This window comes from Phaethon aethereus, assembly GCF_964289735.1.
Source record: "Phaethon aethereus genome assembly, chromosome: 29".
Taxonomy (NCBI): Eukaryota; Metazoa; Chordata; class Aves; order Phaethontiformes; family Phaethontidae; genus Phaethon; species Phaethon aethereus.
The window spans coordinates 1,087,624-1,228,358 of record NC_138605.1 but is presented as its reverse complement, the minus strand read 5'-3'; the positions used below and the strand labels follow the sequence as shown (position 1 = coordinate 1,228,358).

Sequence of the window (140,735 nt, the reverse complement as noted above, 5' to 3'; positions counted from 1 at the left end):
AGGTGCACGGGGGCCAGGAGTCTCCCGTTGATGGAGAAGGAAGGGTAAGAGGAGCATCGGTGTCCACTGTCTCCATGGAGGCTGAGAGAGCCATAACCATTGCTGGCCAACCCGTTGGGACTGCAGCGGCCCAGGCGATCCGGGGACGTGCTGGCTGCTTTTCCTCTGCTCATCTTCCCTGACACCTCCCAAGAGGAGAGGGAGCCACTGGTGAAGGCTTTGCAAGGGTTAGTCATGCTCGGCTTGTGGCTCTGCAGCTCGAGGGAAGGGGAAGGGAGGGAAAGGGGGAGAGAGAAAAAAAAAAAAAAAGAGATGAAATTTTCTTGCTGCTGCTGCCTCAAAGGGAAGGAGAGTAGTGGCACGCTGAGGAGTTTGGTCGGCTTAATTCCTGTCTCCTCAGCTCGTGGGTTGGCTAATGAATTACAAGCACCTGTTCTCCTATGTTCATTAAACGGAGGAGGGTGTAACCGTTGATGTAATCCAGATCAACCTGTTGGCTTTTTTTTTTTTTTTTCTCCCTCCTCTCTCTATACCCTCCTTTCTTCAGGAGCCTGTTTGTGTGGTGAGGGCATAGGCACTCGCAGCAAAAACAAATCACTCACAGGTAATTCACTGGGCCCCAAGCAGCTGCTTTCCTCATCCTTAAATGGTGAAGAAAGCAATCAAAGGTGCTGGGCTGCAGCAGGCTTGGGGAAGGCAGCTCTGAGCATGGCTGCTGCACTAGTACTTGGCACATGGAGCCTGGGTTCAGCTCCTGGCTGGTTTCCAGCCAAAATCTTCAGGAAGGAATTGTAATCCTTTTTTTTTTTTTTTTTTTTTGGAGGGGTGAGGTGGGGGTGAAGAGGTGTTTAAAATCATAAAGAAAGAGTCTGAATTGGCTAAGGGTAGGAGTTTGGAAACACATCTCAAGCTCATCATGATTAGAGGTGCTCATGATCTTCCTTTGACCACATGGGCACATCGCAAAAGCTTCTGGTGCTCTGGGTGTTTTAGGGATGATAGGTCTGGTTTTGAGACCCCTGGGTGTGGGGACCAAGAGTCCTGAGGTTATTCAGTCATCTGGTCTGGCAAGAACAGAAACTCAAAACCTCTAGACGCTGAATTAGATCTCGAAAGTGCCCAAGTCCATCTTTGCTGCGCCCCCACTCCTTGAAAGCCCTTTAAATGCTGGCACTGGAGACACCAAAAACCACTGTCTTTTAATGAATTCTAGGCTGCTAAGGTGGCACGCCCTTAAATACCTGTTTGGACCTAGGTATAAATCAGTGTTGGACATGGCTCTCTTGAAAGCATTTTCCTGCTTTAACTCAGTTTCATATGTGAAAAATCAGGACAGAAGAACACCTGTTTCTGCCTCTTTTTGTCTATTGGCACTGTGGTGTTCTTGGGAAAGGGAATGGTCTTCTCTGGCCAAAACTTGGAATTTACATTTTGTGGGAAAGCCGCTATTTTACGGTCTGGTTCTGCCACACGTTGGAAGACAAGCTGGGAATTTCCCTGCCAAGTGAAGTGAAAGAAAGCTTGGATCTGTCACAGACCTGCTTCAACAAGAAACATGTCTGATGTTGTAGTAGTGTCTGTCTTAAGAAGGACTTCAGAAGGAAGATGACCCATTCCAGTACAGTTAACCTATTCTTCTTTCTTGGCAATATTTTGCCAAGAACAGCGTGCTTTCACATGGCATGTCCATCTTACCAAAACACCCTTTCCAGGGAAAATGTTTCCCCTGGTGATCCATTTGAATACCAAGTCCCTCATTCAATGGATCCTTGTCAGGACTTTTCAGTTTAATCCTGACGGTTTATTTTAAGGATTAAAACAAAATTTATGGCTGGGACATGACAAAGCTCATGGCTCTTGCAAGGTGAGGTGAGATTATCTCATTGTGGGCTGCTCGTTTGTGGCTTTGTGGTTGCAGGCACATCAGTGTTCCTGATTAACATCATCAGGTCGTGGGGTCACCTGGCAGGTTTTTTGCTCTATCTGGTACTGAGGGCAGTTGTGATAGCTCCTAGGAAGGAGATAGAGGTGAAATTAGGCTAGTTCAATTTAATAGCAGCTGGGAGCAATATTCTGCACTGAGCTAGGTCGGATATTGCATGATTATGATTTGCAAGATCCCAGGAAGCACTGCTGCAGAGAAAGCATTGCTGGTCATCGCATCGACAACCACATCTGCCTGAGCATCAGTCCCTACTTGTTTCTCCTCTAAGTATCAATTCTTTCTCCCTGCCCCGCCCCCCCCCCGCACCTTTTTTTTTTTTTTTAATGAAATTTCTAACACTGGATCCAGCCTGTGAGGATATCCAGTTCAGCTGAAATAGCATCTCCCAGTGCAGAATGGCACAAAAATCTCTCCAGGTGATCAGATCTAATTGTAACATGTTGCTTGGTGCCTTTTGAGTCCCAAAATGTGGGACTCAAATGCTTACTGCACAGCATCGTGTACTATATCCCACACCCTCTCTATTAGATGTTGGAGGCAGGGGCCGAATCATTCTGCCACGGAAAGATGCAGAAGGATGATGGCTTAGGATTAAAGCTGCCTTTAATGCTTAGGAAAGGCGGAGTGGAAAGCCTTTTTCAGTGAGTGCATTGGGGCCACTCTACTCTGAGATGAGCAAGGCTTTTCGAAGTCCTGCCTCCTTCCAGAAGGATGGATATAATTTGCAATAACCCTCTAAAGAAAAGTATTTGCAAGTGGTCATCTCTGCTGGCAGGTGATGTGAGGATGTGTGGGAAGAGCTTGCAGAGAGAGGATTAACCTGCTTTCTAACCTCTCCTGTCTGGGTGCCAAGGCTGAAGCTCCTGTTGTCCCACCTGCTCCGTGGAGCGGCGAGGTGGGGATCCAAGCTTGCCCTCTTACGGGGGGACACTGCTGCTCATGGTGCTGGGTCCTAGGCGGACCCTAATTTCAGTCTAGCCAGGGCATTGCTCCATGGCAATGCCCAGCGGCCTGACACTGAAGTGATGCTGCTCTTTGGTATCACAGGTGCACTTAGCAGCGCAGAAACCTGTCACCCCATGCTGCCTTTCCAAGGATGGAGAAGGGAGGGCTGCTTTACACAGTGGCAGCCAAAGCCTTGCTACGTGTTTCTCTCCCTTGCTGTCTTTCCTGCCCTATGGGAGAGGCAGTGCTGAGTCAGGGTGTTTTCTTCCCTTCCTGCTGATGTTCTCGACGCTCCTCCTCAGCCAGGTATTTGGTTCAATTTGGAATGGGCTGGTCTCCAAAACTGGGCTTTAAGATTTGGTGCCAGCCTTCTTGGCTACACAGCAAAACAAGCTAAAAAAGGATGGGGAGAAGAGGAGGAGAGTAATAAGGTGGAGAAGGCTCTGGAGGATGTGATGAAGGGTCCAGTCACCTCCAGCTAAACTGCTATGTCCTACTCCCATAGTGTTGCTGCCTGTGTCCTTGCAGCCTGGTCTAGCTTGTCTCCTGATCCATTTGGATGGAGTTGTCACCATCCAGAGATGCTGAGTCGTTCCAAGATCTCACATTCTGGATACGTCTGGAGCAAGGCAACATGTTGCTTTGAGTTTGCAGTGTGGGTGTTTGGTAGGTTGAGGTTTGGGGGTAGGCACAGGGTGGCTTAAACCATCACAGGGTTTAAGCCACCCTGGAGGTGCTTAAACCTTTGCAGGCAAACCTAGAGAGTCTTGTCACCCTTCCCTTGATACATGGAGATTTATCCCGGCCACCTGGAAAATCACCTTTTAGGGTTATTGGCTCAGTATGTATACACATAGTAGAATAATTTATTTATCAAAGTTCCATAAGTAATTGCTGTTTGTTAAGTATGGGTAATGTATGAAGCATAAACAACGAACCAGCATTTGCCCCAAGGAATCCGAATGATTAAGGTTAAGCAAGACAGAGACAGGGCTAGGGATGCAGAGAGTCGCGGAGGTAATGAGCGGGTCAGCAGGACTTATTTAAGCCTCATCAGGCACGCGAGGAGCGTCTGGAGTGGGAGCTGTGTGCGTTAAGCTAAATGACGCATTGCAGGGGAATGGTTGATATCGTGGCCACAGGTAGGACGAGGCAAAGCAGCTGCAGGTTCCTGGTTCCAGGGAGCCAGGTTCAGTTCACCAAGTTCACTTCAGGCTTAAAAAAAAAAAAGAAGAGTGCCTATTTTGTTAAATGTTTGTTATGCTTTTGTTAAATTTGGCTGCTGGCCCTCATCCTGTATCAGGAGAGGCATTTACCTGCTCTGTGGCATAGGCTGGAGATAGGTTGATTACACGGGGATCACAGGCCAGCAGCGCTGCCCAGAGCTGGGTTTGTGGTGAGGGGCTTTGATTGCAGAGACGCCGTAGTTCAGCTCTGTTTCTCAGCCCATCTCTGCAGTGCCCGGTGGAGAAGGGAAGGTGTTGGGCTGGGCTGGAGGCATGCCCAGACCAGTGCTGTGGTAGGGCAGCCAGGGACACGCCAGTGACCACAGGGCTGCATGCTAATTTGGGCACGCATGTGGTTTTCCCTTGCTTTCCTTGTCTGACCCTCCCCAACCCTGGGAGACAGCGGATGGGCACTGAAGGAAGCGCTGTAGCCACCCAGCCCATGCTGGGATCGGGGCATGGTGGCTGGGGACAGGAGAATTTCACCCCAGACAGTGGGTCTTTGTGGACCCTGGTTTGGGGGATGGTTGGGGATAGCTCTGCAGCCTTCCCTAGCTCCACTCCATCCCTGCTCTTTCCTTCTCCCTCGCTTATTCCTTCTTTCCGTGCTTACCCACCCTTCTGGTGTCACATTTCCATTCTCACCTCCTCCTTTCATTCCTTTATGTGCCTGCCCAGAGCCATCCACATCCCCTACCTCCTTCCAGCCCCCTTCCCTCCTTCCTTCCTTTTTGATTTCTGGGTGAAATAGTGAGTAGCTAAAACTCTGCCATCTAAATCGCTTCCCCCAAAATAGACGTCACTTGCAAAGAATTTATAGAAGGATTTGGAAGGCAGGACAGGACGTGCCTACATCTGCTTCACGCTCAAGAAGGTTTCCAACCCATTTGCTGCGCTTTTGCTCACGTAGTTTCCAGGAAATTTCAGGTACTGGAAAAAAAAAAGTAGGACTAATTAAGTGGCGGTGACATCACTTGTTTCTGTTCGTGTGCTGCAGGCTCTTCCCTTCCCGCTGTACAAAAGAGGCTGGGTGGTAGTGTCCGTGCCTAGGGCTGGGGAAGCAGCTGCTGGGCGCTAGATCTCCCCCAGGCAGCCGCATCGTATCATCTCCCAAACAAAAGGACTCTGCTTCATCTTAGAAACCGCTGCTTTATTTTCTCAGCTGAAGGCTGTCCCAAAAGTCTGTGAACCTCCGTGTGTTCTCGGTTGCCCATCATCCCCACTTGTCATTGTGTCTACCCCTCTTTTGAGCTATGCTGGGAGCCTGAAGGTTGCCAGTTCCCTTTCTAACAACCTGTCCTGTTACTCTGCCAAATGGCTTCTCCTTTCTCAATGTCCCTGCTTATAAAAAGAGCATAAATGAGACACACAATATGAGGATTTACTCCTTAGTGTTTCTCAATCCACACTTGAGCAAATGACTTCATTCCTTTTAGACAGCACCCAGTATCCACCACTGATTACAATCTGGCTCTGTGCTCTTGTGTCACTTTTAATTAGGCATTTTGTTTCTGCATTGTGTGTCATTCTCACATGGTTTGCAGCATAAATAATGATGTATTGTGTTTCAGTGGGTACTGCGAACCTTTAGCTCTTAATGAGATATTTATGAGGCCATCTACCTGTTTTGCAACGTGCAGGTTCTGAGGCTAAAATACACTGGGATCTTTTCTGGGGGGAAAAAAACACCTGAGACATCAAAGTGATAGTTAGAAGGTGGACGTTTGTGTTGGGAATTGCAGAAACAGATCATTTTGCTCCAAGGTGGGGATTGGTGGCTGATTAGAGCAATCCCAGCCTGCAGTGGCTTCTCTCCTAAAATTAGTGCAGCGGGAGTGAGCCCAGAAATTAAAGGGAAGGCACATGAGGTGAGATATCTTTGGGTGTATTTTTTTTCTCTGTGAGGACAGGGATTTGAGTTCCCGCTGCATTTGTCATCAGGTGGGAGCCACAAGCTGGGAGCAGGGGCATGGTGAGGGTGAGGGTGGGAGTGGGAGAAGGGGATGGTGTCACTGCTTGATACAGCAGCTGCATTAGGACAAGCTGAGGGACAATTTGCTGTGGGATCCCACAAAGATCAGAGTGGAGCTCCTTGTGCTGGAAAACCAGTGCCTCTGTGCCCCCTAACCTGGGGCTGCCTTGTGCCTACGCTTTTCAGAGGCCACATGCCCAAATCATCAGACAAAAGGTCTGAGGTTTGTTTTTTTTTCCCCAGCCACTTATGTGAGTTGGATCTCAGTCTCCCACTTTTCTCCTTGTGCCACCACCACCTTCCTGGCGTAGATGCAACGTGTGCATTCAGCCATGCCTAGACCTCACCACAACTTTCCTGGGGCGGTGTGTCGGACTGCATGCTTCCCAAACGGTGCAGCCCACCCCCTCCACCGCAGGGGCGGAGAGGTGCAGGGCATGGGCTGCTCTGCCGCCTGGTCAGTGCCTGAACTACTGCAAAGGGGCAGTCGCTGTGTGCCTGGTTTTGGCGCTGGGTTACCCCCAGGGGCCGGTTGACTCCTGGAGCCTCCTCTTAGCAGTGCAGCGTACGGTTGGGAGCCACTCGCCGTCCCGACGTGTCTGCAAGGGAAACTCTGGCACCAAATGGTGTGCCCTGTAGCGTAGCTCAACAGGTTCATAGAGTGCGTGCGGCGCAGGCATGGGCCCGAGTCAGCACCTTGAGGCAGAGGGAGGAATCGTCCGCTTGCTTCACTCTGTCTCGGCTTTGCGAGGACGGTTATGACGTGGCATGGCCGGTCTGTGTGTGCCTGTGTGATGGCTCCGCACAGCCCCACGTGTGTGCATGTGTCAGGGCCACGCCAGCACTAAGCCCAGGAGCGAGTCTGTAATCCCTCTTAAATCTGGTACCAGATCTGATTCATCCTGATTTTTAACTCCTGGGGTCAAATTCTGCGCAACTGATTCATGCTTGGTGCATGCCTGGTGAACACTGTGAACTGGAAGCTCAGTCCTGCCTTGAAGGGCCTTTGGGCCTTTTTTCATACCAGGTGAAGCTCTTCCCCTGCACTGGGGAGCTGTGCAGCCCACGGTACGCGGGAAGGAAGCATCCTTAGCGTCATGGAGAGCTGTTCTCGCTCTTGGCACTATTTTTCCTCTTCTCCTTTTCCTGCCAATCTCTCTCTTCCCACGCTGTCCTCATGTAACGTGGAAACCCGCCGCAAGTGGAGCTGATGGCTGAAGGTGGCTTTGAGGTGCTGGCGGGTATAGGGAGGAGGCAGCTGGGTGCTGGGGCTGGAGGAGGTTTCTCTCAGCAGCAGGCATGACCGTGGGTAGCCCCAGCTCCATGCTGTGTTGGACCTGATCTTCCCTTCCCTCCCACAGATCTGGAAAGAGTCACTCATGTCATAGGCAACGTGGGCAGGTGCAAGATAATTATAATTATTATTGTCATTGTTGAGTGTATTGATTATGATGGTGCCTCACACAACCTACCACACCCTCTTGCTGCCATCGGCACCCAGGGCTTGGCTCCTCATCAGGTCCAAGGCTGCAATCTTGCCCTTTGCTCATACTGTAAAACGGAGTCCCAAGCTGGGAGAAGACCAGAGGAAAGGGGGGGTTGCACCTTCCTTTTGGCTTTCATTTGGAAGCTGCCAACTCTGTCATACTTGGGTTATAAGCCAGGTAGTACTGGAGCAGTGTGTCTTGCTGGCTAAGATAAAATACCTGGCTAGTGGGAAGTACTGAAGCCCAGATCATAGGAGCATGATTCTCCTTGTTTCTGTATTTCCTGTGTTTGCAATTGTAGGAGAAAACCCTTGTCTCCCTGAGAGCTGAACTGGCCCCTCTGAAAACTGAGATAACCATCTCAGCTTGGTGATTATAGCCGTAATAAAATACTCTTAACAAATTAATCATTTGAATTTTTTTTTTTCCCTTTTCTTCTGACTGTGACCCATCTGTGAGGAGGTCCTACACCTCTTTAGTTTAGTCCCTCTGCCTTTGCTTTTCTGCTTCTCTGCCTTTCACAAAATTGTTTGTGTGTTCACTGGTTGAGCTGTTTTGGGTAGATCCTGCAAGCTCCCATTTTTACACATTGAATGTGTTAAATTCCTGCATGGAAAACATCCCTGCTGTGGATGTCCCTCGTGCTTGTCCAGGAGAAACCATCTCTGGAAGGTTTGAACCGCTGGTACAAACCACCCTCTGTAGCTGGAGGACCGTTTACACTGAATCCAATGGAGTTTTTGCAATCCAATGGCCTGAAGATTTAAATGAATATTCACAGCCACGTGTTTGGTAACGTGTTGCTCTGTGCGTAGGGAGTGGAGGGAGGTGATACGGGTTTTACTTCTGCCTCTCCCACATACTTCCTGCCTGCAGGACAGTTTATCTCTAAAACACCGCATACAGTTCTGTATTTTTCTTTGTTGTTGTTTTTTCCTTTGGAAAGGAGTATTTATTGGGCAACAGATCTGTTTGGACAGCTTTGATTTTTCAGACTATCTTGGAATTCGTAATTGAGGCCAGAGATGGTGGAGCAGCTTTGTTCCCGTGTACTCACCAGGGTGAAGATGGTTATTTGTGTTGTGGTAGCTATTAAGAAACTCAGTTGTTGTCCACAGTTACGTTGCACCGAGGGCTGTACAAACACGGGTAGATTAGGGTGGCTGGCGTGTTGGATGCTTAGTATTTTGGGGGAAGTAAGACCTTAATTCTTCCTGGATCAGTTGGTGTGAAGTGGCATTGTGCCATTGACTCTGCCCAAGCTGTGTCAGATGAAACAAAATTTTGATAAGAGTATTTCTTGTTGATGACTGTGCTAGACCATTTCTCTCCTTCCTTGCTCCATTCGCTTTGCAGCATTATTCTTTAACCTAGGCATGAATCAGCCCTACAAACTCTTGTAATAATGCCGAGTGCTGTTGCACTAGTTTTATTTCAGCTCCTGTAAACTGGTGGTGTTCCCTTGACTGCAGTGAAATGACCTCATGGTTTCAATCTGCTCTGAATGGGGCTCATTAGTTTGCAATTGAGTTAATTAAAACAGGAACACAGGAGGATCTTCTCACGCCACGTGCAATCTCACTGCCGCAGGCTGTAGCAAGCAGGGAGGAGTTTAACCAAGCAGTGGACCTATACTGGGGAGAGAGGACCATCAGCAGCGATTAACATGCTGGTCAAGATGCAACCTCCAACGTGGGAAGGGTTAAACAGCTGATGGCTGGAGGCTGGAGAAATATGGCCAGAAGAAGGATCACTCTATAATTGCCCTGTATTTTTGGGCTGGCCAGCATGTATTACTGGCTCAAGATAGATGGACTCTGATCTGACCCGACTTGCCTGGTCTGTACTGTGTGAGTATCCACAGAGGTTAGATCAGATCAGCTGTTAAGAACTTGAACAGACCAACAGATTCAACAGGCGGGACTCAAAAGTCCTGGGTGCTTTTGTAGGGACAGAACATGGATTTTCCATCCTCCTCTGAGACGTGCCGTTTCCAGAAAAACTGAGTCCAGCGTTACCAAGGCTGGCAATTTCACCTCTGCTCTGAGAATTGTAGTGTTTTTGTTTGTTTGTTTGTTTGTTTTTCCTTAAGGCTTTAGCTGTGGGAGTGGATCTTAACTTTCATGTAAAAATTGTCCATGTAATTATGATTATACATAATTATAACTATATTTATAGTTATTCCTTCATGATTTCTTATAATCATAATATCTTGTAATTTGGGGGAGAGGGGAAAGAAAACAGCTTTCGGTACATGTAAAATAGGCTGGAGGAGGGGAAAGTCCATAGCTTGAATGCTTCCACCATGCGTCAGGCACAGAGAGCTTTTCTGATGAGCGGGTGCCCTGCCACGCGCTGTGTCCCCGGGAAGGATCCCTGCAGCCCATCTGCATGGGCTGGGTTTGCTTGTTTGTCCAGGCGCTCATGGCAACGTGCAGAGGTTCCCATTGCTGCAGCCACAGCGTGGGGTGTAAACGCTCCTTCTGCAAACAGGACAGGAGGCATGCAGGACTCAGTCTCTGGGGCAGGGGAGCTACATCGCTGTGCCAAGCAGCTGGAAAATGTTGGAGGTGGGGAGGCTCCCATGGCAGCAACTCCTTTGGGGTCCAGGTTGTTCCTGGAGGTGCTGGTGAGTGGGTTTGTGCTGTTACCTAAACACCTCTGTGTTTAAAATGATGCTGTTTTTGAGTTTCAGCTAACAGGACAAGTGCGGCCAATTCTGAGCTCAAAACGGTGCTTCTCAGTGGTGGATTACACAGCCAGCAGAAGGCAGCTTCCCAGGAGTGGCCAGGCAGCAAGGAGCCGAGCCAAGGGCTTCCTGGCCTCAGCGGAGCAGCCAGAGGGAGGAGGAAAGGTGAGATGCAGCTCCTGGAGGGACAGGAGTGCGCTGGAAGCCTTGTTAACACGGAGCTGGTTCTGGTCTACAGCAGCTACTTCTGCCACCTCGGGAAAGCTGCCTCCAGCTATTCTTGCTGGTCCCCCCATTAACACTAAGGCTGCTTTGCTTCATTGCAAAAAGGAGAGGTGCAGCTGGAAGACGCAGTGTCATACCAGCCGCTAGCACTGATGGACACCTGAGGCTGTTACAGCTGCAGGGCTGTAAGAGTGGAGAGCAAAACACGGTTTCCATGTATAAAACTGCATGAAGCTGTAGCGCAAACGGTGCTGTTGCATGAGCTGAGGGCACTGGAGAAGAGAGAGGCCACAGAAGTGATTCGAGGTCCCCGGAAAAGCCACTTGTTTATGAAAGATTGCAAGGATTTCAGCCCATTCAGTTTATCCAACATAAGGGTAAGCGAGTGGTGACTTAACATGAATTGGGGAATCATACCAGGTTCAAGAGAGCTGTTTAAGTGCTTCAGAAGTGGGCAGTGGCAGAAAACTAAAGACATGCATTAAACAACTTCAAATTAGACATAAGGCCCCGAGTTATAACAGGAGGGTTCATGTTGCAAGGCAATGAACTGTACCGAGGTACCAACCTTTGGAACAAGTGAATTCTTCAAATCAGCCAGCCGTTGCCTTTCTGGAGAAGCCGCTTTCCTGTTGTTGAGGTACTTGGCTGAAGAGATGCATCATTATATTGAGCTTTATAGCCTGAGTGGCACAGGAAGTAGGACTAAACAAATCAATAAAACTTCATGATAGGTAGCCACCTCATCCTAACGTGGCTCATTTGTGCATCAGATTGTTGACATATGGTGCCTGCATTTGGGACAGCAAGAGAACAAGTTTCTTCTGGAGCAATCTCTCTATATTCCCAGGAATTGTTGAGGAGCTGGAAATTTTTATTAATGAGGCTACTTAGATCCTGAAAGGGGGAGCTGTGATCGCAGCGTGGGGGGAAATCTTCAGCATTGGTGCAAGTGCTGCTGCATTGGCCTTGCTTTTGGGTGTTGTTAGCAATAACAACAGCTTCACAGTGTCGTTCTGACAGCCCTGTGAGTGCCCCATTGTGTTCTTGCGATACCCTAATCATGAGACCACCAAAACACTGCTTGTCATTAGGACACTAATTAATTTATGACGAAGCACTTTGGAGCAGTAATCACAAACTAGAACTGCACTGTGCAAACACAAAACCTAAGGGCACTCCCTGCTCCAGAAAGCTTTCACTCCAAACATTGCAATCTAAAAGCACGGCAAGAGATATCCCATGAGGTATTGACAGAAGATGTGGAAACAACTGGCTGACATTGATCAGCATAATAACATATTCTTAACACACAATTTTGCTCGCCTGCAAAGATTTATTTCCCTTCCATTAGAATGTAACCATATTTGATTTTTTTTTTTTTTTTTTCCTACTCCACTTTCTGGGCTGAAATTGAGAGCCTGTTACATTTACCAAAGGGGTTATGGAGGGATTTATCACTTGTGACTCGTCAGCTTAGCGAGTGTCAGTGCACAGGGGCAGGCTGTTCCCATGTGTGCAGGGACTGGGGTGGCTTGTGACACCAAGCACAGCAGTCGCAATGTCAGAGCATTTACATAAGCATTTACATGGTTAAACACCAAGAGGGTGTTTAACCAGTCAATACCGTCTTTTGTGTTACCAAACCTGAATCCCTGGGGGTCACTCGCATGGGCTTGGAAGTATTTACCGGTCCGTGCGGTTGTGAAACTATGCAGTGTTACCATGGCATCCCAACAACAGAAGCAAACTTTGCTCGTGACATCTCTGGATCGCCGATCCTGCTCTGACTTAAACTGACTTGAAACTGGATTTAAACGGGCAACATTCACTTGCAGGATGGCTTGTAATAAGTGCATGGCATCTAAACTGGCTAGCTGCAGCACTGGGAGCTGGGGAGCATATAGCAGCAAGGTAAATGAGGCTTTCCCAAGTCTCTCCGGCATTGATTGGGTTGCTAATGGTACAGAAAAAAGAGCTTGAACTTTGAATGGAAGACAGACTCATCCTTACCTAGGATCAGTGGTGCTGTATGGTGGTAACTAAGATTAGAAAATGGCTTTTGATTGATCTGGCCCTTGATAGTGCAAACCAGAGTGAAGTTCAGTTCTCTTACTGCCGAGACTGCTTTGCCTTTATGTAGTTTATCTGACAGCAGGCGTGTGTTTTACCTGGCTGGATTGCTTTCTGGTTTGCATGTCGCATTGTGCAAAAAAACCCTGTCTGCTGATATAAGGGATTTCAGGCTGGAATGCAACCTGATAAAATCCAGCAGCCAGGGCTTGCTTTGGTGGGAGTTAATCTTGCCTGACTGTAGGACTCTAAATCACACTTTCAGATTCAATTCCTGTCTTCTCAAGACAACCCCGAGGACTTGCAAGAGAGCGGCCTGTCTCTTTCTGTGAACTCAGAAGGACCCGGAGCTGTGTAAAGCAGCTGGAGACTTCTGCCTTTTTGCTAGCTATGTTTGGATGAAGTGAACTCTACCCTGTCTACATCAGCCATCGGGTCAAGTATAGCTGGGTGTGCATAGCACGCAAGTTGACTTTACACTCAGTGGTTTGGGATTTTTTCTTTGCTAGTGGAAGCTGAGCGAGCTTGCAGGGCAGGGAGGAATCTTGCTTTGTATGTCTCTCTCTGGCTTGATCGTTCCCTTTTCCCTCCTTCAAAAAGAGCATTTCCTTTTAGTAGCTGGGATCTCCAGCCAACTTGTATTCTTCCCGTAGAGAAGGAAGTACATATTTTTCATAGGCTGTGGCCAGAATACGTAGCCAGCACTATCTTGCTATCCTGATGAGGGAAAGAACTGAAGGGTGACACATTCAGGCCAGACTTTGAATTCTCCTGGAGGATTTATGACCTGATAGTAAGGAGATCTGTCCCTTCAAGGCTATTTGAAAATGCAGAAAGCCCATAAACCTAATTTTTGTTTCTGCCTCTTCTGCATAGGAACCTGGAAATTTAAGCAGAAACCTGTCCTGTCTCCTTCTGAGTGTGGACTGGCATGTTGCGTATTTCCATGTGCAGGGTGCAACCCACCTAAACTACCTTTATTTTAGTGCTAACAGGAGAGAGAAGGCAAACCCGTGGTGTCCAGGTATAGCTGCAGCACCTCTCATCTGTCGCCCTCATCCCCCTGCACGGCACAGACTTTCTGGGTGCTGCTGTCAGAGTACAGTGTGTGTGTCCAAGGCTGCAGCTGGCGTTGGTTTATATTAAACTAGGCTGGACCTGGCGCTAAGCTGAGACTCCGTATCTCGTCTCTGCTGTTGCACAGGCGAGCTACCTCCTCTGCAATAGAGTTAAAAATCAGTGCATATCCCCCCTCTTCTCATTCAATATCCATTTAGGGAAGTGGAGAGGAATGGAGAAACCTTGAGGAAATGGGGATCAGACCTGTCCTGTTATAAGTCTGCCAGAAGAGCAAAGCCCAGAAGATCCTATGCTTCACGTCCTTCAGCTGCATATGTGGCAGAGGCGAAGGGAGGTGCAGAACAAAGCCAGGTCTGAGCGCAGGGACACTGCGCCAGGTGTGTCCTGTCCCTTCCCTGGCCCTTCCCTTCTCGCCTGCTTGGATTCAGCAGGTTGACGGAGGGTGGGAAGGCAGCCAGGCACACCCAGCTCTCCGAGGCAGTAAAATGATCCCTCTTTTGCCCTTGGGCCAAGCCCAGCTTTTCTAACGGATAAAAGGAGAAGCAGTCAGGAGAACTCACTCACTTCCCTGGTCTCCTGCACAGCTTCCCTGAGCTTTTGAAGGGTGGGGATACCGAAAACACCCTCAAAGCAGCCATGTCCCGGTCTGTGAGTTTCAGCTCTCGTTCTGTGGCCGTCCCAGGGATCAGCCAAGTGCGTGTCAGCACCGTCTCCTCGACCCGTGGACTAGGAGGGGGTGCCGGCTTAGGCAGGGCAGGTGGCTTTGGCAGCTCCAGCCTCTACAACCTTGGCTCTGCCAACAAGCGAATCTCCCTCGGAGGTGGCAGCTCTTACAGCGTTCGCTCTGGATATGGCTATGGAGGCATGGGATTCGGTGGGGCGCTCAGCCCTGGAGGCATTCAGGAGGTCACCATCAACCAGAGCCTCCTGACACCCCTGAATCTGGAGATTGACCCCAATATCCAGCGGGTGCGCAAGGAGGAGAAGGAGCAGATCAAGACACTCAACAACAGATTCGCCTCCTTCATTGACAAGGTGAGGTGCTGGAAAGGTCTGTGGACACTGTTTAAAAGCAGGTCTGACTCAAAGCTTAACCCAGTAGGGGATTCACAAATGGGCTCAGGATGAGGTTCTCAAGAGCATGGTGTGATCTGCTTACTGCAATGTAATAACTTTTATTAAAACCCTGCTTGCATTGCCATCAATAAAAGGTTTTTCCCTGCTTAGGCCAGCTTTGTACACCCTTTATTTAGCTGATATTGTCCATAATGTGGATGCAGGCTTTAAAGATCAAATCTGCAGCCAAGCACACCAACACCAAATTCAGGGAAGAAGGGGCCTCTTGGAGAGGAATTTTCCCAGTAGAACAGATCTTGACGTAAGTCAGAGCTTGCTGTGTTTGTTTGCACTGCCCTGTACCTCTGTGGCTTTACTGTCTTGCACTAATTAATCCTATTTACTGTGTAAACTTCAGCTCTGGCATCCTCAAAGCGCAAGGAATCCAGACCTGGAGTCTGAGACCTGGCTGGCTTTGAGGTATGTGGATGGCTTCTGTCAAGTGTTAGGCAAGCAGAATCTGCTTATCTTTGATTCATACAAAGCCTTAAAGTCATAAACCAAGCCTCAGAGTAGCAGTGCTCCCTCATGGTCTTTATCACCCTTCAGAGTTTAGGTGCTTCCTATGAGCAATCTAAATTCTTCAGATACCATCTGCAGCCTGTCCTTCCTCCAGTATCCAAACTCTGTAGTGTCAGCACCCCCTTCCTCCCACTTTCACAAATGACCCCTTGGTTGCTTTCCAGGTCCGGTTCCTGGAGCAGCAAAACAAAATGCTGGAGACCAAATGGAGCCTCCTTCAGGACCAGAAGACTGCCCGGAGTAACATTGCTCCCATGTTTGAGACATACATCAACAACCTGCGATGTCAGCTGGATGGGTTGTTGAATGACAAGAGCCGTTTGGAGGGTGAACTGAAGAACATGCAGGATCTTGTTGAGGATTTCAAGACCAAGTAATGTATAATATTCCGATCTAACGGTGTAGTTGAGCTGGCAGGTTGGTCAGTAGATTGGAAGAGATGTCTCCAGCTTTTCTGCTAGGGAGGGAGGTTTTTTTTAGGTGAGTTAGGTGTCTGGTCCAGGGAAGCTGCCTGAATCGCTCATTGTTCCTGGCACCTTGTTCCTACATGCTCTTCAGCGGCTCCATCCTCTTGGCTTTGCTTTGGGGCCTCCTCAGGGATGTCTTGGTACTGTGGGTTGAACATGCCCGTTTGGGCCCGTAGGAGCCCTGTGGGAGCTCACCGAGTTGGCAGGCAGTGGATGAACTGCTGCTTGTTTTGTGGGTAGGTAATAGAGCAGGTGACCTGCAATTTTTAAGTGAGTTTTCAGTCCAAATCATGTCACTTGGGAGGAGTCCCATGAAGAAAGTAGCCTTTGTCCCAGCCTGTGCCCAACCCAGATGTACAGGGGAATGCCTTTAATAAAAAAAAAAAAAGAAAAGAGGGAGCTGGCAAACTGGATCAAGCAGGAACTGAAAACAAACAGATCTGATAATCCCCAGGGTGTGCTTAGGGAAAGTCAATAGCCAGTAATTCCCAAGGAGGTGCATGGGAATGATGTTTCCCCCAACCCTGTGCAGTTATTTCTACTCTGTGCTCATTCACAGTTGCATGTTGCATCTCTGCAAGGCAGCAGCAAGGAGCGGGTTTTCACCCCGAGGAATTAATAGCCCTAATTTTAGTTGCATGTCACATGAATGCAAAGTCCACAGGTGCATATTTATTCCTCCAGCTCACAGGTTCGTGCTGGGCAGCTAAACCCTATATGTGCTCAAGGAAGGGAAGCAGGAATGAGGACCCTAAGATGCTAGTGCAGCAGAGGGAGCGAGGATGTAGTAACTGGAGTTTAGAATTTGCTTCTCCCCATTTATGTGAAGAAAATCTTATCTTCTAAGTAGAATACCTAAAACATGACTTGCTCTTTATGTGTCTGTTGCCTCTCTTTCACGTGTTCAATTTACACAGTAATTTGCCATTTACATCAGAGTATAGGAGGAGATTTATATGCATGAGGCTGCAGGGGATGAGATTCAGTCCCTTAATCAGTAACTGCATTGACGAAGGGTGTGATTCAAAGTAAGCAAGGGTCGGAGCAGACTGTGTTTACACTGTCCCACGTGGCTTGGTGCCGGGCATGCCAGGGTGCGATAGTGCACAGGGCTTCCCGAGGCACCTCAGGAGTTAATGAACAGTATTGAAAGGTTTGTCAGCTTATTGACCAGCTTGGTGGAGCTTCCCCTAGGAAATGAGGAATTTGACAAACTGTTCTAGAATAATTCAGTCTTTTTACCTACCTCTGATTATCCACTCAGTGCTGCAGGCTGTGCATACGCAGCATGATCACAGAATTTCCAGGTTGTATATTACTCTGCAATAGCAATGGATGCAGTTCATTGACCTCAAAAGAGACAATGTCCATTTATGCCAGCATGGATGGGCAAGCTTCCAGTACGGAGCAGAAGGGGAGGTACATGAAGACTATTGGAAGTCAAGTAGCTCATGCTTTGGAAGGCAAATTACAGCGCTAGCCATGCAGGGACTGTGTAGATAAACAGAGCAGTGTTCTAACTTTGGCAGCAGCAATTCTGAAACAGCCAGAGAAGGTGGTTCCTGCTCTGTTCCTTGGATGACTTTCAGGATTCGTGTAGCAGATACTTGCTGTTTGCTCCAGCAGGTTGGCTGTACGTGGAATGGTGTAAGGCAGGCTCTGAGATCCAGGCTTGCAAGTGGTACAAATCTGTGACCCTCCCATAAAGTCAGTGGAGCATGATTTTTATCTGCTGAGGATCTAGCTCCTTACACCTAAAGGTGAACACCTAAGGAAGGGATGTAGCCGATATTAGAAGTTTGTGTGGCATTGAAGCATAGCCATTCTGTGCGGAATGAGACTAATTATACTTAGCTCTTACCAGGACAGTGGCGTGTGATCGACGCCTGCAGAATGTTCTCCTGTGTCTGGAATAAGGAAGTGCGCGGTGAAAGTGGCATTAATGGGTGCTTTGATCAGCATAGAGGAATTTGTTGAATCTGCTTGCATTTGTCTTTGCTCTCTCAAGGGGCAAGTGAAAAAGCTGAGAGCCTCAGGACATAGACTGAAGCAGAAATCTTCTTAAGTGCAGTGAATTTTAAGGAATACGGGAAAGCATGGGTGAAAAATGCTTTCCAGGTTAGCAGTCATGGTGGTGTGGACTAGAATAGTTTTCAGGCATCAGCTTATCCAAACAGTACCCTGGAACTGTGGCATTCAGCTGGTACCTTTTGTGCAAAAAATACATACGCTGCAGTAGTACAGCAAGCCTCTGCCTGTGGCAGGCTTGCTTGGGGAAGTCATGGGCTTTGCTGAGGTGGTTGACAGAGGGAGAAAAGCGGGGAGAGAGAAGGGAATTGGAGTGACTCTTGATTGTGACATTTTTTTCCTTTTACCCAGGCTCTAACTTCACACCAATCCCTTTTTTTCTGGCAGATATGAAGATGAAATCAACAAGCGCACGGCAGCGGAAAATGAGTTTGTGGTGCTCAAGAAGGTGCGTGCCATGGATATTAGCTGGGACTGATCATAAATGTTTGGTAGATAATTTTTAGGACATGGCAGGTCATTGGGCAGAGGTACATGGAGAGCAGATGGCCTGGGGAACTTGATGGGCTCCTGGCTGCTTTTAAGGCCATCAGAGGCTGGGTGGACTTAGTCATCAAAGCTGCGGCAATCTCAGTTATCACTCTTTTTTAGGATGTGGATGCCGCCTACATGAACAAAGTGGAGCTGGAGGCCAAAGTGGATGCGCTGACAGATGAGATTAACTTCCTGAGGTCTCTCTATGAAGCGGTAAGGTCCTTTCTGCTTCTTGTGACTGCTGCAGTGTAGCACCACCAGTGGGTGAAGAACAGTGAATGTTCTGTTTCCAGAGACGAGAAGGATGGTGGAGACATGGAGTCTTCCCTTGCATAAACAAAAATAAGCCTGCAAGTAAAGTGCATCTCCTGTGAATTGTCACAGTTATTTTTCCCTATCTGGGATGTGAGATGGATTTATTGCAAACATAGCCAGAACGTGCATTATTTGTTTGATACAGTTAGTATGAAAACAAGGAAAACCAGTGTATTATAGCTAGTGCTGTAGTGCTGGTATGTGCTTGTGTGTTTGTGTGCTGTGTGAGGGAAAGAAAGGAAAGCTCCTTGTCCTAGACTCCTTTATCTTACCCATTATTTGCAAGATATGAGATTGATTGAACTGGACCCGTTGTATCCTTGGGTGACGAGGTGGAATTTGGCCCTTGCTTTATTGTGAAGCTGATGCTCAAGCTTCTTGGACTAGCATTTCATGTTGGGTTCTTATCTCAGGAGAGGGATAAACTAACCTTGCCATCAAAATGTGGGTGATAAGAAGTAGCTCCATTTCTGCTGTTGTTTGTTACTTTGTGCTTTGCAAAGTTGATGTGATTCAGTTGGTTTCCTTCTAATTAATGATTGTTTTGATATAATTCTTATCTGCCTCCCTTTTCCTTTTCTTCTTGAATTCTATCTTTAATTGGCTTCCAAAAGAGAGGCCCTTAAAAGTCTGTGATTAATGGGTATTGTTTTTAATGCAACTGGCAGGAACTTCATGAGCTTCAGTCCCAGATCTCTGACACCTCCGTGGTGCTGTCTATGGATAACAGTCGAAACCTGGACCTGGACAGCATCATCGCAGAGGTCAAAGCACAGTATGAAGAGATTGCCAACAGGAGCCGGGCGGAGGCTGAGTCCTGGTACCAGAGCAAGGTGAGTTATGGGAGAACTAAAGGCAGTTACAGCTTCTGTTAGTACATGTATCCTGCATGTCATGAGTGGGAGAGATTTTAGCCAGCTAATTGACTGCCAACTTGACTCCATCCTTTTCACTTACACTGTTTCATGTCACAGTACGAGGCATTGCAAGTCACTGCTGGGAAACACGGGGATGACCTGCGCAACACGAAGAATGAGATCTCAGAGATAAACCGCATGATCCAGAGGCTGCAGGGTGAAATCGAAAATGCAAAGGCCCAGGTGAGGAGCTGCCCTTGTTCTTCTGCTGCAGAGCGGTGGATTTAGCAGCAACAAGCGTACTGGGGATCTGGGTGTAACACAGCACCTGTAGATGCAGTTTGGGGGTGGCTGTTTGGCTCACCCCAAAAGATGCCAGTTGTGCTGGAGGGAGAAACTGTGTTGTGAGCAATGTAATGCTGACAGGCAGCTGAACTGTAGGTGAGAATGAGTTTGCAGATGACCCGGGTGTACAAAAGGGGAGTGATGCAGAGCCATTTCCAAAGGGCAAAGCTGCGTGTGGCCTCCCTCCCAGCCACAAACATTCCTTGTGCCCTCTTGCTTCTGGGATCTTTGTCCACTCCCTTTTTGCAGAAAGGAGCACCATGTTTGGGCACATAATTTTTCAGAGGTATGGGAGTTCTGTTTGCTTTCTCCAAGGGCTGTTATCGCTTTATCAAACAGCTGGTGAAAGCCAGACCAGTGAGTGGTTGGGACCATGTTCCGGGCAGAAAACTGGCTGTGAATAACCAGGGTGCACAAAGCTGGAGATAAGCCATTGTGATTCATCCAGTTGTGTTTGTTTGGTTTCAGGGCAGGGAGGCTTCAACACACACTTCCAAGCAAAGAGCTGACCCAGTGCAGTTCCCGTGAATAAGGAATGGGAGTATAAAGCACACGTGTTCATTGTGAGCCCTTTGTGCCAAACGTGGAGCTTTTTTGGAGGTGCAGGGGGCACAGTTGAGGGTGTGTTAGACTACCAGCTTGATGTGACCCCACAGGGATGCTTTTGGGGTACGTCTGCATTGTTTGTTAACTGCAGGTCTGCTCGAGTCCATGCTTGCCTCACATCAAAGCTTGCTGGAGACCAACTCTGAACAAGCTCTGGGGCATAATAGGAAGGAAAACCTGAGCTTGCATTAAACCCCAGTGTTATGTGCGGTGTGGGTGGGCTGAGAAGCTGAGGATCACCTGAAGACAGTCTTCTGAAAATGTAGCCAGTGGAGAGAAATAGGGTCTGCCATTTGGAAGAACATATCTTGGGATGAGACGAGCTTCTTTTGCAGGCTGATCCCTGTCCAGTGCCCCCAAAAAACGTGTAGGCTTGAACTTCTAGGGATCTAAATTGAGCAGATGGCTCCAGAGCACTACAGAGACACAGAGATGGTCTGGCCAGTAGATGTCAGAAGTCCATGGGCAATAGTGTCCTCCACCAAGGCGGTAAGATGCCCACTGACATACCCTGCTCTGTCCCTGCAGCGTACCAAGCTGGAGGCAGCCATTGCTGAAGCCGAGGAACGTGGCGAGTTGGCTGTCAAAAATGCCAAGGCAAAGCTGGAGGAGCTGGAGGCAGCTCTGCACAAGGCAAAGCAGGACATGGCCCGGCAGCTCCGTGAGTACCAGGAGCTCATGAATGTCAAGTTGGCCCTGGACATTGAGATCGCGACCTACAGGAAGCTGCTGGAGGGCGAGGAGAGCAGGTGGGTGCAACCTGTGCATTTTACATGAGGAAGGGTCCAGCCCTTTGTTCCTTTTGCGTGGGGACATTGTGAGGGCCCAATTCCAGTTTCTGCAAGGAAATACAGAAGAGGAAACCTTGCATTTTAAACTGATTTTTGGTCCTGAAAATGCTTTGGCTGAAGAGCCAAACTGGCAAGTTCTGGGGAAGATTTGGTAGTTTTGGTGAAAATATGCAAAGAAGAAAAAAGTTGTTTTCGATCATATGTTTGATGCTGTGGCAGAAAATTTCCAAGCGGCTCAAATCTCCATGGAATTAGGACAGAGCTTCTGTGCTCTTTCAGCTCCCCGCAGGTGATAACAGAGCTTGTAAATGTAGGGCCAGAACAAAGCGCTGGATGGCACACTTATCTTGTCTGAATTATTTGCAACGGTAGTAATAACTCACTGCCATTGTCTTCACATTCAGTGCTGAGGCCCCGGGGCAACACTGAGTAATGCAGAGTCTAACCCGTCCTCTTCCTTTTTGCCTTTGTGTTTTTCTTCTCCAACAGGTTGGCTGGTGATGGAGTTGGCAACGTCAACATCTGTGAGTGGATTCTATAATATATAATGGTTACACATAGCTATATGCCTATAGAAAATGCAGGTGGGGACCAGCTGGGTCCGCATGCAGGAGCCTCGTCGTGCCCTGCCTTAGCTTCTGCAACCCAGTTAACCCCCTTCTTAAATGGGAACCCCCTGAGACAGAAGTTGATAGTGCTATTGGCTCCATGGCAGACTTCAGCTCTAATTCATCTGTATGAAATTTAACTTGGGGGAATATTGATCTTTCTTTCCTCCCATTTTTGTGTGGAGAAAAACGTACTAATGAGGAAATGAATTGCCTGGATTGGAAATGAGTGCAAAGGTGACATTAGAGGGTGTCTTTCCAGCTTGGGAAGCACTGGGTACTCACCTTGCCTGGACGTTTGACAGATGCTGGTGTCTCAGAGATCCTGCCTACAGCCTCTTTGGTGCCCCAAAAGATGAGCTGAATGTATTTATGATATGGGGTTCTCCGTGCTGCAGGGGATCCCGAGCGAGACTGAATGATAGAGAAGGGGATGGACTGCTCAGCCCTCACATGGGTCTGGCTTAGCACAGAGGATAAATGCCCTGGGCCAAAATATAACAAGAGATTAGTGTCCCAGGCCCTGTGTTTTGCAGGAGATCATAGTTTTCATCTGGTTGCAATTTAAAAATGTCCTTTTTGTGAGGGTGCCAGACTGGGTTTGAAGTTCCCAGGTGCTTATGTTTCGTTTGGTTCTCTCTGTGCCACAGCCATGGTCAGCTCCAGCGGTGGAGGTAGCTATGCCAGTTCCAGTGGATTTCTGGGAGGAGGAATCGGAGGAGGCCTTAGCCTGGGAGCAGGCATGGGCAGCGGGGCGCTTGGCTTCTCCTCTGGGGGTGGCTCCAAATCCTACACCATCACCACCACCTCGTCCAGCAGGAGAAGCTTCAGGAACTAACTCCAAGAACGGAGACCAGCTGTACCCATTACATGGGAGGAGGGAAACCATAGAAAGAAAAGTTTTATTGCCTTTTATAGGACAAATTGGCTGCAAAATTTCTGCAGTGATGAATGAATTGGAATAAGACATACCAGAGTACCTGACCCTGCCACGTCACGCCTAAGGCTTGAGCCTGCACTGTTGAACTTAGTGGGAACAATTCCACTGAGAGCAGGTTCAAGCCTGTAGGGTGAAATTTATCCAGTGAAGCAGGCGGAATAACGCTTTTGTTACTTGTGTGCTTGGTACCCCCTGCTCAGGGCTGGATTTCACCCTTTAAAGGGCGAAGCAATCTTCTGAGTAGCAAGCTATTCCCCATTTCTGCTGTGGTTTTGCAGAAGATGCCAGAAGATTATCTCCTTCTTAATATGATTTGGAAGACTTTATTCCCTTGGGCTCCTCAGAAAATGCCAGCCTCTGTTAAGATTTCGGCCTGGGTTTGTTTTCTTAAAGTATACAAGAAGAAAACAGTGAAACTGTTTTGGGTTTCTCCTTATTTTCTTTGGAAATGGGCTCAGAAATGGAATTCAACAATTCTGCTCTGAATGAAGCTGATTTCTTACGGAAGGCAATGCAGACCGATTAACTTTCAGGTTCTTTATAGTGAAGTAACTCTTAAACAAGCTCCCCCGCCCATTCCCTCTCCTTAAAAAAAGCCCAAAGCATAAGGGATATGAAGTTGCTTATAATTTGAAGTTGCACACTAAAATAGGAGATAACATTCCCCATCCTTGGATGTCTCTGTTTACCACCCTATATTTCAAAGCATACCTAGTGGTATCTGGTGGCTTTACTACAGTTAGGGAAAAAGCGTGTTTTGTTGATGCATCATTACAATAACTACTTGTTGCTGCCAAAATGTGTGTTCAACTTAAACATGCAGGGAAAATAGTTAGGTCATTACTGCAGTAGCAAGAACTGTTAGGTAAATAACTGAAAGAAACTGCACGGAATTGTTGCATTGCATGCCCAGCCATGTCCTAGCAGTATATCTTTGGTTGATGTTTTATGCCTTTGTGGTCTGAGAGTTTGTCATGAGGCTGTTAATAAAGTTTCCCTATTGCATGCTCCTTCAGTCCCAAATGAGTTCGTCTGTGCTGCCCTGGATGCTCAGGAGCTCTGGAAAACATGCAATGTTATCACCTTCCTCCTGTCCCCAGAGCCTGCTCCTGGCTGTGTCCCCTGGAGCAGTGCCACGCTGTGGTCAGGGTCAGGATTTAGGGTTTGCTGCCTGCACAGTCTTTCATTCCTGAGTCAGTTTTACCTGCCTGCTTTGCACAGAGTCTGGGCAGTGGGTTGATGGGACTAGTTTTGTTCAAGTACTTAACTTCAGCCCAGCCCCTGTTCAGGACCGAAGCTAGCTGAGACCAATCCGTCTCTGAGCACCGTCTTCCTCCACGGAGCCAAGCAGCTGAACGTTGGAGGAGAGACCTCTCTTGCAGACAGCCGAAGCTTGGAGAGGTGAATCTCAGCCTTGCTGCCTGTGGATAACTCATTCCTGTTCCTTCTGGGGCAGCGTGGGGTAAGAAGGGCTCATCCCAGGGTGGTTTGTACTTCCTCCCATTTTTCTTGTGGTGCAAGGGTGCAGATGCATCGCGAGCCCTTGCAGAAGGCATCACACCAGTGGGGATGGGGCCAGGCAGAGATTTTGTAATCCCTGAGAAAAGCTTATTTCCTCAAGAGCGAAGCTGGCAACGAGGCTGCCAGGGCCTTGAAGGGTGCTTTACCCACCTGTACACTACCCAGACCCCATGGCTCCAGTGCCCAACACGGCCCAGCACCTGAGCAAGCGCAGCGCTGAGCCTGCGTGTGGTTTTACTACACACGTGGCACTAATGGCAGGGAGGGGAGGAAGCCAGGGTGTCCGTGTTATCAGTGGCCCGGCACACCCAGCTCACAGCTTTTATGTCGTGACCAAAAAGTAAAATGAAAAAAAATCCCCTGAAGTTAATTGAAACGAAAAGCTCAAAGATAGACGTTGCCCAGATGTTTCTGGCAGGAGGTGCCACTGTTTGCTGTCACGATGAATTGTGAATTTTAGCATTACAGGAGATTAGCAGGGCTCCATTGCTGCCTCTCGAATTTTCAGGTGCGAGGCATGCAGCACTGACCGGGGAGGGGGCACTTGCGGTCTGCATGGCTGCAGCTTTTCCACATTAGCAGAACCACATACACTGCACAGCGATGATGAGGAAAAGCGGATCTGCGCACTCCAGAAAATGCCATGAAATATCTTTGTGAGTCTGTGGAAACAGATGCCCTTTGAGCTTTCTGCTTGTTCTTTGGATCTGGCCTCAGCCTAATCTTGTGTCATAAGTGGAGCTGGTCGAAATTTAATCTCTCTGCTTCAGAGGGGATAACGATCTTAGGAAAGCGAAGTGCCCTGAGTTAGTGTAAAAGTAGGTGTATTGAAAGGCTCCTGTTGAGAGCAATTCCTGCAAGTTAGATTCAAGAGAAATAATTCAGCTTCAGAAGCAGCTTTGCAATGGAGGAGATTTTTGCACTTCCAGAGAAAGGAGACAGACGTGACCCAGAGAAACCCAGCACCCACCCGCTCCAGAGCCCTCCACCACGGCACACTACCGCTGCCAGTCTGGGCTGCTTTCAGTGCGGACGCCCACTGGAAACGCAGGCAGAGCCATCACCCCACTCTTGTCGCTCGGGCTGAGTCTCCTGGGTGCCAGACTTTGCCTCCCACTGCTTGTCTGAAGAGCAGCTGAGCTTCCCGTGCTGGCCGGCAGGACGTCACTGCTGGAGAGAATAGAGGCAAAACAGAACGATGACGGGAGCATGCAGGTCTCAGAGGTAGAAGAAGGTAGAAAAGCCATCAGACGACCCACAAAGCAGCATTTTTTGGCCTCCCTTTTTTGCAGCAGTGACTGAGAAGAGTAACAAGCATCTAAAATGTGCATAAAACCGTACACATACAAAGGATGTTCATGGAGGGGGGGGCGGGCAGGAATGTGCCTGGTCTGGACCTGAGTGACTGGCAAGCTGCGGTGGTTCATGGAGGAGCTGTGAATTTGGGCTCAAAGAGTTTAGGCGAAGCTGGAGGTCGGTTAGCTTTGCAAATGGGAGTTGAGGGAAAGATGGAGCCCTGCAGAAGGCAACTGCAGAGGGCAATTCCTCCTTGAATGGACGAGTCCTTTGACCCATCTGGTGCCATGTCAGGGACACTACTCTGTTCATGCTTAGGGGCAGGGTAAGGCCAAGACACGCCAGCCCTGTTTTCCCTCCTGTTATGATTTAGGCAAGTAATACTACACAGTCAGGAGCACATCCATCTTTCTGTACTCAGCTGTGTATTTTTGTCCCTCCACAGTACAACTCCGTAACGGTAAGCGTTGCCTTCACCACTGAAACGTCTTAATAGCTCTGCCCTGGTGGGAGCATGTTAATGGCTGTGGGGTTGCTCCACGCGTGTGCTTTCCTCGCAGGCATTAGAGATGCCCAGCTGATTTCATCCAGGTGGTCAGTAGTGTTTCCTCTTTCCAAGCCAACTGTACAAGGGCATCTTGCTGCTTCCTCAGCTCATAAAAGCAGTGAAATTGCTTTTTTCCTTCTTACAGTGTTGCCAGTTTCCATGCAGGTGTAAAGCCCAGCTATCCCTGCCAAGACCCAGAGCGCTTCAGCTTCTGCCTGTTGCCCTGTGCGGGGTAAAATGCACAATAATTAAATATACTTTTATAATTCTTATCTAAGTATACTTTATAATATATTTTTTTAATCTAATACTTTAAGCAAATACTTCTTTGAGTGTTTGTTCTATCTCTGCTTGCTCTTGGCCTCTGTATTTCCCCCCTCCTAGTGATCTGTCCTGATTTTCTCTCTCCAGTTAAGAGCTCCAGCTGAATGCTGTGTTCCTGCTGACCATCCCTGGTGTTTCCTTCAGGGCTGCGTTGCAGGGTGCAGTCGCTTTGCTCCGTCCACCTACCCCTGTGGCACTGCTGAACCACCAGCTGCAAACCCTGGGATGCGAGGTTGGACACGTGTTGTTGTAATAGCAGGGCTGAGGTCACTGGCAACACGGCCTGTCCACAGAGGTCAGAGGGTTTTACAACGGGGGTAAGTTTCCCTGTTCTTTATAGGGAAACTGAGGCAGAGGATGGGTGAGGACTCAGGTGCAACCAGGCCTGAGGAGAAGGCTGCAAACGCTGGGGACCTTGCTTCAGTTCCCCAGGGATAAAGCTGCATTTGCTTCAGTTCCCATCAGTTTTTCAGCAACTACCAAGGCCAAACCCCTGCTCTGAGGTTGATTGAGATTTTCATCTTGTGTTTAAAAGGAATTAAATGGCACATAACCAGTATGGGCTGGGCTGAGTCCCCAGCTCCCACTGGGCAGGGAGGAGCAAGGTGGGGGGGAGGTGACTCCTATCCTGGGAAGACTTCCACCTAGGAAGCCTAATTAGCTTGATGGGAAGCCTAATTCGCTTGATGAGGTTATAAAGGGCAACACCCCATAGAGTAGAGAGGAAAAAGAGGTCTTCCAGTCTCTTGCTGGAAATGCTGGAGCATTTTGTGCTCCTGCAATGGAGCAGCCACAGCCTGGGAAGAGGTATGTAGTACAGGCTGGGAGTTGGGTCTGCTTTGCCTGGGGTGTCACTGCAATGAGCTGAGCACGACCTGGTCTGGTGCTAGGATGAGAGGAAGGACAAGGGCACCTAAACTGTCCAGCAGCCTCTGCTATCTGGCTTTGAGATGTTCCCAGGCAACTCAAGGGAATCGGTGATGGCTTTAAGGGGATTTAGCAATCAGTGATAGAAAGTTTCAGTTAGTTTTATGCAAATTGCTAGAGCATCTTTGCTTAGTCAGTGCCCTCTAAATGTTTTTGTTTGTTTGTTTTTCCTGGGGGGAAAAATAATTTGGGGCTCCACCCTGTCCTAATGAAGACATCTAACCTGGGAAGCGCCTGTCCCTGCTGCGTTGCTGCAGCCAGCTGCAGTGTCATAAACACTCAGCACTGGGTGGAATGGATCCTGCTCCTCGTGTGCAGGTGTGAGGAAGAAGAGAGAATTGTACTTTCAACTCAGTGGTGCTCTGGAGAGAGGTGATAACCCTTCTCCTTGCATAGCTGTTCATGTGCATGGAGAATAGATGTCTTGGGGATTATGGAAGACCATTGAGGTGTGTTGTCTGGGTGAGGAAGGAAGAGCTCTCAGTGAGTGGAGGGCTTGGCCTGTGCCTGGTTTAGACCCCTGTAAGCTGTATCATTTGAAATCCTGAAGCAGAGACAAGAATTAACCCTCTTCCCCAAATGAAGGTGTCAAATGAAGATAACTGAGTTGCTAATTCAATTTATTGGATATGCGAGACTAAAGCTAGGATGAAAGCTGCTGACAAAATATAAGGTCATTAGAAGGAAATCCCTTCTTCCTCTTTTTCTTCCCAAACAGGGTTAATGCACTTACACTGGCAGTTCAGCGTGCTAGGTACTGAACAACTGGGAAGGCAATTGATGCTGGTCCCATGTGTTTAAGGTTGGGTTTGGATCCCTTGAACAAGATCACAGAGGAGCTTTGTGCCCTAGGCCCAGATACGTCAATGGACCAGTCCCTTTCATACCTGACAATGGACTCTGGCCCCCAGACTCTTCAATTATGACAGCAATTATGGCAACAGATGAGCCAGACTGTTAAAAACCCAGAAGTAAAAGGAAAGTTGAGGATCACTTTCAAAACAGGTAATGCAAGTACATAAGCAAACTGCCTTCAAACAGCAACAGCCCTTGAAATCTGTCCTTTGTGGCAAATAATCAATGAAATTGATACAGTGTGCAGGGAAACTGCAAGTTAGGCAATTTTGGTTGAGTTCTGCTCATGCCAGGGGTGTATGTGTAATCTAAAAGGCTGGCTGATAAAACTAGATTGACCCAGGATGGGAGCTGCTAAGACAACGGGGCTGGATAAAGCCCTAATGAAAATGCTCTTAGATAAAAGGAGCCCTCCCTCACACTTCAATTTAATCCTTGAAATCTGTGTGAGTGGAAAGACCAGGGAACTACACCAAAGGCATCTTGTTTTAACTGCATAATTTTAGCCCTTCTTGCTCCTAGATTCCCTAGCAGAAGTAGAAAAACTCTTGAGCATAGAAAACATGTCTTTGCCTTTTGTATCCCCATGCATGGAAAATGGGTGTGCAGCCTCAGGGAGCTGGATGTACATGATCCAGGTCTGGCATGGCTGCTGCTGTGTGTAGAAGAGTATGCAGAAGGGTATGCGTGTTGCTTTGTTTCCAGCCTTGCCATTTATCTACAGCTTTTTACATGTTGCTCCTGGCTGATTTCATCATGGACACCACCTTCATGTGGGAGCTTCCGGCGCTAACACGGTCGCTGCAGCTCACTGCTGTGCCGCAGACCCCCCCGCTGCTGGTCCAGCATGAGTTTCTGTTGGCTGATGCATGGGTGCTTGCAAAGCCAGGCTCTGGGCCACAGGTGAGACCTCCCTGCAAATGGCAGACAGCTGCAAAAGGCAGAGCAAAGCTGAGTTTCAGCTTAGGGCATTCCCTGGAGAAAAGGCAGAAGATGCCTGAGTTTGGTAGAAGTTGAATGGTAGAACTCCAACTTACAGATATTGATGGGGAAGCCGCCTTCTGCACAGAGCCTGTAAAGAATGGGAAGAGGTTGCACATTATCAATCTATCTTCAAATGCAAAGCCCGTCAGCCTCAAAGTGAGCCTGACCCTCTCTAGGCTGTCTCTCACTCTTTGGAGGTAGCAGGACTGGCTGTTTTGGTGTGTTTGCACAATGGAGGTGGTTTAGAACTGATGGAAAGAACTGTGTGGTTGATGTGCAGCATGGCAGCTCTGAAATAGCACTATACAGTTATTTTTCCTTTCAACACATGCATCTGAAGCAGCTTGTGCAGCCCTGCTAGGGTCTGGCACTCACCTGCTCTCCTCTCTCTCCAGCAGCTTCCTGTACGTGATGATCTCAATGTCCAGGGCCAGCTTGACGTTCATGAGCTCTTGGTACTCGTGGAGCTGACGGGTCAGATTTGCCTTGGTCTGCTGGAGGGCTGTCTCCAGTTCGGAGAGTTTGTGTTTTGCATCCTTGATGGTCATTTCCCCACGCTGCTCAGCATTGGCCATGGCGGCTTCCAGCTTGCAGCACTGCAAGGAGCAAGACGTGGTCAGTCTTAGCTGTCTCTGGCTATCTTCAAACATAATGCATTATCAAGAGATGGGTTTGTAGTCTGGTTGTGCATTCAGCCCAGCAGTAAGATGGACACGCAGTCAGTCCCCTCTGGTGCGTGTTTGGGGAGCTGGACATGCAGTCTCAGTGCTCCCTTGTGGGATGGGGTGCTGTAATCACATCTGCCTTCAGGTACCTGCATGAGTTGGGCTTTAATGAAGCCCTAGTTGGAGCAGCAGAGTGCCAGCTCATGAACTGGCATTTTGAACTGAACCCTTTGCAAGGTGCTGCAGCACAATTTAATTTAGTTGTGGGAGCTCACAGGAGCAGCAATTCACTCTCTGCCCTGCTGAAACAACTAGACCTGGCTGTGCTCACCTGGTCCTTGGCGCTCCTGACTTCTCCGTTCAGTCTCTGGATTATCCGTGTCAACTCAGCTATCTTGTTTTTTGTGTCTCGCAGGCTGTCAGCGTTTCTGCCTGCAGTGACTTGCAGCTCCTGAAACTAAAAAAGCCCAAACGACATTGTTGCATATCCCCAAAACACATGCTTTCAGTTAAATCAGAGCAAATCAGTAGTGTGGGGATTGTTTCTCTGGGTTTGAAGTTGGTCAGAAGAGAGAAACTGCACCCACACCGTCCCTCTTGCCAGGTTTTCTCACCTTGCTTTCATACCAGGCCTGCGCTTCTGCCCAGCTCCTGTGGGCAACGTCCTCATACTGAGCCTTGACGTCTGCAATGACGCCATTCAAGTCGACATCTCGGCTGTTGTCCATCTGCACGACCACCGATGTATCTAAGATCTGGGCCCGCAGCTGGTGGATTTCCTGGTGGCGACATGGGGTTGGTTTGAGCTGGTCCAAGAGATGCTGGTCCTGCTGTGCTCCAAGTCCAACCCCAAGCTGGTGTGTCACCCGCATTGTGCAACTCGGTCCCCCTTTGTGGTGACCAAGCAGAGATGAATTGCTGAGTCTCACTGTTCACCGCAAGCAATGACCACCGCCCTGTGTTATCGCCTCTTCCCCTGTCCTTTGGGATAAGCAACTTCAAAATCCATCTGAGAAATGCAAACGGTGGCTGGAGCAATAGGGAGGCTTCTTACCTCGTTGTAGAACATTCTCAGGAATTCAACCTCTTCTTTAAGGCTTTCCACCTTGGCCTCCAGCTCTGCTTTGTTTAAGAAAAAACAGTCCGCGTCCTGGAGACGCGTTGGGGATAGAAGAAGGAAGTTTGTTAGTGAAAGCAAACTCAGGGCTACCCTTGGGGTGAGGGACTTTCAGTGCCGGTACCGTGACTGTGCGCCAGCTCCCAATTACACAGTTGCTGCTGATTTGAGTTCAAGCAAACCCAAGCACCAGCTCCTGCTTGTACTTGTTTTGTGTGCTGGTTTTGGGAAGTAAATCACCACGTGCACCCCAAAGACCTGAACCTGGAGAGGAGAGTTCAAACAGCCCCTTGCTTACCTTCTTCAGGGCAATAAACTCACTCCCGGTGCACGTCCGCTGGCTGCATTCGTCCTTGTACCTGCGTGGGAAAACGGGAGATTTTGTTTGAGTTCAGTGCAATTACATCTTTGTTGGGGTTTCTGCAGGCCTTCTTTCAAGAAGTGAAACTGCTAATTTTTTTCCTTCTTCACAAACAGTGTTTTGGGATGCTTCGGTCTTGTTTCATAGCCCATGGGAAAGTAAACATATTTTCAGAGAGGTTTCTGCGTCTTTACAAATTTGCCACAGAACTGTTTTCATTTGACCTTTGCAACAGCAAATAGCTGCTGAACCTTTCTAAATGTTAATTCCTTGAATTAGGAAGGAGACAAAGAGAACCTGGAAGAGGGACATCCCGGTTTCCTCCATCTCTCTCTAAATTTGACCTTATTTTATATACTGAGATCTTGGTAGATCTCTCCATCTACCTACTAGTTCTCTGGGGACTGTTTACTACCACGAAAAGTTCACTGTCTCTGCCTGTTTACAAATCTCAAACAACACGAGCATCGCTGCACCCATATTTCATTGTTTTTTTACTTACATTTTCTTGTTGGTTTCCAGAACCTTCTGTGCTGCTTTCAGGTCTGTTTCTAACTGGACTCTGTTGCACCCCAGTGTTTCCAGCTGCTTCTTCAAGTTACCAATATAAGCCTCTAACATGGGCATGATGGTATTCTTGCAGTGGTTTTGACCCTGCAGAAAGCTCCACTTGGTCTCCAGCACCTTATTCTGCTGTTCCAGGAATCGAACCTGAATCCCAGAAAGCAAAATAGGAAACAAGACGAGGATTAAGAGCTGGTGAGAGCCAGTGTCGGTGCAACAGCAGTGAAATGTGTTCCTGCTCTTGGTACACGTGAATGCGGCATTTCCTAATCCAGTGTACTTTTGTTCTGGGCCACCCATGTGGAAATAAACAAAAGAACGAAGCACCTCTAGAGAGGAGAGATTTGCGATAATTGGGGATATGGGGAGAGGAATGGGAAGGAACTGGAAGGCTGATGAAACTGGTTTTAGTTTGTTCCCTTCCTGTAGTTGGGCCTAGGGATCAGAGCAATAGTGCCTGTACAGTAAAGCTTCCCCAATGGCAGTAAGCCTCTATGGTTCACAAACGCCCTGGTGCTCAGCTGGATCCCTTGTGCAAGTTGCCCTCAATGTCTAATATGAGTTGTCTTACAAGGGTTCCATGACTTTTTCATGCTAGACACCTCACCTGGGCTCTAGTGCCTGCAAACTGGAGCTGGGGAGGGGTTCTCAGCTCACCTTGTCAATGAAAGAAGCAAATTTGTTGTTGAGGGTCTTGATCTGCTCCTTCTCTTGGTATTTCACCGTTTGCATGTTGGGATCGAGTTCCAGTCTGAGCGGTTGGAGCAGTTGCTTGTTGATGGTGATGGGTGTGATGGTGCATGGCCTGGAGACTCCACCAACCCTGTAGCCAAATCCAGCACCTCTGTAGCTGAACCGTGTGCCAGCTGCACCAAAGCCATATCCACTTCTTGGAGGAGGACATCTTCCAACAGCTATTCTGGGCCTGGAGAATGCTACGCCATCAAGACTTCTGCTGCTGAAGTAACCCAAACCACAGTAGCCCCTGCCACCACCCCAGTGACACAATGCAGTGCTGAAACTACATCGATTCCTGGGAAGAGCTGCAGAAGAAGAGCTGAAATTCCTGATGGCATGGCCGGAGCTGATGCTGTAGGAGCAGCAGGACATGGTTGCTGGTGGGAGAGGGATGGCTGGCACAGGCGATGTGCAGATTCCAGGGAGCAGTTCCCTCTGACCACAGTGGAGCACCTTCTTCCTTTTATTTGTGTGGAAAACAGGGCGAGGCTGCATGAAACTTCCACAAAATGTTTATGATGCAAAGAATGTGAACCACTTAGCATATGTTGTGCTTACCGACAGAGAAAGCAGCAGCATATTTTCCCCGTTTACCATCCAAGAAAGCAACAGCATATTTGCCCCATAAAGGTTTGAAGAATGCTGTTAAGTCAGAGGGGTCATATTTAGATCTTGTGTAATAGCAATAAAAATAAGGGGAGTTGTGCTGGGTGAATTGTTTTCAGGAGACATGGTAAAAATTACGCATTCTCCTTTTTTGTAGGTTGGACGAAGTGGGACTGAGCCTTTGAAAATGTAAAATACTTTTCTGTCAAAGGAGATCTTTATGTTTTGCTGGTACCTCTGCTTGCAAGTAAGAGCTTTGAAGGAAAAGGTGATTCAACCTTCTGTTTAATAAAAACTATCAGTAATAAATGTGAATTTACTGAGAATGAACGAAGTCTTGCAGGCAGATTAGTGGTAAATGCCCATGTTTTGTTGGTTCTGCATATAAAAGGGCAGTGTGTTTTAATGCCAGGAGAACATCTGTGGGGCCAAATCTATTTCTTAAGGTGATTTTTCTGCAGGTTGCTGATACGAGTGTTTTCCAACATGGTAATTTATTTGGGGGGAATTGCTGATTAGTTGAAATTGAAACCGGTGCTTGGAACACGGTAGCTTTTGCAGACACTCTCATTGGCCAAATCCTCAGAGAACTGGCATCTCCTCCTCCCCTCATCCCTCACCTTGAAGAAGGGGTTCCCACCTGGTTTGGGGCAGGGCCAGGCTTGGTCCTTTGCCTCCTACGTTGGGTGAATGCCCTCATTGTGGTGTCGGGGCTCAGACTCCTCCTGGCTTTGCTGTTCACATGTGTGCGTGTCCGGGTCCTTGGAAGGACAGGGATAGCGTCGGTGCCCGCGTCGCTGTGTGGGAGGGCGGCGTGTTTTGTAGGGGCAGGGTGGAAGTTTCAAACTAATGATTTTGTTTTGTTTACTGCATTTCTTTCCCCTTCCCTGTTCGGTGGTTGGTTACAATTGCAAGCCAAAATTACCAGCTTTGCTGTAGGGATCTGGAGCTCTTGGACACCTCGGCTCCAGGGCTCACAGACATCCTTGGGGAGGTGGGGCATGAGAAGATCTAGAGTTAATCTTGTGATTGTCCTCAGTCCTCGTGTCAGACCACGTTGCTCCAGACTGTAGTTGTATTTTATGGGTCTGTGGCTTCTTCTCTTGTCTCCACGTTGTCACCCCAGGTAACACCTTCTGCTTTTGATGAGACACGTAACACCAAATGCAACTGTACGGCACTTTTGGACAGAAGTCCGAGGACAGGGGCTGCAGGAGGCTGGTCTCGCAGGGGGCCTGACCCCAGAGGAGAGAGGGACAGTGGATAAAGCTACAGGTTCTCCAGTGCAACAGGGAAAGGCAGTTGAATATGTTGTTGAACTGATGCCAAAAAAACCCAAAATGTTTTGGGCTAGCTCAATTAAACCAAAGAGTTCAAAGCCCATTGAGTATGTTTGGAGTAAGATGTTTTGGTGCTTTTTTTTTTTTAATGGAAGAATTTCAATTTTTTTAAAAAAGGGTTTGATTCAGAAAAAAAAATTTGGATGGGAGAATTCCGCTTTTTCCAGCCTACCACAGGCTTCAGAACAGGAAAACACCCCCTGGTTTTGCTCCTGTTCTTGTGATCTCTCGCACCCCAGGTGCCTTCACGCAGTCTGGCTGTAGCCACTTTTAGCAGGTCTGTCATATCACAGTGATTTTCAGCCCCCAGGGAGTTTCCCTCCCTCTTCCTTCCTGGTTTTAGGGGATTAGGTCAGGTGTATGATGTTTACTGAGTGAGGAGTATGGTGGGGGAGACGTACTCTGACCCTCTCCTCACCTCCCTCCCTGTTCCTATGGACCAGCTCTGCACCCTGTATTTTCCAAAAGCCAGTGGATCTCTTGCAGGCTTTACTGAGAGACTGCCTCAGCCTTGATTCGAGTTTGGGGTGGGTTTTTTTAATTGTCTTGTTAATGTCTGTTTTGCAACTCTGAAAAGAGGAGCTATATCATGTGATCTTGGATTTGCTGTGTCAGTTTTATTGAGGAGAAATAAAGAAAAAAAGAAGGTAAAGGCAAACAACAAGCTTTGTAGAGGAATATGATGATCTAGGTAAGACTCCCCTGCTCCCTTTGATTTTTAACTTTTCTTTGCAATCATGCCCATACACTGGAGGAGCAGAAACTTCTATCACACACTGTTTTTAACCCAGGTATCTTCCCAGGCAAGTGGTTCCTTAAAACATATGCTGTGCTAACTATGCGCTACTAGTTAAAATAGCATTACTGCCCAGGCTTTGCTAGACCTGTGCAACCCCGGAGGAACAGGTAAACTTTGGGAAGAGCCAATTTGTAAACCTACAGCATAAGGTAACGAAAGGAGCAAGTTTCGTAACAGTAGCGAATGCTGCAGGGAATAAGCAAATGCGAACTGGACTGAAAGCTTTAAAATCCTCCCTGTGTTTTCTGTGTGTCTGGTATGAACTGGCTGGAGTGAGGACCCTCCTTTCAAATCCTTGGGGTTTTTAGTATCTTGACCTATTGGGTGATTGTAGAGGACACAAGTTGGACATCGGAGCTCTTCCTGCTCACAGCACTGTATCCTCCCACGGTGGTACAAGAGGCACAGATGTCTCCAGAGCCAATGATGATGCTTTTGCCGTGCAGACTTCCTCCAAGCGCTAGACCTCTGCTTCTGAATAGAGATCTGCTGCTGGAAGAGTAGCTGCTACCAAAGCATGGGTCAGTATCGCATGTGATTCCTCCTCAGGATTGGCACACAGCTGCAAAGAAAACATTTCAGCTCAGGACTTCCATCCTACAGAGTAGACCGTGGGGGACTGGTAGGAATAGGGGTTTGTCTGGTGCTTACAAATATTCACAGGGCTGCCACCGCCTGTGCACCTTAGGGGAGTGGGGAAAATGGAGATGTGTAAAAAAACCAAAGTCTTTATTTAGTGTGTGTCCCTATAACTGGCCAATAATTGGGAGGTTTGGGGATGTGGGAAGCTGCCGGCAGGCCAGGGAAGTGCTTTAGACCTACCATGACTCGACTGCTCAGCTCATGCCTGTGAGGAAGTTTTCCTGAGTCCGTGTCATTCCCAAAGAGGGGAAGGGTTTCTCTTTGGCTGGCTGTGTAAGTGTGAGCAAGTCCTGGCCAAAGGCTTTCCCTCTGTCCCCTCAATTAACCCGTGTGTGAATAGGTGCCCAGTCATTTTGGTTGGGGTGGCAAAGGTGGCCAGGCACGACTGTGGCTGAGCTTCTGGCTTGATAAGACCTGAGGCTACACAAGACGTTGTCCTTATTCACGCAAGGTCTTCCACCTGGGGAAAATCTAAGTGCCTGAGTGCATTAGGAGCTTTTGACTTTGTAGGGCATTTGGGTCCACAAATGCTGGAAAGTGCTTTGGAAAGTGTCACCCCCTAGGACATCAGGTCTCGGTGGGATTTACTGCAATTAGAGTAATTACAGAGCCTGGGTCAGCTCTCCTGGCTGTGTCCCCTCCCAGCTCCCCGTGCACCCCCGGCCTTCTTGCTAACAGGCCAGCACAGGAAGCTGGACTGTCTTTGACTGCTCAGCAGCAACTCAAAGCATCAGCACATTATCAACATTTTCTTATCCCAAATCCAAAACACAGCCTCACACTAGCTTCCATGAAGAAAATTAACTCTATCCTGGCTGAAGCCAGGACAATGTGTTACTATTTCTTCCTTGCTGGGTTGTACAAGCACCCACCTCCTTTCCACCCGGCAGCTTCCTGCAGGTTGCGATCTAAACGTCCAGGGCCAGCTTGACATTCGTGACTTCCTCGTACTCATGGGCCATGTCCTGCTTCGCATTCTGCAGGGATGCCTCCAGCTCGAAGAGTTTGCCCTTTGCATCCTTGACAACCACTTCCCAGTGCTCCTCAGCTTCAGCAATGGCTCCTTCCAGTTTGCATCTCTGCAGGTAGGAGATTTTCCTTACTGCCGCTTATTTGCATGTACTTTGAATACTTCAGAGCTCTTGAATCTGCCTGTGTACTCATCCACCTGCACTTTGTTATATTTTCAAACTCTACAGGTAAACCTCTAATTCTAGGATGATTCTCTCTGCCTAGCTGAGACTTTGGTGTACGTGTTGTCTTCTCACTGATGGTAGTTCAGTTATTAGTTGTAATAGACCATTTTACTCTGTACTCTTGATTACAGGCAAGTCTTAGAGTTGAGGCGCTGACATGTATTTCATCAAAACTGGCTTTATTGCTCCCTTGCTCTAGTGCAAGAGCTTTGGAAAACCACAACCTGGGAATTGCGATTGACACATTATTTACCCTGAGTCATCCTTACCTGGGCTTTGGTCTTTTCACATTCTGCGGTTAGTCTCTGGATCACCCAATTCAGCTCCACAATTTCATTCTTTGTGTTATGCAAGCCTGTCGTCATGTTTGCCAGTGGTTTCTCTCAGTTCCTCATACTGAGGAGAGAGAAAACAAATACCAGAGTGAGGAGATGAGTCAGTAGTTAAACCTACTATGTGATTCTGGGGCCACAGTCCCAGATCTTGAGCTTTAATGCAAAAACCTTTGTCACTGGGGGACACGAATGACTCATTTACACAGTAGCAGCTCTGTGTGTGAAGGCATTGACAGAGGGTGTATCACACATAGGGAAAACACAGCAGGTGGCTGAGAAAACACATCTTTAAAAAGCCCGTTCAACTCAAATTAGGAACTCTGAAGAAGCATGGCCGTTAGCAGAGTGGGGGATAAATACTTTTCTGAGTGTCCATCATGACTCACCTTGCTGTAGTACCAGGTTTCTGCATCAGCCCGGCTTTTTTTGGTAATGTTGCCATATTGAGCTTTGACGTCAATGATGATGTCATCCATGCCCAGGCCTCAGCTGTTGACCATTTGCATAGTAACAGAGGTGTCTGATATGGATGCTTGGAGCTGAGTGATTTCCTAGGGGCAACAGCAAGATTATCGATCATCTGTGCTGGAGGTGCTTTCCCTGCAGATCTCCATGACGTGGAGACACGGTGACACAGTGTGCTCCACATACCACGATTTCAGGCTCACTGCAGAAAACCCAAAGAGGGATTTTCTGGTTTAATCTCTCTGGATCCTACCTTCATTTGAAATCCTTCATCTGGATCCTACCTGATTTGAAACAGATTCCTTGGGATCTCACCTCTGTAGTGCAAGAGGAACACCTTTGAAATCCAGAGCAATAAACTGATGTACACATGAAGCACCGAAAATCTCCATGAACTGAAGCAATGAGTTCTGGGAACCTAACTCCACAGCCCGCATAAAGAGGCAGGGGCGGGGAGGAAAAGGGAGCGAAAAGGAAGAGCCAGTACCACTTCATGAAGGCTCCTCAGGCAGTTGATCACTTGGATGAGGGACTCCACCTTGGCTTCAAGCTCAGCTTTGTTTACGTCGGTGCAATCCGCGTCCTGAAGCAAGTCAAGGTTTATGAAACAAAAGAAGAATCTGCTTAATGCCAGCAAGTGATGAGATTACAAACTCTTAGGGCTGCTCTTTTCAAGCACATAAATTTTGCCATGTTACTAAATTGTTTCATTTTTATCCTCTTAGGCAGAAGATAAAAAGTCACTAGACACAGAATAGAGAAGGAAAGGTTTTGACCAGCTGGAGTATACAAACATCCCAAAGGACCAAGCTCAGCTAAAATTGACTCTCTTAAGGTGGGATTCAACCCTTCTAATTAAATCTTCCCAAAAGTTTTCCTTTAGGTCCCTCTAGACTCCCTGAAGAGAGGCAGTCTCACCCGCTCTTTCCAGCAATATTGGCTGCTGCTCATACTAAAATCCTGGAATCAGTGTTTGAGTTGGTTTGAAATGCACTTATCTTTTTGAGCATGACAAACTCATTCTCTGCACATGTTTGCCAGTGGACTTGCTCTTCATACCTGCAAGAAGAAGAAAAAAGATCACTTTTGCTTCTTGTTATTCAGCTTAAGCAAGAATATGAATGTAATCTTCCTCTACCACCTCCAAATGCTCAACCTCAGCATGGAAACCAACTGCTGATGCAAGTCATGCACATTTACATCTTGGGGAGATCTTGCATCTTGCACTGCCTTTGGCATCCAAAGATTAGATGAGATCAATTCTAGCCCTAGATTAGGAGTTTTTATCTTTTTTTAAACTTACTGGTTCTTGTAATCTTCCACGATATCCTGCATGTTGCTCAGTTCTGTTTCCAGCTTGGCTCTGTTGCTTCCCAGAACACACAGCTGCCTCTTCAAGTTGCCAGTATAAGTTTCAAACATTGGCTCAGTGTTGCTCCTGTAAAACTTTAGTTTCTGTAAAAATCCCCATTTGGTCTCCGGCACCTTGGTCTGTTGCTCCAGGAATTGGACCTGGAACCCAGAAGTAGAGCACTCGAAGCATAGCAATTTGTTATACTGGTGACACAGAAGTGAGGAATTAGAGGCCCAGAAATCGGCAAATTGAGAGAAAATCTGTGAGTTATTCAGGATAGTATCAGGTGAATGGAGAAGGCATGCATTTAAAATCTGACAAACAGCATCTTCTCATAAGTAGGTTGTTCAGAAAAATGTCTTGGTTGTAGTTCTGTGAAAAGCACAGATTTAGCCTTGGCACCAGAGTACAGTGGGGTAAGTCAGAGGTAATTCTGCTGAAGTTAGAGTTCAAGCGATATGAGACAATCAGCTTCTCCACACGTAACAGCAAAGCTTGATTCTCTTCTGCATGAAGTCAACTGCTTTACACCACTCTTGGAGCATGAAAATACCTTCTTGCCCCCACTGAAGGCCCTTTTTACTCTAAGGTGGTGCAAAATGTCCTCCTCATAAAACCCAAACAGGTCTTCACTGCAAAGTCAGGCTGTGAGTTTTGGCTGCTGTTGCTATTAAGCAGTTTGGCAAATGCATTCCTTGTCTCGGATGTGCCACACGGCAGCTTGTTTCGGCCCTGCAGCTCCAGTGGCCATTGGGCCGGGCATCTCTTCTCTTGCCTTGTCAATGAAAAATGCAGATTTGTTATTGAGGCTCTTGATGGGCTCCTTTTCCTGGTACTTCACAGACGGAAGGTTTAGGTCCGTCTCCAACTTGAGCAGCGGAGCAGATGCTCATTGACCATAACTTTAGCAATGGGTGCGCAGACCCCCAGGGCTCTGCCAACCCTGCAGCCAAAGCAGCACCTTCATAGCCCAACCCTATGCTTGAGGGGCTGTGGCTGTAGCTCAGCGGGTGACAGTCGCCGGTCACTAGCTTGGGCTTGCAGCCTGCATCATCACTGAGGCTTCTGCTGCTGAAGCATCCCAGCCCAGGGCGCCCCGCAGCACCACCACCCTGCACGAGACGGTGCTGGCAGTGTATCTCTTCACACGTCTTGGGGCGACAGCAGAGCAAGAGCTGAAACTCCTCACGCCTCCAACTCTGGAGCAGACGTGGCAGGCTTGGCAAGATGTCGAGACCAGCTCGAAGGGGAATGAAGGCAGAGGGAGAAGCTGAACACGAGAGCAGGAGGCAACGCACTATCCTGTCTGTCCAGAAACCCTCTGCAATGAGAAGCAGAGCTTTCACCTTTTTCACCTTTTTATGTCCCAGGACATAAAACCTTATGCAACAGGTTTGGCTGCACAAGCAGCCCCAAAAGACCATTTTTAAAGATGTTTATGAGCTTGGGTTGTTTGGTAATGTCCCACTCATCTCTTTTGCCGAATAGTGACCTGAGCCGCTGTTGTGGTTTAACCTGGCAGTAGCTAAAACAACCACCCCATCGTCCACTCACCCTCCCCCCCGCAGCGGGATGGGGAGAGGACCGGGGGGAAAGAAAAAGCAGAACTCGTGGGTCACTTTTAAGCACACACCTATTGTTGAGTTACGGGCTGCATTTCTAATTTGAATGGGAGGGAAACCCTGGTCCCATAAAAACCGCATTTGCAAACCTCCCTTTTTTTGTAGTAAGCATGAAAGAGAGAAGCAGAACCCATCTTTTGATGTGCAGGGCACTGGGAGTGAGGGAAGGAGCGTTGCTTTGTTTTACATGTGGGAAAAGAAGAATTGGAGTTAAACTCTTGGGAATACTCTAGGGATCCAAACACTGGGGCTGATTTGGTTTGATATTACATTAGCCTTTGGCCAGAGTTGCTCCTTTTGTAAGCCTAATTCTATAATTTACTCCTTTCTTTCTTTTGTTTGACCTCTGTAATTTTGTTGGCCTCAAGAGAACAATCTTCTAATTCCCTCGGGATCGGAGATGGACCTGTGCAAGCCTATTTCTCGGTGCTAGGGCTCTGCTGGCCTCTAACTGGAGGCAGAAAACAGCTGTGAGAGCAGGAGGAAGCTGTGAGAGATTTTCCAGCTCAGACCTTGGCAGCAGCTGGGGAAATCCAAAGCCAGAGGTCGGATAGATTGAGGTGATGGTGGAGTGAGTGCACTGAGCCTGCAAAGAGAAATTCAGTCCGATTTGCGGTCCTGTCTCGGGCTACCCCTGTGCTTCTCTCCTCCGCTGAATGCCCTGAAGAGGGGCTCTGTTACAGTTTTCCCTAGTTTTGGGGGGAGTGTGACTGACACTGGTCAGACAGATTGACACCTCTCATTTTGTTGCTTGCAGAATTGTCGTCTGTGGGGAACAGCTTATAGCAGAACTGGGGTTGGTCATTCCTTTCTGGTGAAATTGCTTGGCCAATCCCTATGAGTGTAAGTTTGTAATATATGGATTTTTATATCTATATTAAAATTAATAGATAATTTTTTTTTTCAGCAAAAGGGTTGTGTTCAGAGTGACAAAGACGCAGGAAAGGCAGATAAATCTTTCCTAGAAAGTTAAGTAGGTGATTTTCAGTCCCATCCTTGCTAAAATATAAAAAAAGCTGTGTGCCATGGGTGGGAACCTTCTTAATACTCTTGCTGCCAGTGCGATAACACTGAGGGCTTAGCCCTGAAAATCTCAGCCTTTTCTAAAGGTACATTTGCTTTTATGTGATTTTCTTGGCATTCACCGTGGCCTGAGAGCATGTTCTGTTCCATGAAGAGGATCAGAGGGAAGTTCATGCATGCAAGCCTGAAAGCTGGCCTGCCTTATTTAGCCGCACAACATTTTAGGGTAAAGCTGTGTGCGAGTTGTATGTGCTAAGCACTTCTTGGGAGTCAGCCTAAAAGGAGGTCAGAGAGCTCAGCATCTTTCGTGATTGAGCCCTGGATGCTGGAAAACAGCTGCTACATGTGATAGTTGGCATCTCCCATGAAATGGAGGAAGTCATGTTGGCTTCTCTTCTTGCTTTCTCTCTCTTGGGTTTTTAATTACAGACCTGAGCAGAGCTCAGTACCGCCAGCTTGTCTGAGCCTGGCTTCGATCTGCTGACCCAACAAAAACCTCAGCTCAGGAGCATCTCACTGCCCTGGGATTGCATCCTTGTTTAACACTTGGCCTGACAGTTCTGTTGGCTGCTTTTGGAGAGGGCTTGGAGATAATTCCCTCTTGTTTCCCTGCACAAGCTGCAGGTCTGGAACCAGCCTTTCCAGAAGTTTGGCTCTGATGTGTGGATCCATCTTTCCTAACTTTAAAACACCTTTTGGAGTGCTCCTGCAATGCAGACATCTTCAGCCAACTGCCTAGAGTGCTTTCGGTCCTACACAGGGAGGGAGGTATTACTGGGGAACAAATCATTTGACCCAAAAGTGTCTGTTTCTGTCCTTTGACTGGCTCAGAGGTAGGTGTTTATGGCCAGGTGAAACCAGCCCCACCTTCTGGTCTTGCTCTGTTGGCTGTGCAACTTGGAAAACCTCCCAAAGTGCTTGGGTATCGCCACTGTGTGACCCGTCTCCGATGTATTTAAAGTTTCCCCTCCTCTCTGGACTGAGGCAGGGAGGAGGAGGATATGGGAAGGCTCTGAATGGCAGCAAGTGCCTATGGCAAATCTTATAACCTTATTCTAGAATTACACTTTTAGTTGAATTTCGTAATGGTGCAGAAACCCCACATTGCTCATGCTAAGTTGGATTGCAGTTTATTGAAGAAATTTTGTAAAAACTCACACAGTTCAACAGGAGCAGAAGATGAAAGGAAATGAGCTAGTTACATTTTGGCACATAATTCTTCTACCCTCCTCTTTGCCTCCCTCCCACTTCCATAAAAAGAGAAGGGAAAAAAAAAAAACAAACAACAAACCATGAGCTGAGAACAAAGGCACTAAACCAGAGCTGTTTTTCCAGGTTATGTAAAATTTATGTTACCAAAGCCTGCTGTTCCTCCTTTTTGCTTTTCCTGTATTTTTAACTCCTGTCTCTACTTTAAGCTCACTCCTGCTGGTGGAAAGGAGAATGGTTTGCTGCTGAGACAAGGTCTGGCAACCTGTAGGTTATGTGGGTGAGTGAGGAATTATTATAGAGAGCCAACCCCTTCCACCTATGGAAAATGAAGGCTGCGTTTTTGGATGTAGGTAGAGCTGGAGAGCCCTGGAGTGAAATGACAGCAATGCAAGAGGAATAGGGAAACGGAGCAACTGCCTCTATATTGAAAGGTGCTTTGTTTTCAATTCTTCAAGACTTTGGAGAGCGCAAGCCCGGCAGTGGGGAGCAGGCTTGATTAGGAGGGAGCACAAGAGACTGTGGTCTTGACGCACCTCCCGCTTTCTGTCGTAAGCAGGTGAAGGGATGCATTCTGCTTTCGCATACACTGGTATCAATCCAAGTCCTGCATCTGCTCTGGATTTGCACCAGGGCACTGGAGCAAAAGGGGGAGCCCTGGGAAGCTGCAAGGTGAGCTCCAACGATGGCACCTATTAATTGGAAGGCTCATTACTCATTGACAAGCAGTGCTAGGCTTCTGGTCAGCTGGGTGAGGCTTTATGCAGAGGAATTAATGGGACTTGGAGAGGTATCTCTCCCAAGCCAGTAAGTAGAGCTGGGAATATGTTTTCTCCTAATGGGAAAGTGATAAGTGGGGCTCTTTGAATGGTGTTAATAGACTTAGTGCTGGCAGCAGGAGGTGATGTGCAACCTCTTCTGCTCTGGATGAGCTGGTTGCTGCCATGGCTTAGCTCCAATAACTCTTCTTGGTGGTGACTTTCGATACAAACCTCATGCTTGAGCTGCTGCCTGTGCCAGAGCTGAACCCCGCGGCCAGGCAGCCCCCGCTGCTGGAGCTGGCACCACTTCCCCCCATGCTGAGCCTGACCCCAGCCCCAGCATGTTCCCACCTCCATAGCTGCTCCCAGATGAGACCACATCTGTGATGGGAAACCATGGGCAGGTTAGTTTGTTTGGAATAGTATGAAGGAATTTCAGCCTTTGGTTTCACACATTCATGTTTTTTCTTGGACAGTCTACCACTGCCTCTATTTCACACATCTTATTCTCTGGCTTTTCTTCCTATCCTGTAGCAGGGGCGGCTCTGGACATCTGAGTCTCCTAAGGACAGTCTCAGTGTACAAAACCTTTCAAGCTCAGAGCTCATCAGAGGAAAGATGTATCAGGCTCTTTGGCCTCCCCAGTCCCACAGAGCACTGCAAACCCCTAAGTATACTCCTGTTTTTGTGCTGGTAACTACTAGCTGCATAGCTCATTTTCATTGTCTTGTCCTCAGTTCCAGGTACATTTAAGGAATAACTCAATGAATACTCAATCTATTGTTGAAGAGCCAGATTACTTACAAATATTCACTGCGCCAATGCCTTCTCCAGCCAGCCTGGAAGAAAGAGAGGACAGAGTAGGAAGGGCTTGTTATTTAGGACAATTTCAAGTGACAATTTGGCACCAGGGACATTGGATAACAGGAAGGTCTGGGTTGTTAAGGTCTGATGAGAGTCTGACAGGAATCGAAATAATACCTGTAACTGAAAGCATAGGGGTGTATTTTCTCTGCAAGTTTTTGTGGCCCTTCCCTCTCTTGTTGCAAGGCAAATGTGAAAAAATCTATGGGTTTGGACATTATTTGGTTTGCAGCAGGAGTCACCCACCTGCTCTCCTCGCCCTCCAGCAGCTTCCTGTAGATCGCGATCTCGATGTCCAGGGCCAGCTTGACGTTCACGAGCTCCTGGTTCTCGCGGAGCTGATGGGCCAGGTCTGCCTTGGCTTTCTGCAGAGCACCTTCCGGGCCAGTCAGTTTTGCCCTGGCATCCTTGATGGCCACGTCCCCGCGCTGCTCAGTGTCTGCAATGGCCGTCTGCAAACTGGCGCACTGCAACAAGTGGAAGTAGGTCTGCTGACTGCTCCGTGGGTTTGGACCCTGATTTCCAGGCATCCTTGCAAGGGTACAGCAAGGTAGTGCAGATGGAGGTGCCCCCATGTTTGGAGGGGTCCTGTGTGCCATACCTGTTTCTTTACGCTATCGATTTGAGTGGAGCCGCTGGATCATGCGGTTAATCTCTGAGATCTCCATCTTGGTGTTGTGGAGGTCATCCCCATGCCGGCCAGCTGCGAGCTGCAGCTCCTCGTACTGAGATGGTCAGGGAGATGAGACACCAGGGCACAGTCAATTTGAGCAGGAGCTTGAACTCATTGGTATGATTGACCTTGCTCTGATCCTCTCTTGACCGGGTCTTCTATATCTTTCTGTACTGAATCCAAGTTCTTTGTCACGAGCTTTAGCATATTTCCTTCCTCCCTCCATCTCCTTATGTTCCTCTATCTCTCATTGTCAAAATGGCATTTTCACATGTCCAAGAAACTAAATTAAATCCTATCCAAATCAACTTGATGTTACACCCTACTCCCCTGTCCCCTCTGCTTGCACTTTCCAGTATAAAATAGCCCTTGGGAAATGCTAAACAAAAATTTTCCTAGCTCACCTGGTTAACTTTCACATCTTCACCTTGCTCTGGTACCAAGACTCGGCCTCTGCCCGGCTCCGGTTAGCGATGTCCTCGTACTGTGCTTTGACATCTGCAATGATGCTGTTCAGGTCCAGATTTCGGTTGTTGTCCATGGACAGGACCACGGAGGTGTCAGAGATCTGTGACTGCGTCTGAGACAGCTCCTGTAAGTCAAACAAATTTGTTTTCAGCCCCAAATGTTTCACTGTTGTACTTGTCCCAGAGATGATGTGAGGTAGGGGGGTAGGAATGGGGAGGACGTGCAGCTCTGAACAGCACTCTCAGGCCAGTTTGATCCTGTTGGTACAGGAAAATGGGGAAATAGCAGAACTGAGAAATTTAGGAGATTCTTACTGCTTTGTAGAGGGCTCGCAGGAAGTTAATCTCATCTGTCAGTGCATCCACCTCGGTCCCCAGGTCCACCTTGTTCACGTAGGCAGCATCCGCATCCTGGCACCATGACAACAGAGGTAGTGAACCAAACCTTGCCTGTCTGCATCATTGTACAAAGTTGTCATTTAATATGAACCTTTGGAGACAAACCACAACCAAAGACTTTCTTGTCCTCTGTGCCTCTAAACAGAGCCAGGAGTGAACTGGTTCATTCCCTCCACCTTTTTTGGGGGGCGAGGGGTGATGTCCATAGAGCTAAGCAATTTTTGACATGTCAAAAGCCACTGAATTTCCCTTTTTTTGCCAGTGCACCGAGAGATATTTTGGACAATGCTTGAAGTGGTGGAAGTTTTAATTGTGTCTCCTGCAGGTGGGACCTAGGGGGGCTGTGGAGGGTGGGATTGGATACAGAAAGGCTGCAGAAGTGGCAGAGCACCCAGTGAACTGACTACAAGGAATGGATGACCCAGATCTGATCTCCTCTCTGGGGGACCAGGACTCACCTGAATTTTGGATGAGGGGTCTGAAACAAGAACGAGCTATTGCCAAGGACTGACACACTGGCACAATTGGGTGTTTCTGCTTCAAGGAGGAATGACTACACGTTTGCTAAGTGCTTTGCCCAGCTTGGCATTGACGGGTAAAAAGGGTTATTTGCATTCAAATGCATTTTGCCTTTAAAAAGTGTGTCCCTTCTTTGTTGTTGGAGCCTCACCTTCTCGAGCAAAACAAAGTCATTCTCTGCAGTCGTGCGCTTGTGGATCTCCTCTTCATACCTGTTGGGAAGGGGACATAAGCATCCCTTCACAGCTTCCATACTGCAACCCACCCTGTCCACCATGGGCATATGGGAATCCTTCCCCCACGCATTCATTGTAGGGTTCTTGTGGAGAGACTAAAGAGTCTGTTCGCAGGGGCATTTGCCACCAATGCATAGATCTTTGGAGAAAACAAAAACAGCTACCTAACAATGCTATGTCTTTGCTCTGTCAGTGCATATGTTGTACATAGCATTATCAGAGACATAATCTCATCGATTATGATAGGAAGACAGCACCCTTGGGCTAGGTGGTGGGAGGAGGCCACCTAGAAAAGCTGCAGGCCTTCATTAAAGGCACGTTCTATCCTCACAGAAGTTTTTGCTGTGAATGGGAGCCTTGTACTCTCTAAATTTTCTCAGGCCGGGAGGGCTGGGTGGAGCCGTAGCTGAGCTCATTGCTGCCACACCTGAGTTAGTCAGAAGAGCCGGGATCTCTGACGCCAGGTCCTGTGGTGGCTTCAGGAGGACTGGGGAGGGCTGGGAGGAGGCAGAATGATGGCCTGGGCAAGGAAAGCCAAAGTCTGCATCAGCAGCAGTGTGCAGTCCCACTCTTGGGAAAGGATAAAAACCAGCAATAGCCATGGACTGATGCCCAGCTCAAATGAAATGATTAAATGGGGGAGATGAAAGACGGGAGTTCAAAGGAAGGAGTCCGTGCAGCTATTAAAACGTTAGCCTTTCATGGGGGAAGATTTCTTCACATCAGGAATATCCAACCCTTGAAATCATTTCCATTAAGCGAAGTCCTAGCCTGTATATAGATTTGTGGGTCTCTAAGCTCTTAGCCATGTAGAAGAGGAAAACTAATTCGGTATATGTCTGATTTTGAATTGCTGTATGGATTAGAATCACAGAATCTTTGGGTTGGAAGGGACCTTTAAAGGTCATCTAGTCTAACCCCCCTGCAGTGAGCCGGGACATCATCAACTAGATGAAGTTGCTCGGTATTTGATTAGTACTTGACTCAGAAGAACAAAGCATTAGGAAGAATACTTCGGGATCCACAAAGTTTAAAAAAAAAAGGTAAGAAGAACAAATTCCTAGGAAATGGAGACAGAAGCAGTAGAAGCAGTGATGTCCTTTTGGTTGGTGAAGGCATTTTTGTCACAATGCAAGATGATGGTCCCTGCCCCACGGTGTGTATGATGTAATTGAGCTTTTGCCCAAAGATTCCCTGATCTGGAGCCAGAAGGAATATTTGCCACTTTATGTCAGATGCAGGCGGTATTAAAATCTGAACCTCTTCTATGATGTGACCTTTGGTTGTCGGAGGATTTTTCGTCTGAAGTCATGGTGCACCCAAGCAATCTGTGCTGCTGCTTTGCTGCTCCAGACTGTGCTAATGTTAGACATTGCTTTTCCAAATTTAAGATTGCTTTCACCGCGGACCTGTGATGAGAACAGAAGGAAACTCTCTGACCCAGTTAATCAATAGCAGAATTGATCTTACAGCTGGGATTCATCTCAAGTCAGCTACCTGGAACTTGGCTATTTTGACTAAACTCTGTTCTGTGGGGTTTCCTCTTTAGATGATGGAGACAGATATTTATCTCTGGAATGTCATTTGTCCCATCCTAAAATGAATTAAGGAAATCCAGCTGGCTGACTTGTAGCAGACCCTGAGGTCTTACATGGCCAAACTGACACAGGACAGATTTTTTTTCTCTGTTAAACATTTCTTTTCTGAAGGCACAGAAAACCATAAAAAAGAAGTCTCAAGGTAGACAGTGGATGATGATTTCTCTTCCCCAAGGCAGTCACTTCTGTTCCGATGCTACTTTTGGGCTAGAGGCATGGTTGGTAAAGGTGGCAGAAAGTGTCAGACACATGATCTCCCAAGAAAGGGAGAGCAGAGGGTTTTTGGCAGAATGCGCGTGTCCTTGTTTTGAATTGCAGCCTGCACCTAGCTCTCATCTCTCGTTTTTCTGGTTCCAGATTGACAATTTAAGCTCCTTACTTATTCACATCCATTAAGCAGTGTATCCCTCATGGGCATGGTAGCAGACACTAATGCTTGATAGATGTTTTTCCAAAGTGCACAGAGTGGATGAGAGAGGGAACACCTCCTCCTAACAGCCTAAAGAGTTAATGAACCAAACTGAAACCCTTGCCCAAGATTTCAGTGACTTTCCATAGCGTGGAAGCTGACTCCTGACTTTCAGAAGCGCTAAAACTATCCAATATGTTGATATTAAGGGACATTATGATAATTTTCAAAAAAGAAAACAAATCCAAAGAAAAACACTTAAGCACACACTTAAAATTAATCTTTCTTTTTAGACAATTTTTCTCTCCTGGAAAGGAACCCACATCAGGAAGAAATGTGAGTGTTCGGAGTGCTCAATATTCTTGTTAAGATTCAGATTTCGTCCTGGTCCATATTAAAATGACTACACAGGAGCTGAAACCATTTGGAAAGCTTAAGCTCTGGACAGACTAAGCTGCTCCCAAACTCCTGTGGATGTCTGACCATCTGAGCTTTTTGCAACATTTAAAAAGTTCACCTGTCCCTGCAAAAATATTGCATATGTCTTGCAACAGGTAGAGTGCTGCTGCTGACATTTGTACAGCAGCTAAAGTGAGAGGAACCAAGTCACTTCAGTCCTTTCTGAGGTCTCACAGTTTTGGGGTTGCCTTGGGTCTTTTAATTCATCCAAGAAAAAGATAGAGTGAAGAAAAACTGGACAGGTTTCTTTCTCTGTGTGTGTTGCTTACCTGATCTTGAAGTCTTCAACAGCATCCTGCAGAGCCTTCAGCTCTGAGCTGAGCCGCAGCTTATCCCCTCCTAAAGCCTCAAGCTGTCTCCTCATGTTGCTGATGCATGCATCAAACATAGGTTCGAGGTTATTTTTTCACAATTTTTTGGTCTTTCAAGAGGCTCCATTTGGTCTCTAGTACTTCATTTTGCTGCTCCAAGAATCACACCTGAAACCCATCAGAACAATTTAAATAATTTGGGATCATCAACTCAAAACCTGCCTCACGTTTCATGAGATGGGGGCTTTAATGTGAGTGGTTTCTTTATTTTTGTTTTATGTAATTTAAAATGGGCATATCACCAAAAGATCATTGGTAGGGAGATTTGGAAACCAGGAGCAATATTCAACTGCAAAGAAACCTTGAAAAATAATTTCCACCATATCCAGGCTGTCTATAGAGCTCTGAGTGAGCTGCTAGACAGGCTGGATATGGAGGTAACAAGCTGAACAAAATCCTTAACTCTGTGCATTAAGGATTTAGAAGTAAATTTATAATGTTGAGAGCAATCCTGATCCTACCCTACAGGCAATGACAAACATGCCAGGCTGGATGAGTTGGAATGTGTCTTACCTTGTATATGAAGGAGGCAAATTTGTTGTTGAGGGATTTGATCTGGTCCTTCTCCTCCTGCCGCATTCTCTGCATGTTGGGATCAATCTCCAAGCTAAGCGGTACCAAGAGGCGTTGGTTGACCGTGACCTCTTGAATACCTCCAGGGCCACATCCTCCTCCAAACCCAAACCCGGCTCCACCAACTCTATATGCCAGCCCGCCATGACCTGACCTGTAACTGTAACCTGGTCTAGCAGAACAATACCCTCTGCTCATGCAAATCCTCTTGCTTGCCCCTAGATTGTGAAGGCTCCTGCTGCCAAAACCACCGTTGATCCATCCTGCACCTCCATCACTGCTGCGGGACATGGACATGGGGCTGAAGCTGCTTCGGTTAACAGGCGTAGTGGCAGAGGCAGTACGGAAACTCCTAGTGAGTCCTCCTGAGCTAATGCCGACTGACTTCAGTGCAACTGTGTTCACCGGTGGTGAGAGCAGAGGACAATGAGGTGAGATAGCAGATGAGTAGAAATCTTTGGGAGCTTGGATCAGGAGTCCCCTCTGCCTTTTATATTTGTGGAGAGCTGGGCTTGTCCGCAGAGGACCGCAGCTCGGTTGGCTGAGCTAATCAGTTTGGTATGCTGGCATATGGCCACCTTTCCCGATCCGTTAATCACCAGACTCGCTAATGCCATGGGCTGGCAACCTTCAGGCTCATAAAACTAACTGAATTTTCTAACCTGTGTTTTTCAGAGAGGGGATTATTGGTGGGAAAAAAAAATACTTATGTCCAGAAGTTCCCTTTGGGCTTGCTTTTAACTTGGTTAATGGTGTCAGTGCCCGCTTAGTTTAAAGCTGATGGGACTGAAGCTGCCACAAGAGGGAATCTAGAGATGTTGAAAATGCCAGTTTAACGTGCTTTGCTAATGAAAAAACCTGACTTTGCTCCCCGATTGCCAGCCACCTTGGGGTAGGAGCAACCTGTCCTGATCTAGGCAAAAAGTTAAATGTCTTGGTCTGCACTCATCATCTCTGCAGGCAACACTCCACCTGCACAGAGGTACTTCTGGGAAAGATGATAATTTGTGAGGCACCCGTGCCTTTCTGTTGGCTACAAAGGGAGGCTGGATGCTTTGCTTAGCCAAAATGCTGAATGCTGAGATGGCTAAAAGTCCCCCAAAGAGAAAACAGCCTGACTTGTAAAAGTCCAGGTCATCAGACGGCTGTTTGATGTTGGCCGGTGTTTAAATAACAAACCAAATACCAGTTCTGCTGGTGTCAGTGGAAAAACAGTCCAGAGATGCCAGAGAAAGATGGGCAGGTGTTGAAGAGGACAAGCTATTTCCTTTCCAGTAGTGTGTTATTGTGCTTAAATCTAGAGAATTAGTGAAAAGCTGGGGTTTATGATATCACCTTCTTTTTAGGATAGGAGTCAGCATGCACTTAATGTGCGTCACGTTTACCTCTAGTGCTTTAGTCACTCGGCAGGGCTGTGTCAGAGACTGAACCAGCACAATCTGCTGTGGTAATCTCAGCACTTTTTTTTTTTCCTCCCTTCTTTTTTTTCCTTAATGTGAACTTTGGTGCTTTTGTAGTTTGTCTCTCATTACTGCTGTTCAGGAGATGAGAGAAGGGGAACTAAACCTTCCTTACCCTCAGGGTCTTTAACTATCTCATAGCCTATATGTTGCGACATTATTCTTCACAAAGAGGGTGAGTTTGGGGGTTTAATGGGTCTTTTCCATTTCTAATTATGGTAATGGCAGTGACGGCATTTTATCAGCCCCTGCAGCTAGTACATGTACAGAACAGCGTGAGCTGAAGTAGTTGCTTTCTTGGGAAAAACGAGATTTATATCCCTACATGACTCATCACATAAAACCTTGACAGATTATAGGGGTTTGGGCAGGATGAAGGTGGCATGAAAATGCTGAGATGCTGTAATGTAGAAATTAAGATAGAAGAACATTTTCTCTAGTGCCTACTAGGAAGAGTAGACTTTTTCCCATCCTGTGGAAGATACTGATGCTAAAAAACTTTGCTCACACAAATGGGAATGGAACATCCAACTGCTCTATTCCTGTTGGATATGAGGTGTCCATGGAGTTGCAGTGAGTGCAGAGGAAGGAAAGGTCTCAACTCTTGTGTGTTTTATTTTGTTTACTTTCAGCTCTACTCTGCTATGTCAACCAATCTTTTCCTCAAGGTCTTATAAAGTAATTGGAATTAAAAAGAAGATGCAACAGAATTAATTCCATGTGCTTTTTATTAGACAAACACTGGGAAATGAGGATCCAGAGCATCAAAGAACAAACAGGAGCATGGCATGTTTTATATAAATAAGGACAGACAGCTTTGACTTCCACATCTTTTGCGAGTAACGGGGTAAGGATTGCACACGATACAAGAGGAAGCTTGGCCCACGCTAGCTAACAGTGCTGATGTCTGACTTCAATAGCACCTCTTGGTTGAGGAGGTGGTGGAGACATACTTCATGCTGGAACTGTTTCCACCAGCCACACATGACCCGGCTGTCCCTTGTCCACTGCCCGAGCTGAAGCCCGTTCCTCCAGCACAGACCCCACCTCCAACACCACTGCTGCTTCCAAAGCTGAGACAGTTTCCACTTCCATATCCTGTTCCCACAGCGGTTCTGGTCACAGCTGCAAGAGGAAAACACCTTCTTTTAGAGGCATCCATAAACAGTGGGCTCTGTGTGACAGGGAGACAGATGTAAAAGTTGCCAAACTATCTTTAAAAGTTACTTACAGACATTCACTGTGCCGGCACCTTCTCCAGAGAGTCTATTAGGGAGCAAAATGAGACAGTAAGAATTCAAGTGGAAGCCATTAACAGGAGCTGATTGAAAAGGCAGGAGAATTTCCTTGGAATATTTTTGGTGGATGTTGGAAAGTTTGTGCAAAAGGCTATGATCATCCCAAATAGCTCATCTTCATGGGCAATTGCTTGCCTTGAAACAGGATTCAAGTCCTCTGAATGGAGGAAGCCCAGGGATCTCTACTAAAGCTACCAAGGGTCTGTGACTCCATTGCACCTCTGGAAATTGGGATATAAAATTGCACCCACCTGCACTCCTCTCCCTCCAGCAGCTTCCTGTAGGTCGCTATCTCAATGTCCAGGGCCAGCTTGACGTTCATGAGCTCCTGGTACTCACGGAGCTGCCGGGCAAGGTCTGTCTTGGCCTTCTGCAGGGCTGTCTCCAGCTCAGCCAGTTTTGCCCTGGCATCCTTGACGGCCATCTCCCCGCGCTGCTCGGCATCTGCAATGACCGTCTGCAGACTGGCGCACTGTGGAGGAAAATAGTGGTTACATTCCTGATCTAGAGCATAGACCAGTTCTGTGTACCCTAAGGTCATGGTGCTTGTTCTAGATGCAGAAGAGGTTGGGTTAACATCTGCGGGTGTGATCTTAACAATCATTGAATTGATCCATGTTCTGGGCCAGGTCACAGCCTGGATTTAATCTAACACCACACCTCTTAATGCCTCCTTAGGTTTACTAATATTGCATTAAGGTAGTGATGTTACTGCAGTGAGATAAATGCTGTCATATTCATTCCTATCTAGCAGAACTCGCCAAGATGCATTTCTTTTTATTCCCTGGAGTTGACTGGACAACCAAGAGGTTAGACCACAGCAAGAGCCAAGTCTTATGCATTTACACTGCCCTTTACCTGTTTCTTCACGCTGTCGATTTCAGACCGCAGCCGCTGGACGTGGCGGTTGAGTTCGGAGATCTCCTGCTTGGTGTTACGGAGGTCATCCTCGTGCCTGCCTGCTGTAGCCTGCAGCTCTTCGTACTGTCACAGAGAGAGGAACAATCACCCAAGGTAAAATACTGTTTTCAGAGCCAAGCAGAATGTGGGTATGGGGGTGTTTGCACTCAGAAGTATGTGTATGTTCTCAATCCCAAATTAGCACTACCAAACGTTATAGGATTATTAAATCTGAAGATGTCCTGAGTTATAAAAATCAGTGAGACGCACCTCCCCGTGGGGATTTGGGGGAGGGAGTGTGGTTTCCTGTTGCAGAAGCCTTCCTAGGCACTCACCCTGGACTGGTACCAAGACTCAGCCTCCACCCGGCTGCGGTTGGCGATGTCCTCGTACTGCGCTTTGACCTCTGCGATGATGCTGTCCATGTCCAGGCTGCGGTTGTTGTCCATGGTCAGGATGACAGAGGTGTCGGAGATCCGGGTCTGCATCTGAGACAGCTCCTGCAAAAGCAGCAGGTTTTTCGGTGAGTTGCAGGCGTGAGACATGAATGTTGCTCAGAGGGAGGAAACCCTTTCCCCAGGTAGACCTTAGTGGATAAAGTGATTTTTCCAAGACAATTTCAGGCAGAGTTAAGAGAGCAGGCGGAATGGAAAAAGTATTGAATTTAGTGCAACAGAGTGGAAAATAATTAGTCCTCAGCCTCTGAAATGGGAAAGGAAGGCACGGACATTGGAAACTGGGAGAAGGATATAAATGCTGGTGCTTACGGCTTCGTAGAGGGCTCTGAGGAAATCTATCTCCTCCATAAGGGAGTCCAGCCTGGCTTGCAGCTCTGTCTTGTTCATGTAGGCAGCGTCCACTTCCTAGAAGAGAAGGCACATCACAAAAATGAAATGTTTTTTGGAGAAGCAGAGGAGCAGCCGGCGAACGTGTTTCTTGCTATGCTCATGCAGGGCTGGGAGGCACAGCATGTGTGTACCCACCTTCTTCAGGATCACAAATTCACTCTCGACAGCTGTGTGCTTGTTGATCTCCTCTTCATATCTGCAGGATGAAAATGGAGGGTTGGTCTAGGCTTGTACAAGAGTTATTTAATATTTTCAGGACCAGCTTTTTTTTTTTGTATGTACAGTTTTGTAACTTGGTCTCTTAGCCCTATAATTTTCTGCCTGTGACTTTCAGCCATGGGGAAGTGAGGCAAATATGCCTCATATTAAACTTAATCTGGGCCTTACTCAGAAGATTCTATCAGCAAAAAGGCCTTCTTTCCTTGTTTAATTGCACAGATGCAACAGAGAGCTGGCATCTGCCGCAGCCCACCCTGCTCTCCAGGCAGATCACAAACAGATAAACTCACTTGTTCTTGAAGTCCTCAGCAAGGCTTTGCACCTTGTTGAGCTCCCCTCCCAAGTTCTCTTTGTCTGTCAGCAAGCTGTTCAGCTGTCTCCTGAGGTTGTTGATGTAGCTCTCAAAGAGGGGCTCAATGTTGTTTCTGACTGTTTTGTTCCCCTGTTCTTGCAGAAGGGCCCACTTGGTCTCCAGGACCTTGTTCTGTTGTTCCAGGAATCGGACCTGGACAGAGAAAGGAGATGTTTCAGAAAAAGTGATCCTAGGGTGGTTTCCTTAGAGAGGCAAGGTACAATCCTGCAAGGATTCACTTGCTGAAAGGTGAGATCGCTCAGCCCTTGGGGAACAGATGACAGTCTATACAAGGAGGCAAGCATTGCACATCTGATGTCAACATTCCTGCTGTCTTTGCAAACTCTGCTTCCTTACATCTTGTATCACGGTTTCCCACCTGCTGGCTGGTCTCCTCTCAGCATTAATGTGAGAGATGAATGGTCTCAAAGCTGGAACCCTTCAGGTTTTATTTCCAAGCTGATGATATTAGAAATGGCAGTACAAGAGCAGCAAAGTTACTGTCAAATATATAATTTGCCCTTGTTTGTTCTTCTCCACTGAAGAATCAACACAGCATAACCAAGAAATCTTATGTCTTACCTTGTCGATGAAGGAGGCAAATTTATTGTTGAGGGTTTGAATCTGATCCTTCTCCTCCTTACGGATACTCTGGATGTTGGGGTCAATCTCCAGGTTGAGAGGTTTCAGAAGGCTCTGGTTGACTGAGACTTCATGGATGCCTCCAGCTGGAACAGCAGGGAATCCAGGGCCACCCATGCCACCACCAAACCCGAAGGTAGCACCAACTGCACCACCAAAACCACAGGAGATCCCAGTCCCAGCACCAAAACCTGCAGGTCCATAGAAACCACCACCTCTTCCAGCTACAGAGATCATCTTGCATCCACCAAGACTGTAGAGGCTCCTGCTTCCAAAACCTCCAGCAAATCTGCCATACGCAGCGGTGGTACTGCAGCTTCCACCTTGGGGGACAGAACGTAAGCAGAAGCTGGTGCTGCTGGCATTTGGGATGAAGGCAGAAGCAGCACTGAAGCCAGTTTTGCTCTGGCTCCTTGCAGCGCACTGGCGAGACATGGCAGCTGATGTGAGCAGAGTGAGAGCAGTAGAAAGAATAAAGCAGCAAGGAAGTGGATGAAGGCAGGTGAAGTTGTGCTCCCTCAGGCTGCGACTGGCCCTTTTATACCCTTACTAGTTGGGGATGGGTCTGGTGGTGCTCATCTTACTGATTAACTGGGCTCGGCACACCCAGCAGCAAAGGGGATGGTGAGTTCACCATGAGCGCAAGCACCTATGAAGCACTCACAAAGTGCAGGAGTTGCATTTTTTTGTGACAGTCATGATCTGGCTGTCGAAATATCTGAGAAAACACCAAACACTGCCTGCTCAACTCCTGTTCGCAGCCATCCCTTTCCCACTCCCTCCTTTCACCTCTGCAGTAGATGGTTCCCCGTATTGGGCAAGCACTCGCTGATCTCTCTTTCGTGGATGAATCAATCCCTCTGTTGCGTAAAGGCGCATTATTTCACGGTGCAGTGGTCCGAGGTCTGAGAAATCTGTTATTGTGGGTCTGTGTTTTCCTGCTGCTGTGGTTTTGAGTAAACCATCAGCACCTCAGGCCCCGACTTGTCAGCAATTCTGGACTCTCGTTCTCATGCCCAAAGAAGACTCATTTAAACCAGAACTGATACAGAAGGGAGAAAAAGGTGATGGAGGGAAAGCCAGGGTGGTGATCTGGGGCATTAGTGGAAGTCTTGGCCCACCAGCCATCAAAAACCAGCTGGGGAGCGGGAAGGACACGGGAGGTTACTTTATGAATGGTATTTTCAGACCTTGCTTTCTCTGAAAAGCATCTAAGTTTCATCCTGATTCAGACTGACAACAAATGATGAAATATCAGAATATGACCTGGGAGGGAGTTACCGTTGTCTGTGACGACACAAAACCTGAGTTGGCGATTTCTCAGGGCTTCACCTTCACAGATTTTTGGGCTGTTTCCTGACTCATGGGGTGACCTTGTCTCCGCACAGTGTGAAGCTTGTTCCCTGGCTGCCCTCCCCACATCTGTTGTCTTCCCCCTCTGATACCTCTTACTCGCAAGGAAATTCAGTGCTCGGGATTGGGGCTTACGACATCGTTCGCAGACAACTCCCTTTACTCTTATTCCTCATAGCACCCAGGAAAAGGCAAATAGTGCAGTTCTCTGGTGAAAGACACGTGGTGTCTTGACTCGCCCTGTGCACGCTGTGTGGTAGCACTGTATGCACGGGCGCTTACGCTAGAGCAGGCAAGATGCTCAGAAGTCACTCCCAGTGTCTTGTCTGGATGCCCAGGGATGGACATGCTTCCTTTGGACCCTGCAGCCCTTTGGGTTTGCCGAGGTATGTCTCTCTTGTGGATGCGCGTGCCCAAGCTGAACACCTACTCCTCAGAGGAGGTAGCAGCCCACCTGCAGAGCGTTGCTGGGAAGTCGTACCTTTGCCCAGCCGTTAAAAAGACGCGCAGGCACCGGGGTATGGAGCATCTTTCAAGTGCGCGTTTGTGCTTGCTATTTCACACGTGGAGGCTGGGCAAGTGAGTTTGACCAGAAGGTCCTAGGAGGGTGATTTGCAGATGCCCATCATCTCTTTTTGCCTTTCAGCCATGCTTTTTTTTTTCTTTTCTATTTTCTATTCTTCTAATGTTTCCATTACACGCCCTGGAATGAAGCTAAAATAACTGTTCTGGGAGTGTTTCAGCTACTGTGTGTTACAACAAGCAGCAGTTTTTAAGAGAGAGTAGCTTCTGTGACTAAGTTACCGGCCATCTGTCCTAAAGAACTCTGTAAAAATGTTATGGGTAGCAATTGGCAATCAGTTCCCTCCACACATTGCAGATTCAAGCCCCTGAGTGCAAGCACCATTCATTTCGTTATGACTAAGGTTTTAATCGGGGCTGTGCTAGAATTAACGAGGGCTGTCCTCTCCCACTGAAATATAAGCCCTAGGTCATCGCTACCTCTGTTTTAACTTGTCCAACAGGATTGGAACGCGGTGACCAGAGCCTTGCTCTGGAACAAGGACAGCTGTACATTTGTCGTGCATCCAGAGATCTGAACCTTTACCAGGGTGGTTTTTTGTTATCTTGCTTAAAAAGGGATGCCCTAGGAAAACAAATATTCTGGCCCCAGCCTTTCTCATGCTAGATGAAGGGCTTTGTAATCTCTGTGTCATGACCCAGGCGTTGATGCAATGGACGGCATCCATCTGATGTGCCTGTTGGCTATACTCGTTACATCCTCTTTGGTTAGAGAGTGTGTTTGGGCAGCGATGAGGAAGAACATTACTTAGCCTTGCCCAGGCTGCTGTTCAGAGTGAGGATATTGCTCCTTCCCAGGAAGCCGCTGTGAGTATTTAGCAGGGAGAGGTGGTGGAGCAGGAGTGGAGAGCTGCAGCAGACCCATAACCAAGCCTGCAAGGTTTTGGGAAGGAGATTTCCTGAGGGATAGAGAGAGGAACATGCAGAGTTCAGAGCATCCTAGAAAATTTTGGGAAACTGCTAGTCTCAAAGGAAAATCTGAATACAGTCTGTCATTCAGGGACTGCCAGTTACCCACTATTTGCCTATCTCTTTGAGTATTTTCCTGAGTGCTTCTCCACCCGGTCCTTGAACTTACTGAAATACATGGGGCGAGGGTGGGGACTTTTTCTAATCGCATCTGTTTGTTCAGCTCATCTTTCAGCAATGAGATCTGTTAATCTCTAGCTTTCAGCCAGATGATGCTCTGCTTTTACTTCTCAGTTAATTTCTCCCGATTAGTCTAAAATTGCTACAACTCCTCTGGTTTTTCTCCACCTTTTCAAAACAAGCTCTTGTCTCCAATGTATTCTAAGAATGTGAAGGAACACTGGATCTTGAAGACTTTCACTTTCCAACAGGTATCCCATTCTTGGGTATTTTTTATAGCTATTGGATGTGCAACACCTAATCCATTGTAGTACTTTGAATGCATATGGACCAGATCCTCCACCTACGTATAGTCAAAGGATGGGGAAACATATGACCCAAGATAAACACCTCAAAGAGCGTGGCCAGTGCTCTGAATAGGAGTGCTTTCAACCCGCTCATGTTTGCGCTGCTGGCACCTAACGCTTAGGTGAGACAGCTCACAGTAAGCGGGGTTTGAGATGGACTGATATACCTGAACAAGTCGGGTGGTTGCTCTGACTCCCCTGGTAATTAGTTCCCTATTGTTATAAGTTTATGCGGGTACATCACACACTTGGCACTGCCCTTTGTACCCCCTGGGAGCCAGGCTGTTGGATGTTGTATTGGCTGGAAGCTGCACAGTAAATGAATCTTAGACCTTTTCCCCCGTGCCCGACTCCTGCCTTGGCGTGCCCTGTGTTTAGCTTCCAGGTGTTTTACTCGCACGGTGGGGAGAACATTGAAATGAACGGCAAATCTCCCTTTGGTGCTTCGCTGTGCTGCTAATGGAGAGATCCAGGAAATGTGATGAGGAGCAAAAATCTGCTCCTTTAACTGGGCAGGGCCCTAGAAAAGTGCTTGTTATCTGCATTTGCATTTACTGTTCCATGTCTTTAATTAAAAGGTCCACACAATAGAATAAATTACATATGCATTTTTATTAGACAAACACCAGAAAGTGAAGAGAGACAAACAGTCATGGGACACATTTTATATACAAAATCCGGCCAAAAAAATGCTGAGCTGTAACAAGCAAGTTGCAAATTTAAAACAGTTGGACTCGTGTTCAATGGCAGAGCCCTACACAACACATGCTAGACAACACAGCTGAGAGAGAGTTCCTAAAGTGAGGCTCCTGTGTGACAAGACATAGAGTTTAGGTGGCCCTTATTCCTTTGACCCCAACTATGCTTTAGTAAAGGACCAGTGTTAAGGTGTTTTCTGGCGAGTGAAGGCGTCTGAAAGGAAACTTTTAGCTTCTGTAACTTCTTCTGGTGGAGGAGGTTGAGACAAACTTCATGCTGGAGCTGCTGCCGCCTCCGAGAGTGGTGCTGCTGCTAATCCCGGGACCGCTTCCACAGCTGAAGCTGTTTCCCATATTGCAGATTCCCCCTCCCATGTTGAGGTTGCTTGCTCCTCCGTATCCCGTTCCCACAGTTGTTCTGGTCACAGCTGCAAGAAAGAGAAGGAAAAGCTTTCAACTTCTCTGGGCATTGGTTTCTTGGTGCAGAGACACACTAATACTTAAATAAGGTAATCTCATATATTTTAGAGACTTACAGATATTCACTGGAACGCCGTCTCCAGCCAGCCTGTTAGGGGACAGAATAACAAGGTAATAGGATAAGAAGTCTGCTGATAGTGGGGGGAAAAATAGGGTACATTTCTTAGAGACCTTTGGGGAGAAAAAGAAAATTGGCATAATTTGGGGATGCTTCCCACAATGGTATTTCCATTAGCTAGGACAATCTTCCCCCCTCCCCATCCCCTAATGCGCAGTTTAGCATTTCAGAAATGCTGAGCACCTCCAGCGCACACATTGCTTTGCTCCTCCAACACCAGGACTAGGAGGGTTGTATTTCCCACCCACCTGCACTCCTCTCCCTCCAGCAGCTTCCTGTAGGTCGCAATCTCAATGTCCAGGGCCAGCTTGACGTTCATGAGCTCCTGGTACTCGCGGAGCTGCCGGGCCAGGTCTGCCTTGGCCTGTTGCAGAGCATCTTCCAGCTCAGACAGTTTGGCTTTGGCATCTTTGAGGGCCAGCTCCCCACGTTCCTCAGCATCCGTGATGGCTGCCTTCAGATTTGCGCACTACAGAATAGAAACCCCCTGTCAAATTCCCCATACAAGACCTAGACTTGTTCTTTATCTACCCAGAAATCACATGGTCTTATTCCAGCACCATCAGCTTAACCATTTTTAGCGACAGTTCTTTTTTTTGAGAGAAAAAGGATCAAACTGAGCAGAACTTGCCGAGGTTGCCTCTGACATTTTCCTTCCTCTCCCTTGCAAGTCAAGGGGTAAAGTGGTTAAAAGTGTGGGGTTTGCTGCCCTTTACCTGTTTCTTCACGCTGTCGATTTCAGACCGCAGCCGCTGGACGTGGCGGTTGAGCTCGGAGATCTCCTGCTTGGTGTTACGGAGGTCATCCCCGTGCCTGCCTGCTGTAGCCTGCAGCTCTTCGTACTGTCACAGAGAGAGGAACAATCACCCAAGGTAAAATCCATCGGTTTTGGAGTAACCCAGATGCCTGAAAGCAAAGGTCTCTCCTCGAGCCCAGACTAGCAGCTGGAGTGCTGCTGTGCAAGATGCGATATTTGAGAAGGTTTTCTTGGAGGAGTCGGTCTTTATCTGTTCAAGACAAGACATGAAGATAACAGCACGGAAACCCCCGGTTTCTTCACCTTGGTTTGGTACCAGGACTCAGCTTCAGCCCGGCTTCTGTTAGCAATGTCCTCGTACTGCGCTTTGACCTCCGAGATGATGCTGTCCAGGTCCAGGTTTCGGTTGTTGTCCATGGTGAGAACGACAGAGGTGTCGGAGATCTGTGTCTGCATCTGAGACAGCTCCTGCAAAGTGCACAGGGGATTAAGTGAGCTAATTCACTTGAGAATCAAGTGAATTCATCCTTTCAGATGAGCGTGCAGACCTGGGAGAGGCTGCAGATTGTTATCTAAACAGCTAAGACGGTTGGTATATAAAGAGGTAAAGGATTTAGCATCTCCTGGGGGAAGAAATTACAAGCTTTCAGAGGAAAGGAGGGAGACTCTCAACTGAGGGTTGAAATGTGTCGGGACGTGGTTGTACTCACTGCTTCGTAGAGGGCTCTCAGGAAATTAATTTCTTCAGTCAGCGCATCTACCTTGGCTTGTAGTTCCACCTTGTTCATATAGGCAGCATCTACATCCTGGAGGACGAGAGATTTAGATAATGTGTTTTAAACTCTTATTAGCAAGTCAGGAACACGCATATCTCCGCAGTAACTGTCCAGGGAAGAAAGAGTAAGAAAAGCTTTTGGAACGTGAATGGATGGATTTATGAATGAATAGGTGATTAGAGCTCTACAAATAGTCGTCAGGTGGTATTCTGTAATTTGCTCTCACCTTCTTGAGTGTCACAAATTCATTCTCTGCAACTGTACGCCTGTTGATTTCATCTTCATACCTAATGGAGGGAGGCAGAAGGAGCATTTGTTTAGGCAAGTAACAGACAGAGGTGATTTTAGTTTGCTGGAACGAACTTCCTTAAGAGCGTTTTGCATACGATGTTCTTTTCTCCTATAGAGCATCTGAATAAGAGACCATGAGCATGCTCCTAGGCTAAACTAGTTAAAACAAGTACATCAAAAAAATTTTAAAGAATCTATTCTTTTTTTCCTATTTCTGGCCTTTAGTCATACTCCTTCTGCCTGTCTTAAGCAAATTAAGCATGCTGTCCTGAAACCCTCAGACCTACTGTGTAATTTTTTTTTCCTCAGTAGGTAATTTAGTTAATAAGTCTTTCATCATATTCTAAATAAGTCCCTAAATGTTGGTGTATTTGGATCTGTTACTCTGTTACCGTATCTTGAGAAAACGTCACAGCCTTCACTGTTGGGAATTTCTGTGTCCCCGACTCTCCTGGATCCCCCAGTTGGCTTAAGGATGTCGAATGGAGAAAGGCTGAACCAACCTAGGTAAGTAGACCGCTAGCTCCATAGACTTACTTCTTCTTGAAATCCTCAACGAGGTACTGTGTGTTGACGAGTTCTCCTTCCAGCCTTCCCTTGTCGCTCAGCAAACTGTTCAGCTGCATCCTGAGGTTGTTGATGTAAGTCTCAAAAAGTGGCTCCAGGTTGTTCCTAACTGTTTTCATTCCCTGCTCCTGAAGCAGGCTCCATTTGGTTTCCAGCACTTTATTTTGTTGCTCAAGGAATCGGACCTGCAAGCAGAAATATCCTGAAGATGTTTTGAAATAACAGAGATTCTGGAGAGCTTCCCTTGCAAATGGGGGATCTCAGTCCTAGCTGAGGTGGTGAAGTACCCTTTCCAGCTGGTTTTCATAGCCAAATTCTCTTCTGCTAGAGGAAGGACTTCGCTATTTGACTGCTGGGACCCAGCTCAGTATTGCAAACAAACTCTGGAATGATTACTGATTTTCTTGCACCATGCTTCCCCTTCATTGCTTTGCTAAATCAAGATAAGGTGCATGCATTTTGTGTGAAGAGTGCGTGCAAAAATCAGATGCGAGAAAAATGGGCTTAGCACTCTTACTAAGAAAACAACAGCAAAGTGCCATTTCTCCTACAGCTCCCCCACCCCACAAAATCTCCAAAATAATGTAGCGTTTTCCCTGAAACCAAAGAGGACCTGCTCAACCAGAACAGAAATCAAGCAGATGCTCTTGTACATCTAACACAATTAACGAGGAAATGAAGCGGACAGACAGTGTCGGATCAGATTTTGCTATTTTGAACTAACAGTCCAAACATGCTGGTACTGTTGCAGTGATAGCTTTAAATGCCTTTGAGGAAAATTCAAGTAATGAGAAGCTTAATTCTTCCTAGTGCCAATTCATGTGATTCTTTCTTGGTCATTTTAGACGGGTTGCTTGCATCTCACTTTAACCATCTAAAACAGTTATCAAGGCTCCTATCATGCTCAAGGGAGAGAGCCCAGTATCTCCAGAAGGATGGGGTTGTCTTCTAGAGCTTTCTTTCTCCACTGCCTATGAGATGTCAAGAAGCAAATGAGGAGGACCTTGAATATTGGCTGATTAATTCATAGCAGCCACTATGTAGCAGATACCATTCCCTGGAGTTTCCGGGGGACTGGACATCTTCCACTCTCATTCCTCCCTTCTGTTCCTTCTTGATCTGCTTATGTGCTCATAAAGCAGCTAAGAAAAGAGCCCCCATCAAAAAAAATCAGGACAACATATTTAGGAAAGCTTATATCTCACCTTGTCAATGAAGGAGGCAAATTTGTTGTTGAGGGTTTTGATTTGTTCCTTCTCCTCCTTTCGGATCCTTTGGATGCTGGGGTCAATCTCCAGGTTGAGAGGTTTCAGAAGGCTCTGGTTGACTGAGACTTCATGGATGCCCCCAGCTGGGAATCCAGGGCCACCCATGCCACCACCAAATGCACCATATCCATAGCCAAGGTTAGCTGGCATGCCAAAGCCACCACCGTACACACTACCGGCGCCACCACCAAAGCCTGCAGATCCATAGAAGCTACCACCCCGTCCAGCCACAGAGATCCTCTTGCATCCACCAACATTGTAGAGGCTTTTGCTTCCAAAGCCACCACCAACCCTAGCAAACCCGCTGCCAGCATTGCAGCTTCCAACCCGAGTGACAGAGCGTGAACTGAAGCTGGTGCGGCAGGTGTTTGGGACGATGGCCGAAGCAGCGCTGAAGCCACTTCTTCCCCTCTGAATCCTCACAGTGGACTGGCGAGACATTGCTGGCTTTCGGATTGGGATGGATGCTACAGCAAGAATAAAGGAGCAAAGGTGCTGGCCTGGAGCAAGGAGTGGGAGGGAAAGGAGAAAGGTGAACCTGTGCTCTCCACGGGCTCAGGAGAGCCCTTTTATGCATTTATGAGACTGGGATGGGTTTGATGAGGTGGATCATCTTTCTGATTAATTAGGCTTGGCATGTCCAACAGCATTCTGGAGAGTGAACTCACTCCGCACACACGCCCTTCTGAAATAATATAGCCAGGTTCTGAGCAACAGTGGTATTGTTTGGGAATAACTGTCGCCTTCTGCCGTCTTTGTAGGCAGCCAGACTCTTTGCCATATCAAAGCGTTTGAAAGTTGCGATGAGTCACGTTGGGCACAGGGAGGAAAACACCGTTCAAAATGCTTGTCACTCAACATCTCTCTCATCTGAAAACTTCATCCCTCAGGATTGCTTTCACCCTTTTTCTGTTCACAAGCAGGGTTTTGAAAAGTTACCGTCCCCTGTGTTTCAGGGAAGGGGTCTGTATCGGGCAGAGCAGTGTTTTACAGCAAGCCCTGCAGTAAATTGTTCTATCCTGGGTTTTTGTGATATGTGCTGCATGCTCCCCTCAGTGTCGCCACGATATATCTGCAGAAATAGTTTTGCTTCAATTCCTACAGAGCCTCAGCTGAGCTGATCTCTTCTGAAAATCCTGCTTCTGCAGACTTACTCTTCTGTCACTAAAAAAAATACAGGAATGAAAATCAAATGTTTTGACAAGGTCTTTCGTTCTTATGTGGATTTTGACAGCTGCAATTGAGCTCTATCAGAAATAGTTGGGCCATTTCAACTATTAACTCTTTCAAGAGTTGCATTTCTGTATTTTAGCAGGATGGAAACAAACAAACAAACAAACAAAAAAGGGGTGGGGGGAGAAAAGATTGTGGGAATGGGAACTGCTTTGAATCCACTGGCTCTATGGAAATAGAGTGCTCCGGGGCTGTTCCCAACTCACAGTTTATAAACACAACATAGTTTCCCAATGGTTTAATCAGCTCTTTCAGCACTGCACATCTGAAAGTGTGATTCTGCCTGCTTGAATCCACTAGGAAAGTGCTCTACAGGATTCCCTCTGCCCAGATCCACAGCAATCTGGACACAGTAAGACATCCCGGATCTTTCCTTTCCTCCCTTTGCTTTGCATTTAACATTGCAGGCAGTTTGAGTAACAAGTCAAATAGAAAAATGTGAAAAATAGTTCATTTTGAGGTATGGCAAGTGTTTCTGGCCCTCATTGTGTTTCAGGTCATTCAGGAAAAGATGATTCATACATATAATTTATACAAGAGGGTGAACTTGCAAACGCATCCCCCCCGAACAGCTTCCTCTCGTGCTGTCTGCGAGTCTGAGCAGCTGCTGGCTGCAGTACAGGAATAACGTAATATTGAGGAATCACCACGGTGGAGGGGTGTTTTGCTTTGATCTGCCCCTGTCTTGCAAGGTAGCTGGGTAAAGCAAACTCCCAGAAATACTTTGTGTGCCTGCTGTTTCCCCAACTGCTTTATTTCAGATGGATCACCTTTGCAATCGAGTTTTTTAATGAAGGGGGACTAAATTGCAATTATTAATTTATTTTTGTGTTTATTACTACACTGAGCTTTTATTGTAAGGAAGGGCTTAATCCTGCAATTTCTGCCCGGCGGGGCTGTCTCATCGAGTCTGATGGTCTGCACATTTGCACCCATGGGAGCTGGAAGTAAATGGATTGCAACCAACAGATCTGCGTCCGAAAGGCAGTGGATTATTGATCAGCCTCAGGGTTTTGCCCACCAGTTGACAGATGCCATGACTTGCATGCATGAGGTTGAATCTCTTGCAATCTGGGAATTGCACCTATAAGGATCAAGCACGCTGTGTTGGGGGGGAACCAAAGGCAGATGTAAATTGCCAGCCGCCTTAAGTGCCTGTGGCTCCTTTGGGATTTGCTCTCTCGGGCACTATCCATCTCACGTAACTTTGACTATCTGAAAGCTTTTCTGTATTCTCGCGTAGTCAGCAGAGCTCACCAGCAAACGGCAGATTCTCCCATCCTACGGCAGATGGACAGAGAGGCCCCGGAGATGGCTTTTCACCTTCACCAACACTACCTGGGTAGACCAGATGGCTGTCTCAGGGCGTGCAGAGTTAGCCAGGATGAAACCCACCCTTGGTTACTAACAGCGTGATGCGTCAGTACTTTCCTTTTTCCCCTCAGGCTCCTTTTACATATGAAACTTGTCTTTTTTGGCTAAAGAATACGCCAACTGCGTTGGAGTCCATTGTTAATAATGGTAATAATACAGCTCCTCCAACCAGGTAAAAAGAAATTAATTTCTTTCCATTTCACATTTGCACTAGGGTGGAGGTGATGCGGTTGTCACTCATCTGGAAGGAATTTCAGAGGTAATTAGAAAAGGCAGAACTGTGAGCACAAGGAGCTGTAGCTACAGGTTTGGGGTATGGGGTGATGGCAAGGGGGGCCCCCACCCTGCTCTGTTGATGAAACACCAGGGTTTCCAGGTAGCTCCTGGGGGAGTGTCTCCCATGCACCCTGCAGCTCCAGGCATGTAATGAATTTGCTGCTCTGATGCAGATAGCTCGCTCTGATACGGACTTTTCCTCCTCCACCAGAGGATAATACTTGTGCTCACTCAAGCTGCTCTGTAGTTTTCCCTCCTCCTAATCAAACAAAAGGAGCTGCGTTTGGGCAGGTCCCGCCGGGTGAGACCCCTGCCCTGACGTGGCAGAGGCCATCTGCAAGGTTGAGCAGGCTCCAAAGCCTTTTTCTTCCCTTCCCCTCCTCATTTCTTCCTACCAGGCTGAGCAGAGGGGGCAGGCAGCAGTGGGTGCAAGAGGCAGGAGATCCCTTTACACCTTGCTGTAAACCTGGGAGTAAAGTCTTGGCTGAGTTTGCTTCTGGCATCATGTTGATATCAAAGTAGTAACTGTCCTTTGAGATTAGGAAAGTGAGTTCTGACTCTGTCAGGGCCATGAAGGCAACTCCAGCCCCTTTAAGTGAGAAATTTGAAGCATCTTCTGTGTACACAGCCAGTGAACAGGGGATTCTTCCAACAGCTTTTCATCACCTCCATCTCTCTGCACCGCTGCTTCTCTCCAGCATCCACCTCAGAAGCCTTCGCCTGATGATGGCTGCCCTTTCTCAGACAAGGCTGAATTTTTTAGAAGTGCCCCTGTGTGTTTTGTTTGCAAAAATACATATATTTGTAAAACAAGAGCGTGGCTTACTAACTTGAGTTGGTTCACCTGTGCTACCTAATCTCAGTTTAATTATCAGTAAAGTCAAGGCTGTAATTTAGGTTAATTGCTTAAATTAAAGCCTTTGGGTTAAACTTGGGCTGCTAACCTAAATTCAAACCCTACTCATTTTGACCATAATTTACTATTTCATCCCAAGTTAATGAAGTCCGGCTGGTCACCCTGAGCTTTTTCCATGGGGGACCACGCAACTCACTGCATCCCTGTGCTGCGGGGACGGGGGCCTCTGGGAGACCTCCTGAGCGGGCGGCGAGTGTCCATGAATCTCATTTCCCGAAGGGATGAATTAGGATGAACTCCTCAGAAGTTTTCCCATAGGTGTTGCCCTGTGATGGGTGTTGCAGTCCTTTGAGCCTGTTCCCAGCAGTATCTGGAGGCCAGTCAGCTGTAACTACTAGATGACTTTGAAGTGTAGGTGTGACCTGCTTTCTCCAGATAATTGTTTTCTGGGCTAGCACAGAGACACATTTGCAGCCCAGGGTTTTGGAATAACTTTGCCTTCGTTATTTCTGTTATTGCTAGATGCTTAATACAGAGCGGAGAGGTCTCATTTCCCCCTGTGGCTTGTTGCATCTTGAAAGAGCCTCTGACCTTGGGTGGGTATTAGCTGATACCTCCTTTATCCCGTGCTGCGTGCAGCGCTGGTGCTTAGATGGTGGTACCCGAAGAAACGTAAACATCCCAAATTGTGTTGTAATGCTCTCTGAGCCTATCTTTAATCCCCAACTAGGGCTGCTGGGGCTGTGATCTCCACCAAGCTCCACGTGGAAAGCAAGATCTTTCAACGCTGAAGGTTATCGCAGCAGTATTGTAGCATCTCGTCCTTTCTCACGGCCCCAGGGTAGGTCTTTTCTCACGATAGAGAAAACCGAGCCCTGGAAGCGGTGTTGCTGGGAAGCCCCATTATTTCAGATCAGCTCTGTGCCTGCACGTGGCACGTCCCTCAGCTCCAGCCTGCACCAAGTCCTGCTCCTGGTTCGAGTTCCCTTGCAAAGAGCCGTAGCGCTTGTGTGAAGGTTAATTTCTCCCTGTTAAAACAAACTGGATCCGCACAACGCTGCTCTCAGAGCCAGTAAGATAAACAAGGAATTATCCGTGTGTCCTGGAAAGCGTATCCAGTCACGGCGCACCGATTTTACAGGGCCTCGTGTTTATTCACTGCGCAGTGCTATATGGCACTACACGTGAGCCCGGAGGTCTCGGCTGCTGCCCTGCAGAGCTTGCCATCGTGTGCGGCCCGACTCTGATCTCCAGCCGCTCTGAGCAGCGGGATGTTGCTGCCCTGTTTAAATAGCAATGCTCGGACTGAACGCGCCTGACGGATGGTAGCTGGGAATATTGTTCCGCTGCTGGTTTTGCTGTGTCCTGTGTTACCTTCCCTGCAGCCGTTTTGTGTCTTACTTAATTTGCAGGCTGTGTAAACCATTTGCAAATTAAAACGAAATAATTTTCTTTGATGAAAATTCTGCTTTTGAGTCAAAAAGTTGCAAAGTTCATTTGGGAAATGTTAAAGGGAGATGTTTCAACACTCCAGAGACAGGATCATTCCCATAGGGAACGCTGAAATTAAATGTTGGTTTTAAAAAAAGATTTCACCTAATGTTTAAGTTGCCAGCTAAAATTACTTGCCAAGTTTGACTTAAGTATGTGAGTTTTCCAGGTCTCTGCAAACTGGAAGAAGGTAACTGGAAGATGTGTTTTTGCATCTGCTGTCTGCTTTCTCAGAGAAGAGGTGCCAGGGTGGGCACTTGCCGTGGAAACAGAAGGGAGACCGATAGCTGCTCAGTGCTCTTTTTGCCTCAGTAGCATCCTCATCCTCAGACCGCAGGAGAAGGAGCCAACAGCAGCCGGTGGCACCAGACTGAGAGAGGCTGCAGAGATGCCCAGGTACTGCGGGGATGGGTGAGGCCTTGGCAGCGTGGCTCGCAAACAAGTTTCATGGGGGGTTCAGTGTTGGTGGTGGCCCACGTGTTGATGCAGCTGACGACACAGCAACGTGTTGAGCACGATTCTGTTAAAAAAAACCCACAAACTTATATTTGACATTTTCAATAATTAAAAAAAAAACAAAAAAACCAAAACAAAAATGTAGTTTAGCAACAATAGCCCAGCTGGGATGCCGTGCCTGTTACAAATGCCTCTGCTTTGCAAGCTTCACTCTATTTCCTTAAAACAGTCTAAGAAACATGGTCAGATGCTTGAAAACTGACGCAAACTGTTAAATGAATGAAGCTCAACGCATTCACCCTTCACCAAACCTCCTCTGGTGCAAAGGGGCTGCCCCGGCTTTCCCAAGCCATCATTTCCTTGCCCCTTCGCATGCGCTGGAGGGGAGCCCCACCCCGGCCCCACCGTAGCCCTTGCAGGGCGGCACCGTGCCTTTCTCTGGCTCTGGGCCCCCACCTGCTGGAGACACCATGCTGGATCGTCCGCTGCTCGCACGCCTCTGCGCCGCGCGACGGGTGCGCAGGGTGCCGTTGACTCAGGAGGTCGGAGGTATTTCCCCGGGTGAGCGTTCGGGCACGCTGTGCGTGAGGTGCTTTTGCCTTGCAGACGTGGGTGACACCCCCTTCTCCTCTCACTCCCTGGGGTCCTGCCGGGGTGCACCCCCAGCTGGAGTTTGCAGGGGATGAGGTGTGGGTTGGTGGACACTGACCAGTCTCCTTCTGGGACCGGCATCCCCAGTGGGCTGCGAGCCCTTCCTCATCTGCTCCCCACTTGCCCTTGGCCCCTTGCCTCACCCTTGGTTCACGCTCCAGCTGGGGCTGGTTCCCACCTCGCACCATGCTTCCCAACGGCTGCTGCCAGGATTTGCGCCTGGCCCTGCAGCCGCGCAGGGAGCACGAGCCAGGGGATGCCCGCGGAGCCACAGGAGGGAGCCCGGGAACAGCGCCGGAGCCCGGCTGGAAGCCCCCATCCAGGCACGTCTTCGAAACCGCCGGGGGCTTGAATTGGGAGGCCGGGTGCTGCGGGCACCGTGGAAGACCTCAGGTTCCTTCAAAATGAAGCAGAGGCCCCAAAACAGTCCTCCCAGAGGAGCAGCCGGGATATTTGATGAGATATTTGCACGTGCTTGGGAAACCTCGATGTGCAAACACTGCACGTGCCGATATTGGGCGCTTTGCCCTGCGCCCACTCCTCTGTGCCAGTGCTGCCCGCCCTCCAAGTGCTCTTTCTGGTTAGGGCGATGTCTGGCTGCTCCATTCCCCTCCCTGTTTGACGCCGTTCCCGCTGCGTCCTTGCCGCGGTGCTGACGCCAGGGCTGGGCTCCTCTGCCGTACGATTTCCTCCTGTTTGCATTTTTAACTAACGGCCCGGCTGAGCCATGTCCTACATGTGCAAACTCATGAATCCCAGCTAAACCCGTGGGAATCGCCTCCCTTTTCCCACTCCCCACTCCTCCTCGCTCCTGCAGTGACAGGCAGAAAGGGCAGCTTTGCAGTTAACCGTCACAGTGACATTCATCCAGCTTTTGGCTTAGCCCTGAGGCAGCTTTTCCTCCCCGTGCCCGAGTTCTCTATCCATCCATCCCACCCTTCTTTCCATGCTCCCCAGCCTGTCCCAGAGCCCGAGTCCTAAAACTGAGGTTTTTTTCCTCAAGGCAATGGTCCTTTCTTATGAACTGCCTACAGAGTCCCCGCTGCAGCTGGGGCACAGCATACATCCACACCCAGGTCAGCGGAGAAGAAAAGCCAAAAAGCAGCGGATTTTAAAAATGACAAATGCTCTTTATTGGCCCATACAGCATGGTAGGTCTGAAAGTGAAGAGGCTGTAGCCATGAGGACAAGAAGTTAGAAATCAGCGTGGCAATTCATATACACAGAAAGCAAAAACCTTTCCCACAGGTGCCTGAGAAAACAGAAGGGGCTGGAAAAATCTTTTGTTGCAGACAAAACATTCGGAGGTTGTAACACGTGGCAGAGGCTTTTAGCGCATCTTGCGGCTGTTTTCATTGCTGAGGACCCAGGACTGTGGTTCCACAAGGTTGTGACCCTCTATTTAGGACAAATGAAACACGTGTGCGTGGCCGAGCGCGGCCGTCCCCGTTCAGCAAGGTGCTTCCACTGCACTTCATATGCATGACTCCAGCAGGGGAACAATGGAGAACAAGGACTGTGCTGGAAGAGGCCACCACCGGGGTCCAGCACGGCTCTCCAAAGCCCTGGCGGGGACCTGTTACAACCTATGCTTTAGCCAAAGGCGCTCCGGATTCTTGCGGTGGGGTCCTGGTCTCCCCCCGCTGCCCCAAGGGTGGAGGGTGAAGGACGGAGGAAGGAGAGGGTCTAGCGCAGCTATTTACAGCATTGATTTCGTAGGGCAGCACTTGCTTTCGGAAGGCAGGAAACACGTTGTCGCCTGCACGGGGGGCCCCGTGCTCACCATCCTTATCTGATGGTCTTTTTGCTAGTGGTGGTCTTGGAAACGATCCTCACGCTGCCTCCCGTGCTGGGGCTGATGCCTCGAGTGCTCCCGGAGCTGAAGGTGCTGCCTCCGCCATAGCTGAGCCCCCCGCCGAACCCTCCAGAACCGCCTCCGAAGCTGCCGCCGCCGCCGCTGCTGCTCATGCTGTAGCCGCCGCCGCCGCCTCCCATGCCGAGACCTGCGCCCATGCCCAGGCAGCTGCCGCCGCCGTAGGCCATCCCGCTCGAGCTGCTGACCACGGCTGCAGGGAGACACGGTGCACGCCCGCTTTAGGGTCCTGCCGGCTGCCCAAGCCGGGGGGACCTCCACCACCGCCCCTGCGGCAGAGGGAGAGCGAGCAGGGGTGGAAGCAGGGGAGATACTTACAGACGCTCACGGCTCCGACTCCCTCTCCAGCAAGCCTGTTGGGAAAGGGGAAAGTGAGCAATAATGCTAAAGCACAGACAAGATATAATGTTATCCACGGGTACCATCTAGTTAGACTTTCGTGGTCTTCAGTAGGGGCTGTCCTCTCAGGGGGTATCCCTGCATCGCAGGTGAAAGGTGATATTGCTCATTTTTCTTAGTGCGTCAGGTTCCAAGCGCTAGAGAAACTCATCTTTTTCTAGAAAGCTCACAATTTAAAGTATCCCTCTCTCTGTCCTTTTACATCTTGGTGCTCTTTTACATCTTCAGCAACTTGGTGCTCCAGCCCGTTGAGGTGAGCTGTCTCTTTGAGCCCAAGGAGATGAGCCCTGCTCTGAAGAGCAGCACACGACAGGTCCTTGTGCTTGTGCTCACCTGCTCTCCTCGCCCTCCAGCAGCTTCCTGTAGGTCGCAATCTCGATGTCCAGGGCCAGCTTGACGTTCATGAGCTCCTGGTACTCGCGGAGCTGCCGGGCCAGGTCGGCTTTAGCCTTCTGCAGAGCATCTTCCAGTTCGGACAGTTTGGCCTTAGCATCCTTGAGGGCCAGCTCCCCACGCTCCTCTGCCTCAGCGATGGCTGCTTGGAGGTTGGCACACTAAAAGCAAGGGAAACATGTAGTTGTTTAACTTGGGCTACCCGAAACTGCTCTCCTGAGTATTGCTATGGTATTGTAGATACTGGTTCCCAGCATGGCACTGAGAGCTCCTGGTGGGCCATTGGGAAGGTTGCCGTAGGGTGGGTAGTAACGGGGGAGCTGCAGCCACAATCCTGTCCCCCAAGAAAAGGAGAGACATCTCCATCTCATTGCTTTGCTACACACCTTTGCTGGGATGGCTTAGTAGCTCACAACTTGCTTCCCATCAAGAAAGCAGCTATCAGCACATCCTTGCGCTGAGGGACCTTCTCTGGTGGGCAGAGACAGAGGTGGCCGTGCCCGCTTTAATGCAGGGGAGGAAGCCTGGCCTTCCAGCCCTGCTCCAGTGCCAGGAGCTGGCTCTTTCTGCCGTGCCTGGCCACCATCACCTCCTACCTGCCCTCCACCATGCAGCAGCTGCTCTGCAGGAGCATCCCCTCCTACCTGTTTCTTCACGCTCTCGATCTCGTTCCGCAGCCTCTGGACCATCCGGTTGATCTCCGAAATTTCTATCTTGGTGTTACGCAGGTCGTCACCGTGCCGCCCAGCAGAGACCTGGAGTTCCTCGTACTGATACGTAGAAAGGAGGAGAGTGCTGGTTAGGCACCACGGGGTTCAGGGAAGTGTGAGGGGACCTCAGGGAACAAAGCGCAGGTCTGGATGCAGGGTAAGGGTTGGGGACAACGTTCCTCTGAGCAAACCTGCCTGTGGAATAACAGCATTTGCCCTTAGTTATCAATATATGCTAAGACAGCAGCTATTGCATTGCATAGAGCACCTATGGGTTGTCACCTACTGTTAAGAACCTGGAAGGGAAAGAGGAGCGTTCTGTGTCTAACGCCAGATCCACCAGTGACTCCTTGTGAGCTCAGGGTCAAGGCATTTAAGCGTCTTGTCCCTTGGTTTCACTCCAAGGAATGTAAGGCTGGTCAAGAGTAGGGGTCCACAAGTGAACGCTGGGAATCTGTATGCAAGAGCCTATTGCAACATGCATAGAAAATAAATTAATCCCTGGTGTAACACTGTGATACTTCCTCCGTTAGTCCTGCCTCCCATCAGCTAGTGTGATGCCACGTGAATCACATAAATCAGTCTGTCATTCTGGTTACTCACCTTGTTTTGGTACCAAGCCTCAGCTTCAGCCCGGCTCCGGTTGGCGATGTCCTCGTACTGTGCTTTGACCTCTGCAATGATGCTGTTGAGGTCCAAGTTACGGTTGTTGTCCATGGACAGAACCACGGAGGTGTCAGATACTTGCTGCTGCATCTGGGACAATTCCTGCAGAAGATGCAAAAAATTAAGTCAACGATCTGGTATCTGGGATGGAAACCATGCAGACACGGTGGCTTGGGGGCTCTCTCTGCCAAGCCATTTTCTTGCATTTCCCCCTGCTGTGTCTCTGCCTTTCCTCTACCCTTTTCTATCTTATGCCTGCATTACAATTTCTAAAAGGCACTGACCACCTTCTCTTTTACTGCTGTACAGCACTGAGCGTGGTGGCCAGAACTCCGGGGCGTGGAGAGCAGTACGGCAGGGAGCTGTGGAGGATGCTATCGTGGGGAGGGCCGACTGCTTACCGCTTCGTAGAGAGCTCTCAGGAAGTTAATCTCGTCTGCCAGCGCATCTGCTTTGGCCTGCAGCTCGACCTTGTTCATGTAAGCACCATCCACATCCTAAAGAAAAGAAAGCCAAAGACTCCCGGTGAAACCACAAGTAAAAAGGACTTCAGGACACCAGTGGGACCATTTCTCTGCTTCCAGGTCTGTTAGTTTTTTGGCTTGTTTTCATATTGCTGTGATCAAGGTGGGTTTTTTTCCAGTGTAATGTTGGACATTTACTGTGAGCCAGGACCAGGTTCCTGGGCAGAAGGCAAAGCTCTGACTCATGGGGATGTGACCCAAGACACAGCTGAACCAAGCCAGAAGAGGCCAGGTGGTCTGCAATTGCAACCAGAGCAGCTATCTTCAGAAAACAGGGCAGCTCCATCGGCATGGAGAAGGTAATGCCCGTTTGTGGCCTCAGGAGGACCCAACCCATACTTACCCCTAGACATGCCAACATCATAGCCTGACCCAGCTGTGAGGTTGGAGGACCCCAGCTCCCATCAGCTTTGCTTGAACTCTGTGCATGCTGAGTTCATTACATTGCCCATCACGTAACTCCCAGTTCACTCACCTTTTTGAGGACCACGAACTCATTCTCTGCACCGGTGCGCCGGTTGATCTCATCTTCATATCTGTTAGGATAAAAGAGTGAGAGGGTTTTGGTGGAAATGAAGAGCAAAGCCAGCATGGGAAGCAGAGACGGGACCACTCCAGTCCCAAATCATTAGTTGTGGCTCACAGATATATTCCTTACTCCCACCTATTAACAGCCCAGAGCAGATGCAGAGCAATCGATCACTGATTCTAAGCCTCCAAGGCTCCAGCTAAAATTAATAGATTTTAATCACTGGTCCTAAAGTCAAGTTCATACATAAATGTGTGCAGGAACACATTTCCTGCCTGTTTCGGTAGGAAGCGGGAGCAGGTATTCCTGGTGACCTTTGCCCAAAGCAAAGTTATGCAAAAGACTTTCAGCAAAGCTGCATTGCAATTCCTACAAATACATAATCATGTAACTATTTGATATTTGATATTATAATAGTGCTAAAGGCTCCAAACAACCCACTGCAGCATTTAATTGAAAAAAAAGTCTGTGATTCCTTAGCCGTGGTTGTACAAGAGCAGATCATTATGCCTCAGACTATGTTTCCGTGGAACTTTTTATGGCTCTGAGCAAGATCCTCTCATCAGATAATCAGGGCAGGGCTCAGCTAGAAAGCAGACAAACATGTAGGCTGTTGGGGCAAAGACCTGGATTTTAAAGGCAGGTTCGTGCCAGTCCTCTAACTAATATTGGCAGAGATATCCCTGCAGATGGATCTCTCGAGCGGACATGGGAAGAAGCAGAAATTAGCCAGTGGACTGGGAACCAACTCTAGACTTGAAATAAACTGCGTTTTCTTTTCCAGGCAGCAACTCCAAAATCCAGACAATATAATTTATCACTTTTGGCCTGAGCAGTATTTCTAAAAGCCCATAATACATATCGAGACCTGAAATGCACCGAAGTACAACATACCAGAAGCTATGTCAGTCCACCCTGTCAGCTCTAAATGCCATCTCCCCAATCCCCCCCCAAAAAATCTGTCTCTCCACATGCATTACTGTCTAATACAAACATATTTCAGGCCTCCAGGATGTTTTTATCAAATTTGCACTTGGCCAAATCTGGTTGAATAAGGGAGAGACTGTTCTCGCCAGACTACAGCCAAGTAAAAATGAACGGCCTCGCCTAAAAAAAACACCTAAATGTTCCTTATAGTCAGCAGACACAGACTGGTATTTGCTTAAAATGATTCATCCCACCTCTGCTAGACACCTTATCTCGGGATGGGATTAATTGCCTCCCCAGGGAAATCGTTTTCTTTGACGACAGTCAGAGAAAAGAGCTGAGCGTGTTTCACGTGGTGGGAGCCGAGCGAGCCGAGGGCGCGCAGGGAGATCTTACATGTGGAAAGGCTGGGATCTCCTTTGCAGAAAGAGGAATGGGGGATTTTGGAGCTGGCTGTTTATGGCTATGTTTCATTCCATTTTTGCATGTCCATTATACTCATGAGGAATGCGTTTTTCTATTGCCAGGTGTATTATTTTGGGAGGCTCAAGGGATCAGGCCGTGACCGCCATTACACCAGAGCAGCTTCCCACGGGTGCACGAATTCTGTGCTAAACGCTGATCCTGCACATAAGAAATCTGACACAACTGGAGGTAAATGAGACCCAAGTTTTGCTTTTATGTCTTCATTGTGCAAACGGGAAGAGGAACCCCGTGCAAACACAAGGCGTGCACCAGCACACGTGAACCGCCTGCCCTGATTTTCCCCTCTCTTAATCATATATGCTACCGAGCACAATTTCTTACTTGTTCTTAAAGTCTTCCACCATGTCCTGCATGTTCCTCAGTTCAGAGTCCAGCCTTCCCCTCTCTCCCATGAGGCTGTCTAGCTGCCGCCTGAGGTTGTTGATGTAGGCTTCAAAAAGGGGCTCAAGGGACTTCCTGGTGACTGTGTGACCCTGCTCTTGCAGGAGGCTCCACTTGGTCTCCAGCACTTTGTTCTGCTGCTCCAAAAAGCGCACCTGGAGAAACAAAAACGGGCACATGCTGAAGCCCATGTGAACCATGCACAAAAAAACCTGCTGCCAGGAAAAGGAGGGACCATTCAACAAAGAAAGGAAGGTGAAAAGGCGCCGGGACAGTAGGGGGGAAATTACTAGGATCTTCCTACTGTAACGCACAGGATTCTCGAAAGCGTTAAAAGCAGCTAAGACGTTTAGTGAGATTTTTCAAGAGCTATTAAGCAGGCCAAACACATGTATTTGCAACGTGAGGTGTCTCCCTCCACAGATGCTCAGCCCACCTTACTGGTTTAAGTTGGTGTTACCCCATTGAGTTGTGTAGAACTTTGCCATTTTACAACCAGTAGCAGATCCATCCAGCACCCAGGATGTTTTTTACAGGGAGGAGCAGGATTTACTTTTTCAGTAAAATAAGGCGCTGATAAACTCATCTTTACAAAGAGGAAACACAAGACAGTTCTTAGTTTTCAGCCAAACCCACGCTGTTTGTCTGCTGGGATTAGTTCAGGCAAGCCCCTAAATCCAAAGGAAGTTTCTTCCCGTTGTTCTTTCCCGAGGCAACTGATAATATGCATGAGTTGATGTTTAAGACGAAACTCTCACCTTGTCGATGAAGGAGGCAAATTTGTTGTTGAGGGTCTTGATCTGCTCCCGCTCCTGTGTTCGCACCTTCTGGATTTCCGGGTCGATATCCAGCTTGAGGGGTGCCAGGAGGCTCTGGTTGACGGTCACTTCGTGGATGCCACCAGGTGGGCAAACAGGGAACCCGGGGCCACCTCGACCACCAAATCCGGGACCTCCCAGCCCAAATCCACTGCCCAGCCCATAGCCGCCACCACCACCAGCTCCTCCTAAGCCAAAACCAGCACCTGCTCCACCACCATAGCCAAGACCAAAGCCAGCTCCTCCACCAAAGCCGTATCCACCACCGGCTCCACTCCGTAGACCTCCACCGACTGAGCTGTAAGAAATTCTTTTGCTTCCACCTAGGTTATAGAGACTTCTGCTGCCAAAGCCACCACCAGCTCCGAAGCCACCTCCACCTCCGGCTCTTCCTCCTCCAACTCTGGAGACAGAGACGGAGCTAAAACTGCTTCTGGTACCACTGCCACCTCCTACAATAGCAGAGCCTGAGCTAAAGCCCCTCATGCCCCCTCCAGTAGATGATCTGAAAGAGATCCGACTCATGGTGGCTTGTTCAATTGGAAGTGCAAAGAGCAGGAGAGGAAAAAAAAAAAGGCTGAATAAAAGCTGTGCGGCAGGAAAAGAGCAGAGGGCAATGGAGACAGAAACCCCTGTGATGGGAGAGCTTGGGAGCCTCCTCTTTTATCTGCTTGGAAAACTTGGCACGGGAATTCAGAACTTGACGTGCCTTGCAGCAACTTGCCTTGTCAAACACACCTAGGCTACAGCGAGGCGCTGAAAAATGCATTGTTTGCAGGCAAGAAAGTAACGGAGTGAGGGAGCTCCCCCCCCAAAGCCTGCCGCTCTGAGTCATGAAATCAGAATTGAATGGGACGACTCGCTGAGGTCTGCGCTCGGGAGCAGGACGCAACACGATTCTGCCGAGACCCTGGGAGCCGGTTTTCCTCAGGCGAGCCGAGGGCTCACCCGTTTGAGCAAAGGTTCCCTGCGCTGAAGCTTTTGCGAGGCGAAGTTTAGGGTTTAACGCATTGCACAGCAAACAGGGCAGCATGAACAGGGGCTTTTCTGAGGCTGCCAGCTCCGGGGCTGCACATCCGTGTCGTGTTACTGGCTCGGGAAGGCTGGGGCTGAAGGTGGTTTTACTTATCAGTGCAGCACTTCTGATTTCTTTCGGAAAAGGGATCTAAATGATCGTGGGCTTGCAGAGAACAGCTGTGTGGAAGTTGTCTCGTGGTCGTATTTCCTGGGCTCTTACCAAAAAAATTGTTTCCCCTCATTGCAGGGGACAGTTTTCAAAGACAGCAAGTGAATCCCTTTTCCAAAATAACTTCAAACTACATTAAGTAGAACTACAAGACTTATAAAAGAGTTATTAAAAAAATGCTTGAAATTATTGCTCTTCTTTTGAATCTCCTTGTCAGGCTCAGTGTTCAAAAGCTCCCTGTGAAGTGGTATTTTTATAATTTTTTTTTCCCGCCCCCCATATTTAACCAGCGGTTTCCATGTCGTTGCTGGCTTTCCAAGACATTCTGTGAAGGGGAATTTACCCGCTTTTCTTCCAGCTCTCTCCCACCCCCTCCTTCACTTTGCTGAGATCATTCAGCCCCCGAGGAAGATTTTTCTAAAATGGCCTTTGCCCCCCTCGCAAGGGAACTTCAATCCCCCGGTGAGGCCGGGTTGTACTTTGGGACGCTGTAAAGGCAGGAGAGCCGGGCACCTCTTCTCTCGTGTCCGTGAAGAGCTGGACACGGGTTACAAGAGAAGATATCCCCTCCCTCCCACCCAAAATACTTCTGCAAACCACACTCTGCCCAGCTGCAGCCTTGTGCCATGAGGGCTGCCCACCTCGGCCAGGTTATACGTCAGATAAAATAAGAGCGCGAGGCGGAGGGATGAAACCCCGAGCAGCTGGGTTACAGAGATTCTCGAAATCGGCTACGTGAGCAGCAAAGTACAGCAGCTTAATCCAAAGCGAGCGGCTTAAGGGTATCTCATAGCGTGTTTCTGTTGATGCGTTTCCAACCGCCGTTTTCTCTGTCTGGGAACGTGAAAGAGCCTGAGCAGAAGGGGTTTTTTGTTTTCTTCTATTGGGTTGGTTTTTTTTTTCTCACTGCAACCAGAAAAAGCCAGCGCTCACAGCTATCACCTCCTGCAAGCGCTGCTGTCGCTGCTGATTGCCAACGGCGTGAGTCACCGGCGCCCGCGGGCGAGCTGTCGGGAAGCGGCGGCGGGACGGGCCGCGGCGAGGGAGGCGGCGGGGCGGTAGCGAGGGGGTGCTCTCGCCTCGGGAGTGGAGACCCGGGCGCTGGAAACGCCGAGGTGCAGCGGGAACGCTGCGCCCGCACGTCCAGAAGCAGCGGACCCGTAACGCAGCGGCGCGTACCCTGTGATAAGAAACGCCGCCGGGGCTACCCTGGTGTGGAAAACAAATAAATCCCGGTACAAGCGAAGGGCAGAGCCGTGGAGATTGGCTTTCCTAAGCCCGCAGCGGTGAACGGGCACATGCGCGCCGGCTCCGGCGGGCGGGGGCCGGGCAGGGAGCTCCGACTCCCGAAGAGCTATGCAAAGTCACACCTGGGAACCAGGGCCCCGGCTGCGAAGGTTTTAATTAAAGCGAAGGGAGAGGACTCATGTTGAAGGCAGTCGTTACCTCCCCAGCTCTTCTAGGAAAGCCTGTTGCTGCAGACAACGGTAATTAAGTGCAATATTACAAAGGATTTTGAAGAGTAAAAGCAAATGATGGTGTAGGCAACAAAACAAGGAAAATTCTTGCAGAATCTCTCAGTCCCACACGGTTTCCTTGCTTAGCTTGGGTCGCTCACACGCACCCGCTGCTCGGGGCTGCAGGCGGGCTGCGTTTGCCCCCTCAGGCAGGACGGTTGCCCGCAGAGCTGGCGTCCACGTGGGAGGCAGGATTTGCTGCAGAGGGGCTGCCCGGAGGGCGAGGGCAGGGCTGGGGGCAGCGGCTGGGCTGGGGCTGCAGCGGGAGGAGGAGCGGGGCCGGCTGGGGTGTTTGCGGGAGCTCAGCTGCCTGTGGGCACCGCTTCTGCACTCTCTTACTCGCTTTTTTTTCAGCGCAGTCTGAAAGACAGACGTCCAAAACTTTTAAGGTTAGTTAAGGTTAGGTTGTCATTAGCTGTTTTAATTCCTCACACCCGTGCTGTGTAATTCAGCATTCGCACAGGCGAGCACAGAAATCGAGGTGACTCAGTGTTTATTTTTAACCTTCGCTAATTTTCAGCCTGTCTGCCCGCACCGTCCTCTGCGACAGCAGGGACCGAAGAGCTGGGGTTTGTCCCCAGACTTTGGTCTTTCTTGCTGCGGCTCCTTTGATTTTCTGGGTGAAGGGAGAGTCGATGCTCCCGTGTTTCTGCGCATCTGGGTCTCAGTGAGGTTTTGCTGAAGCGGTTGCGAGCGTCTCCCGTAAACCTGCTGGGCTGGCGTGTACTTGCTTGCTCTTTCCCATTTGCTGCGCTGAGTTATGTAAAGCCGGGATGCTGAGAGGTCAGGGAAGAGCGAAGCGTCTGACTCTTTGAAATGCAATAAGGTGTTTGTCTGAGAGTTGGTTTTTCCCCCCTTTTTTCTTTTTATTCTCCTTTTGCAATGAGGGCTGACCAAAATACCTGCATCGGTCTCTGCTCCAGCTCACCGAAACCCGTCCTCAAGCGAGATCATCCTGATAAAATCCTCCCCCAGAGCCCTGTATATGTTTGGGTTTGCTACATCTTTTTAAGAAAGCAGAAATTAAACACTGGGGTTTTGCCCAAGCTAGCAGAGCTGTGCAAAACCCGCCCTTCCACGGAAGAAAGGCTTTTGCATTAACCCCAGTCATAGGTTAAGAAATGAATGGTGATTAATGTTTTTTGTCACTTAATGGATAAATGCCCACCCTCTGCCGCCTACTCGTTTCTCTGATTCTTCAGTTTGTTTGAGACAACTGATTTCAAGATTTCATTATAATTTTATCAGAATTTTGAAAGTTTTCCTCCCAAGTAAGCAGAAGACCCCTCCAGCTCACTCTGCTGAAGGTTCTAAGTATTTCGTGCTACTGGTTCTGCTTTAGAATAAAAAGATGTAGGAACGAATAAATGACAATCCAGTTTTATTGGACACGTTCCAAAAAGAGAGGAAGGAAAACACAGCGTCATATCACTATCGTTGAAGTATAGAAAGCTGCAGTTTTCTTTTTTAATGGTACTTTCACAAAAATAAAAATGCACGGTGGAAGGCTAGAGGGGTAAATGCCATCAGAAAGGGGAAAGCAGATTTTGGGCCCTGGTGTGTCTTTGTGCTCCTGCTCCCAACTGCCCCATTTCCCACGTGCTGGGCTGAAAGCTGACTGCACTTTTCAGTTTACCAAATGTCTGTCTTTTGGCAGAGGAACCCACATATAGTGGAGATGCTGAAATACACCCAGGAGCAGTGTGGACATGGCCCTGCTGGAAGTTTTTTCAGTGTAATTTTCACTGTCTCAGGCTTTTGCCTCAACTGCTGCTACCAAGACAGTAGGAAAAGTCAGCGAGACTTGAGCCGTTGGATCATTTTGGCATTTTTTAAGCCGTTCCAACAAAACCTAGCATGAGACAGGACAGCAACCCAATTTAACTGCAAACACCGATCTTGCTTTTGAAAAACTCTCTGCCTCAGTTATTATTTAGAATGAAAAAAATCCTATAATTTAGAAAACAAGCCCTTTCCCGTATGCTTTGGATCAGTCACTGATGATGTGACAGTTTTGCCACATCAAAATACACCTCTGACAAAATACAGCCACAAGATTACATGCAAGATGTCACTATGGGCAAACTATCATTTAAGAAGAGAAGGGACAGGAATGGGATAGTAGTTTGGGCTTCCATTTAGATAAGCTCGTTGCAAGTCGAATCTGCATCCCTGTGGGTGGAACTTTTCAGATGGAGGTATCTAAGATCGTTCTCCTAATACTACGCTCTGAACCACTGGCCAGGCTTGTGTGCCTGACTGCACACAGCTGCAGTGCTGGGCACATCTGGAAGAAACATGTTTTTCGAAGCTCAGCTGTGAATGGGGAAAAGAGGGATTTTCCATCGCACTCGAGTGACTCAGAAGTGACTCCTAACGGGCTCTGTGCTCCCATAATAAGGGATATTTTAAGAAGGGCCCCATGCTTGCAAACCACTGCCTGGGATCTTTCAGCAACCTCCTGGGGTATTTCTACATAGCAGAAAAATAACCCACATCTCTGACAAAGATGAGTTGCTTAAGTTGAAGGAGTGAGTTTGGTTCATCCCAGCAGTGCAGGCAAAGTAGGCTGAACTGAAGCCAAGTTCCCAGCCCATCCCTGGGCTTCTGTCGGCCAGAACTGAGCTAAAAACCCACATTATTGCATCTTCACTGCTATTCGATCTGTCTTAGCTGACGGCTGTTAGCTAGCCACAGTTACAAACAAGCTGCTCAGCCTCATTAAAAGCAAGCAAATGACAAAAAAAAAAAACAATTCCCCATTCAGAAAATCACTTAGGCCCATGTTGTCCTTTTAATCCTGTTTCAGGTACTTTGAGAGATCTGGTTAACACATGCTCCGATGCTTTTCTTGAACTGTGATCCAAATGCTTGAGAAACACGGAGCGAGGAGCCTGGACAGAGGTGGATGGATGGGAGGGTGGTGTGCAGGAGAGATACAGGAGTAATGCAGGAGCAATGGTTTTGGGGAGGGTCTGGTGTTGGTTTTACTCGGGCTGTGTAGCATTCTTCAGGCTTTGGCTTTTTATGCTCTTTTTGCTGGAGGAGGTTTTGGAGACAATTTTCACACCTGGGTTGGTGCCTTTTGCACTTCCAGAGCTGAAATTCCCTCCACTGGTGCTCAGACCACTGCCGCCACCGCCTCCGTAGCCCAGACTGCTTGCAATGCTGAGACCACTGCCTCCTCCAAATCCACCTCCGAGACCACCACCACCACCGAGTCCAAGTCCTCCTCCACTTCCAAAGCTGTAGCCTCCACCACCGCCACCGCCTCCAAGACCGAAACCGCTTCCACCACCTCCTCCAAGACCAAAACCGCTTCCGCTGCCTCCTCCAAGACCGAAACTGCTTCCACCACCTCCTCCGCTTAGACTCAGTCCACCAAATCCTCCTCCAAACCCAGCTCCACCAGCCATGCCAGAGCTGGAGCTGATGACAGCTGCAAGAAAAAGCAACCAGAGGGGTGGTCATCTGCTTGGCAGTCACCCACTTCCAGAAAGCACCATCATCAGGACCTTGACCCACAGGACTTGAGCACAACTTCAGTCCCCTGTGCAAGCCACTAATGCTGGTGGAGGGCTCTGAATGTCTTGCACTGGGCAAAACCTCCCTTTTCCCAAGGTTGCTCACAGCCTCTGCTCCCAATGGGCCCAAAGCAAGACAGGCACTGCGATACTTACAGTAGCTGATGGGGTTGAGACCCTCTCCACTCAGCCTGTTGGAGGGCAGATAAAGGGGACGTTAGAGCAAAATGAAGGAGACAGGCAGGGGGACCAAATGCTGGCAGGGGCAAAGCCATAGGCACTATTACTCCTGCAGGGATTTTACTCCCACCTGCTCTCCTCGCCCTCCAGCAGCTTCCTGTAGGTCGCGATCTCAATGTCCAGGGCCAACTTGACGTTCATGAGCTCCTGGTACTCACGGAGCTGCCGGGCCATGTCAGCTTTGGCTTTCTGCAGGGCATCCTCCAGGTCAATCATCTTTGCCTTGGCGTCTTTGAGGGCCAGCTCCCCACGTTCCTCGGAGTCTCCGATGGCCGTCTGCAGGGTGGCACACTGCAAGAGGAGGGATTGGGACTCCTAAACGCTGCTTTTATTTTTGGGTAAGAATCCACCCAAGGTAGAAATCCATTCTGGTTGGGGTGTTAATGAAAAAAGTTATGACTGAGGTCATCCACTTATTGCTAATGTTGCTGGCGTTGAAACGCCAGCCTGGCAAGAATGATCTAATCCGTGTTACAGCGTGGTACCCTTTTCAGGAGGGAATTCAGCGTGTTTAATGAGGTACATCATACTCTGTGGCTGCTAAAGTCCCCAATGAGCAAAGCAGAGATGCAGTGCTGAGGGACCACAGAACAGGGTTCTGCAGGCTCCTTTTGCCATTCCTACCTGGTTCCTCATGTTCTCTATCTCCGACCGGATCCTCTGGATCAGCCGGTTGAGCTCTGAGATTTCCCCCTTTGTGTTGCGCAGGTCGTCCCCGTGTTTCCCAGCCGTGGCCTGCAGCTCCTCGAACTGAGGTTCAGAAGGAATAGTAAACTGTCTGAGATGTCCAGGTGGACAAGATGTGGCTCAAACAGCTCCCGTATAGCGACAGCAGTAATTTTCCCCAGAAAAATGCATCCATGGTATCTATGGGTCTGTTCACCTTGGTTTGGTACCAAGCCTCTGCCTCGGCCCGGCTCCTGTTAGCAATGTCTTCATACTGAGCTTTGACTTCAGCTATGATGCTGCTGAGGTCCAGATCCCGGTTGTTGTCCATTGACAGAATGACAGCGGTGTCGGACACTTGTGCACTGAGCTGAGCCAGCTCCTGCAAGGAAGCACACAGGATCCTGGCCAGCTGCACTTACCTTTTCAAATGCCATGAATGATGGCAGTCACTGTCCGGGGGTGACAAGCAGTCAGAAATCAGGGGAGGAGGGTGTCTGTACCGCATCATAGAGGGCTCGGAGGAAACTGAGTTCATCCGTCAGGGCATCCACCTTGGCCTCCAGCTCCACCTTATTCATATAAGCAGCATCCACATCCTGGAAAAGAGCAACCGTGGGGACATCTGCAGCACCTGGTGCCTCTTCTGTAGCTCAGCCTGGGGATGGGGCTGCCCCTTTCACTGCTGCTGTGGTGCTGCCTGGCTGGAGAAGCTCTGCTTGGCTCATCCCCCTGGAAGAGCACCAAGAGGACATCTCTTGGCCAAAAGAAGTGCTGTGTGAAACTTAGTGCATAAGGAGGTGGGTGCAGGCCATTTGGCCTTGGCACCTGGGGTTCCCAGCACTACTGACCATCTTTGTTTCTACATGGTCTGTTTTGCCTAGTCAAGCATGGGTCTATGTTGTGGGACAAGAATTTACTTCCATCCTCAAAGTCCGCCATTCCTTTCCCCCAAAACCACAATCCAAATGACAGCTTTTAAAGCATGAGGATGCAGCTTCATAGGATCTCCCATCCTTCCAGCCTGTGCAATGGTTAGGGTTAGCTCAGCGTCCTCACACCACCTGTCTCACCCACCTTCTTCAGCACCACAAATTCATTCTCCGCTGCTGTGCGTCGGTTGATTTCCTCTTCATATCTGCAGGGATAAAAGGAAAGACGTGCTGGATCATACCTTGGTAAACAGAAAAGTTGTACAGGTAGGACTGCACGCTGGGCTGGGCTGGGTATGGCATTTCCAAACCAACCTCCTGGAAACTGCCCAGCTCAAATTTGTGAGAATCCCATCTCTCAAAGGGTTGAAATGACATTTTGACATAGGGAAGATGGAAAAAGGAAGGTAAAGCTGGTTTAGATTATTTTCCTTTGCCAGTGTCATCACAAGTTGTTGTGTCCTGGCTGAATCTGCATTTTCTGGTTGGAAAAATGTCGATGGACCACCTTTCTGCTGCTGTTGAGGAAGAGAGGAGTTCTGCAAGGAGAGATACCTCACAGGAGTGGTATATTGGAGGGGAATTAGCTAGGTACTATGTTACGGGCTAGAGCACAGACTGGAGATACTTTTTTTTTTTCTCCTTTTCTGTAGGAAGTTTGATGAGTATCTCGGGCTGGATGTTTGACTTTCAGAAAGCTACATTTAAGTGAGATTAATCCTACTGCCTAATGCTAAACTGAACCATTTGCATCCCGTTTCACCCCAGGGTGCCTAGATGTGCTGCTAACAGGCACTCACTTGTTCTTGAAATCCTCAACGAGGTCTTGCATGTTCTTCAGCTCCCCGTCCATGCGTCCTCTCTCATTGAGCAGGTTGGCCAGCTGTCGTTTCAAGTTGTTGATGTAAGCCTCAAAGAGTGGGTCCAGGTTGTTTTTGCCCGAGTTGTTTTTTTGACCCTGATCCTGCAGGAGGGTCCATTTGGTCTCAAGCACCTTGTTCTGCTGCTCCAGGAAGCGAACCTGAGCATTGGGAAGCAGAAGGGGCTTAGCAGAAAACACCTACGAGCATGCTGGTAGCCAGTAATCAGTATCTGGGACTGATGCATAGCACAAACCAAGGAAATCCCAAACCAAGAGTATTAAATCCAGCTGTGAATATCCTCCAGATTATCTAGGGCTGTGTTAGCCCTTCGTTTAGCTAAGTAGATCAGCCCTCAGTGGACAGTTCTCTTTAAAGACAATTTAATTTAGCAAGCCAATGAGCAATCATTAGAAAATGTGGGTTCAGCTCTTTCATCACTTGCTTTCTTTAACATCCTTTGGTTTTTCTTTCTTTGTAAGAGATGTTTATCTTCCTTCATTAAAGCTAAGATCTGAGTACTACAGGTTAAAAGACAAGTAGTTAATTGCCTTTCGTTTTGCTCATATATACTACATATTTACCCAAGTAAAAGCCAGGGAAGGACTTAAGTTGAGTCAATATAAAAAGGAGTTTAGCTTGCAGGCAGTAAGGACTAACACGTCTGCTGTGATTCCCCACAGAGAGCGCTGGGTTAAGCAAGTAGATCTGGACCTGAAACTGTCTTACTCCATTTGAGCTAAGACACCTTATTTCTCAGGCACGAAACCTGTATCTAGTCCTCTTATTACTAGTTTCTAGTCTAGCTTTCTGCCTTGTAAATGTTTAGAAGGATGTCCTTTTTGATTACTTTAATGAAGACATGCAGATAGGAAATAGACGATAGACTGTAGATCTATGAAGTTGTTCTTTTGTAGCCACAAGACTGTCTCACTCCCTCTCTATCACAATTCCACAGCGCTTGATGAAGTCTCACCTTGTCAATGAAAGAAGCAAACTTGTTGTTGAGGGTCTTGATTTGCTCCTTCTCATCTTTTCGCACCTGATGGATGTTTGGATCTATCTCCAGGTTCAGTGGTGCCAGGAGACTCTGGTTGACAGTCACTTCTTGGATTGTACTGACTCCAGGAGGGCCACCACCAAATCCCGCCGAGTTCCTGCCACCACCCAGTCCTCCACTGAATCCTCCCAGCCCCCCCACTCCACCAAAGCTAAACCCTCCACCACCTCCCTGTCCACCACCAAAGCCAAGCACACCAGCACCTCCACTGAAGCCGTATCCACCACCTCCACCACCAAGACCAAGTCCAAGGCTGCCACCAGCTCCACCACCACCAAGTCCACAGCCACCACCACTGCCACCTCCCAGGCCAGAGCCACCACCAGCTCCACTCCCAAAAGCAGCTCGGAAGCTGCTTCCAACACCGATGGATATCCTCTTGCTACCACCAAGGTTGTAGAGGCTCCTGCTGCCAAAACCGCCAACACCACCGCCACCTCCTCCTCCGAGCCTTCCAAAACCACCTCCACCTCCTCCAGACCGTGCCACAGACATCAGACTAAAACCAGCCCTGTTGCCGCTTGGGATAATAGCTGAGGCAGTGCTGTAAGATCTGCCTCCACCTCCTGCCCTCATGCTGTACGTTTGCCGGTTCATTGCAGCAGGAGATAACAGCCCGGCACTGGCGAGGAGCAGCAAACCGAGTGCAGCGCGCTGATGGGAGGGAGTGCGGGATGCCCTTTTTATCCCGCTGGGGATCTGGGCTTGGTTGCATGGAAGTCCAGTGATCAATTTAGTGCCTTTATGGTTTTGACATGCCGGGCAGCCAGCTGTCTGATTGAGACTTGTTAAACGCTGATTGCACCCAAACACACCTATTGGAGCCGGTGCGAATCTGCTCAGCTAGAAGAGTTATCTAACTCCCTCATTTTTGGCAGGGAGAGCTCAACCCGAGTGCAAAGCTTCTGTGTACTTGCAGAGGCGTATTATTTTATTTCCTAGCTGCAAATCAATAGAAAAGAAAGAAAAAAGGGTGAAAAAAAAAAGAGAAATAGCTCTCCGGATACCCCTTTGCTACTTACGCAGTAGATTAGTACACAGCTTAGTGGAGAGTCCTCTGAATTAACTTGAGTGAGAATAAAATGGCTAAATCTGAACAAAACTATTTCACAGGGCTTCTTCACCTGAAGGCAGAGTGCAGGAGTGATATTCATGAAGCCTGACGTCTCTTTCAGGGCTCTAATTTATCCATTCTTCCTGTTCCCACTGGTTAGGCAGAGAACGACTTTTTAAGCTGACTAGTGCAAAGAGGTCCTGATCCATGACTTTCCTTTGAGACACTATATTTAAATGTCACCTCAAATTTTGGCCATTTAGTATTAAGTATTGAGTCTATAACAGGTTTCCTAAGCTTCCTTTCTAGAGATATTGGCATCTCCAGAGGACAACTCCATCCCACCCAGAGGCTGCCCTTGCAACGTCTCCAGCCAACTGATGATGTGATAGATGCATTTTCATCTTGATCTAAAAGACATTTCAATGAAAGAGGCAGGTTTTCTGAAAAACACTGTGCCCAGCTTTGTGGAACAGTATTATTTGCATGTTAACGTTAAGGTGTAATCAGTCTTGAGTTTCTAGCTCTTTGCAGCTGTGATTTCTTTTAAAGACCTTTGAACCTTTCCGTTCAAAATGTTGCCAAAAGCAAAGGTTTAACCAGCATGAAAAATACTCCCACAAATTCTCCTTATTTTACTTCCTGGAGTCCTTGGGAAAAAGAGTGAATTCAATAGGGTGTGGTGACATTTTCTGGTGTTTCAGACTTTATGGAACTGTGATGTTTAGCGTATTCTTTGTACTTAAGAGCCCAGTTTGTTTTCAGCATGTTGCTGTCCTGGTGGCATTTTCCATGCTATGCGCATGACTGGAGCTTAAACTTATTTGCAGGACAGGGCTCTACATGCCCTTCGAAATACATTCATGTGCCCCACTGCTACAAAACCATTAAGTACGAGCTAAAATCCCACTGGCATCTCTAGAAGAAGAATTAAGCAGGTGCTTCGCGTTCTACCAAATACAGAAGACCAAATATCTGATTATCCCTGGAGAAATGCTGCCAGGCAGGCTCAAACCGGGAGAGTTGGGTCACCCAAACAGAATTTCCCATTGCAGTGCAAAATTCCCAGTTGGTACAGGTTGGCTTACGTTTCTTTGGAAAACGTTGGTCTGAATCTGCCTGGGATGTCACTTGAAATTCATGAACATCTATTGCCTTGATTATTTGCATACAATTCAAAGTCCGGGTGCGATGGGAAAATGAGATTGTCTTCATGCTTTCTTGACCCCAGTAAAGGCAGATTGTCCTGAAGCTGACAAACAGGTTCGGATCAGCTATTAGAGCTGAATGAATATAATGGGATTAAAGGTGGGGCTGCCAATAAGAAAGAGGGGATTGTCGTTTTAGGCTCCCACACTCTTCTTCCTTCAGCCCACTGTCCACAAGGTATGTGAGTGATGCAAAGGCCGGGTGAAAAATGCACCATTTCTTTACTGGGCTGATTTATTGTGTGGAGGAGCTGAGGTTTGTGGGCTCCATACCCAGAGGCAGATGTGACTTTTTGCATCTGTCAGTTTGGATCAACTCTACTAGACTCTGTCGATCTACCAGGGAGCATGTCCAGAGTGACTCTGAGCAGGATTTGGCCACCAAAGTGCCCCAACAGACGTGCTCCTGGCCTTTTTTCTCTCCAAAATCGCCTGATCTACATGAACATCTTCGAGCAGGCAGCAGAAGACATGGGTTTTGCAATACTTGGGGGTTGAGAAGGGCAGGAATGATCAAAGGTATTCTCCCAGAAATGCAGGAGCTGCTGGGCTGCTTTGGTACCCTGGGGAGCCGGCTGGTTTTTGGTGTGCGGGTATTTTGCAGGGAGGTGATCAACATAAATTATGAGCTGCTGGGGCACTGGAAGCTTCCTGTTTGAGTGTTTCTGATTGTTATTTACATACATATGAGCTGAAGTCCGAGTCGTATGCATTGAGACAGAAAAGATGAAGAAAACCATTTTGAAAAACATCCTCTTTAGGTGGGTGGGTTTTGCCTTCTCAGCAAGGGCTGATCCATCGGCTTTCGCTACTCCACCAGCCCAGACGGTGTTGCTAAAGCATGTCATTTATTAAAAAATAGTTCGTGCTCTGCTACTTGCTGATCACATCCCATAAACCATCTTTCTTTCCATCAGAACAGCTCTGCAGACGTGGGGAGCCTGAACCCACCGTGAGAGAAGGATGAGAAGGAGCGAGAAGCAGAGGCAGATGCGGAACCGGCGGTGGTTTCGTCACCATCGCGCTGGCGCGGCCAGAGCGAGCCTGGCAGGATGGTTGCGCTCATCCTCCAGCCATGGAGAGGCCGGAGCAGACAGGCCGTGAGTCAGCGGTGAAGTCGCGGAAGCGGAGTGGGACGTCGGGGAACAAATGACAACACCCGCTCCTCGGGGTACCTTTCGCGGGGTGAGTTAACCTGCCCGCGCCCCGTGCTGCTTCCAGCCCGGGTGAGGAGAGGCAGAGCGCTCCGACGGGCCGTCGAGAGCAAGGCCGTTGCAGGGGCCTTCGGTCCGCGGCCCTTGGAAACGGGGACCCTGATCTCGCCTAAATCCCAGTCCCCTAAATCGATGGGAGAGGGATTTCCCCTCCCCGCGAAGGGAGGTTGGAGGGGACGTCCGGGCACCTCCCGCGGACTCTGCTCGGCGGGTTCTCGTCCCTTGGGGGAGGCGGCGCGGGGAAGTTGGCCCCGCGCTGCCGTTGGGGACCGTACACTTTTCTCCTCCTTTCGTGTAAATTGAGCCTACTCCTGCGCGAGGGTTTCGGGAGTGAGGTGTGGGATCGTTTTCCTTTTATTACCACCCGCGCTGCTTCTCACTGATTTCTTTAAGCAAGGGCCTGGCTGCGTTTTTGTTCTGCCCCCAGAGATCCCAGACAGCGGGAGAGATCCCAGGTGAGCTGCACATCCCACGAGCGGTTAAATATCCTGCTTTACACCGCGTTTCCAGACTTCCTTGTGGCCACGCTAATCTCTGGATGGAATAAAGGTATGCAAAAGTGTATCAGGAAGGAGAGCAGACAAAGTCTCAAAAAAACTTCGTTAAAACTCCGCTTCTTGTGAGCTACCCACCCCGCCCGTTTGGAGATTCGTGTTTGAGAAAACATCTGTGCTTTTGTAATATCAGGGAGGGAAATAAAACCCGTGAAGCAAAGCGTGAATTATGCATGTAGTTTATTGAGGGTACAGCTGAAAGTTTGGAGTAAGCGAAGGATAATCAACTCTGTTCACTTACATATTAAAAGCATTAAATCCATCTATCTAGTACACACACAGGAAAAACAACGCATGCATTTAACTACAGAAATATAAGGTGCTCGTCGGTGTGTAATTAAAATCTGCTCTACCGAACCTGGTGTAGCAACTTGGACCAATTTACATAAGCATTACCAACCCCCTCGTAAACAGGAAAAATTGGATTTTCTGGTGTCATTAAAGAAGTTAAATAATAGCTGCAGCTCCATCTCGGACAATTAAAATGTGGCTTCTCTTTCTGAAGTTGGGATGACCAAATTTTTCACCCTTTTGCAATAGCTGCATTAGGGAAAGAAAAACCCTGCTGAAAAGGGGTCAAATAGAAAAGACTGATTTAGGAGCGAAGATGATGCGTGAAGACAGGTATGGACTCTCTGAAATGAAAATCTCACCTGGCTGAGACCGTGGGGGTAAGTTTCCCCCCAGAAGGATGTGCAAGAGAAGGTGGGTGTTGATCATGCAAGGGTTTTCGGCAGAGCGACTAGCCTAATTGTGTGGGCATGGGCAGCGCATGGTTGTGTGATCCCTATAGCTGTCGGAAGGAAGGGGAATACTGTTTTATTGCAGAAATGCTGATTATTTTAAAATATGGTGTGTCGTTGCCCTCCGGTCTCTACCGGGTTGTTCTGACCACGCGCACAGCTGTGCTGTACCTGCTCCCGGTGCTGCAGACCCCTGCCCCAGGAATGAGGACGGCTCCCGGGCTGCACTGCTCCATGCCAGCGCACATGACGTTCCCCAGGTTGCCCACGCCGGCAGCGCACTGCACCCCCTCCGCACCGGAGATGACTTCTCGCCCCACGCAGCTGACCGCGCTCCTCGCCCCAAATCCACCCCCCACCCTGGGGAGGCAATCTACGCTCCGGGTGCTAAAGCCGGCACCACTGACGCCGAAGGAAGAGACCACCCCTAACCCTGCGCCGGCCCCTCCTGTCTTGACGGCGCATTTGCCTCCGATTCCAGATAGGGATCGGCACTCCCCGACGGTGCCACCGCCACTGACCACAGCTGTGGGAGAAAAAGAGGCTCAGTCACTCCCAGAGCACCTAAAACACATCTTATAAGGAAACTTATAAGCTTAAAAAACTTGTAAGGAAATTAAGGGAATGCTTCATTAGCTTACCTACGCTCACAGGGTTGCCGGTACATATCCTGTTAAGAAAAGAAATGTCTCAAAGATGCATTTAGGGAAATATTCCTCAAATAAATACACAAGCGAATAGAAGTGCTGCCCAGCCATTGCCTCCTTAGAGGACCCTGCAGGTCCTTCAGCTTTTCTGTGCACCCAGGTGTGCGGTGCTGGTCCACATTGCCCCCTGAAGCACTGCAGGGCTGGATCCCCAAATCCCACAGACATCTTAATATCCCATCCTCTTTTTGTACTGCAAGCGAGGGATCTGACTGCAGCGTGCTCGGTGCGCTGCGATCCAGCTGCCCTGGGAGGATGAGGGCAATGCTCTCCTCTGCTCCCATGGGGAGCTGCCTCCACCCCGCATTTCTCACCGCCTCTCTCTCCTCCTGTTGGGTTTTGCCAGCTTTCGTTACAAGGCACAGCCGGGGATGCTCCTACCTGCTCTCTTCTCCTTCCAGCAGCGTCCTGTAAGTGGCAATCTCAATGTCCAGGGCCAGCTTGACGTTCAGCAGCTCCTGGTAGTCTCTCAGCAAGCATGCCATCTTGTCCTTGGCTTGCTGCAGTGCAGTCTGCAGGTCAATCAGCTTCTGCCGGGCATCTTTGAGGGCGCAGTCGCCCCGCTGCTCAGCATCGCAGATGGCCGTCTGCAGAGCGGCGATCTGTGGACGGTAACAGGCAAGAGGGTGGCCAGTGGTCTTACTAAGAGGCATCTCCACAGGGTTGCTCATGTATCTCTTTGTTTCTCAGCTAGGATCTGCCAGAAAGCCTAGATTTGGGCTGGACACATCAGTGGCCAAGCTATTTGGGATGAAGGGGAGGGGTCCTGCTGGCTGTGCCCCCGTAGGAAGCATAGAGCAAACACTGTTTCTGTTGCAGCCAAACCAACTGGCTTCTGCTCATTTGCTAAGTGAGAAATAAGTGTGCTGCTTTGTGTGTCGACAGTGGATGAGAAGCTACAAATAAAGGCTTAAGCGGGGGTGTGGGGGTGCTTTGCACCACAGCAAGGCAGGAGCTGGTCAGGACAAAGCCCTACACTGCAGAAGTTGGACGCGCCGCTGCCCGTGCAGCTTTCAACCCTTTGTCCTACCTGTTTTTTCACGTTATCCGACTCGCACTGCAGCTTCTGGATCATCCGGTTCAGCTCAGCTATCTCGCTCTGGTTGTTTCTCAGGTCGTCGCAGAACTTGCCCCTGCTGCTGTGGAGCTCCTCCAGCTATTGTGCGGGAAGAGGATGACGTTAACGCGCCCAAATCACCCCTTCCAGGGAAGGTGGCGACTCTCCAGAGCCGCACTGACGTCGGTGCTGCCGGGGAAGCACCCAGACATGACCCCAGCCTGGACAAGGCGACAGTCCAGGGTAGGTCCTGAGCGTTTGCCCTTTGGGAAGGGGATGGTGTTCCTGATGGGTGTGCACAGAGGAGACCTCTCTGAAGCAACGCTGTGATCTGCTGTGCTCTGTTTTTACAGAAAAGTCTTAAACAACAGTTTTAAGGGGGGGGGGGGGCGGGTTGGCATGACTTTCTTTAGAAAATGTGCATGCACACCGTGGGGTGGGTTTAAGTTGCATCATGGAGGACAGAAATGACCCTCAGAATTTTGTTGGCCAAGGGATTTCATTGCCATCTGTGCTGGTGATGCGAATACTCACTCTGGTTTGGTAGAAAGCCTCCACTTCAGCCTTGCTCTTCTGGGCAATCTCCTCGTAGCAGCACTCAACACTTTTGATGATGCCCTCCATGTCCAGGTCCCGGCTGTTGTCCATTTGCACGATGACAGAGGTGTCACACAGCTGGCAATCCATCTGAGCTCTCTCCTGCAAGATCCATCGCATGTCAGCCCCATTCCTTCAACAAGCCCAAGCCAGGCATGGGGTACCCCCGGCAAAAGGGGGGTCTGGTAAGAAGGTAGTGGGTTGGGGGAGGTTCTCCCATTAATGCCCAACTAGAGCATGTGGTTCTCCAGGTGGGAGACTGGATTCCAGCAAGAGCTGGCAGCTGGGACCTGTTTTGGTGGCACAGTATGGGATTGCTGCATGCAATTCCCTAGGGAAGGGTGGAGAATCCTGGTGGAGCAACTCGCTTTGTTGCAACTTGGCGCTTCTGGCTGCGTCAGCAGCTTCTGGACTGTGAACCCCTCGGGGGTGAGTGCTTTGGGCCCCATTGCCTACAGACTGCTGGGAGGTGTTTGGCTAGAAAAGGTGCAAATACAAAAGGTCTTCTGTGTGTTTTGTTAAAAACTTGCTACATTTGAGACAAAAGTGTTAATTTCACCAAAATATTTTGACTTGATGTAGCTTAAAAAGTGAAGTGCTAAAAATATTTGGGTTTTAAAGAGTGAGGTGCTTCAGTGGTTTCCAGGGATGGTTTGGATTAGAATTTGAGGGGCTTTTTCGTGCAAAAGATCCCTCCCTTTGCAGCGAGCAATATAGGAGACAACCAAGAACGCCCTTTGCCTTCCCAAAATGCGTGCAATAGTGTTGTTATCAAATACGTATAGAGAGGTGTAGGTTTTTGGGATGCATCTTCAGGATTTTCAGAAAAGACACCTTTCCCTGCCATTAGTTTTGGTGTAAGAGCTCAGGGGCAGCAGATGATGCATCATTCCCAGGGCAGCAAACAGGGAGCCGGGAGCTCTTACCTCGGCATAAATGCACTTCAGGAATTCCAGCTGCTGCCGCAGAAGGCCCACTCTCACCTCCAGCTCCTCCTTGGTCAGGTAGAGACAGTCTACATCCTGGAGAGACACCACATTTTCAGTGGAAAGAGGTAAAGAAACAAGGACTGTGGCAAAGCCCATGTTTGGAGGAAACCTCACTATTTCCAGCCCTTCAGACTATCTGGGTTTGCACTGTATGCGCTTACAACCTGATAGGAGTTCTCCCAATTCATTAGGTTGCCTCTCTTTTGGGACTTCCCCATGAGGACTCAGGCAGAGTCACGGTGCCAGGACTCCCCATTTCTCTCCCTGGCCCCATGCCTTGGTTTTGCCCACGTGCCTGCCACCCTCAGCTGCTCTCGCCAGCGTTGTCCCTGCCGTGACTCACCTTCTTGAGGACTACGAACTCGTTCTCCGCAGCCGTGCGCTTGTTGATCTCATCTTCATATCTGCAGGAGGAAAGGAGAGGGGTGGGATGCTGAGCCCCGGGGCTCCCATCCCCACCACCCAAGCAGCCAGTGCAGGACATGGCAAGCGTGATTAAAACCCTATTTGCTTTGTACGTTTTCTCTGATTTCTGCCTTGTTGCTATTTCTTTCCTCCCCACTGGGCTTTGCTCAGCAGTTTTAAATAGTCCACGCCAGCAGTATCAGTGGCTGATAGGAGTGAGATGCCAGGCCAAACCACTAGAAATGCAGAACCCTGCACCTCAGCTGAAGTCTTGGATTGCTTCTTCTAGTCCTGCTGTTTCATGTGATGTTTTTCTGAAGCACCCAGGACTCTGCTCTGAGTGTTTATGGGGAGACTGTGGCCAAAAATGCCCCAAGGGAGGTCAGGAGCTTGAGCAACCTTTGAAACTCCCAGGTGCAATAGGAAGGAAAGCCAGTGTGTAATGACCAAGTAATTGAGACCTAGAAGAACTTTCACAAGATGATGCTATGATTCTACGAGTCTGACCTCCTTGATGGTGGCTCAGCAAGAAAAAACACCTGAGATGCTTGACTGTGAGATCTCTGGAGAAAGCATTACTCTTACCGTGTGCTATGTACAACCAACCACCAAGTGTCCTGGTTCATGGCTTAGCAGAGCATACGGGGAGCTATTAAGGAATATCTGCAGCTTAGATTAAAAAGCCAATTCCCACATTCCCTCTGGGAAGAGAGAATGAACCTCAATGGAGACAATGTGGATAAAGCGTGGGTTGGCAACAAACAGGCTGAGGGTTTTGTGGGAATGGATGGCAGTGGGGACACAAGATTTGGGGCAGCCACAGGCTCAGATGATGTGGGTGATTTGACACGGCAAACCACTGGTGTGCAGGAGCGTTAGGAAGAGGAAATGTTGTTCACTGTCCCTCTCCCTAAGGAAAGACAGAGGTTGAAGAGCTCTCCCAGTCCATCACCATCATCTGAGGTGCAGCAGTGGGACCTCAGTATAGGAAACCAGCCCGTTACTGGTGTGCCCTGCCCTGCTCCCCTCCCTGTGCCCCGCTTTTCAGACCCATCCGGTGCAATTGCTTTGGCTTCGCACTCAGAAACACCTCTCAGGCCAGCAAACACCCCGGGTTGCAGCTTCGCTCTTCTACTTACTTGCACTTGTACTCTTGAACCAGGTCCCTGAGGCACCGCTCCTCATTTTCCAGCCTCTCTCGCTCCCCAAGCACACACTCCAGCTGCTTCCTCAGGTTGCAGATGAAGTTCTCGAAAACAGGTTCCAGGTTTCTCCTGGAAGCTGGGAGGACATACTGCTGCAGCAGCTCCCACTTGGTGGTCAGCACCTTGTTCTGCTGCTCCAGCAGCCGGACCTGGGGAAGCAAGAGATAAGAGAGTCATGCAACCCCCCCAGTCCCAGGCAAAGGCCCTTTGGGCTTCTCCACTTCCAAAAGGAGAAAGTAAAAATAAAATTATAAATGCAAATAGTTAAGTGCTGGTTTCTCAGCAGCCTGAGTGAGACCAGCATCTTCTCTGAGCTAAACCTGGTCCCACCCAGGACTCGTATCACAGGCTGAACAGCACTGGTGCGTTTGCTCTGTGTTGAGGCCAACCATCTGTTTGACCAAAGCACAGTTCAACCAAACACCACCTCTTCCCCTGCGACAGCTGGCTGAGGATCCTCTGCTTCCGCTGGTGGGCTGAGTACAGTAATGAGTCTTTTGCGGCACTGAAAGGTCCATCCAGGATCTCATTTGAATGCATCTGATTTAAACTCCAATGACTGATATTTATCATGCCTTACACTTCTAGATTAAAGAGCTCTCTAGGACTTGAGAACCTTTATGGATCATGAATAAGTCATTTTTCAAATGGGAGGAAGCGGAGTTGCTCCTTTTACGTGGGTTTGGTTTTTCCAGCTGCAGAACAACTCACAAGGAAAATCAAGATCAGACAGAGCAAAGTTTCTCTGCCGTTTGAAAAATCATTTCCAATAACACATGTCTAACCAGTAATGAAAACCCTCAGGCTTAGCTAAGAATGCAATGATAAGTTACATCTCTTTAGGAAATCACCAAATCATTTCCTTCACAGAGTGGAGGGACAGAGAAGTTAAATTTGTTCATCTCATTTGAGCTAGACACCTATCTTTCTACGTCTCCTTGATGAAGCACACAAGTTATTTTAAAAATACAAAAGTCCTTTGGTGTTTATAGAGGTGATAGCACAATCAGGTTATACATTTGTAATGAAACTTCCTATTTCGACTTTTTACACTTCCGTGTCTCCGTCCTTTCTCTCACAGGTTTTGATTTACTGTATCCCTGGAGCTGCTCCTGATTTAGCTATTTAGCAGATTGGTGACCATCAAAAGGTAAAATACCGGTGTGGTTGCCTTGGTGCAAGGCTTAAATCCAAACAGTCTCCAGGCCAGGACCACCATGGTCTGTCAGACACATTTACAACATCAGGGTGCCAGGAGACAACTACCAACGTTGTCTCTCTAGAGACAATCCATCCGTCAGAGCCTAGAGACCTGAGACAAAGAGCCTGCTCGGAGGGAAGCGGGGTCTCACCTTGTCAATGAAGCAAGCAAACTGGTTGTTGAGGTTCTTGATCTGCTCTTTCTCGTGGGTCCGCACTTGGCACTCCTCAGGGTCAACCCCCACGCAGAGGGGCTTGAGGAGCTCTGGGTGGATGCTGACGCCCCGAATCCCTTCAGATCTACCTCCGCCGAGGCCGATGCCAATGCCGCCGCCGTAGCCTCCAATAGCCATGCCGTCCCCAAGACCTCTGTAGCTGCCCAGGCCCCCGTAGCTTCCGCAGTTACCAAACCCCACGACCGTGCCCACGCCAAAGCGGCCTCCGCCGTAAGCCACGCCGCAACGTCCGACGCCGGCACCGCCGTAGACCCCGCTGCGGCAGCTCCCGCCAAAGGAAATCCTTTGCCCTCTCCCCAGGTCACAGACACTCCGGCTGCTGAAGCCACCGATTCCACATCTGCGTCCCACGGGCTGGCAGACGGAGGCTGAACTGCTGTTGCCCCTGCCGAGAGCACAGACGGCGGACGCGGAGGAAAAGCCCCGTCTTCCCAGGAGAGAGCTGGAGGTGTAGCACTGTCGACTCATGGTGGCTGGGGGAGACGGGAGGTGAAGCGGTAACGGCAAAGCAGAAGAGCAAGAGAGGAGCAGGGAGTGAAAGAAGGAGCTCTCCTTTAGCTTCTCTGAGGCAGAGCCCTTCTCCTTATATACATTTCAGGAGGTGCCTGAGATGCAAAAATTTAATTTATCCACTGGGTTTGGTCTGCCTGGCAGCAAGGAATGGCTTCCAACATTTTAAACCCACAGCAAACACTTCTATCTCATACGAAATAATGTGGAAATTAAAATAAACTGCTTTGCTTGCAAGCTTCAGTTTCAGGACTTATATTTTACTTAATTAATCTGCTTCCTTATTGTGTAATTATAGTTTAGCAAAATAATTCAAGGGGTTTTTATTCATGGCTTGTTTACGGTTCGGTTTCACCACAGCGTTTAATTATGTTTCAGGACCTCCTGCGAAAATGTCGTGGCGATGCCGCCTCTTCCAGGGTCTCGCGCCAGCTCAGGGCTGGCTCTTGAGCAACGACCGGTGGCGATAGGGGAGAGGGAAGGCGTCTCTGCCCAAGCGCGGCACTGACGGTGTCGGCAGCATTCTTGTAAGCGTTCGTTTCTCCCTCTCGCGGGTACGGCTGCAGCTCTCCTGGGCGGCTCGGTCGCAGCCGCGTTTGCCGGCTCGCGTGCTGACGAGCGCAGCAGGACGGGGCTGGCAGTTCGCTTATCAGTGGAGCGTGAATTGCGCGAGATGGTGCCGAGGACGAGTTTGGTGTGGGGCAGACGCTCTGGCAAACTGGGGGCTCGTGCACGTGACGTTGAGGCACTGACCCAGCTGGGCGTCCTGTGCCCCTTAGAATAGATGGAGTTGAAGATAAGGCATTTCTGGGAAGCGCTTTGCTGCAGACCGCGATTTATTGCCGAATTATGTGCCTAGGGAAGGTGATAATTGTGTTTAGTATCTGGGTGTGATGTGACTGGCGCACACGGCGAATTCACGGAAACGATAGCTGGAGATGCAACAAAGAAGTGAAGCGAAGTGTTACAAACAGGTTGAGAAATGTTAGCCGGAGTGAACTTTTTTCCTCGTATTCCTGTGGCACACCTATTTGACATTAAATTATTCTAGTAATATTTGCTAATGAGAAGGTACCGTACCGTCTTAATTAAAATTCTTAAAAAGATTTTTAAATTTGCTTGGAAACAAATAAAGTTCCTTTTTTACCTTAACAAAGGGCTCTAATCACAGAATCACAAGTGATTGCATGGCTTGCCCTAAGAAGTCTTTGCATCTTTGCTGGCGCAAAATTTACTGGTTCTGGGAGGATTCCTAGTCAATGGTATTGTAAATTTGAAATAGGTTGTCTTGAATTAAAAATAATGCAAAGGAATTGTGATGATTTAGAATATTTGTGGAGACTTTCTAGGCCAAGGTCTTCCTTTCTTTTAACAGCTCTCAGTGGGTTGAAATGAGCTATAAAATACTATATGCAATTATAATCATGAAGTAGTTCTGTTGTAGCTCCATTGGTCCAAGTATATTAGGATGCACGTCTTGCAATGAGACGTACTTTCATTTATGAGACTGAGCTAGCAGGAGAAAGCAGATGAGCTTTTGGGCACTGTGTCCTTCCTGTCATTCTGCCTAAGGTAATCCAAGCTCCAGGAGCTCTTGCTAAGTAAGTGAAAGGGAAAATTATTTCAGAAATTTATTTTATTTTGTGCTGAGCTGTCGGTGCAAGCAGTGTGGAGGACGATTGGGTGTGTGGTCTGAAGCCAAACCTGGAGCACTGCCTAGGAATAGGGCATTCATGGATGGGCTAAAGCATCACTTAGCCTTTAGGTAGGTCCATACAACATGACTTTCATGAACTCTTTTAGATGGGCATAACCATAGGCAAGCCGAAAAACAGGGAGAAGCCGGGCCATCCGTGGCACAACTGGCTGTGGTCCTGCTTTCCGCAAGGCTGAGCCCTGCGCGCTGGCTTGATGCGGCTGCGGTGGGGCAGAGACAAGGCATCAGGGATGGTGACCAGAGATACTGGGATGCAGCCGCTGCTCCAATCTCTCCCACCCAGCCGGAGCACAGGGAGAGACTCCAGCTCCTTTTCATGGCAAGGAAGACGCGGCTCTTCATCCTTGAGGGTAGTGACTAGCCGGTTTTTCCAGCCATGAGAAACCTGGATCTGGTTCAGACCAAGACCCTGCTTTCCGCCATCTCTCTGCTTGGCTGCCCACTGTAGAGTGCCTTGTGCCACGCTGGTGGTACAGCCACCATCTGAGGGCTGTAGACCCTCCAAGCCCCTGGTTCTGTTGGAAAGAAGGGAAAATGCCACTGGTGGGACCGCCATCCACATTCCTCCACCAGCTGCAAGCCCCGAGATCCCTTCTTACATCCGATGTGCTGCCAGGCTGCTTCCCTGCAGATCGAAAGCAACAAACCTGCGCTTCAACCTTCAGCTCCTCCTCGCAGCCCTAAGAAGTGGCTTCTTCCAGGTGCCCAGCCTTGCACATCAGAGACGGTTCAGGGCAGCGCTCGTGGTTTCCGTCTGCTGAGCTTTCACAAAGCCGGTTCGCAGTCACATGGTGGAAGCCCTGAGCACTGGTTACACCAGCTTCAAAGGAGGAAGCACTCTGATGTGATTTGGTCTTCTGAAGAGAAGGATTGCAATCACTTTTATTGCATTGGCCGCACACACGCACAGAACTGGCTCAAGTCAGACACAAGTGCCTTCTTCGCAGAGACCTTCTTCATGTCTCCGTGCTTTGTCCTGGCTGATTGCACATCAGATAGTGTTTGAGGAGCTGTAGAAAGGGATTAACCTTCCTCTTTACAAGGAAGAGAAGAAACTGCTGGTTTCAGACTGATGGGATTCAGCAAAGCTTTAAAGCAGCAGTTTACACCCCGATATACGAGGGAAAGCCCTGAGGTGCTTGGCCCTAAATATGCCTTGAACTGTGGTGGCTTCCATGAGGCTTATGCCTTTGGGATTTACATATACCCAGATGCATTAGGATAAATTAATTCTGCTTAAGCACCTTACTAAATTGGGACCTGTCAAGCCATCCATGCAGATAGGGAGAGCCTGGGGGGTTCTCCAACCTCCTGTTATGATTCCAGCTGTAACAACCCAACCATCCAAGCCTGCTTTCTCCCAGAGAGAAAACCGCTTTTTAAGACCCTCTCCTGAGAAAACAGGGTTGGCAGGGCTTGGCCGTGCTGGTGCTCTCCCTCCCTCCCTGCAGGCTGGGCAGTTTTTGTGGCTCCTTGCGAAAGGGACCGCGAAGTTGCCATTAAAATGGCTAATGAGGCCCCTGGGACATCTCCCTTTGGTTTCACGGGTCCAGCCCTCCAAAGGTGGCTGTTCCCAGTCTCTTAACTGCAACTTGATTTTGCTCCCACATCAAAGCAGATGGTGAATTTGTGGGGACCAGGGTAGAGATGATGGTCTGGGCTCCTTCCATTGCCACTGGGCACCTTGCTTTCCTCCCTGTAACCTTGCTCCACAGCAGCTGTTCACCCTCAGCCTGGCTTGTCCTTGGCCAATGGCAAAGGCTTTATGCTGCTTTGGGGCAAAAAGATGGACAAGATAACTCCTGAGGTTCCTTCCAGGCTGTTCCCGGAGCATCGGTGGTCGCTGCTCATATGCACCATCAGCACTTGCTTCTAGATAAGACCTTGCCAAAACCTTTACCTGCAGTCTTTCTGCTGGCCAATAATAAACGTGAGTGACCAATGTCGGTCACATCACCAGTATTGGCGAGAAGATGTTGGGGTATCATGGCAGTAGCTAAGCAAGCTCAAGGCAAAGCTCGCAAAGGCAATGTCTCATGCAAGGAACATGGAGAGCTGCCTACTAGTCAGAGCTGGGTGTCTGCCCTGCTTGTGTCCTCTGTGATGCATTGGCCACGCTTGGTGCCCCGACAGCGAATCCCGGCGCTTTGTTCAGGGCAACTTTGTCATATTCTGGGCAGTTCTTTATTCATGTGGTGGAAAACCTGGGCATTGGATGCAGCATGCATCTTTCAGACAGAGCTTCTGTGACTTCTGGATGTTTGACTGCAGTAGACAGGGTGCCAGCAGCAGCACAAGGCAGCTTGTTTGCATTTTTTAAATCTCCATTTTGATGGTGTTACCAGGTGATCTAAGCCGAGAAACTCTCCTTTATAGTTCTTATTTACCATCTTATTTTGCAAGAGACAAATAGGTTTCATACCAAACACCATGGGTGTCCACCCCCTTCCTTTGTAACGTTCCTCTTTTGCATAGGAATTTGTAAGGCACTTTTGCATCATCCGACCAACTTTGTGCTAACACTCGGGGCCTGATGGACTATTAGGGCTCTGAGTAATGGGGTGGAATTGGTATGGCAGTGTCGTGATGAAAACACAAGAGCCAGGACTAAGCATTGGGAATTGCCACTGCAGAGGCAGACCAACCGCGTGCCAAGGGAAAGGCACGAGGTTTGCACTGAAAGTGTTTTTCGGGGGGAAGATGGGCAATCCCTGTAAAAAGCAGCCATGAGAACCACATCAGATTTGGGGTTGGAAATACTGCTGTACTGTTTCACAGGACAGTTGTCTCTTCTTTTCCATGGTACAGACTTCTTTAACCAGAAAGCATGTTCCTTCATGCACTAAGCCAACCAGGGACTCCAGAGATGCCCTCCAGCAGCTGAGTGAAAGGGGAGAGTGTGGGAGGAGGGAAATTCAGCCACTGAATTTCAACTAGTTCCCATCGATAGGTCTGTAAATCTATGTCTGTGTGTGCACATGAATATATATAATAATGACCATAGAAAGTAGCTGTTCAGTGTGAGTGGTTAATGTAATAAAGTTAATTTTGCAAACGTCTAAACAGGTTTCTTTAAAAAAAAAATTGAAATGAGAGATGATGCACAAACATTGCGTGCAGCTTATTGGCAGCAGAGCGGAGAACACAGAGCTTTTATCAGCAGTACAATCTCTGTGTGCCGTGTTGAATTACAAAGCTTCACTCTGCAGAGAGGGACAAGGAGGGGTATTCAGTAGAGAGCAAACCCTATTACTGGCCTTGTAAAAATTACTTGGCAGGTGAGATAACATAAAAGAATAAAAACACTTCTAGCATGGGTTTCCTCTTACCTGAATTCAGCTACCTGAAAACTGATCACCAAGTTGAAGCTAGAGGCATGGGCTTCATGAATAGTCAATGAGAGAGCTTGGTATCATCAAGCAAAAGCTTGTTTTCTAAAGTCAGTAGCACAGGAGAACCTGGAGACAAGAAGTCACACTTTGCAGGGCCATGGGGGCATGATCCAAGAGGAGAGGTGGTACCTGTTGTACCAGCCTCAGCAAAATAAAAAGACAAATACGAACCAGAGAAATAACAATGCTGTGTTTATGAGCACCTATTCATTAAGCTTTCCAGATGGACACTCAGATTAAGGAGATTACAGCAGGTATAGCTTCTAGAGGACGTACCTATTATCTTAATGAATGGTTGGAGTCACTTTTGTGATTCATTTTGCCACGAACACGCAAAAAACTTGCAATGTGTCACTCCAGAGGTCGTGGCTTGGTGCATAAGTCTGTATTATGGTTGCTCCACTGGGTTAACTAGAGATAAAGAGCAGTATTTGTCCTAGAGGAATTTGCAACCAATTTCTATTCATCACAGCCCTAATACTCAGAAACACCTGCTCCAAAGTTAGCTAAAGCCCCCGTGCTACCTGCCCCGGAGAGCAGGCAGCTGAAACACTGGGCACCACTGTCTCTAGTTCAGCAAACCTACAGGGTTGTAACCTCCATTTCCAGAGAGAAACTCTCTGAATTGCTAGCAAACCACACGTTCAGGGAGATAAAGGCAAGCAACGGTAACGATTATACCTCTGGACTGATAATCCCTCCTCCCAAAGCTAAACGCTTCTCTGCCGCAGCTATGTTCTCCAGCGTGCAAGATCACTATGCTTTCAGAGATGCAAAGTCACACTTGGATTTCACTGTGTTTCTGAGGTGGATTCCTTCACTTCTTGACCTAAATCTCTTGTTTTAGGAAACTCTTTCTTCCATGGCCAGAGATGTGAAGTTTGAAATACAACTGGGCCACTATCACTGTCCATTGCACCAGACTTGGGAACCTGCGCCTTAAGAAAACCCAGCACTCGGTAACTGGAAAAGAAAGCCAGAAATGGCACAGAGAATTGGGAAAGAGAAAATCTTCCTGGGAATCATACATTTTTTCATAGCTGTGCTAACAGGACTCCCTGGCCATGGTCTGCTGGAGGATAAAAGGAAATACGTTATTAGGCAAATCTGCAACTTTCAGAAGAAACTGCACTGAGTGGGATCTTAGAAATTCACGATTTCATTTAACACCTACTCTTAACTCTGCACCCAGGTGATCCCAAGTGAATCAGGCACCCATCTTCCTCCTCTGCTCAGCAGAGATTCATTTGGGGAACTCCAGTATAATTTCTTGAAGCAACATCCACGCATCGGTGTGTTGCCTTGTTATTCTCTTTGTTCTTGTTATTATGTGGTTGCGTTTTCTCCTTGAATATCCTATGGGGTAATCCGCCTGCTGGGTGCTGCATGTGATACCAGGGAGTGTTAAGCACCTGTCTCTCTTGTTCTCCATCCAAAAATGGCTTGCATGTGGAAATCTCAATGACCAAAAGCCACCTTGGTGTTCAAGACATCCTAATAATTCCACACCTGGCCTTTCAGCTCTTCCTTGGCTTAACGTAGAGAGTATTTCATGTTTTTTCTCCCAGGCGTTTTTGCAAACGCTGTCACCACGCTGCTCAGCATCGCAAATACCCGTCTGCAGACAGGCTACCTGTCAAAGGATGGATGGGTGGCTTTACTTTCCCTTTAATTACTGAGCATGACAACTGTGGCTTCATTGTCCTCGTTTCAATTAAGGACTGACAAACACCCCAGGCGCACTGTCCCCAAAGCGTCATACCCCCTCTGAGTGTCTTCTTTCAAGTTACTCCAAGAGTATATGATAAAGAGAACCAGTTGCTTATGAGATTGCTACTGGGTTTGGCATAATTGCCAGTTGCCCTGCAGAGGTTTAGCACCTCCTTCCCACCCAAACCCTTCATCACTGTCACAAGCAGAGTGCTGCGGGGCAAGCTCATGGTCTCATCTCCAAAGCCGGAGGTCTCAGATGCTGAGTGTTTAAACCCTGTTTCTCAGTTACACTGAATCCTCTTTCCTTGACCCCAGAACTGAAAGAGCACCTTAAAATGTAAAGGGTTTTTATGCTTTACCCTTCCACCTGCCTGCTTTCTTCACATAACAACTTTGTTAATTTAATTTCTGCTGTACAAAATGGCCCATTTCAAGAAAGCTATCAGAGATCCTGTTTAATACACTGCCCTAGGTCAACATCTGGGCTCCTCCAGAGCTGGGGGTTGCACTTATGCAATGGTATTCAGTAGCTGATGTGTTCTTCATTGATGGCACGAAGCCTTGATATCTGCTCTGAGCTCGGTTCAGTGCCGGGGTTTCTGAATGTGCCCGTCTCCCATCAGTTGTCCATTTTCCCAGTAATGGAAGTGTTACAAAGCTTGTGCCTAAAGGTTGCAAAAAAGTTGCAGTCCAGAGCGATTCCCCCTCATTTGCATCACTTTTGGGGAAATGCAGAACTAATTGTATAATGGGAGTCTTCATCCTGCAGCTAAAATCTGACCTGGAGTGATTCATCACCAAGCCTCCTTTAATCCTGAAAAAGGATAAATCCATCTACTGAACTGGCCCATGGCCAGCAAGTGTTGGGTATAGACAGAGGATTTTCCATGTAGGTAACACCTAAACCCTGAACAATATCAGCAGGATTTTTTTTTCCCTATGCAACTAGTATATCAATCCTATTAGAGAATATGTTGGATAAATAGAAGGTCCAGCTCTGAAACCCAACTCTGTCTACGCTAAACTGGGCTGTGCTAAAGACGAGGGTGTTTCCAGGAAAAAAACATAACCTGCATTTCCCTGCGGACAGAAAGGGAGGAACTGCTACCTCTTCAAACACACATCTCAGCAATTCCAGCTTCTGCCTCAACAAACTCGCCCTGCCCTGCGGCTCTGTCATGGCATGGCGTGCACCATCCAGCTCCTCGGGAGCCAACGCGGGACCAACCGCATGCAGGCACAGAGCAGTTCACACTCAACTAGCCAGTTGGTTTGCATGGTTGGATTGGGTTTGGGTTCCCTTCTTTTATTCTAAGTAGACTTGCGGATCATGTTGTCTCCAGTTAGGAGTTTCCTCGAGCCACCTCAATGACACAAGCCTGGAAAAAGTGGAGAAGGAAAGTTAAATCTGCTGGCTGGTGTTTTGAGAAAAGTAGACCTCCTGAAAAGGTTTTATTGATGTAGAAGAGAAACCCTGAAATCCTGACCAAAGGCAGAAAAAAACTTTTGGGGGCAGCCAGGTCAGAATTTACCCAGATGTTTGGTTTGTCCACCAAACAGAAAGGTCCAAAATTCACTTTGTTCTAGTGCAGATGAGTTGAAGCATCCAAAGAAAACTGACCGTTTTCCATTAAAATCACATAAAAAGGAAAGCAGTTGTATTAAGCAGAGGTGAGAAAAATCCAGCACAATCCTATATTGCTGTACCCAAGGAGGTGGAGAATCCTCCACCCATACGCTGAGCCTGGACCGCAAGCCCAGAATATCTTGTTCCTACCCTGATCCATCCTTTTTCAAGTGAGATCTCTGAATAAAAGCTTCCCCCTCCCTCCGGTTAGTAATATTGACCACATCACAAGAAACAACTCGCTTTGGAATACAATATGGATTGTGGAGCTGTCTAGCTGCAAGGAAGAAGTGTTCACAGGAGGAAATAATTACTGGCTAATTTCTTACCTGTATTTATCCACAATCTGCTTTGTGGCAGGCTCTTTGGGTATCGTTTGTTCCCACCTGCTGTGCAAAGTGTCTATCCGCTTCCTCGGGCAGCAGATGCAGGGCTGAAAATGCAGCCTCGGATTTCCCATCTGTGCAGCCACAAGACATCCCACTTGGCTGCCTACCCTGCGTGCTAGTAGTAATAATAACATATAGTAATGATTATAGTAAATGTTCTGTTCATTAAAGAACAGAAAGCAACGTATCAGGAAGACAGCTAGACCATTTCATTTGGTCCAGGGGTCAGAAAGGGGAAATAGAACCACTGTGCTTTCTGGGTGCTGGATAAATACCTTGAAAATTGGATACCTGGGGGGAAAAAAGAAAAAGGGCAAATTATCCCTGATAACGATTCCCTGAGTAATGGTAAAAAATGCAATAAATCTACATCTGCTTCGTCAGACCACAAAAATGTAATTCTGTCCTCTAGGAAATTCTGACCTAGTTAAAGTGTTTTTTAACACCTGGGATAAAAAGTTGAAATGAAACAAGTTGATTTTTTGTTTTTTTAAGTAAGTGGGGTATTCCAAACCATATCTTTCTGATGTGGCTGGGGATTTCCCAGTTTGGCTCTCTAAGGAGACACTGCAGACTAAAGCATAGTCCTTCTCCTATCTCATCAGCAAAGCAGGCAGATTTGCTCCTAAGATTCCTTTCCCTGCATATTTCATAGTCGCAGGTGATTCAGCCCCAGAGCCGTACCAGTGCTGGGAGCTTTCATCTATGCTGATGCTTTGGCTGTTTTCACTGCTGGCAGAATGAGTAGGACCAGCATTGCCATCACCACGATTCATCCTGCAAGCTCCTCTGCTGCTATAAACGCCAAACCTTCTGCACTCACCAGGTTTCCTGCAACCTCTGAGGTCTTTAAAGCCAAAACGTACGTACTTCCACATCTTGTGCCACCTTCGCTGTATCCTGTGTCCACCACCTTGGTCCACCACCAAGGTCTCCGTAGACTTGCACAGAGACCAAAGGGGGTTCTTCTTCCAGCAAAGCTGCTCAAAATTCTTGCAGTTGATACCGATTCAAAGGCTGGGTGAGTTTGCAGCCTTTTTAGCTCACAAGCAGCAGAAAAGGCAAAAGCAAAGACCGTCATCCAATGCTAGACTGCAGAGGTTGCATCTTAAGCTCATTCCAGGTAAGGAGAAGAAAAAGACACCTTCCCTGCAGGTAAGAGGCAGAGCAGGAAGGGAAAGAGACCGTCTAGTGGCAGACTTTGAAAATATCCCTTACATTCGGCAGGGTTGGATGAGATAAATGTCTTTGAGCCTGCATGGTTTTGTTTGGCTACTGGTAATTGGTATCTGGTTTTGACATGAAAAACATTATAGTAACTGTCACACACACAGAGAGAATAACGCGCAAGTGAAAAAGCTTAAGTGACAATCCTGGCTCAGAGAACATTTCCTTGTTTAAGGTATTCCACTCGGGTTAATTACCAGTTCAAATATTTACTGCAAAGTGTGTTCTTTGAGTTGATTGCTGTGGTTGTGCCATCTCTTCTGCCTTGCGTTGCAGGGACACGCTGTGGAGATTACTTTTTTGGAGATTACTTGCGCTCTCTTCCTGTAAAAGTCCCACCTCTTCCTCCTCTTCCCACATTCTTGGTGTATTTAGTGCAGAGAGATGCTTTAGGAGCAGGTGAGTCACCCTTCCTAAGAGTCTATAAACTTTCAGGGTGAGTGGGTCAGTGCGAAAGGCTGTCTTTTTTGAAGATGAATTTATGGCAGAAGCTTTCCATCCTGGACAGGATGGCTGAAGTGGAAAATGCTGGTTATACGGGGTGGCGACATATTTGCGGGAGGTTGCCCAAGTCAGGAATAGAGTCACCCTGCCTTCATATTGCTCTTTTTGAAACACACCCAGGACACGCTTGTTTTTTGGGGGGGGCACCCTCTGAGTTCCTATCTGTCCCCACAGATGATGGAGGAGACCTGGACCATGCACTTAGTCTAGATGGCTTTGATTCTTCCCACCTTCATCTCCATGGCATTGGCTTGGAGTGCTTGCATTGCTCAGCCAAAACTTCAAACCCAAAACATTTAATAGAATAAAATTACTGGAATTTTAAAATTATTAATTTTTTTTACTAAAAGAACTGAATGAAAGCATTTCGCAATTACTAAAAGGTTTTCTCTGGTTATTTTTAACTGACAGAAAATCCAGTTCCCCATCTTAAAACAACTGTCTGTTTAAGATAATTGCTATTAGAAAGGAAGGCAAAAAAATAGTCAAAATAATCCTCAAGATTTAAAAAAGTAAAATGTGGGAAGGAAAAATAGCAATCACTTACCAGGAAATGTTCCTGAACTTGTAATACAAGCTGTAATTAATAGTTTGAAAGCCATTTGAGATTAACCTTTTCCTTTTGCTACTGTGAGAGCTAGCCCATTCAGCTGTAGCCCTTGAGAAAAAATAAATGCAGCCTTCATTTTCCCCTTTGGTTTGCTAAAATTATAGCTAAGAATATTTGGGTGTTGGCTCAAACATGAGGAGGAAAGGAGCTGCCCTTGTTTTGGAAGAGGTAGTATTATCTTCCTTTCTTCTCTCTATTATTCGGTCCACTAAAAGATAATTATTCTCCCACTGAAATTAGGCAGTCGCCTACTGCTTCCTTGCTTGGGACGGGAGAAGTTACCCTTGCTAACATTAGGAAGCTATTTTAGACTCCTGTCTGCAGTTCACCCCTGAAGCAAGAGAATGATGCACTGCAACCGACAGCCCAGGCTTGTGTCTGCTCTTATCTGGGGACACCTTGGTGTCCTGACTTTGATGGTCGGGAGGGGAAAGCTCTGGAAAACCCAGGGCTTGCTGGGCTTTCTCCCCTTCCAGGCTGGGAACGTCACGCAAAGCCAGTTCCTCTTTTGCTGAGCCATGGAGGGAGATCAAGCAAGGGCAAGACGAACTGGTCGAGTCAACCAGCAGCAGCTGGTGAGGACTAACCCCAGGTCCCAAAGCTGTGGCTTCCTCCACCTCCTCTTTCTCAAACAACTGTCTTTTTTAGTAACAGCAAAACCCAATGAAAAGTGGCCGCGGAAACAAAGCCAAGCCAAGTCATTCTGGCTATGGATTGCAAAGGGATGGCCATGTCTCCTCACAGCCACAAGGAAGACCCAAACTGGGAGGCACAATGGTTCCTGGACAGCCATCCTGTGCACGGCGCCTGGCTGTGGCCCAGAGTGACGTCTTGAAAGTGCACAGGGAATCAGTGACGTTCGGGCAATTAACTGGAGCTGCCTAATGGCTCAGCAGGGACTCTAGGCATTGGGCTTGCCTTCTTTCCAAATTACATTTGCAAGTGGTGAATGCACTAAGCTCGTATGCAAAATTACCCACCTAGATGGGCTCCAGCTCATCTAATTGTAACCAGTTGAGTAAATTGCTGAACTGGGTTTCCTCATTTGAGAGAGAGGCTCAGGTGGAGGACTGTCCACCTCACCTAACCAGAGTCTGACACACCGGTGGTCAAAGATGAGACAGTTTCTACTCTCAGCGTAGAAATGACATCTCATGCCCTTTCCCAATGGTGCTTATCTTCTTCCTTGCATCAGTCTTTAATATTCACTTTTTTTAGGTTGCAATTAGAATTTTGCCCTGTGAGAGCGGGGAGATTAGTGGTGCTGTGTGACCTGTAATTCTTCATGTGCTGGAGACAGGGAGAAATTCACTGTGATAATAGTGTCTGCAAATTCAGTGGATGACAGGCAGGGTGTATTTGTCTGAGTACATGCAGGCGTCTCGCATGGTGATGCTTCCAGTTGCGCTAATACCCCTGCCCCGGACTGCCTGCAGCGCCAGGAGAGATCTAATTGATGCAGTCACTAGAGACTAGAGCTTGATGCATTTCATGCTAAATTAGGCACCTGTGTTTAGTCAGATGAATCACCCCATGGAAATGTTGGTTTCTTTCCATGAAATGAGCCCCCAGCAACCAGCTGACATGTTGACCTCAACGTGGGAGACTTCAAAACTAAGATAAAGTTGATGCCACCCCATTACGGCCAGAAGATCTCATAACTTATCCCTTTGCCTTTTAAGTCATACAGGGTAAATGTCACGCTTTGTCAGCCCTAATGCCACTGAAGCAAAGGTTTTTATGTCCAAAATACATATGAGTCTGGCAGAGCACAACCCTGATCACAAACACATTTAGCTCAGAAGGTCAGTGTTGGCATCTATCTTCATTCAATTGCTGTGACATGGAAGGATCAAACAAATAAGTTGTTCTGAGGCTGCAGCAATGAATGAAGCTGCAGGTTGGCAAACTTGTCGTAGAGGATAGCTTACAGTGCTCAGAACTATTTTCGGGATTTCTGGCAATCTTTGACATCAGTTGCTACCTGGGCTATAAAATAGGTCTTATAGGTGATGTGATATAAGGAGGTAAATAAACCAGAATAAACATCATTGGACTCTCCAGGCATCTGAGTCCCACCATGCTTCAAACTGCCTAAAGAGAATCAAAAGATCTGTTTGGTCCTTTCTTCCCCCCATGGACTGTGAAAGAGCACTTCTTCACCCATTTTGTAACTTCTTTAAATACCATCTACAAAAAAATTCAGAGACATCCATGTACTTTCAATGCAGTTTATTGAAGGCGCAGCGAAAAGCTGGGAAGTTTGAGCAATCAATGAAGGAAGCTGTTTATGTGAGCACAAGGTGTCAACTCAGAAGATGCATGCACCAACAACTTCCCTTGGCATTTTGGGGGTAGGGATGGGGGGGTGAGCTCTTCTAAAAATCATCACGCTTTGAACTAGCCACCCCTAACATGCAGAAGCAAATGGAAGTACTACGTATTAATCTGTAAGCAAATTCCACAAAAAGCCTATGGCTGCAGTGTAACTAGCAGGTGCTTTGAAAGTTGAAATTGCCTTGTTTAAAATTTAAGCTCAAATTTGCAGCTCAGGGTTTCTTCTTTGACACACACACAAAAAAAAAAAAAGCAGCGTGCTCTTTGCAGTGCCTCCTGGGAAAGCTAAATCATCACTCTCTTTTCTGAAATGCTTTGGGAGGAGCTGGAAGAAAAAGAGGTGTCTTGTAAAGAAGAACATTGTTAATGAATCTGCTCATTATGGGAAAAGCCAGAGAGAGAAGGCAGCGCAACAAGCAAACCCTTAAAGCTGTGGTAATCCAGGCAATATAAACTCAGAAATAATACTGTGTCGAGCACCTGCTGGAGAAGCTTGCGAGATGTGTCTTTAGGGTTGGGGACTCTGAAAACATAACTTGGTGGGGGACGTATCTGATGCTAATAAATGTGGGAATGGGCTTGGTGACAAATGTTGCTACTGGTGGGCAGAGAAACTATCCTGCATCATCTCAGTGGTAGGAACTGCACGTCTAAGCATTGCCCTCCGACGTTGCTGGCTGTGCCACCTCCCCAGCTGATGGCCCTATGGAACAACGCATGGGTCTCTGACAACCCCATAGTTCCCCACCATGCCGTTGTTGCACCCCACAACTTCAGGGCTGTTTGCAACAACGACGGGGGAGCCCCCCAGCTGCCTGATGACGCAGCCTTGGTTTCCAAAGCTGACCACCCCACCAGCTTGGCAAGCCCCCATCCTAGCATTCAAGCCCCCGTTTCCCGTGCTGATGACAGTGCGGGCTGGGTACCCCCCACTACGGGAGCTGAATCCCCCGTTTTTGCAGTTGACCCCTCCGGCTTGGCAATACACCTCTGGGACACACTGCTTGGCCACCGAACTAATGACTCTCTTGGGGTGGATCCCAGCGCTCCGGGAGCTGAATCCTCCATTCTGGGAGCTGTGTCGTCCAGACCGTCTCCCCAGGGAGCCGTAGCCACATGCAGCCCCGTTTGCAGCCAGCATCCCGCAGTCATCGGGGATGTTGTAGCCACTGCTGACCACAGCTGCAAGACAACCCACGGGAGTAATTATTTAGAGAGGAAAGCTGGAAGACTCTCACAGGCAAGTTGTTTCATGAGTGACAGAACCGACCAAACCTGATTTCCTCTAGATTCGTTCAACATATCTGAACCCCTGCTCCTTCCAACTCCTCCCCCACGTCCCAACACATCCCCTCACAGATCCTCCCAGTTCCCACGTTGCTCATCTGGCTGGTGGCATCTTCTTTCCCCAGTTCACTGCACATCAGTGCATTGCCTGGTGGGTTCACCAGGACAGCTCGCTATTGACTCCAAGAGTAGAAAAGGGTCATGAGTGACCTTCCCCCCTCTATCCAAAAGCTGATTCATTTGAAATTCAGAGGAATTTGAGATTTCTGGGACTAAACCTTCAACATCAGCCCAGGCTGAAAGGGAAAAGGGAGGCAGAGGCAGAGGGAGCTGGGGCGGACAGATAATGCTACTCCATAAACTGCCTTTCCTAAAATGAGAAACCCTCGTGGCTGAAAATCTTCAGGTTACTTACACACGCTCACCGGGTTCCCCACACATATCCTGTTAGGGGAGAGAGGAGAAATGCATGTTATCCTATTAACCAGTTGCATACACATCTAGAAACCTGACGTTACTCATCACTTCCAGCCATATATCCAGCCCACTTAATCCCTTGTTGTAACATGTCTGACTATCCCTAGGACAGCAACTGTTTTTGCTGGCACAAGGGAGGCCTGTACAGCCTCCAACCATCTCTCCAGCCCCAGTTTCTGTGAGCCTGGGAGGATCATGGAGCTGCAGAATTCACTTGGGAGCTGGAATCATTCAAACCTCTGATGTACAGGAGAAAAGGGACAAGGTCTCTGTCACCCACCTGCTCTCCTCACCCTCCAGGAGAGTCTTGTATGTTGCAATCTCAATATCCAGGGCCAGTTTGACATTCAGCAGCTCCTGGTAATCCCGCAACATGCAAGCCAGCTCATCCTTGGCCTTCTGGAGGGCATTCTGCAGCTCGACGTGCTTCTCCCGGGCATCTTTCAGGGCACAATCCCCACGCTGCTCAACATCACAAATGGAGGTTTGCAGGCAGGAGACCTGTCAGAGGGGAGGATAACAGTGCAGGTGTCTTCAAGGCTTCATTTCCTAATTCCTGGACATTCTCGTTTTGGATTCATTTCCTCTTCCAGTTGCAAACAGAGGAAAAAACCACCAGTGTCCCTTCTCTCTATCCACTTTTCAATTATAGACTTTCCAACTACAGCCTAGAGCAGGTCTAAAGTCTACTAAAGGCCACCTTCCCCCATATCTGAGCTGTCCTCCAAGACATTGCCCTTTCTGGAAACATCACCTCTGGGCCTCTCCTACCTGCTTCTTCACGTTCTCCAGTTCACACTGCAGCTTCTGTATCATCCGGGTTAGCTCTGAAATCTCACACTTGTTGCTTTGCAGATCGTCACAATACTTGCCTCTCTTATCCTGAAGTTCCTGAAACTGGAACCAAGAAACAAGACAATCATCGTTTTTGACCTGCAACTGTTAAGTTGCCAGGCAGACACCCAGGTTCCTTCTTACTCACCCTGGTTTGGTAGAAGGCATCAACTTCTTCTTTGCTTTTCTGAGCTATTTCTTGGTACCAGCATTCAACGTTCTTGATGATGCTTTCCATGTCCAGGTCTCGGTTGTTGTCCATTTTCACGATGACCGAAGTGTCGCATAGCTGGCGATCTACCTGAGCTCGTTCCTACAGGTTGGGGAATGGCTTAGTCAGCCGTTAGCAATTCTCAGACTTTGTAGTGAAGGAAGGGCTGGGACTAAGAGCCACAGTGCTCAGCTGATGGATATAACAAGTCAAGAAAGGTGCCTCAGGTTGGCTCAGCAGACAATCCTCCCTGCTGGATGAGTTGCCACATGTCAGCTGCTGACCTACATGCTGACCTGCAGCAATTCTGTCCACATCAAGGGCAAGGAATTTGAGTGACTTAACCCTTGGTATCCTGTCATCTTCAGCTGCTTTACTGATGTTAATGACAGGATTAAGCTGGGAGTTTCTTTAGCGCTAATCAGACAACTGCAATCCGGAGTAACTAGACAGACGCATCTCTTTTCTCAGGGGTAGTGTTAAGACACAGCCAATTCATACCTGGAGCTGCATTAAGAAAGGGGGAACCACCCTATTTCCAGCATAATCATGTTAATATTATATCAGCCTTGTACTTCCATGCTTTCAAGTACTCAAGGCTTGGGATGAGACATGTCCAAGAGGGGTTTCAAGCTGTAGAAATCCGAGCACCTGAAGGATGAGACAGCGCCAATAAACTCCTGGGACAGACCAGAGAAACTCACCTCCTCAAACACACATTTCAATAACTCCAACTGCCTTCTTAACAGATCCACCTTCACCTCCAGCTCTTCCTTGTTTAAAAAGATACAGTCTGCATCCTGAAAGAGAGGAGACATGTCCCAGCCCAGTCTCACTGACAACATTGGAGAAACATACAGAAGTCAGAGACGGCACCAATAAAACAGAAACATGTTTCAACAAGATTTCAAGAACAGAAAGGTGTGAGAGGGTGAGTCAAGATGCCTGGTGTCTCCTAAAGGAAAACGAAACTATTCCAACGTGACTTACAGGGATTAGTTTATTTATTACTTAGGAGCTAGCTACAAACTCAGAATAGACTAATGGGTATTTAAACATTTTTTTTAATATTGTTCAAATGATTTCTCCTTTTCTGATGTCCAAGTATAAAAGATGAGAAGAGATTGTCAGAAAATAACCAGCATCATAGACACTGGGTATTCCAGTGTGACCTCTCCCACTCTGTCCCCCTTCCACAAATACACCCTCCCATTACTCTTCAAGAATGTGCTTGGAGTAACAAAAGTATTGGTGGAGTACTGGTGTTGTAAGCTTTGAGGACACAATGTTTTCACTTTCTACTTGCATTTACCTCTTTTTTCTGACTCTGTTCCTCTTTACAGGCCTCCCTCCTTCTGCTCATTATAACACTTTTGCCAGTCGTTTGCTAATAATGCACTATTTGAGCCAAGATTTACACCAAATAAACCTATTACAGGTATAATGATACATGTATTTTGAGCTTCTCACCTTTTTGAGGGCCACAAACTCATTCTCCACAGTTGTACGCCTGTTGATTTCCTCTTCGTATCTGTTGGAAAAGGAGAAGAAAAGGGCTCAGCCAAGCACTACTGTCAGATACACAGACACTAACCATCAGGTATAAATAACATCCTTCGCTTGCTCAGAGACTGCCATCAGGCACTGTAAGATCAGTGTCTGGAGACCAAACATTAGACCATCCCAAGATCAGAAGCTTCTTCGTGAACAACATTAACAATGCAAAGGGTTTGCAAGTGAGACAGAAGAATGTGACATCCCCAGAGGGGATGTGCCACATGACTGGGAGAAGTTGCCTAAGATGAACCAGAGAAGTGAAATGCCAACAGCTAGAGGAGACCTGAAGGTCCTTACTTGCACTTGAACTCCTCCACCAGCTGGCTTGTGGCACACTCTTCGCTGCCCAGTTTTTGCTTTTCACACAGCAAGCAATCCAGGCGCTTCCGCAGGTCGCAGATGTAATTCTCAAAGTACAGTTCAAGGTTTTTCCCTTTCTTTGGTAGGACGTATTGCTGCAGGAGGCCCCACTTGGTCTCCAGCACTTTGTTCTGCTGCTCCAGGAATCGGACCTGCAGGCCAAAAAAAAGCAATTCTTCAAATAAAGAGATGAGTGCAATAACTCAACACCTGGTTTAACTGTCTGCTCTCGCTGTGAAACTGCAGATTGTAAGAATAGGATTTTCGGGAAGCAAGAGGTGATACGCCACAATGATCAGAAAATTATCTGCCCTTATTTGGAAATCTGAAAGTCACATGCCTAAATCTGCCTTTCACACCAATGAATAGAAATAAAGCTCCTCTGGATGGTGCCTCTGATGTGCTTCAGGATGAAATTGAATCCCCAGAGCGTGGAACCTGTTTGTCTCTGGTTTTGCTATAAAGGGATTCTAAGGTGACAGCTCAGACTTAGATATCTAGTGTTTAGGTGCCTGAATCAAGATTAACCTCCTTTGCCTTCAGGAACATTTTTGGAACAGTCGCTATATTTAAAGACAAAGGGGGAAAAGGGTTTAATACAGAACAGAAAGATGAGCCCATCAGGGCTGTCACTTCTAGCTGAGCTAGAAGGCGGCTGCAATGAGAAATCCAGCTGAGGACATCCAGAGAGCAGACACCTGCAAGAAAGTCCAGTGCTTACTGTGGCCACGATACAAGCACCATCAAATACTCGGACTGGAATGTGGCTGAAATGAGCCTTTCCCCAATACTGAAGATCTGACTCTGAACCAACGTGGCTCTGTGGGAGACTGGACCCTTGCACGGACCCAGCTCAGTGATTCATGGCACGAGCTGGACTGGGGTTTTGGAGGAGGTTGGTTGTGTTTTATTTCTCTCAACGAAGTGCAGGTGCGGAGCAGGTTTGCACTCACCTTGTCGATGAAGCAGGCAAATTGGGTGTTGAGGGTCTTGATCTGTTCCTTCTCCTGACAGCGTATTTCATGTTCCAGCGGGTCGACCCCAACACAGAGGGGTTTCAGAAGCCGTTCATCAATGCAGATGCCTTGGATGCCATCAGCCTTGCGATCGGGGTAACCTCTCACAATACTGTATCCCCTGGGGCCACAAAGGCCAACCCTTCCTCCAACGTTACCGTAGCCTACGCCGCCGAAGCCAAACTCTCCAAAACATCCAGTACCGCAGACCCCATTCACATAGGAAATTCTCCTGTTGCCACCCAGGTTGCAGACGCTCCTGCTGCTGTAGGCACCAGCTCCACATCGGACAGGCTGGCAGGCAGAGGCGGCATAGCTTCGACCACAAATCTCCGAAGCTGAACTGAAGCCTCTTCGTCCCAGGACGGATCTCACAGTTGGTGCCTGTCTGCTCATCGTGGCTTATTTGAAGGTGGAATATGAAAGTTTAGGGGAAGCCCTTCTGCAGGAGAGGAACAGAGATCCCGCTGCAGTGACACAGTGATGCTACCCCTTATATACATTTGGGAAGCTGGCCTTGATAGGATCAGGACATTAATTTAAAGCGCTTAAGGGTTTGGTTTGCCTAGCAGCAATAAATGCTTCTCAAAATGCAAAACAGCCCAGCAAATACTAACTACTGAGGAAATAAAAAGGAATCTAAAAGTGCTCTGTTTGCAAGTTGGCTTAGAATATATTATGGTTTGAAGTGTTCCCCTAACTTACGCTAATTATAGTTTAGCAAACATTTTTGAAGAAACTCTTTGTGATTTGTTTGCAGTGTGTCGTTTGGGGTTTTGTGTCTCATGGGTTTTTGTGTATGATGGCATGTTTTGCAGACTTGCGCTTTGTGGGGGTAATTTCACAATCTCTCCTTTTTTTCCTTTTTTCTCTCACCAGGCTTGTTTTGAGTGCAGAAAAGTAACCAAAAAAAAAATGTCAGCCATGGAAAAACACCATGGAAGTCACGTTGTGATGCATGGAACATTTCTGTGCTGAAACACCAGCAAATTCACTGAGTTACAGGTCTGGGTTCATATGCAAAGACTCAAAATGCCCCCCAAAAACATTCCCATGCAGCATTTCACACTGACCTTCTCTTACCACATGAAACAGCACCAGAACAGAGCAGGTTGCATCCAGGAACTGAGGCATATTTCAGTTTTCTTGCAGGGTTTATGTTCTGTGCAGTCAGTGACATTTTCACTTGCGTAATGCTGCAAATACTTAACCTGAAGTCCATTTGACACAGTTAAATCTTTGGCCCTTGCTTATACTGGAGCTTCTGCCAAGCTGGATGTCGGAGACCTTTTGATTCATCTTCTGGTAGTCTCTACAGGGAACAAAAAAGGAACAGTAGCACAGTTCAGCCTGATGAGATCCACCTCAGTCAAGAAACAACAGCTAAAAGTTGGGTGACTTTGCCAGACATGTCCTTGACACTCAATGGAGACACACCTCTGAGAGGCAACAGCCCCTGGGTCCATGCTTAGGGGAACGGGGGTGATTCACTTTCCGCAGGCGCTGGTCTTTCTCCATCAACAGAGGAAGTCTTAATGAGTAGATTAGACTGGACACCACAGATGGCTTTGACTCACATTGTCAAAATGAATCTCTCTCCTAATCACCAGCCCAAGGAGGTTAGGCAGTGAACCTATCTGCCAACCATCTCGGGGCCTTCTCCACACTGACATTTGGAAAGTCAAAACAATAGGGCTCTTTCAGCTCTTTGAGAGTAAAGTGTTTGGGAGAAAAAGAGACATTATAGTGCAAACAACTAAATGCCTTCAGCCCTTCCTAACTGAAGGGGAGCAACGCTTGGAGAAGTCCGCGTGTTATACATACAATGGTGACGTATAACGTATGTTATACATACACGTGGAGACACCCGGTAGCTGTGTTCCCTCATCCTCATTAACCCCCTCTGAAAACATTTTCCAGGAGTTAGGATCAGGCGGTGCAAATCATAAAAACAATGCTAAACCTCCTTAAAACACTAAACCTTCTAATATCAAGTTCTCAAAAAGAAGACGTGCACATCGAAACCATAGGACGTGACTGCAGCACCGAGATTCACAAGGCTATTAATTGAATGTGTAATTGCAACTTATGTGAGTTTGAGGGGCTGGTGGTATGAATTAGTTGCATAAACTGATACTTTTGCCCTATACAAATGGGATAATTCAACATATTTATGGCATGACTTTCAGATTACACCTTTGTTTACAGGCTCACAGTTTATACTGCATTGCCAGGACAATTGGAAATATCAGTTAAAACAAATGTTAGAGACTTCAAGCTAAAGCTTGTAACTTCCCAGATCCTTTAAGTTCTAAACAAAGATTTATCAGATGCTAAATGCATATTTGAATCCAAAGAAGAATACAAAAGCCAACTGTTACAAGCTCTATATAGGAAAACTGCATCCTGGACCAGAAGTCAGACTGAAGACTGGTGTGACACTACTCCCTTTCTGCACCCCATTATACATGTCGGCTGTGTGGGAGACACTTGGAACGTAGCATAGACTGCAATTAAACGTCTGTGAACCACTTGTGCTGCAGCAGCCCCAGTTCCAAAATGCCTCACCAGAGCCACTGGCTTCCTGACAGGTAAGAGATTCTGGGCATAAGTTGCCCAGTATTGGGTAAAATTGCTGTGTTAGCTAAATCCCTGTTGTTGCTCCTGAATCCCACTGAGAAGGCAGCTATGCAGAAAGTTCACTTAATGTCTTTTGGATCTTTACAAGGGACGACAAGTCTTTCGCCTGTTGGTACATAAGATCTCAGGAATCAACGATTTGTTATTGTGAGTATGGACATGGAAAATGGGAGAGTAGTCTGAAGCAAAAATTGCATCTTTTTGACTAAAAAAAAAAAGGGGGAAGGATGGAAGAAGCAAAAAAGGAAAATATTTTGATGAGGGGTTGAATGAGTCATTTTGACAAGTTGCAATCTTTCCTTTTGTCAGCATTCTTCTCCCTGAATGTGCTGCTGAAAATGGAATTCATTATAAGAACATGTGAAGTTCACTAATTTGTTTGTTGCCTCTGGAGATGAATCCGAACTAGCTCTTAAAATATGTTTTATGCGATAGCCTCAAAGAGCCATGCTCCACCTCTGTAATTATCCGCAGCCATAGAAAACCGATTGCATTCAGATAGGACTATGGCAATAAGCTACCTGTGCCGACAGCATTTGGTAGATGTAGGATTGGGTCGTAACGTATATTTCTATACATGCAGTTTCATGGACTGTATAGATTCTTGTCCGTGTCATTCATGAGATATTAAACAATTTATTTGATTAGTGCAACCTCATTCCCTTGTATCCTAAAGCCAAAGTTGTCCAAGGGAATTCAACCTGGTAATGTATTTTTTCCTCTCATTAGCCTACATCTGCTTCATGTTAGAAGTCGAGGCTGGGATTTTCAAAGGATGTTTCTCATAAAATTCATCAAACACTGGGCCTGGGTGCTCCTTCCTCCCTACTTCAGCCATCAAACTAGCCACGTATTCTAATTTCATCTTTGAGACTCTGTCTATGGCTAATGGAAAGAGATAGGTATCTCCAGACGGTGATTCATCGCATCCTAAAATAGGCAGCTAAGACAGGTGGGAGGAATCCACCTCTGGAGATACTTACCTCTCTTCTTATTGACTACCAGAGGCAGTCTAGACAACCAGACAAGTAGACCAGGCGCCCCACTTCTGGATGGTTAAAGTTAGGTGAAATTAGTCCCACCCTTTGGGCACCAAATTTCTTTAGCACCTTTGAAGTCTTAATGAGAGTACACAACATCACATGCTCTCCAGGTTTGCTCAGTTCCTGACGTATGCACATATCATATCTCCGTGCGGTGATTAGCGCCTGTAAAGCTGAGGCTTGCAACAAAGCAAAGGATTGTTTTGATGTTTTTCATGTTGATGTCTTCCTCCCACAGAATTGCACGGTGGAAATTAATGTGGGATGTATGGGAACCCAGGCCCCTGAATGGGATGGCATCACACTGCCTGGTTAAAGCAAAAAGATTGGGAAAGGGAAAAAAATATCGCAGCTGTTATTAGGTTACAGCAACTACCCTATAAATCTACAGGAGTCCTTATCCCTTCCAGGTGAAGCTGTTTTCTTGATTCTCTGAGCCGTACAGAAGGAATTGCCCATGGAGGTTGGGCCGGGTCCTCCTGGGAAGCATATTCAGCTGGCAGGAGATAAGCTCTGCCTTTTGTTATGCTAAAGCCCTGGTGCCCAAGCCCACGTTTGGTTTGGTTTGTGCAGCTTTGTGATGTACTGCTGACTGTCAGACGAAACGCCCGACTGATTCGTGAAGCGCTGGTGTTCAGAGAGGCTGGTCACAGGTTTAAAGTAAAGCACTTGCTAAATTAACTTATCAGATCTGGAAATTATGGGGGGGAGTCTGGAGGTGAGAAAGCAACACGAATTCTGTGTCATTTCCCTGACTTATTCTTCTCTTGCATAAAAAGTGACAGGATTGTCTATTTTCAGTGGGAACACCATAACCTTTATGAGATACTTAAACCCCTCCTAATGAATATTTATGGCTGCTCGATTGTTCTTTTCCTGTCGAATGTTTCTTGTGGTTTTCTTCATTAAAGATTGTGACTGTTTTCTTTTGTGCTCCTCATATTTGATTGGGAAATAGCTTCCTATCACAGGAGAATTATGGTGGGGAGAGAAAGCTCTTCCAGTTCTGAATAATTGCTTCGGATAGGAAAGACCTTCCCTCTGGATTCTCCCCTCTGTAAAACCTATACCTGTCCAACTTGCCTCTATATGCTTTATTTCTTCTGCTCGTTGGCTTTCATCAGTTTAATTGCAAAAAACTTCAGTCCTTTCTGGTTGATTTATGTTCCTAATTTGTTGGCTTCTTTTTTTAATCTGCTCAAATGTACAATAAAATATCTCCCTTTGATCTGTTTTGAAATCCTAAACTGGTAGTTGCAGGTTTTCTAAAATGATGCTGAAAAAAACAACCAAGCACATTCCTGAGTTTTTTTTCTTGTAATGACCCTATTGCAGCAGATTTTGAAGAGGTATAAAATGTGTTTTATCATCACACCTCTGTGGTAGACGTGCTATAAAAACGCAAAGAGACTGAGGTAACTTCTCTATGAATCTTAAAACACCCATTGAATAGCATTGTGTGGGAGCCAAATTTGGTGCAAAATTTGCATAAATAAGCTGACTTTAAAAGGCTTCCATAATTTCCACCAACCAAAGACCGAATCTATGTGACACTCTCTGGGAAGCTCTGCCACCTCTGCTTAATTGTTAAGACAAGACTTCTAATCAGCAGATATGTCTTATCCAATTTAGGAATAGGGCATTTCTGTATTCTTGGGAAATATTAAAAACCAAGTGGTGACACATTCGTTCTCCATGCACTTTATTGTAAAAAGAGCAAAAAGTTTAAAGCTCTTGAGTCATCAAGATAGAAGTGAGGGTACTGTAATTTATGCATATGTCAGGACACTAAGCGAGGAGGCTAATAGGAGTACAAGCGACATAATTATCCTTTGCTGACTACAGAAAGTGAAATGTGTTTTTTTGAATTGAGTTTTTCTTCATGACTTGCCTGCCTGCATATGGATGACCAAACTGCTCCAAGACCGTGAACAAAGAACAGCGCTGGAGTCCTGCCCCTCCTCTCTGTGACCCCATGTGTCTCGCCGCTACAACTCCACTGACTTGCCTCAAATTACGTCAGATAGACTTTGCTGAAATGGTGAGTCCTAGAGAGCTCATTTCCAGAAACACTTTCCAGAGCACTCTGGGGAAAGGATTCCGAATTAAATATCACAACTTGTTTCATAGATAGCAAAGGCTTCATCAGGACAAAAAAGAAGGCTGGTGGGAAGCAGGAATTGAGTGGTAATAAGTGCCCCAGCACAACCACCAGCCCTTTAAAGAAACAGCAGAAATCAAAAGGAATATGTTTTAAGTGTCCTTTTTTTGATGTGATCCCGGTGGAGTCTCTCTGATGTGGTTTCATGATGCCGCAATGTTCTTGTACCCAGTGTGCCTCTTCCTTGTGTGTGAGGTGGGTTGAGGACATTTTTACCACTGAAAGTAGAGCAGGGCTTTCATTTTTCTACTTTAGGTCTTACGTCTTGGTTGTCCTGACTCTCACAGCTGAAGTTTAGATCCCGGTGGTCCTGGGGCATGGAGGTCCAGTTGAAATCCTCACCCCTGGCCAACACATCCCTTGTGGGTGAGCTGAGTTTCCCACGCTCTTTGCAGCTCGGCAGCTCTCTCCACAGCTCCCTGCACTCCTACTGCAGGGTCCAACAGTGCCCTGAGGGGCTGAGCTCTGGCACGAATGGCCCCCACCTCCAGCCCTAAATTCTTCACTTGTAGGATGCAGCCGGGAGCACCAGCGACATGCTGCCTGCCTACAGAGCCGGCAACGCTTCTGGAGGCGAATCCTCTGCAGCAGGCAGCAGCGTCTCTGGGTAGTGAGCTGCCTCTGGCAGCGCTACAGGAGGACCGGCATCTTCTGGACTGTCTACCAGATCCACACCCTGGGTCAGCTTCACAGCCAGAGATGGCGTCGCAAGGGGTGGTGCCGACTGTCATGGGACAACACAAGCTGAATCACTCATGAGGAGAACGCAGCCTTCCTCCACCCCTGCAAACCAGAACTGGATTGTTTAATGTTGTAAGGAGAATAGACAACCTTGAGCTTACTTACACACTCTCACAGGGCTCCCACAGCGTATCCTGAAGGAGAAGGTCACAAGGTTATCCACCACATAACTAGCATTTCTAGCATTTTCCAGCCTCCTTGTCTCTGCTGAAGAGTCCCAGGGACTGAACACTGCCCACACACGGTTGTAGTGGTACCCACCTGCTCTCCTCACCCTCCAGGAGAGTCTTGTATGTTGCAATCTCAATATCCAGGGCCAGTTTGACATTCAGCAGCTCCTGGTAATCCCGCAACATGCAAGCCAGCTCATCCTTGGCCTTCTGGAGGGCATTCTGCAGCTCGACGTGCTTCTCCCGGGCATCTTTCAGGGCACAATCCCCACACTGCTCAACATCACAAATGGAGGTTTGCAGGCAGGAGACCTGTCAGAGGAGACACAAAAAGTCCTTACCTTCCCTGCCCTCCTTCTTGCCATACTGACCTTTGAAGGAGAAATTCTCACTTCTTTTCAGAATCCCAGGTGGGGAATTATTGAGGTTGTTTTTAGGAGAGCCAGATGGTTCCAACATCAGATATCAATTCTGAAATACTACAGAAAGGTTGGACATGTCCCTGTACTGCCAGACTGTGTTTAAGTCTTGTTTCAAGGCTACCAATATTCTATTTTAATTGGAACTAATAATTATAACGGGGAAAAAATGGAAAAACTTAAACTATATAATGAATTAGATGGTCTGAAAATTATACCAGTTTCTATGGGTGCTGAATTACTGGTGAGTCATAATTCTACCCTACTTATTGGATGCTTTGAACCTGTGTCAGAAGCATTGTCTCCTGCCAGAATTCTTGCTGAAGCAATTTTAGCAATTTTCCAAGTGACTGTAGCTAATCCAATGATCTAATTTGGTGCAGTTAGTTCTTTGCAAAAATCAAAATGATCCAACAGAAAATAGGCCAACAAATAATCCTTCTTCCCTACTCAGCACTGGTAAGATCTTCTGTAGACCAGTGGAACCAGTGTGAGGCAATGCTCTTTGATAAAGATGAAGGAGGTGCCACAGAGATGTCGAAAATGTGACTTGGGATCTCAGATCTAGGATCCAGTGTGTTCATATGATCCATCATACCTGCTTCTTCACATTATCAAGGTCACACTGCCTCCTCTGGATCACAAAACTCAGCTCTTCAGTTTCTTGCTGGTAGGACTTCAGTTCATTGCAAAGTCTCCTCTTTGCCTCCTCAAACTCTTGGAACTGATAGAAAAGGGAGTTGGCAATTAGAATTAATATTGGTAGCGTACATAATATAGGAGTCTTGCTTCTGTTTCCAGAGTGAATTAAACTAGCTTTAGAAATGTCCTCACAACTTTGCAGCTCCTGAGACTTTCAGCAGCAAATGGAGCTTTTCTCTTGTAGCTTTCACCATTCAACTCACCTACAACCTGCCCATTCCCAGCATGACTGAGTCCTGTCCCATTGCACTGTACCTGTTCTGGGGATGTTCCCCCGACTGGGAAACTCACACAGTTTAGCAGAATGGAAAATTCGGTCCAGAAGTTACATAGTGAAGACAGAAAGAGAAAAATCACTGCCTTTCCACTGCTACGTTTGACAGTGAGAATTAAGGATATGTGGCTGGATGCTACAACTTACCCTAGTTCTGCACAACACAGCCAACTCTCCTTTGCTTTTCTGAGCTATGTCCTCATACCAGCACTCAACACTCCTGAGGATGCCCTCCGTGTCCAGGCCTCGGCTGTTGTCCATTTCCACAACAACAGAGGTGTCACAGGGACTTCTCTCCAGCTCAGCAATTTCCTAGAAGCCATGTGAAATGTCAGTAAGGTGTCACTACGCCTCTGTCCCTGGATCTCTCATCTCACACTCCAGTGGAAGTACCACCACCACCGAGAGTTTGACCTGAGCTACCCAGGAGTTAAGACTAGGTTTGATCACACATGTAGCTCGAGGGTTATTTTTTACCTCTCAGTCTTCCTTATCTAGGATTCCCATTGCCTCCCAAATGGAGCCTGATGGATTGGTTTAATCAGGCCTAAATCAATGTAGACAAGGAGCAGCTGGTAGGAACAGCTGCCATCAAGCAAGAATGAGACAAGAGCATCCATACCTGAGCAGACACACATTTCAGGAACTCTATCTCCTGCTTTAGGGTTTCCAGCTTTGCTTCCAGCTCTGCCTTGGTCAGATAGACACAGTCCGCATCCTAAAAGAGTTCCCAGACATTTAGAAGTCAAAATGGTGTCTACACAGAGACCTAAGGCAATTTCATTATGTTTTTAGAGTAATAGGTTTTGTTTAGGAAATGTAATTGGGAAGCTCAGATATCCCCTGAGCAGCAACAGCTGAGGGGTCCCAAAAGCCTATACAATATTCCTGAGCTCCTGCTTGAAAAACATGATTTGGGCATGAGGACTAGCAAGCTGTGAGTTTAGAATGAAATATATTTTCTGTACTAAAGGGCAGAGGTTTAATGCTCTCTGGCAATGCTCTGTGACATGTTTTTCTGCATCAATACTTGTCCAATGACTTGAGGCCTGACCCCTTGTCTTGCAAGGAGCAGATCAGAGTAACCTCCTTGGATCTCTGCATCCAACTCTTCCATTCATCCAGATGCCTTACCTTCTTCAGTAAGACAAATTCTCAGCAGCTGTGTGTCTGTTCATTTCCTGCTCGTATCTGTTGGGGAAGAGAGGAGACTGGTTACTGGGTCATGTTGAGACTTGAGAGACCTTGTTTGGGTATTTAGGGGTCAGGGTGCTTTTGGATGTCAGCTTTTTGGACTTAGAGAGAGAATTCTATTGACACAGACAAATACAAAAGTCCCATTAGACAAGCTGTTTGAGCTCACTGCCCTGTGGATGGTTTCTGCTCGCTCACTTGCATCTGAACTCTTTGATGAGCTTCTCCGTGTCATTCAGCTCAGGCTCCATCTGCCCCCTCTCATGCAGCCATGAGTCCAACCACCTCTGCAGGCTGCAAATGAAGTTCTCGAAGATGTGCTTGATGTTCTTCTGGGATGGCAGAACCTGCTTTTGGACAAGGTTCCATTTGGTGGCCAACACCCTGTTCTGCTGCTCCAGATGCTGTACCAGCATTCAGAAAGCAAAGCCACCTTCTTCAAGCACATGCTTAGATGCATTGTATGGGTACCAGACAAATGTGGGGGGAACAAGGCATCTTCTCTTCTGAGTCAAATGCTCCAGGGGCTCACTGGGGCTCTTTGTGGTTTGAAGAGGATGAGAGGACAAAAGGCAGGGCATTGCGATCTTCATAATCCTGTAATTCTAGAGCAAACTGGGGGTGCTGCTCTCCCATTCTCCAAGGAAGCCCTAGACAGCACAGCCTTAGTGACAGCTACAGAAACCACGGAATATTTAAATAGATGTGCATATCAATTGGCTGATAGTGGAAACTGTCACTTATCGATGGGAGACAATGCAACTTTACAAGGTCTAGATGCACAGAGAGAAGTCAACAGTGCAGAAACTCAGTAAGATACCTTGGAGGAACAGCTCCCTTCCACTATTAATAATAAAACAAATGCAGCTTATCAAAGCACGTAAGTACATAAACCAGATTAATTTAAAATTATCAGCTAGATCTGCACTTGCAGCTCATGGTACTGGAGTTGTGCATGCTAAAACCAGCACAAGGCTTATGTAATAGGATGAGAGAAGGAGAGGAATCAAAGACCTGAACACAGAAAGGTTTCCTTCACACTTAAACCTCATCATTCCTTTAAGTCTTGTCTCAGCTCTCACCTTGTCAATCAAAGAGGCAAATTGGTTATTGAGGCTCTTCATCTGCTCTCTCCGCTGCCTTCGGATGTGCTGGATTTCAGGGTCAGTCTTCACACCAAGAAGCTGCAGCAGGCTCTTGTTGACATGCATCGCACGAATGCCTCCACTTTCGCAGCTCCTGCCGTGGAAGCCTAACCCATGACTCCCACCTTCACTGTTGGCATGGGTGCCCCAGCACCCCCAGCCTCTACAGATCCCCTGTGTGAGGCTTCATCCAGAAGAAAGCCCTTTACACCCGTCTGTGTTTTGGAGGCTTTGGCTCCTGTGGCTCCAGGCTCCATAACCTCTTCCAAATAACGCCGCAAAGGGAAAAGTGCTGCTTCGGCAGTGGCTCATGCTACTTGCAGCAAAAGATAATGAGAAGAACTTCCTTCCATGAAAAGACTTTCCAGCTGACAGCTGCTGGCTTCTGCTGGCAGATGTGATGGAGGAGAGGATGCTGGAGGACAGCGGAGCATGCAACTCAAGAAGGGGCCCCTCTGCTCCAACACTGCTGAGCACCTCCTTTATACACATCTCAGAAGTGGGGCTTGGTTGATGCAGATGAATAATTTGGGGTTTTCTTGGGGCTTGCCTTGCCTGGCAGCAATTTGTAGGTTTAAATATGCAAAACTAGACATGACACTGAACATTTGTGAAATCGTATGGAATTTTACTTTTTTTAAATCACTTTGTTTGCATACTCAACTTGGAGGATCCCACGGGCTGGGTTTTGTGAGGATCCTTCTTTTGTTTTAGTTTGTCCTCCTTCCTTATATTAATTACAGTTTAGCAAATGGCCTTAAGAGTATCTCCCTCTGTCAAGGACAATCTGTAAAGGAATGTTCTGTTGAACAGCAAATTATAAGTGATTTTTACAGTATCTGTTCTTTTGATAGTGACTCTCTTCACAAAGGACGGTATGAGTCCATGAGGCACAGCCAAAGGCAGCCCAGTGCTTGGCAGCTGGGAACCATAGCGTGGCCCGGACACACAAATTTCCTTGCTGTGGTACAAGCGTGCAAAATACTTCTTTTTTATAAATAATCCTCCACACATCATCCCTGTGTAAAGACCATGACTGACTGGGCAGGACTTGTCTCTTTTAACTTTTCATGCTAGGTCTAGGTCTGCTGAGAGACAGGCGTGTCTGAGGTATTGCTCTCCAGAGAGCCGCCTTCTTCTTCACTGAGTCCAAGAAAGTCTAAAAGGACCAGCTCAGACTTGGATGCCCAACTTTTAGAGGCATCAGTGTAGCTGTACCTTCTCATTAAGTTTTTGGCTTTGATTGTGTAGAACACATGGAAAAATGATACTTCTGTGAAGAAGACAATAAATAGCTTAGAAAATAGGAAGCTCAGCCGCAAGACTGTTAACTGGATGCTTGTTAATCATTTAATTGGAAACAGTGGTAGGCTTGGCCTTGGTGGGCAGACTATGAATGCACCAGTAACCAGTATCCTGCAAAAATACCTTATTAATACAGCTGCTGTATGGCTACTCTCTGTTACTATCCTTTATATTTGAGCTTGTAATTGAAACCCTTGGGATACCTCAAGGCAAATAAAAAAGATTTATTAGAGTTGCTTGACAGATGGGGAAGAAAAGGCTGATAAGTTTAATATATTTGCTGAGAGCCTCACAATACCTCAGAGGTGGAGACAAGATTACATCTCTGTCCTCGTGGTTTCTTGCCAAAGTCTCTTTCAAAACAGAAAGGTGAAGGGTTTCGTTTCAGACGATTTGAAAGAAATGGTTTTCCCCTGCTATTATGCCATACTAATCCTTAACTTCTTCAGTAGGCTCAAACCTTGGTCACTGCTTTTTTGGCAGTTAAACATTTAAATGTTTCAAATTTCCGAGAAATGGGATAGTATTTCACATGTTCATTTCTTTCCTTGGTTTTGCAGGGATTTTTTAATTTATTTTTTTTTCACTCCCTGGACTCATTGGAGGGCTTTTTCACCACCTTTTGCAAGAAGGCTGATGAAAAACAAAACTGGTTACCAGAAACCTTGCTGGTATTCTGTCTCCAAGAGCAGCTGATGCCAAGGGTTTCTTGTACCTCATTATTTGCAAATGTTCTGCACTGGAACAGCTTGCCCTTAGCCCAGCAAGAGAGATAATTGATGGTATGAAGTAGCTGGAAAGGCAACTAGCTTAATTGCAGGTTCTTGACAGCACTATCAATTACACCTACACACAGAAGAGCAGGAGTGATTGAAGTCCTGGGTGTCTCACTTGGCTGCTTAAATACAGGCAGAGTCTGTGGCAATCCCAGCTGGAAGAGCAGGATTGGAGCCCAGGAGGAGGGCACTTGGCCTGGAGCTGCCCTGGCTTGGTCTTCATTTTGTGCTTCCAGTTTGTCTCTCCTTGGTCTCCCACTGAGTTCCCTCTGCTGCATCTGCATGGCCCCAGTGACGAGGTACCACAATGCTTGATGGTCCTTCTGCACCTCCTGCGCAGGAGTGGTTGATCTCACAGCACTCTGCCTGGCCCTGCTGCTAGCAAGAAGAGTTTGGTTCCTTTCAAGCAAGAAAGAGTTAGCTCAGAATTTTTTTTATCTTGCTATGGTTAGACCCTACAGGGTCATGAGTGATTTCAAAAGTTTTCCTCGTGTAGATACACTTTGATAAGCAAAACTTCTGAACTTAGGTTTTCACACCCCCAGACATAGCAAAAGGTTCATCCATCCAGATCAGCCTCACCTCTGACTCTGAGTCTAGATGTCCCCTAATGACCCTGAGTCCCCAAAAGGCAGATGATGCTACCTGATGTTGAGAACCCAGGTACAGCTCAGGCTGTAGTTTAGAGGACCACAAGGTCAGCTCTTCCTTCCTCTCTCAACTCCATTTCATCCCACCCAACTTGCTGCAGGAAACAAAGTTTGTGTGTGTCATTTGACAGCGGAGAGTCTCCAGGCTTAAAATACATCAGACCTTCTCCACTTGCTTCTATCCAGTTGATGGAATTCAGTGTGTTCATGTCAGAGCAATTGCATTTGCTGCGGCGTCCTTTCAGGAGAGGGAGGGTTGTATGTGTACGTGGGCAACAGCGGAGTAGCTCCCAGGGCCATCACAGCACATTAATTTACTTCTAATCACCAGGAATTTTGGAAAGAGGCCCAGCAATGAAGATAGGAGGCCCACAGTTTTCATGGTACTACAATGTAGCCCTGACTAATTTCACAGCTTTTTGCCAAAGTAAACCAGGAGGGAACTTCTTGTTCTGGCCACATTTGTACAGCGAAGAGGGCTCAAACCCAAAACTCCATCAAGCCAGAGAAAGACTGGGAGAACCGGCACAAAGACCAGCTCTACACCACTGTGGTACAACTTTTTTCTCCCACTAGGTGGTGGTATCTAATGTATCTTGAACATCCCTGTCCAAATGGGTTCTTGGCTGGGTTCTTGGTGGTGACATGAGCCTTTTCACACCTAGTTCAACACTCAGAAACCTCTCACAATACCACTAGCAAGAGCTAGCTCACAGCTGTAGAGGGCAACATCTAGAAGCCAGGACAGCATGGGAACAGCAAGGTCCTCAGTCCTTGCAAGAAAGTAAGATTTCATACAGATTTGTACTCTGAGGTTGACTATGAGCCTGGGATGTTTTGTAAAATATTTGTGCATCCAGTAATGCACCTCTGTCAGAAAAACAAAACTGCGATAGAGTTAGCACTGGCTTTAAGGACAACTGACCTACTGTCATCTTCTTCACCACCTTGGTGCCCTCACCTCATACCTGAAATCTTGCTCATCATGTCAGTACTCTTGGAGGCTCAAGCTGTGCCTAGGCACAGGGTGTCATTAGACAACTTCTTTCAGTGTTAACATCCTGAGCATGTTTACAGTGTTGTGAGGACTGATAATACATACCCCAAGACATTAACTGACTTTAACGGGAAGGCCCCATCTTATGATCATCATCTTCTTCTCATGACCTCAACTCAGCCCCTGAACCTCAAAAATCAAAGTGTCTCTGGGCACAGCCTTACGCAGTCTATCTTGCGGCATTTTCCATCAAAAATGCATGTGCAATATCTAATTGACATATGCAACTTCGCATTGAGTCAATGAGAAATCAGCAGTGGACATGTCCTTATACACATTGACGTTGCACCTCTCTTAGCCACTTTCCACGCTTTGCATGTGCTGTGCTGGTGGAAAGAAAATCATTTGCTTGATCATCCCAGCTCAAATCTGCATGGTCCAAAGACCTGAAACTCGGCCTTGGTCTTAGAGTCAAATACACAAGCTCCTTACAGATACTAGCAGGGGTTGAACCACATTGCCGAAGCAAAGGAACCACAATAATTAAGCATTTAAAAAATACTGTATTTTCAGACAACTGAAATCCTGGATGAGCTTTTTCACTCCTACATAAACAGGGATAATTTTATATGGAAGGAGGTGCCAGAAGACTCATCTCCAGAAACTGGAGATATCATTATAGCTTAGCTGACAAGCAGAACAGGTTTTGATATACCCTTCCAAACCATTCATTCACTAAATTAGCCCAGCACTTCAGGCTATGTACTACCAGTGTGTAAACAGTACTTAAAACAACTTAGTGGAAATGCTGATCAAGCCCCTCGTACGAGTGGGGGGTTAGCAATCTCTTTTCTAAGCTGGTCTCCCAGGCTCCTGTTATAGTCAACCGAAACAGATGGTTCGTCTGATCTCTAGCAGGTGATTCATCTCGTACTGAGGTAGATGCACAAATTATGTATTTTGAATTGCCTCCAGAAGTGCCTATTTCTCTCCCTTGGCTCTCCCTTCTTCTTTTTCAACCTTTCACTCTACAAAATAGATCAGTAAAAACCCACAGACTTGACCACAGTGTTCATAATAATTCTTTATTTCTTCTGATTAAAGATGAGAAGCCAGGCACCCTGTCTACATAATTAATTCAACAGTGAAACTAAAGCCCAACAATACTTGGTAGCATGCAGAATTACCTTTCACAGCTTCTACTTTTTATTGTAAGAGGGGAGCCTTTGTCTTGATTGAAAAGTCTTACCTAATCTTACCTAATAGATAAAAAAAAGGGGCTCTGATGGTGCAGCTTATTTATTACTTGGATCCTGAAGAACTTAACTGTTTCAGTGAGTGATGTAGAAGCAGCCATTAACAGGGTGAATAAACTCTCAGCTGTTGCAGGTAGCTCTACATGGCATTTTGCAAGCCACTCACACCACCCACACGTCGAGCCTATGGGATGTGAGCCAGTGTGGGTGAAAACACAAGCTTATCTCAGCAGGGTTTGCTAACACAATCTCCAGATTTCGCTACCACAGCTGACTGCTTCACAGCTTGTGTAGGGCCTTCTGTATTTGATGAGGGCAGAGATAACCTAGTTTTGACTGAAATACAGTGTCTAGACCTCCCCACATGCAGGTACTTATAACTGCTTCCAGACTACATTATAAAGGTTTGATTTAGCCCTTTGTAGTTCGCCATCAACTTTCTCCAGTTGTTTTCATGGCTCTGTGGCCATTTGCAAATGGGTCTCCACAGTGGTTTTCCCACCAAGCTGAGTATCTCACTCCCCACTGGCTGCCACCTCCAGGACACTTCACAGCTGGATTTCTTTGAAAAACAGTTAAGAGGATCCTACCTTCCCTCTGACTGGGGAAAAGACATGAAATATTCTGGATGGGATTGTGACACTCCAGTTAGATAACTGGAGCGTTGCTTAAATTAGGGTGACACAACTGCATTGATCTTCTTGAACAAACTTTCCTGGTAATCTCAACTGCTCTGCTTTTCATTAGAACTTTTGACTGGATTTAAGGAGGTTCTGTGAGAAATTTAGGAAACATCTTGCTTCCTCTGCATAGAAATGACCACTGCATAAGATGTTGGCCAAAAAAGGCTTACATGGGTACGTACTGTCCAACTTTGATTTGGGACCCCAAGGGCAAGATAAGGAAACGTTGTTCATAGACTGTCTGCTCCTTTCTTGATCCGTAACTGCAATGCTAACAAAATCTACATGGACAATTCAATCTGTCCCCTGGTTATTTAACGAGTGACTCCTGGAGGGAATGATGGAACTGAGATGTAGCCACGTGTCCTGGTTGACAGGCTAGATTAGGCCAATAGGACGTGTCACCTGAGACCCATTTTGACAGCAGATGTTCAGCATATGCCCCCACCCAACAGACATTCTTTTGTAAACACCTCCTTCCACTTTTTCACTAATTTTTCTTGAAGTTGGATCAGATCTCCATAAAATGGCTTATATATTTAAAAAATCTCATTGTACACATCAGAGATGTGCCCTCCCATAAACCAATACACATACAACAGACAGGGTTTCAAGCTTTTAGTTGCCAAAGACAAAGGTTCCAAACAGCCCGAGTTAAAGTGCTCAGATAAAGCCCAAGGAAACAATAGCAATCGTCACAATATTGTCATAAAACAGAGGTGCGCAATGTCAGTTGGTTGGAGAATTCAGGAGATGGCTGTGCAAAAAGAAGAGACCTTGGGATTCTGTGCAACCCATTCAGAATAGTGGTGACACGGAGGTGGACAGGAAAGCCACCCTCACTTTTGACAGTGAAGGGGATGCCTTCTTCCCACTCCACCGGCAGATGTTTATATGCAGCTGTTACTTGTGGGAAGCATCTCCATAAGATCCTGAGCCACTTTCATAGACAGACCTGTAACCCTGCCTTTGAGAAGACCACCCCTCTAAAGAGCTGCATTCTCCAGGCCCATCTCTGGAGCAGTAACTCCCAGCTCTGCAGCACCATTCTCAATAAGCCCCTTCCTCTCCAGAGCTAGCCCCGCCTCCAGAGCCATACCCTCCACTGCCAGAACTGCAGATACCAACACAACTTGATCCCCCACCTCTAGACACAGAGCTTCCTTGACCTCCAGAGATGGATCCTCTCCCGCTACCGCGGCTGCCACCACCAGAGCTCAGCCCTCCACTCTGGGGACTGCATCTGCCACCACCAGAGCTCGATCCACATCCTCCAGAGCTGTGGTCACCTCCAGGTCTGGAGCTTCCACCTCCTCCATAGCCTGAGCGTCCTCCTCCACCTCCACAAATGGAGGCACCACTGCCCGAGCTGGACTCCCAGCCTCCAGAGCTGTGGCCACCTCCACAGATGGAGCTGCCACCTCGGGAGCTTCCTTCTCCTCCATGACCTGAGCTCCCTCCTCCTCCACCTCCACAAATGGAGCCACCACTATCAGAGCTGGATCCCCACCCACCAGAGCTATGACCACCTCCAGTGATGGAGCCTCGCTTTCCTGAACTTCCCCCTTCTCCACAAATGGTCCCACCACTGCCAGAGCTCATTCCTCCCTGACCTGAGCTTCCCCCTCCTCCACAGATGGAGCCACCACTGCCAGAGCTCGATCCTCCACGACCTGAGCTCCCTCCTCCTCCGCAAATGGTGCCACCACTGCCAGAGCTCCCTCCTCCTCCACCTCCAGAGATGGACCCCCTCCTGCCACCGCTGCTGCCACCACCAGAGCTCAGCCCTCCACTCTGGGGACTGCATCTGCCACTGCCTGAGCTGGATCCCCATCCTCCAGAGCTGTGGCCACCTCCACAGATGGAGCCTCCAATGCCTGAGCTTCCTCCTCCTCCATACCCTGAGCCTCCTCCTCCACCTCCACAGATGGAGTCACCACTGCCTGAGCTTCCTCCTCCTCCATACCCTGAGCCTCGTCCTCCACCTCCACAGATGGAGCCACCACTGCCCGATCTGGATTCCCACCCAGCAGAACTCTGACCACCTCCAGTGATGGAGCCTCGCCTGCCTGAGCTTCCCCCTCCTCCACAGATGGAACCACCACTGCCAGAGCTCGTTCCTCCATGACCTGAGTGCCCTCCTCCTCCACCTCCAGAGATGGACCCTCTCCTGCCACCGCTGCTGCCACCGCCAGAGCTCAGCCCTCCACTCTGGGGACTGCATGTGCCACTGCCCGAGCTGGACTCCCAGCCTCCAGAGCTGTGGCCACCTCCACAGATGGAGCCTCCACGTCCGGAGCTTTCTCCTCCTCCATACCCTGAGCCTCCACCTCCACAGATGGACCCACCACTGCCAGAGCTCGATCCTCCATGACCTGAGCTCCCTCCTCCCCCACCTCCAGAGATGGACCCTCTCCTGCCACCGCTGCTGCCACCACCAGAGCTCAGCCCTCCACTCTGGGGACTGCATCTGCCACTGCCTGAGCTGGATCCCCATGCTCCAGAGCTGTGGCCCCCTCCACAGATGGAACCTCCACTGCCTGAGCTTCCTCCTCCTCCACCTCCACAGATGGAGCCACCACTGCCTGAGCTTCCTCCTCCTCCATATCCTGAGCCTCCTCCTCCACCTCCACAGATGGAGCCACCACTGCCCGAGCTGGATCCCCACCCAGCAGAACTCTGACCACCTCCAGCGATGGAGCCTCGCCTGCCTGAGCTTCCCCCTCCTCCGCAGATGGACCCACCACTGCCAGAGCTCGTTCCTCCATGACCTGAGCTCCCTCCTCCTCCACCTCCAGAGATGGACCCTCTCCTGCCACCGCTGCTGCCACCTCCGGAGCTCAGCCCTCCACTCTGGGGACTGCATGTGCCACTGCCTGAGCTGGATCCCCATCCTCCAGAGCTGTGGCCACCTCCACAGATGGAGCCTCCACGACCGGAGCTTCCTCCTCCTCCATACCCTGAGCCTCCACCTCCACAGATGGACCCACCACTGCCAGAGCTTGATCCTCCATGACCTGAGCTCCCTCCTCCCCCACCTCCAGAGATGGACCCTCTCCTGCCACCGCTGCTGCCACCGCCAGAGCTCGGCCCTCCACTCTGGGGACTGCATCTGCCACTGCCTGAGCTGGATCCCCATGCTCCAGAGCTGTGGCCCCCTCCACAGATGGAACCTCCACGTCCGGAGCTTCCTCCTCCATACCCTGAGCCTCCTCCTCCATAGCCTGAGCCTCCTCCTCCATAGCCTGAGCCGCCTCCTCCACCTCCACAAATGGAGCCACCACTGCCCGAGCTGGACTCCCAGCCTCCAGAGCTGTGGCCACTTCCACAGATGGAGCTGCCACCTCGGGAGCTTCCTTCTCCTCCATGACCTGAGCTCCCTCCTCCACCTCCACAGATGGAGTCACCACTGCCTGAGCTTCCTCCTCCTCCATACCCTGAGCCTCGTCCTCCACCTCCACAGATGGAGCCACCACTGCCCGATCTGGATTCCCACCCAGCAGAACTCTGACCACCTCCAGTGATGGAGCCTCGCCTGCCTGAGCTTCCTCCTCCTCCATACCCTGAGCCTCCTCCTCCACCTCCACAGATGGAGTCACCACTGCCTGAGCTTCCTCCTCCTCCATACCCTGAGCCTCGTCCTCCACCTCCACAGATGGAGCCACCACTGCCCGAGCTGGATTCCCACCCAGCAGAACTCTGACCACCTCCAGTGATGGAGCCTCGCCTGCCTGAGCTTCCTCCTCCTCCATACCCTGAGCCTCCTCCTCCACCTCCACAGATGGAGTCACCACTGCCCGAGCTGGATCCCCACCCAGCAGAACTCTGACCACCTCCAGTGATGGAGCCTCGCCTGCCTGAGCTTCCCCCTCCTCCGCAGATGGACCCACCACTGCCAGAGCTCGTTCCTCCATGACCTGAGTGCCCTCCTCCTCCACCTCCAGAGATGGACCCTCTCCTGCCACCGCTGCTGCCACCGCCAGAGCTCAGCCCTCCACTCTGGGGACTGCATCTGCCACTGCCTGAGCTGGATCCCCATCCTCCAGAGCTGTGGCCACCTCCACAGATGGAGCCTCCACTGCCTGAGCTTCCTCCTCCTCCACCTCCACAGATGGAGCCACCACTGCCTGAGCTTCCTCCTCCTCCGTACCCTGAGCCTCCTCCTCCTCCACCTCCACAGATGGAGCCACCACTGCCTGAGCTTCCTCCTCCTCCATATCCTGAGCCTCCTCCTCCACCTCCACAGATGGAGCCACCACTGCCCGAGCTGGATCCCCACCCAGCAGAACTCTGACCACCTCCAGTGATGGAGCCTCGCCTGCCTGAGCTTCCCCCTGCTCCGCAGATGGACCCACCACTGCCAGAGCTCGTTCCTCCATGACCTGAGCTCCCTCCTCCTCCACCACCAGAGATGGACCCTCTCCTGCCACTGCTGCTGCCACCACCAGAGCTCAGCCCTCCACTCTGGGGACTGCATCTGCCACTGCTTGAGCTGGATCCCCATCCTCCAGAGCTGTGGCCACCTCCACAGATGGAGCCTCCACTGCCTGAGCTTCCTCCTCCTCCACCTCCACAGATGGAGCCACCACTGCCTGAGCTTCCTCCTCCTCCGTACCCTGAGCCTCCTCCTCCTCCACCTCCACAGATGGAGCCACCACTGCCTGAGCTTCCTCCTCCTCCATATCCTGAGCCTCCTCCTCCACCTCCACAGATGGAGCCACCACTGCCCGAGCTGGATCCCCACCCAGCAGAACTCTGACCACCTCCAGTGATGGAGCCTCGCCTGCCTGAGCTTCCCCCTCCTCCGCAGATGGACCCACCACTGCCAGAGCTCGTTCCTCCATGACCTGAGCTCCCTCCTCCTCCACCTCCAGAGATGGACCCTCTCCTGCCACCGCTGCTGCCACCTCCGGAGCTCAGCCCTCCACTCTGGGGACTGCATGTGCCACTGCCTGAGCTGGATCCCCATCCTCCAGAGC

General features: G+C 48.2%; 9 protein-coding genes across 10 annotated transcripts in view; 1 reads left to right on the top strand and 8 right to left on the bottom strand.

Moving 5' to 3' along the window:
• LOC309414581 (keratin, type II cytoskeletal 80-like) overlaps positions 1–1,323 on the bottom strand; it is a gene marked incomplete at its 3' end in the record, with an annotated part of 16,357 nt that extends 15,034 nt beyond the window's left edge. The window contains exon 1 of the mRNA XM_082011924.1: positions 1–1,323. This exon is cut by the window's left edge and continues 91 nt beyond it. Coding sequence (XP_081868050.1) covers positions 1–236 — 236 coding nt within the window. The 5' untranslated portion in view covers positions 237–1,323.
• Positions 1,324–14,278: 12,955 nt separating this feature from the next.
• LOC309414494 (keratin, type II cytoskeletal cochleal) lies at positions 14,279–22,669 on the top strand (the record flags this gene model as incomplete). The annotated part of the gene is made up of 9 exons (XM_082011835.1): positions 14,279–14,677; positions 15,445–15,653; positions 18,163–18,223; positions 18,427–18,522; positions 19,293–19,457; positions 19,599–19,724; positions 20,961–21,181; positions 21,713–21,747; positions 22,482–22,669. The coding sequence occupies 9 exons, from the start codon at positions 14,279–14,281 to the stop codon at positions 22,667–22,669; spliced, it is 1,500 nt and encodes a 499-aa protein (XP_081867961.1).
• A 6,300-nt stretch (positions 22,670–28,969) lies between these two features.
• On the bottom strand, positions 28,970–33,042 carry LOC309414493 (keratin, type II cytoskeletal cochleal-like; the record flags this gene model as incomplete). The annotated part of the gene is made up of 9 exons (XM_082011834.1): positions 28,970–29,192; positions 29,275–29,313; positions 29,601–29,821; positions 30,222–30,347; positions 30,505–30,669; positions 30,945–31,040; positions 31,306–31,366; positions 31,871–32,079; positions 32,590–33,042. The coding sequence occupies 9 exons, from the start codon at positions 33,040–33,042 to the stop codon at positions 28,970–28,972; spliced, it is 1,593 nt and encodes a 530-aa protein (XP_081867960.1).
• An 11,168-nt stretch (positions 33,043–44,210) lies between these two features.
• Positions 44,211–52,208, bottom strand: LOC309414492 (keratin, type II cytoskeletal cochleal-like; the record flags this gene model as incomplete). Its single annotated transcript, XM_082011833.1, is given in 14 exon segments — positions 44,211–44,344; positions 44,347–44,403; positions 44,827–44,861; positions 45,133–45,353; positions 45,488–45,509; positions 45,511–45,611; positions 45,987–46,151; positions 46,342–46,437; positions 47,096–47,156; positions 49,916–50,052; positions 50,054–50,119; positions 50,123–50,125; positions 50,531–50,985; positions 52,166–52,208. Coding segments are annotated over 14 exon segments (1,596 nt in total).
• Positions 52,209–52,963: 755 nt separating this feature from the next.
• LOC309414539 (keratin, type II cytoskeletal 75-like) lies at positions 52,964–56,744 on the bottom strand (the record flags this gene model as incomplete). Its single annotated transcript, XM_082011882.1, has 9 exons — positions 52,964–53,175; positions 53,282–53,316; positions 53,600–53,820; positions 54,207–54,332; positions 54,584–54,748; positions 55,016–55,111; positions 55,232–55,292; positions 55,606–55,820; positions 56,250–56,744. 9 exons carry the CDS (start codon positions 56,742–56,744, stop codon positions 52,964–52,966), a joined length of 1,626 nt encoding a protein of 541 aa, XP_081868008.1.
• Positions 56,745–60,606: 3,862 nt separating this feature from the next.
• Positions 60,607–65,076, bottom strand: LOC309414540 (keratin, type II cytoskeletal 6A-like; the record flags this gene model as incomplete). The annotated part of the gene is made up of 9 exons (XM_082011883.1): positions 60,607–60,806; positions 60,915–60,946; positions 61,225–61,445; positions 61,693–61,818; positions 62,037–62,201; positions 62,444–62,539; positions 62,736–62,796; positions 63,338–63,552; positions 64,573–65,076. 9 exons carry the CDS (start codon positions 65,074–65,076, stop codon positions 60,607–60,609), a joined length of 1,620 nt encoding a protein of 539 aa, XP_081868009.1.
• Positions 65,077–72,355: 7,279 nt separating this feature from the next.
• LOC309414537 (keratin, type II cytoskeletal 5-like) lies at positions 72,356–90,053 on the bottom strand (the record flags this gene model as incomplete). 2 transcript variants are annotated; one of them, XM_082011879.1, is made up of 9 exons in its annotated part: positions 78,619–79,318; positions 77,801–78,015; positions 76,013–76,073; positions 75,415–75,510; positions 74,951–75,115; positions 74,282–74,407; positions 73,578–73,798; positions 73,164–73,198; positions 72,356–73,038 (listed from the first exon to the last, which is right to left on the bottom strand). In XM_082011879.1, the coding sequence occupies exons 1-9, from the start codon at positions 79,201–79,203 to the stop codon at positions 72,761–72,763; spliced, it is 1,782 nt and encodes a 593-aa protein (XP_081868005.1). In that variant the 5' UTR covers positions 79,204–79,318. The 2 variants fall into 2 exon arrangements, with proteins under 2 accessions (XP_081868005.1, XP_081868006.1); XM_082011880.1 differs by lacking the exons at positions 72,356–73,038; positions 73,164–73,198 and adding an exon at positions 88,996–90,053 and having other exon boundaries at positions 73,574–73,798; positions 78,619–78,971.
• A 3,514-nt stretch (positions 90,054–93,567) lies between these two features.
• Positions 93,568–100,368, bottom strand: LOC309414534 (keratin, type II cytoskeletal 71-like; the record flags this gene model as incomplete). Its single annotated transcript, XM_082011876.1, has 9 exons — positions 99,749–100,368; positions 98,331–98,545; positions 97,130–97,190; positions 96,724–96,819; positions 95,735–95,899; positions 95,174–95,299; positions 94,525–94,745; positions 94,078–94,106; positions 93,568–93,962 (listed from the first exon to the last, which is right to left on the bottom strand). Exons 1-9 carry the CDS (start codon positions 100,298–100,300, stop codon positions 93,568–93,570), a joined length of 1,860 nt encoding a protein of 619 aa, XP_081868002.1. The 5' UTR covers positions 100,301–100,368.
• A 14,193-nt stretch (positions 100,369–114,561) lies between these two features.
• On the bottom strand, positions 114,562–119,996 carry LOC309414535 (keratin, type II cytoskeletal 4-like; the record flags this gene model as incomplete). Its single annotated transcript, XM_082011877.1, has 9 exons — positions 114,562–115,040; positions 115,561–115,589; positions 115,903–116,123; positions 116,394–116,519; positions 116,605–116,769; positions 117,372–117,467; positions 118,138–118,198; positions 118,522–118,736; positions 119,538–119,996. The coding sequence occupies 9 exons, from the start codon at positions 119,994–119,996 to the stop codon at positions 114,562–114,564; spliced, it is 1,851 nt and encodes a 616-aa protein (XP_081868003.1).
• Positions 119,997–140,735: the final 20,739 nt, after the last annotated feature.